Source organism: Pelobates fuscus, chromosome 8 (assembly GCF_036172605.1).
Source record: "Pelobates fuscus isolate aPelFus1 chromosome 8, aPelFus1.pri, whole genome shotgun sequence".
NCBI lineage: Eukaryota > Metazoa > Chordata > Amphibia > Anura > Pelobatidae > Pelobates > Pelobates fuscus.
The window spans coordinates 9,551,984-9,696,162 of record NC_086324.1 but is presented as its reverse complement, the minus strand read 5'-3'; positions in this window follow the sequence as shown (position 1 = coordinate 9,696,162).

Here is a 144,179-nt window from a genome sequence, read left to right as displayed (position 1 = left end):
TCTGCAGAGACTAATAACCCCCAGGAGGCGCATGGTATCACTGTCACATGACATCACTATTTCTGAATAATTGTGCTGTCAGCAAACTGTCAACACTGTTTGCCCAGGGGAACCAGACTGGAATGCGTGCAAAATATTAAATGCCATAATACATAAAAATATTTTTAAATGAATTATTGATATAAAAATTCTTATTGTGAGATCTCTTTCTGACCTTCCAAATTGTTTTGGACTTACGTTTATTTTATAGTTAAATTATAACGTTTATTTTATAGTTTTACATTTTATTTTTACGTTTATTTTATAGTTAAATGAATAAAACATTTTAACAAATATTATTAATACTAACCTTTGGGTTTTTCTGTGGATGACAGTTCATCAGATTGCTATACAAATATGTGGCCGAATGCATCGATAACAAAATATTGCAATTTTCTTTAACTAGACAATTCATTTTCAGGAGAGATGTCAAATAACCCTGGGGACAGCACAGAATAAACAATGATAATGTCCAGTGTTGACAGCAATAAAAATACACTTATCTTCTCAAATAGCCATTATTCTGCTTAAGATATATGTCAGAGTATCAAAAAACAGTATAGTGGTTCAGCATAGCAAATATTAACATGACCTAGAATGTATACTTCCAATCAATAGTCTGTAAGGTTCAAATGAATAAAGTGATAGTTTGGTAAGGTCCAGCCACTGGACATTGACTTTCCAATCAATCTTGAAGGAAAATTTGTGGTGAAAGGTTATTTTGTGTTGGTCCAAGTCAATTGCATGAAGCTGGCCAAACGTAATGCTATTCAACAATAAACAAGCATCGGAAAACGCATTCAGACATACACCAATGTGAAATATCTTGAACATTCTATAATGACCCTCTACGCTTGATTGGTAGTTCAGAAATGACAATGAACAGCCAAAATATCTGACTTGCCTTCTCTAAGGTAAGATTTTTTTTTAAAAAAAATTAAGATCTTTTGAACCCTCATTAATCTTTGAGACAAAACGACAATATTTCAATGTAGATGCTGAAAATTAGTTTTGTCCACAAATGATTTGATTCGTCCGAATCAAAAGCCTATTAATCAATACCCAAGCAAATCAATTTGCCAATTTAGTTCCTAGATTTAACTGATTAGTTCAGGTGTGAATAAAAAGGATTTATATTTGGACAAATTGATTTGTTTATGGATGACATCAATGCTTGCACATGTCTAGTATAAGTTTCTAAAAAAAAAAATCATACACTGGATCTTCTACTGAGCATAGGGGGCAATGAATGATCTCCTATTCCAACAATCCACGTGTGGAAGAAAGCGGGTTAATATTATTACACACCGGGGACTGTATGGATGTTGTTACCCCTATGTTAGCCTCTGTGAAATGAGTGACTCTTATTGCACGCTCTGCATTCTAGGGACTTTTCCTTGGTGTGCCAAGATGGAGGCCATCAGAGTGGCAGGACAGAATCCTGAATTTAGTACTGCACCACTGGAGGTATGACCAAAGTAGTATTATTCTATGTAGTTTGATGCTATATCCCATATAACATACTGGTGGTGTGGTTGTGTGAGATAATTTTTTTTCCATGGGTTTTCAGTCCTCAACTCACTACATAGTTACATAGTTACATAGCTGAAAAGAGACTTGTGTCCATCAAGTTCAGCCTTCCTCACATATGTTTTTTGCTGTTGATACAAAATAAGGCAAAAAAAAACCCAGTTTGAAGCACTTCCAATTTTGCAACAAGCTAGGAAAAAAATTCCTTCTTGACCCCAGAATGGCAGTCAGATTTATCCTTGGATCAAGCAGTTATTACCCTACATTGAAAGATTATATCCTTGAATATTCTGTTTTTGCAAGTATGCATCTAGTAGCTGTTTGAACATCTGTATGGACTCTGATAAAACCACTTCTTCAGGCAGAGAATTCCACATCCTGATTGTTCTTACAGTAAAAAAACTGTCTAAACGCATGACCTCGTGTCCTATGTAAAGTCCGGTTTGTGAATAGATTTCCACACATTGGTTGTATTGGCCCCGAATATATTTGTATATTGTTATCATATCCCCTCTCAGGCGACATTTTTCTAAACTAAATAGGTTTAAATTTGTTAACCTTTCTTCATAGCTGATATGTTCCATTCCTTTTATTAATTTTGTAGCCCGCCTCTGCACTTTTTCTAGTGCCATAATATCCTTCTTTAGAACAGGTGCCCAAAATTGCACAGCATATTCAATGTGTGGTCTTACCAGTGATTTATAAAGAGGCAAAATGATATTCTCGTCCCGAGAATAAATGCCCTTTTTCATGCATGACAATACCCTACTGGCCTTGGCCACTGCTGATTGACACTAAGTTGCTTATTAACTGCAGCACAAGCGTGGCACCCCAGATTCCCTAGAAACCCCCCCTAAGTCCTTCATTTCTTCTAAATGGTTTACAGTCTGCAGCAGACCTAGGTTTACTCATGAAATTTTAATTGTAATAAACTATAGAAATATATTTTATTCAAATAAACAAATATCTCATGGTGGTTAGCACAGCAATATTCCAGTGGAATAATTCATTTCAGCAAATTACATGATCACTTTATGTTAGTATAAATGTAATGTTGATTAGCAGCACCAGGCTAGGAGAAAACAATTATTGAAATAAATTACAATTTTCCTGTAAGCTTATTTTGATGAATAACTGTTATGGGTCACACTGAGCTGTAACATTTATATTTTATTGGTAGATTGTGCACAATGTCTCATTGGACATAACATCCATTCCAAAAGGTGAAAAAAAGCTTCAGAACAAAACAGCAATCACGATTTACTGAGTACCTTTAAATTGGGTAATGGTAACAACCCCTGGATGTTGGGCTTAGGTAACATCCACGGGACGTACCTTTATCCTTCTGAGGTAGATATAATGAGTACCTTTAAATCGGGAAATAGTAACAACCCCTGGATGTTGGGCTAAGGTAGCATCCCGAGGACGTACCTTCATCATTCCGAGGTAGATAAAATATGTACCAATAAATTTGGTAATAGTAACAACCCCTGGATGTTGGGCTAAGGTAACATCCACAGGACGTACCTTTATCCTTCTGAGGTAGATATAATGAGTACCTTTAAATCGGGAAATAGTAACAACCCCTGGATGTTGGGCTAAGGTAGCATCCCGAGGACGTACCTTCATCATTCCGAGGTAGATAAAATATGTACCAATAAATTTGGTAATAGTAACAACCCCTGGATGTTGGGCTAAGGTTACATCACCAGGATGTACCTTCATCCTTCCAAGGTAGATAAAATGAGTACTAATAAATTGGGTAATAGTAACAACCCCTGGATGTTGGGCTAAGATTATATCCCCAGGACGTACCTTCATCCTTCCGAGATAGATAAAATGAGTACCTCTAAATTGGATAATAGTAACAACCCCTGGATGTTGGGCTAAGATTATATCCCCAGGACGTACCTTCATCATTCCGAGGTAGATAAAATATGTACCAATAAATTGGGTAATAGTAACAACCCCTGGATGTTGGGCTAAGGTTACATCACCAGGATGTACATTCATCCTTCCAAGGTAGATAAAATGAGTTCCTTTAAATTGGGTAATAGTAACAACCCCTGCATGTTGGGCTAAGGTTACATCCCCAGGACGTACCTTCATCATTCCGAGGTAGATAAAATATGTACCAATAAATTGGGTAATAGTAACAACCCCTGGATGTTGGGCTAAGGTTACATCACCAGGATGTACATTCATCCTTCCAAGGTAGATAAAATGAGTTCCTTTAAATTGGGTAATAGTAACAACCCCTGCATGTTGGGCTAAGGTTACATCCCCAGGACGTACCTTCATCCTTCCAAGGTAGATAAAATGAGTACCAATACATTGGGTAATAGTAACAACCCCTGGATGTTGGGCAAAGGTAACATTCCCAGGATGTACTTGAAAACCAGACTAATCTGAATTTACCTTTCCTGGTTAAATACTTTGTAATTATTTGTTATTATTATTAAGTTCTGTTCACCAGAGCAACCGGTTAAGAATTAACCCACTCAACAACAACATGAATATTGGCAATGTATCGAAGTATAAATAGACCCAACATTAAAGTCTAGTTTAAACACAATAAAATGCTAGAAGAAAGTAACAAAATGAAGCTTCTAATATTGTCAATATTTTATATGCTCACACTTAGGGCTACATTAAAATTCAGATTTGCTAAATGATTGATAACGTTTACTAACCTTTGGGTGGTATTAAACGACAGTTACAACAGGGATCACAATCAAAGCATCGCTAATGTTTTTCTTTGACAGAATTTAAAAAGATCTTTGAGGTGTCAAAATTACAGTTTTTTTCAATTGTGTTGTTAAAGTGCACATTACTCGTGTTTTCATCCAACCAATAATGGTAAAAGTTATATTGACAGCATCAGAACAGCAGAATTGTCATCAAATCCAGATTATTAAGGGATCACCAGTCACCAGAAAGTGTTGACAAATATTGAATAGATGATTGTAATTTCTCTTATAACCTCTGCATACAATAATTCTATATTACGTGTAATCATTACATGTAATCATGACAGCTTCTTATTTCAAAGCCCATTTTACATGCATTGCAGAGTGATCATGTATAAACAAGCTCATTTCAAGCAAAATTGGCTCTAATAACTTGGAGAAGGTGAACACAGCTCTGTAAATGGGACACTTAAGATTATTGTAAATATAAAAATATATCAGATGCAAATCCTGCTTTAAACACCTTAATGCCTTTCTATATATTAACTTTAATGCATATTGGTTGCTCGTTTTATAAATGTATCATTTTTATCTTCTGCTTCATCACTTGGCAGCATTTAAAATACCAGTACTTTAAAAATATAATTTCCCTTACCTGAAAAAAAGGATAATTATAGTGCCCAGATCCAGGTAATGTGTTATAGCTCCATGTTCTAGAGCTCGATAGAAAGGGAAGACATATTTAATGCACAACATTAAAAAAAAAAGAGACTGAAGATAGGGAGTTAAATTGATATATTAGTAATATTCCGTTTAAGCGTTACAGAGCTACTTATTAACTTGATGTTAAGAATATACTCTAAAGTTACAACCAAATAATAATCTTAACAGTCCATAACAAGTGAAGAGCCTGAAATATGAGCCGGCTGGTTTATTAATAAAATACTCAATCCTTAAAGCATTCTCAAATTAAATGGTCTCTGCTTTTTTATTTTATGTTCATTATTATTATTTGGTTATAGATATAAAATACTATTTTAAGGATTAATGGAAATGTCAGGATCTAATAAGAACACCTTCTATATCAGTTGTGTACATTTCACTAAGTTGGCAACTGTTGGCAACAAAAGTGAGTACACCCCTAAGTTGAAATGCCCAAATTGCGCCCAAAGTGTCAATATTTTGTATGTCACCATTATTTTCCAGCACTGCCTTAACCCTCATGGGTATGGAGTGCACCAGAGCTTCACAGGTTGCCACTGGAGTCCTCTTCCACTCCTCCATGACAACATCACGGAGCTGGTGGATGTTATAGACCTTGCGCTCCCCCACCTTCCATTTGAGAATGTCCCACAGATGCTCAATAGGGTTTAGGTCTAGAGACATGCTTGGCCAGTTCATCACCTTTACCTTCAGCTTCTTTAGCAAAGCAGTGGCTGCCTTGGAGGTCGTTATCATGTACTGTCTTGCGGCCCGGTCTTCAAAGGGAGGGGATCATGACCTGCTTCAGTATGTCGCAGCACATATTGGCATTCATGGTTCCCTCAATGAACTGGAGCTCCCCAGTGCTGGCAGCACTCATGCCGGCCTAGACCATGACACTCCCACCCCCATGCTTGACTGTAGGCAAGACACACTTGTCTTTGTACTCCTCACCTGGCTGCCGCCACACACGCTTGATGCCATCTGAACCAAATAAGTTTATCTTGGTCTCAACAGACCACAAGCCATGGTTCCAGTAATCCATGTCCTTAGTCTGCTTGTCTTCAGCAAACTGTTTGCTGGCTTTCTTGTGCATCATCTTTAGAAGAGGCTTCCTTCTTTGACGACAGCCATGCAGACCAATTTAATGCAGTGTGCAGCGCATGAGCACTAACGGGCTGATCCCTCACCCCTTCAACCTCTGCAGCAATGCTGGCAGCACTCATACATCTATTTCCCAAAGACAACCTCTGGATATGACGCTGAACACGTGCACTCAACTTCTTTGGTCAACATGGCAAGGCCTGTTCTGAGTGGAACCTGTCCTGTGAAACCGCTGTATGGTCTTGCCCACCGTGCTGCAGCTCCGTTTCAGTGTCTTGGCAATCTTCTTATAGCCTGGGCCATCTTTATGTAGAGCAGTGGTAGTCAACCTTTTTCTAACTACCGCCCACTAATGCATCTTTTTGGTTGAAAAAAATTCCTTACCGCCCACCAGTTTTCGCGCAAGTGTGGAATATTTTTTTCGAAAGGAGGGTGTTTTAAAAAAATAATAAATGTACGTACATTTATCTTTTTATTTCCAATTAATGCATGTTTATAATGTTTTTAATTTTATAAAGTTTAATGAGAAAACAATAAAGTAAATTGAAATTACCTTTACTAGTGATTAATGAGATCCTTGAGGTTGATGCTGCAAGACTAAATATTTGATATCTGGTTTGATTTTCGTAAGGAACAAACGAAGGTCTCCTCTTTCGGTGATATCCAGACGACTTCTCTGTTTGCGCATAATATGATTTCTCATCTGTGCGTCAGCTCCCCTCTTCTCCCTCCTCAATTCCCCTCCCCACCTTTTTCCCCCCCTTTTTTTAACCTTCCTTATAGCAATGCCCAGTAGGAAGGCTGAGCTAGGTATCCCACTATAAAAGACTGGCACACATACATACATACATACATACATACAGACACACAAGACACACATACATACAGACAGACAGGCACACATACCGACACACACACACACACACACACACACACACGACACATACATACAGACAGGCACACATACATACAGACACACACACAAGACATACATACAAAGACACATACACACATACAGACAGACACAAGAAACATATACATACAAAGACAAGACACACATACATACACACATATATACAGACAGACCCACACACACGACACATACAAAGACACACATACATACAGACACATACAGACAGAAACACACAAGACGTACATACAAAGACACATACACACACAAGACATACATACAAAGACACACACACACAAGACATACATACAAAGACAAGACACACATATATACAGACACACACACACACACACAAGACACATACATAAGACACATATACAGACACACACAAGACATACATACAAAGACACATACACAAACAAACACACATTATATTTAAGTCACCCTCCTGTTTCCTACCTTTAAGGTACAGGAGGGTGACTTTCCCTGGGGTCTAGTGGTGGCTCAGGTGGATGGGAGTCAGAGTTACCACTCTGACTCCCTCCTGCTCCTTCCTCCCGCGCGGCTCTCAGTGTGCTGCGAGGAGTGACCGGGGAATCACTTCCTCTCAGCAGAGATGATGTCATCACAGGGGGCCGGGTCACGCTGTTAAAGCGCCCAGCACTGACCGCCCCCCTCACAATCCACATCCATTGAGTGGCCCTGACAGCATGGGCCACCCGATGGACCCCTCCATATGCAGCCCCGGCGGTTTGCCGCGTGGGCCGGGGCTGCAAGTGGTGATGGCGGTACCCAGTCGCAGGGATACCGCCGGCTTGCACCCGCCCGCCGGCTCACCCAATCTGTAAAAAAATTTGAAAATCCCTACCGCCCACCTGGAATCCTGAAACGCCCACTAGTGGGCGGTAGGGACCATGTTGACAACCCATGATGTAGAGCAACAATTCTTTTTTTTCAAATTCTCAGAGAGTTCTTTGCTATGAGGTGCCATGTTGAACTTCCAGTGACCAGTATGAGAGACTGTGAGAGTGATAACACCAAATTTAACACACCTGCTCTCCATTCAAACCTGAGACCTTGTAACACTAATAAGTCACATGACACCAGGGAGGGAAAATGGCTAATTGGGCCCAATTTGGACATTTTCACCTAGGGGTGTGCTCACTTTTGTTGCCAACATTTTGGACATTAATGGCTGTGTGTTGAGTTATTTTGAGGGGATACCACATTTACACTGTTATACAGGCTGTACACTTACTACTTTACATTGTAGCAGAGTGTAATTTCTTTCAGTGTTGTCACATGAAAAGATATAATAAAATATTTACAAAAATGTGAGTGGTGTACTCACTTTTGTGAGATACTGTATCTATATAGAAATGATTGATATGCTCACATAGTTACATAGTTACATAGTTAGATAGCTGAAAAGAGACTTGCGTCCATCAAGTTCAGCCTTCCTCACAATCACTAAGTGAGTATACTGGAAAATGAACTTAGATCATCAACACTATAATTCCAATGTATCACACAATTATATTAATCACAATACCTACTTATCAAATGAAATCACATTACTGTTAAGTGGGTGTATATTTGTGGCGTCTTTAACAACTTCAGAAACAGAGTTTGCTAAATCCCTTGTTATGATGACATTATTTTGGTCCATTGAAGATAATAGGTAAAATGTGTGCCTTATCAGCACTTCAAATGTGTTGTTGGAACATGTATAACTTATTGCTCATACATCAACAATACTGACACCTAAAAATGGCAAATGTTCTGCAAGTGAGAGATCTATTTAAACTCTTTTCATGACAGTCTTATCACATAATTAGATGTTCCTTTCCTGGGACTGATTCACTAGTTATTCTGTGGCTCTCCACAATGTAGCTAGAAAACCACCACCTCTCTGTATCTAACCAGAGATGTGTATATATTAGACTTGTGAATTAATTTTCTTCTGTATCACGATTCATCTGAATTGTGAGCGATCGGCAACTTGTCTGAAATTCTCGACTCTGAAACGGCAATGTGGGCAGATCATGGAACAAACTACATGAACAATGGACAAAACCATTTTGTTTCTTTATGATTTGGAGTTCCATCAGTTAAACAAAATGATGATTGGTGGGAAAAAATGGTGAAAGTAGGAGCATATTTGTTTATATATTAGATCTATGTGAGATCTAGGAACCGAATGGTACGAAAATGCATCTATCATTGCAAAGTATTTGCATAATATTTACATTTTGCAGTTCACTGATTGGTTACTTTTCACACCCTCTTGATTCGTCCAAATTGTTTTTCCAAAATCAATTGCAAAGACGAAAGGAGACACCACATCGAAGAATCCCAAGTCGCCCAAAAACAAAAAAATAAATATTTCAGATGAATTGGGACAAACTGGATGTTTTTGCCGTGCACCAGTCTAGTACACAGTTAAGAGCTTGGTATGCAAAACATGTACACAAATTCTAAAACATATATATATATATTAAAAACTATTCCCAATGCTATGCTGAAAAATACACGGCACAATAGCAAGCAGTTTATAAAGTATCAAAACTAAAACTATAAGAAAGAAAGGAAACTTCCATCTGATATTTATTAGATATAAACAACTACTTTTATGTCAGTTCAAAAGCGACCACTACTGCCAAAATATTTACTGGCAAGTAACGCCATGGCGTATATACATTGACGTGCATTTTATTAAGCAATGCCCAAGTCATTTACATTCTTAATAAAACATTTTGGCAGATAAACCGTCGTACAGCAGATCCACTCCACGTTATTTTTATTTTCTTGTCATTTCAGAAATCCTATTAAAAATGGATACAGGCAGCATCTAAGCTTGCTTTTTATTTGGCGAGAAGGAAACAGAAGGAAACAGACAGCAGGGTTTTCACGGCAGCGTGCCATCTACATAGCAGATTTTACAATGACACCTTCATTGTTTAACATGTCTTAAAAGGCAATTTGAAAGAAGGCTGAATAATCTCCTGGACATATTAAACATCTTACATTTCATGCTAACCTTGGAAAGTGATAATCCGGAGCTTGCCCTGCATGGTTTAGGAAGAGCCTTGTCTTAATTTGCTTATTTGCTGGAAGAATTAGACGTCTGCTCAGTGGGGAGTTTGTTGTGTTAGACTGTGTTGGATATTCAGAAGACTTAACTCAATGCTGGATACCTAATCATATCATTAAAGGGAATCTGTTGTCAAAATCTTTTCATAAGCGTGTTCATGTTTAAATATAGCCTTGAGTGATAAGAACAAACCAAGGAAAAGCATAAGGCTTTGAGATGAGCAATTTAAACAAATCAGTGTTCATGAATAATAAGGGAGGAATATAATTAATACCATCAGGGCAGAACCTTGGTTGTCAGGCGCCCTGTGTGATACTGGGGGCCACCCAAACATGATTATCATTTAATGTATATATATATATAACATCGCTTATGTCATTCTAATAGACACTAACATGTCTGCAAGTGCTTATATTTTCAGTAAATGAAAAATATTTGTGAAATGTCCTGTTAATATTAAAAGATAATAATTAATAACAGGTTTGGGAATCAGAAAGACACAAATACACTCCCCAACACACTCTGACAATTGCATATTGTAGACACACACAAACATTTTCAGACTCACTTAAACACTCGTAGAAACACTTACTTTTATTTCTGAATTGGTGAATATATTGACCTACCTGCCAAATTTACCTGCCTTATCAAGATATCTGCTGTTGACCAAGAACTGTTTTTATGACTATTTTATTGGTATTATTTGGCCACCTTTTGTAATGTGATACTAAGTATCAACACCACTGTATTGTTATTCAGCGCAATCTGTTTTTTTTCTCCAGTTTATTACATTCAGTCGTTCAATCACAGATACACACATGTACAAAACCTCAAGACACACATTTCAACACATGTACAAACATTGACAGTCATCCATACAAACACGCAGAAACACACGTAGACTCACATACAAACACTCACAGACATGAGTTCAAACACTGAGACATACGTACAAACATTCACACTCAGTTACAGATACTCTGACATACTAAGACACTTGTACAAACACACTTAAGTACACTTGTAAACTTAGACACACATTCAGAAGCACTAATAAACAATTAAATCACATCAAGTAATAACACAAAAAGTTTCTCCAAGTTGGTTTTAATTTTATATTAATATCTTTTTCATGTTATTTGTACAGCATCAAACTATAAATAACTATATATAAGTCTCATGTAGTCTACTAGGGAAGTGTTCTCTTAATGCAGTATTTTCATTTTATTAGACTTCACTGATATACTGCAACTTATTGCAGTAATTGCACATTGGATGGAAAGTTATGTTCCTGGAAATTGTTTGAATAAAACTAACCACAAACCAGTCTGAAAAACGAGGGATTGTAACTAAGGAAGGACATTTAACATTTATTATGCACCCGAGGAAGACCCCAACAGGTCAAAACAAGTTGTGATGCTGTTATTGCAAGGGTTGCTACGTTTAACACTTACATATTACATCTATCCTACGTGGTCTTTGGGAATCTCTTTCTCATACTGCTCAACCAGCGAATGTCTGAAGAGTTTGTTTCACATGTGTAAATGTTTAGAGCCGACTAAACCCTGCTGTGATACCTCAGTATGCCAGGCCCTGAATGTAGTCATGACAACTTCTGTAAATGTGAGATATCCTCCTAAGTTTTATCAGCACTGACTCATTTCTGTCCTGCCTTCACAATATGAGGCTCCCCAGAGTCAGGTCCTCTCTTCACATGGAGATTGCTGTTTGGCTCAGGAAAGTGTGAGCCCGAGGAGCCTAATGGACTCTCATATCCATGTGTTTAAAGGGCAGGATTCATTCACAATGTCGGTATGTGTTTCTGTCTCTGCTTGAGCATGTCTACATATTTGTACATAACTGTGTCTATATATGTATATGTCATTTGTTGCTCTGGGCTCAAGCCTGTCTCCCTTATATCACAAAGTGTGCAGTCTCTTCCAAAACAACATATGAGATTGGAGGTGGGTAAATATTGACATAAACAAAAATGGGAATATTTGATAATATCTTGTGTTATGTGTTAATGTCTGGTGTTAATGTCTGGTGATAATATCCATTCTGTTTGGCCTCTTGTTATCTTGTTACTTTACAATGCCCTGTCCCCATGATATGTTCCAACCTTACTAAATCCAGTTCCATGAGTGATATTGTACCCAATAAGAGATATATAGTTAAAAATGTTAAATGTAAAAAAAATGTGAAATAACACTTAAAAAATTAAAACTATAAACTGAATTAATCTAAATTTAGATATACCTGAACATCATTCTATATGGTAGTAATGCATTCTACAAATCAAATAGATGCTAGGGGTATTGTTTTTTTAAATAAATATGGCAGAGTTATGGAAAACTAACAGTTAACTCTGTCACATTAGTGCTGTCCTTAAAAACCCAGTTCTGACATCATAGATATTTAAGGTTAGTAGTTCCCTGCTACTCATGGTAATTATGCAGGACATTCATATTGACCATGGATGTGTACGGTTTGATACGTCCATTGATGCAGGAATGGCTGAGCGTGTGCGCACTGAGGATCTTATACAAATGGTTTCACATTATTTAAGTTAAAATTCAATGTCTGAGAAATAATCAATGCCAACCACAAACTACAAAGCAGCGTAGAACCTGATGGTAACACACAGATTAATATAATGTGAATCAGAATGTAGAATTTCCTCAGAGCTGGCTCTATAAATAAATATAGTATGAATAAACATTATGTCCCATAAATCTATACTATATTACAGTTTGCTCAATATTATATTTAATAAAAATGCATACACAATTAAAGGTTACGTTTGACTTTCTTAATCCATAATAAATCCCACTTAATGAGAAAAGGAAATATTAAATTGGTAAGAACACAAAAGGTCACTGGAGACATTTTAAAGGGTTTACTTCCCATTATCACATATTTAAAGAGAGACTGTCACTTCTCTGAGAGTGACAGTTGTTCATTCACTCACTTTGGTAAATGGTGTTGAAGTTTACACTTGCCTCTTAAGTACTTAAAGATATTTTTGATGTTTTCCAGTGACTTTTTTTTTTTGTTTATAACAAAACGAAAAAAAAAAAAGCACTCTCTATCTGGTGTTGTAGCTGCAGTTCACCAACAAGGAGATCCCCCACCCTTGTGAAAAACAGATCCTGGTCCACCTGTATCTCATGGTCGGGATTGTTCCACCTAAAGTTCTATAGACTAGAGCAGGTCATTGCTCTAGGTGATGTAAGTAGGTTTTATCCTTTTAACACTATTGTTACTCTACATACTATACCATTGGACTTTTAATCTTCTTCTCTTTATATATCGTGACCTTTACCTACTTGAGAATCAAGCAATGCTAATATGTACAAAGAGATCCTTAGACGGGGATTATTCTGTCCACGCCCATAAAATAGAGCTTATACGGCTCTATAAAGTGTGAGTGTTCTTTTGGCACTATTTTAATATTTGCACTATTGTGTTAATATACTGCACTATTATTGTACCCTTTCTTTTCAAGATATATATTTTTGGATACCGCCCTCTCCCTTAACGTGCGTAATTTGAGTTTTCAGCGCTGTTCACCTTATTTTTGTCTGTATCAATCTTTTTTTCTTTGTGCTTTCCAGTGTTTTGAAACTGTATAACGTGTTCCATGATGTTTTGGGAGTGCTCAGAAAAAATGCAAAAACCCATGGGCATTTACCCTCGAGGTACCAATCAAATATAGCATCAGGGGTTAATTTGCATTCACCCTGGCAAAAGATGCATATAAAAAAATAAAAAAACATTTTTTAGATTTTTTTTTTTTAAAGGAAATGCTAAGCATCAAAACCAGTATATGTTAATGTAGTGGTTTTGGTATTCTGTTGATAAGCTAGCGCTGGTACATTAAATGGGTTATATCACTGCACTATTAGTGAAAAAGGATATTATACTCTGCAGCTAAAAAATGCTGGATTTAACTGGCCCAGTTGGCAAGCCTGATGGAATCTGATTGATTTCAATACTGAATTGGTTCAGAACAGTCAAAGCTGTACCTATTGCAGCCCCTCTTTGAAGCATTCTCTATAAAAAGGCCATTGGAGTATGTCACATTTCAGGATACGTTATTGTTAGGAAGCCTATTGCTGGTGTTACATCTGTTTTCTTCCACAATCTGCTATAATTTATTTTTCTTTTTTTCTTTTTGTTGTCATATGTCAAAAATCTATTTTTAATATTTGTATGTTTTTGAGTGGCACATTCTAATTTTTAGATTACTGAGTAAAAATAACTTTACCAAAAAGGCATACGCATCAAGTCTTTGACAAGTTACCCAGTTAATTAGGTTGAAATGAAGACAATCTATACGAAAAACAGCTCACAAACCCAAAAAGAAACTTTTTCCCTTTGACTCTAATGACAGATTTTTCCTATGTCAAACTTACTCGTTCCTAATTTAATTTGTATAAATCCTCTAAGGCAGCATTTACTCGAAGACTATCCAACTGTTTTTGAAGGTATTGACTGGATCTGCCAACACATCTTAATTTGACAGTGATTTATGAATGTTAGTAGAAAATAATCACTTTCAGTGCGGCACATGTAATCTCCTTTTCTCAAGATGTACAAAATAAAAAGAAACAAAATGTACCTTCCTACAGATATTGTCATTACCGCACAGAAACATAACTCCCCACTGGGGCAAAATCAGTCCCTCTCCTGCATTCAGAAGGAATATATAAATAATACAATAATAATAATAATACAAAAAAATTATCCGATCCTCATTCTGCATTGTACAGGAGCACAGAGGGCTCACAAAGTACACTGTCTCTGAATAGCAATAGCGAGGGAGAGGGAAGAAGCACATGGAACTATTTCAAATATTTGAATTTATTAGATTTGTTCTAAATGACCATTCGTTCTGCCCCTTTTACCAAACCAGAAGTACCGTATTTCCTTTTCTGCCCACAAAATATTGTTGTACATGATGTCATAACATGTGTTTTTGGAATTGTTGTCTGGCTCTTAGATTTATACAGTACAACATAAACAATTAGACTGTAACTCCCAGAAACCCTTTTTGTGCCCATAAAATGCCACTTATTGGATAAAAGCAGCAGTGATTTCAAAAGCAAAGTTAGCTGAGTCACTTCCTAGTTTGATGACAATATTATAACCTTTCTGAATAGTTTTAATAATCTGACTGAAATAATTATGGTGCAAAGCTTGTGTCCCTGCAACCTTTCTTTTTACAAATTAATTTGTGTGGCGAAACCAGCTTCGCCACTGTGAACTGGAGAGGCCTGGCTGCTAGCCTCCTGCCCTGCGACTACGGCCCATGGACATATTGCTCTATAAACACTATATTTGGGCATGTAATAATTTATATTGCTGCTACTGGCCCTTTAAAATCAGCGATGGACATATTGGGACTTTTGGGACTAATGTCCCTTTAAGACTTTGTAACATATCACAGTAATACTGTCTTAAATATTATGTAGGTATTTATGTGTTCAGTTAAACTGGGGATATGTAGAAATGTGTGTTTTATGTGTTAAATGTATCAGTATGTAATTTTATGTCTTTTACTGTCTTTTTGCAACCATGTGGTTAATGGAGTCTGACTCTAGTCCTAGATAATTGGATTACTTCTCCAATTATCTCCAGGGCAGAAGGGAGGAAGCCGGGATGCATTGTGGGGGATGTTTTACTTCTGTTTGGGCCAGATTGTGCCATGCTGCAAGCCAAGGCCCAAAAGATACTTTTAGTAACTTTTAAACCCCTGGTCGGATCCATGCCATTTTTTAATATGTTGTTCCCCTGAATGGATTGATTGTGGATATGTATTTTTATGTGAATGTGATGTATGGTTTTAAAGTTATGAAAGTTGTGTAAAAGTATATTTTACACTGTATGCATAATGGGATTATGTGTCACACTAAGGGGAGAGGATGTGTGGGAGGTAACATCTATGTCATTGGTTCTTTTATGCCTCCCCCTGGGTGTGGCCTGTATGTGTGAGTTGGAAATAAAAGCCAGACTGGGTGTCCCAGTCTAGTGTTCCTGCTTAACCCTCAAAATGAAGTGTCGTCTCGTTCTTGGGGGGGATTGGATTGTAAGCTGACTGCCAAGAGTGTAAGCCGATTGTATGCTTTTCTTGTTCAGCTGTTCCAGTTCGGAGTGTTATTTCGTATCCAGCTCGTGAGTTCTGATGTTCTGCAGTAGCTGTGCCTGTCTATGGAAAAGGGGATTATCGCCTAAACGCATTTTTCCCCTTGTATGCTGAAACGGTCCGTTACAATTTGTTTCCAGAGATTAATACCTTTGTTCACTGAGCTGCCTCCCTTGACTGTCAATCAGCCAGCAGAAATACTGACTTCCTGGTTATCAATATCAGATTGGTGCAACTTTTGTCTCTGCTGTCAGAACACACAGCACATACAACAAACTAATCCTAAACACCTTGCACAGACTTCCTGTGGCTAGGTGAGTTTCATATACAATGTCAGACAATATAACTTTCTGATAAAGTAAAAAAAATATAGGCAGGTTCTGGTTTCTGACCTTTCTCCTTCTTAATTGCAGAGATCAGAGTTAAAACACAAACAGCAATCCACTGTGCTGTGAATTTCTGAGTAAAAAAACAACACACATAATTCAAAACTGAGTTGTGATACTGGGGTTAAAGTATCGCTCTCGTTGCAGTTTTAGCTCTGTATCACAACACAACTTTAAAAACTATATGTCGTTTTATTCAGAAATGCTTTAGACTTGAGAAAGGAAGGATCTCCCTAAAGCTTGCAGTTCCAAAATTCTTAGTCCCATCAAAAAGATACAAGATTCATATAGTGTAGTATGTCTATAACAGCAGAGGCAGAATATAAGAAAAAAATATATTGAACTCACACTTTTCTGGAGTTCAAGATCAGCTCCAGATCACAGCATATAGACGTACAATCCCCATCTGTGGATGTTAGGATGGTCCTGATTTCCTCTGGTATTGTATACCTGTGTCAATAATCCACATGGTGTATTCCAGATGATGCTCCAGTGACATATATATAGGATATAAAAGAACAGGAATAGTGTTTTTCAACACTTTGAAAAAGCCTTCTGAATAGGTGAAACGCGTTAGCGTGTTATTTACTTTTCTTTTTATTTGTTTAATAAAATTAATCTGCATTGTACCCCTGGACCTTCATTGGACATCTTTTATTGGAGAAGCTGTATCTCACATTCCCGGGTGGGGGTCAAACCACCTATGTTGTAAAGGACTGAGCAATCCCTATTTTCTCATCCATTGTGAGTATATTTCTCTCTTTATTTAATTGTTTTATTAATACAGAGAACACAATTCCCGTTCTTTTATATCCTATATATATATATATCACTGGAGCATCATCTGGAATACACCACGTGGATTATTGGCACAGGGATACGATACTAGAGGAAATCAGGACCATCCTAACATCCACAGACGGGGATTGTACCGCCCATACGCTGTGATCTGGAGCTGATCTTGAACTCCAGAAAAGTGTGAGTGCAATATATTTATTCCTTACATTCTGCCTCTGCTGTTATAGACCTACTACACTATATTAGTATTCCTGTCCCATTTTGTTTTCTCCCTTATTTTGACTCCATTGGACTTCACGCAAGGACTTTAATTGCTAAGTGCTACTTCCCTACATCCCCCGCTTTACTTGAATCAACGACCAGAAAGAAGAGACACTGGTTTGGGGAAAGTTTTAGCTGCTGTATACATAAGGAACAAGCGCCAGAAATCTCACTTGCTGCTATACCAATATCAAATGTTAAACAGATCAAAAATCTGAATAAGCTCTAAATGGCTTTGATATTAAATAACAAAAAGATGTGTAATAGTAGATACCTGACTTGAGGCATCTCTTTCTCCTTTCATTCTCCACCCATCTTATACATCAGTGTGATTTGTAAACATGTGTTATCTCCAAAACAAAACACCTTTAAATTAAAAGTCATTTTTGCTCATTGGACATAACATTTTGACTTCCACTACGATGTGTGGTCTTGTCTGGGATGCTTATTGGGCTAAGTGTCTTACCATTGATTTCTGCATCTGTTTTGAGAAGTGAATGTTGAGTTAAATTAGTTGAGGAGAATAGTTCTGAAAGAGGTCACACAAAAAAGGAACACAAGAATATTGAACAGTTAAGATTACAAATACTAAATGATTTTTTTTTATTCATCTCATTAAAAATACAGTCAACACTGTAACATTTTTCTGCAACAAAAAAACAATTCTTGGAAATAAATACATGTTTTGCTGTGTAACAGTTCTAGACCATAGGTTATTTTGGACGTATGACGTGAGTATTTACTTGTCTTGTGAAGTGCAGGAAATCGAATGGTGTCATTAAATCAGCAGGCTTCCCATGTAATCTAAACATGTCATTAAATCAGAAGATATGCTGTATAATAGACTTGCAGGGGACCTTTTGACCTCAGCGCTGTAAATATATGGCTTATTGGAAATGACATGACTGCAGAGATGTATATATTATGTATTATATATGAGAGCAATCTATTTCGTTATCTATCATGTCCCCTTGCATTTATGTATTAACTTTATTTGGTTCACAATAAATAAATAAAAATATATAAAATATAATGTTTGTTGTCCATTAAACAACATGTGAAACTGTCTCATTTCTCAAAATATTCAAAATAGATTCTATGCATACATTGTGCTATTTTACGTTATGGATGAACTACTTTTGTTACTTTACACATTCAGTGAGCACAGTAGGTTTATTGTAGAAGTTTCAAATATAACACCTGCATTGCTAATGGCTGAGCTCAACTCGCACAGTGTAGGGGGCCAGAATTCGCAAAGTAGAAACATGTTCACAAGAAACATAAGACAAAATACAACATTTACTTTATAGATTTACCAGTGATAAAATACTCATATTACAAATATATTTTCTCAATCAAACTTAACCAGACTTGAAGATTTGTTTCTAGCCGAACTGCACTATAGGTTATCGTTTGAATTTCGAAATCTGAACTAAAATGTACCTAAATCAGGGGCCAGCCAAACCGCACATTCAGTGCAAAATCGTGAGTCTAAATTCCAATGATGGCGCCAAAAAAATAAAAAAAATAATTGATGGGAAAAGAATCTGATTGATGTTTAGGGTACAGTTACTAACTGTTGATTTTATTCAAATATCAAGGTAAAAAATGAGGAGCAGTAAATAATGTCTATATATTATATATTTAAAGTACATACCAACGGAGTTGTGGTGGGGAAAAAAGTGTGGATGAAAACCCTTTCCAGCTGAAGTAAGTGGGTAGTTAACACATTGCTAAACACAAATACACACACCAGTCAAGCCAGAAGACTTGCTTTTCCCACAGAAATCTCCCTTTACAGTGCTCTCACTATTGCAAGGGTTTCTGGGTAGGCGTATGCAAATGAGCTCAACAAAGAACCACATTTACTTTTAATAAATATATAGAACATAAATATGTAAATATAAAACCATTTTACTGCTCTTTTGGTTTTTCCTTTTGTTGGTTGCTTGTATAGACTGTATTGCGGGCAATCTTTTCAATATTTCAGACTCTGTTTGAAATAGAGCGAGATAAGGGATACCTGGTAATTTCTAGACCATCCCTTCCCCTTTGCTATATTTCTGAAATGGTGAAAGAAAATATTTTTAAAACTGTGATAGCAAAAAATAAATAAATAACAAAAAAACATAATTACAGACAGTTTATGTAGCAAAATCCCAACCCTGTCTAATATATTGTGTTCATTCAGTGCTATTTCAATGTATGTCTTAATAGTGCTCTTTGTTATTTGTAGGTATTGTATTTTTTTTATTATTTCTTGGAATTGAATGTGATATCATCTGGATTACATTTCCTTTATAAATAGCTGTCATAGTCCCTAAATGATCTTCAAAATAATTAGCTGTCTCGTTTGACATAAAAATTATTGATTTACTGAGCGATTATGTTGCTGACACTAAAGTAATTGTCACTTCTTTTAACTGCAAAAGGAGGGGTGAGTGTGGGATTTGTTTGAATGTAACTTCCTATTTTATGAGCCATTCCATGGACAATCATTATTTTTTTTAAGTTTCTGTCATTTTTTTTTTATTTTTTTTTTATTTTTTTTATGTGTGCACCTGCTGTTGGCAGAGGCTAGCATTCACCAGTCAATTGTAACCCTTTCTGCATTTGAACAATGGCAAGGGTTAAAAGTGTTGTTTTTTTTCTTTATAATACATTAAGGTTTTTTTAACAAATGACTGTGCAGTAATCATTGTATCTATATTATAGCATTTCAAGTTTAGCTAGATTTTCTTCATTTTCTTTTAATGATTGTTTTACACATACATCTGAAATTGTTAACCTTTCTTGACACACACATCTCTGCTCACCTGTGACATCTGTAACTAAGTAATGCTCAATCCTACCTGACTGACATGACATATGTAACTTTTATTCTAAGAATTCACAACAACAAGTTAGGTAGCTCTTCAGGTCCAAGCGAGGTTGTCCGTAAAACCCCATTGAGGGAATTAAGGAAGAAAATTAATGATTATTACAAATGGTGACTCTTCTTAAAACAAACCAGAGTCTACCCATTATATTACTGACAGAGGGGGTGATGAGAAATATAGTTATTACTAAAAAGAAAACAAAATTGTTCACATTACTTATTATGCAACAAAGAAACAGAGTAAAATGTATTTAATAACGAATTAAGTCATTACTAAATATATTCTTGAGTAAATAATTATTTTTTATTAATGTTGAAAGCAACATCAATCATAAGTGTGTTTTTGAGATGCCCAGCCCTTGCACATAATGTTAACATCAACATGCACGAGATCTTGAGTTCCTGCATGGTAAGTGTTTGTCCTGACCAAATAAGACTTAAAGACGGTCATCGAGGGTAAACCAGGATATGCATTAAAATATGGCATTCACTTCAAAAATAAAGAAATGAACAGACTGCGCCAAATAGGAAATACTAGATAATCATACATAGATAAATATGTGCAATATTATATATAAAAATATATAGGTCAGTCTGTTATCCTCCTTGGTGTTCAAGTAGACAGAACTTTAGTGCAGGTGAGGAATTCTGTTGTTGGTGTCTCATATGAAATAAAACACAAAATAAACCACCAATAGTGTAATCCAGTAAATACTATGTCTTAGCTAAAAGATAAAATACATTCACAAAGTGAGAGCACTTAGATGGGGCTCTGAACGGTACAATCCCCACTCAAGGATAAATCGGGAGCTGTCTTCTTTTTCTGTTCAATGTAAACATAATATGAAAGGAATAAAAGGAGATATAGTGCACACTGTTTCAAACAATAGTACTTTAAAATATATATATAAAATCTACTCACAATTTAAAGAGCACCTTTTGCTAAATGGTATTATCCCCACCAATGATATATGTAGGTATATGTAGAGGTACCTTTAGATTAATAAAATAAAATGCAGGTTAAAAAATACATAAAAAATAAACATACAATTTTGAGGGTAAAAAGATTGTTTATTGTAATATACCACACAAAATAAAAACAGATGAAGTCCTATATAATCACAACGCGTTTCACCCATAGGCTTTTTCACGTCACTTGTTCTCAAGAATTTTCAATGTTCAGATTTAGTTTGTAAATTAGATTACATTGAGTACGACTTTCTACCTGTCTGGATGCTGCTGAAAATCAGAACCAAATGATTGAAATTAAAAGCTCAGATTCAACAGAATTGGCCAGTGTCTGCCTGCAAATTAAATTCACCCAAATTTAACAATTCATGTGTACTGAACTTGCAGGCAGATCATGGCAAGTTCTTGTATAATACATCTTCTCTTGCACAATGAGATAACTAACTCTTAGAGTTACCTCTATAAAAGTTTACATTATACATCAATAATTAACACACAAAAAGTTAGGTTATTAAATGCATTTTATATAGTTATTGTATAACATTACATATTAAAGGAACACTCTAAGTAACCACTATAGAGAGCATTAGTGATTATAGTGAAAGCCACATTCATTTAAACCAATTGTATTTAGTTTTTGTTTTATGTATTTTAACAGTTTGCCCACCGTTTGATTGTGCAGTCAGTAGGTAAATATTTTTATTATATTTTTTTTAAGGGTTGCCTGCAAAAGGCAGTTGAATGCATTTTGCAAATTTCACTTCTAGTGGTTTTATCCAGAATGACTCTGTTTGAAAGAATGTGTTTGATAAATATGCAAGTGCTATATTTTATTTAGGATTTTTCATGTGGGAATTCATGGTTTCATAGCAGACAATGAAGGTTTCTGAATGACATTTGATTACTCAGTTGAAATGACTACATTTTAGATTTACAATTACAATGATGTCTATAGCGACAGCATATGTCACAGCGCTTTGAAATAGATAAACCTACACACACATTTTGACATATGAGAACAGTAGGTGCAGAGGGACCTGCCCAATTTAGCTTGCGATCTAAAAGCTTTTCCATAGTAAATATGAGAATTGCACTTTTGGTTGAGATACTCAGTTACTTGAACCAAATGTTGCTGATTCCATCCAGATTTGATTCTTAATGGATAACCCTGCTTTAAGTGATCTGTATAAAGCCTGGAATAGTTGCATGAGACAGCATTGATTGTTAGGGTAATTACGCTACAGCAGAAGTGGAGGACACAGATCTAGTCTTTGTAACTGTGGCTCGCTAGTTACAATATCCACTGCTACTGTTGTCTGGATGGAACATATAGAAGAAGATGGATAATGGAGAGAAACCAGCAGTGGATTTGAGCAGTGCATGTGAGATGCAGACGTCTTATTTTTCCATTACTCAATTGGATTATGAACAATTTGGGGAAAGATATAGTTATGGCTTTTCTGAGCTGTGAAGGAGTTCTAGAATGTAGAGGTTCATTCACCAGAGCAGTTACATAGAAGCACAAAAACCCATTGTAATTAAATTATTTAAAATCCTAAAGAATATAGTTAGTGTTCTATGGTTGGTCTTTATATAAGTATAATGAGTATTAAAAACAAGGCTTAGAAAAAGGTTTTAGCAAAAAACACTTAGAATACAGAGCCACCTCCAGTTCTAACAAATGAATAAAGATATTAATTTGATCAAAATATCTCCCTTCTTGTCCTGTTTACTTTGCAATATCACAAGCTGCTAAAAGTAATCTGTACTCTATAAACTCTTTCCCGATCTGCTATCATTTGAATGTTTGACTATGTTAAGATATTATCGGATCATGCAAACCAGCATACTGCTCAAATCTCAGACTTCCCAGACTTCTGTGGGGGTGATGTAGGCAATGCTTGAACATCTATTCTCTTTGTGTCTTGTAAGCCCACGCACTACTTCAACAGGTAATTTCATATCAGAAACGTTAATAACCACGTTACTCTTTATCTTAATAAACCATAATGAATAAAGAAGGCAAAACATTAGTTTTTTTCAGATAATCTGTAGACATTAGAAAATCCCAAGGAACCATCAATCTTTGTTTTAATTGTAATTTATATGAAAAAAAAATGGAATTAGGCCTCCTTTACCAAGCAATGGTTTGTGCAAAGAATTTTCCACAAGCAAAGCAAATCTCTGCTTAAACAACAGTGAAATGGGCAATAAGTAAGCAATCCTGAATACACTATCTCCGCCTCACTCCATCCAACTGAGTTCTCATCGTTCAGCATGCACCTAGGGCACTAATATTAGACCTCACTTAATTTATTGTCTATTGATTGTCTAAACAAAGTATTATACCCATTCTGTAAATACATTCATAATGGTCAAAATATACTAAAGGGATAAAGACAATAATTTGTGAACCTACAGATTATAAAATAATAAGATTAATTGATGGATGAATGGATGAAGGGATCGGTGGACAAACAGACAGACGGGTAGATAGTTAGATAGAGAAATAGACAGAGTTTATATTGGTTTATAGACATGTAGATAGACATGCCAAATACTGCTTACTTGGTGATTGCAATATCAGGAGCATACTCACAACTTTTTTATTTTGTCAAAAGTTTTTATTTAGGGGCCACTGTAGTCACCAGAACAACATTAGCCAAATTAAGTGGTTTTGGTGTATAGATCATGCCCCTGCAGTCTCACTGCTCAATTCTCTGCCATTTATGAGTTCAATCCCTTTTGTGTCTGTCCATGCAGCTCTAGCCACACCTCCCCTGGCTGTTACTGACACAGCCTGCAGGAGATAAAACATACTAAATTAAACAGACTTTGCAATAAAGAAAGTGTAAACATTACATGACTCTTTACAGGAAGTGTTTAGGAAGTCTGTGCAAGTCACGTGCAGGGAGGTGTGACTAGGGCTGCATAAACAAAGTGTTTAAACTTCTAAATGCCTAAAAAGCAGACAATTGAGCAGGGAGACTGCCAGGCATGATCTAGACCAGGGATAGGCAACCTTCGGCACTCCAGATGTTGTGGACTACATCCCCCATAATGCTCTTACACCCATAATGCTGGCAAAGCATCATGGGTGGTGTGGTCCAAAACATCTGGAGTGCCGAAGGTTGCCTATGCCTGATCTAGACACAGAAACTGCTTAATTTGGCTAAAGTTGTTTTGTTGACTATAAGGGTCAAATGAGAAAAAATAAATCTATACAGATATGTTATTGGTGTTTTGCAATGTAAAAGTAAAACAAATTAATAGTTTAAGGAAACAAACTACTCACATCTAAAAAAAAAAGAAAACCAACACATTTTTCCTTTCTCGCTGACCAAAGCTTTGTCTGAAATTGCATTCCTTCCTATGTCAATCCATTTATAAATCAGTGATCCCGTGAATCCATCCAGATCTTGATAGCAGTGTTTTTAGACCTAGATCAATATCTTAAAGTGTATTGGGTATTGTTTATTTCACACTTTGACAGTTTCTATTGATTATTGAAACACTAAGAGTGTTAATGTGAAATGCTTGTTCTCTCATAGTTTGACGTGAACCTGACAGTTATTACTGGATACTATTTTAATAATCCTACCATGGTAAATACAGCCCGGTCTCCGGAAGCTGCCAATCCAGACATGCTACTAGATGCCTCTCCAACGTTCATTTCACCTGCTGAACTTAATGCGTTCTAACAGCAAAAGGTAACAGCATTGAGATGAAAATGGCTTTTAGCTGAAAAAGAGAAACTGAAAACATACGTTTACCAGTAAAGTGATGGAAAATTGAATCAATGAAAATTGCATAAATAAGTTCTAATAGCAGAAAAGCCAAAACCGACAATCCTGAGTGTATGTGTGCAGAGCAATGGGTGGCCCAGGAGTGGAGGGAGATCCACTTAGAACTGAGGATTCATGAAGAGCAGTAGAATCTTAGGTTTTGTGGCCCCATGCTGACAGAGTAACGAGGTCTGTACCTCAAAGGCTGAGATCTTCCCCCTCTGATACCGGTCCATGTTAAAGGGATTCTATGGGACCATGAAAACAAATACATTTTACTGTAGTGCCCCCCTCCCTCAACCCCCCCCCCCCCTACCACGGTGCTGAAGGGGTTAAAACTCCTTTAGTCACTTATCTGAATCCAGCATCAATGTCCCTCGGTGCTGGGTCAGGCTCCGCCTACGCTCCTCCCCTGACAACGTCTGCCGACGGGGGAGACCTAATGCGCATTCAGTTGTGAAATAATGGGGGGGATGGAGGGATCTAAAGCACCGACTTGCAACTGAAGCCTTTCCTGTCCTATTGTGTTTTACACCCCACCTCTTATAGAATGTAAGCTCCTCCTATTGTGTTTTACACAACACCTCTTATAGAATGTAAGCTCCTCCTATTGTGTTTTACACCCCACCTCTTATAGAATGTAAGCTCCTCCTATTGTGTTTTACACCCCACCTCCTATAGAATGTAAGCTCCTCCTATTGTGTTTTACACCCCACCTCCTATAGAATGTAAGCTCCTCCTATTGTGTTTTACACCCCACCTCCTATAGAATGTAAGATCCTCCTATTGTGTTTTACACCCCACCTCCTACAGAATGTAACCTCCTCCTATTGTGTTTTACACCCCACCTCCTATAGAATGTAAGCTCCTCCTATTGTGTTTTACACCCCGCCTCCTATAGAATGTGAGCTCCTCCTATTGTGTTTTACACCCCGCCTCCTATAGAATGTAAGATCCTCCTAATGTGTTTTACACCCCACCTCCTATTGAATGTAAGCTCCTCCTATTGTGTTTTACACCCCGCCTCCTATAGAATGTAAGCTCCTCCTATTGTGTTTTACACCCCGCCTCCTATAGAATGTAAGCTCCTCCTATTGTGTTTTACACCCCACCTCCTATAGAATGTGAGCTCCTCCTATTGTGTTTTACACCCCACCTCCTATAGAATGTGAGCTCCTCATATTGTGTTTTACACCCCACCTCCTACAGAATGTGAGCTCCTCCTATTGTGTTTTACACCCCACCTCCTACAGAATGTAAGCTCCTCCTATTGTGTTTTACACCCCACCGCATATAGAATGTAAGCTCCTCCTATTGTGTTTTACACCCCACCTCCTATAGAATGTGAGCTCCTCCTATTGTGTTTTACACCCCACCTCTTATAGAATGTGAGCTTGTTCCTATAGATTGTAAGCTCGTTTGAGCAGGGTCCTCTTCAACCTATCGTTCCTGTAAGTTTTCTTGTAATTATCCTATTTATAGTTAAATTCCCCCCCCGCTAATAATATTGTAAAGACCTACGGAATCTGTTGGCGCTATATAAATGGCATTAATAATAATAATAATAATAAAAATCCTTAAGAAAATGTGTTTTTCGAATTCTTTTTCATTCTGTTTAGCCAGTTGAAGTTTGCCAAAAGTGTCCAGCAAGGGTTTATGGTATATGTAGTTTATCTCTCCGCAGCAGTTTTACTCCTCACAATGAATGAGTTACATAGTTACATAGTTACATAGCTGAAAAGAGACGTGCGTCCATCAAGTTCAGCCTTCCTCACATATGCTTTTGCTGTTGATCCAAAAGAAGGCAAAAAACCCAGTCTGAAGCGCTTCCAATTTTGCAACAAACTAGGAAAAAATTCCTTCTTGACCCCAAAATAGCAGTCAGATGTCTCCTTGGATCAAGCAGCTATTAGCCCACTAATTAGAAATTGTATCCCTGTATGTTATGTTTTTGCAAGTATTTATCCAATTGCAATTTAAACATCTGTATAGACTCTGACAAAACCACCTCTTCCGGCAATGAATTCCATATCCTTATTGCTCTTACTGTAAAAAAAACTTTTATTTGCCTTAGATGAAATCTCCTTTCTTCAAGCCTAAATGTGTGACCTCGTGTCTTATGTATAGCCTTGTTTATGAATAGATTTCCAGATAATGGTTTGTACTGGCCCCGAATATATTTGTATAATGTTATCATATCCCCTTTAAGGTGCCGTTTTTCCAAACTGAAGAGATTTAAATTTTTTAACCTTTCTTCATAACTAAAATGCTCCATTCCTTTTATCAATTTTGTAGCTCGTCTCTGCACTTTTTCTAGTGCCATGATATCCTTCTTTAGAACAGGTGCCCAAAACTGCACAGCATATTCAAGGTGTGGTCTTACCAGCGATTTATAAAGAGGCAAAATTATATTTTCATCTCAAGAATTTATGCCCCTATTTATACAGAACAAAACCTTACTGGCCTTAGCAACGGCAGATTGACATTGCATATTGCTACCTAATTTGTTGTCTATAACAATTCCCAAATCCTTCTCGTGTGTGGTTATCCCTAGTTCACTACCATTTAGGGTGTAAATTGCTTGTGCATTCTTAACCCCAAAGTGCATAACTTTGCATTTTTCTACGTTAAATTTCATCTGCCATTTTAGTGCCCAGCAACCAATCTATCCAAATCCCTCTGCAGCAAGGCAATATCCTGCTCACATTTTATTACTTTACAAAGTTTTGTGTCATCTGCAAACACTGATACATGGCTTTCAATGCCCATTTCAAGATCATTTATAAATATGTTAAATAGAAGCGGTCCCAAAACAGAAACCTGAGGGACACCACTTACCACTTTTGTCCAGCTTGAAAATTTACCATTTATGGCAACTCGCTGTACTCTATCCTTAAGCCAATGTTCTACCCAAGAACAAGAATATTCATCTAGACCAATTTCTTTTAGTTTGAAGACTAACCTATTGTGAGGAACCGTATCAAATGCCTTGGCAAAATCCAAGTAGATCACATCCACTGCAACACCCTGATCTATATTTCTACTTACTTCTTCGTAGAATGCAATTAGGTTAGTTTGACATGACCTATGTTTCATAAAACCATGCTGATTATTGCTAATAACACAGTTCTGAATTCCTGAATATTATCCCTTAATAGCCGTTCAAATAATTTCCCAGTCACAGAAGTTAAGCTCACAGGTCTATAATTTCCAGGCAAGGATTTTGAACCCTTTTTAAATATAGGAACAACATCTGCCTTCCTCCAATCCTCCGGTACAATATCTGAAACAAAAGAATCTTGAAAAATTAAATACAGAGGATCACTTATTTCCCCACTTAGCTCCTTAAGTACTCGTGGGTAGATACCGTCAGGCCCCGGAGCTTTATTTACATTAATTTTCTTTAATAGCTGTAGCACCTTGTCTCGAGTTATCCAATCACAAGTTATCTGCAAGTTTGTTGCAGCAAGCATATGCATATCTCTTGCCATAGGATCCTCATTAATATATACTGGAACTACTCGATAAGCATAGTCCATACCAGAGCTGCTATCAGTTTATATGCAGGCTCCTACACTGTTTTGTAAGATGTAACAGCAATCTCCTGGACCTCCTACTGCGCATGCACTGGCGGGGCAGGGACGAGGAGCCCGAGATCTGTCCAAGTTGTGCACATAGAAACATAGAAACATAGAAACATAGAATGTGACGGCAGATAAGAACCATTCGGCCCATCTAGTCTGCCCAGTTTTCTAAATACTTTCATTAGTCCCTGGCCTTATCTTATAGTTAGGATAGCCTTATGCCTATCCCACGCATGCTTAAACTCCTTTACTGTGTTAACCTCTACCACTTCAGCTGGAAGGCTATTCCATGCATCCACTACCCTCTCAGTAAAGTAATACTTCCTGATATTATTTTTAAACCTTTGTCCCTCTAATTTAAGACTATGTCCTCTTGTTGTGGTAGTTTTCCTTCTTTTAAATATAGTCTCCTCCTTTACTGAGTTGATTACCTTTATGTATTTAAATGTTTCTATCATATCCCCCCTGTCTCGTCTTTCCTCCAAGCTATACATGTTAAGATCCTTTAACCTTTCCTGGTAAGTTTTATCCTGCAATCCATGAACCAGTTTAGTAGCCCTTCTTTGAACTCTCTCTAAGGTATCAATATCCTTCTGAAGATAGGGTCTCCAGTACTGTGTACAGTACTCCAAGTGAGGTCTCACCAGTGTTCTGTACAATGGCATGAGCACTTCCCTCTTTCTACTGCTAATACCTCTCCCTATACAACCAAGCATTCTGCTAGCATTTCCTGCTGCTCTATTACATTGTCTGTCTACCTTTAAGTCATCAGAAATAATCACCCCTAAATCCCTTTCCTCAGATGTTGAGGTTAGGACTCTATCAAATATTCTGTACTCTGCCCTTGGGTTTTTACGTCCAAGATGCATTATCTTGCACTTATCCACATTAAATGTCAGTTACCACGACTCTGATCATTTTTCTAGTTTACCTAAATCATTTGTAATTTGGCTTATCCCTCCTGGAACATCAACCCTGTTACATATCTTAGTATCATCCGCAAAACGACACACCTTACCATCAAGACCTTCTGCAATATCACTAATAAAAATATTAAAGAGAATGGGTCCAAGTACAGATCCCTGAGGTACCCCACTTGTGACAAGCCCAAGCTTCGAATATACTCCATTGACTACAACCCTCTATTGCCTGTCACTCAGCCACTGCCTTACCCATTCAACAATATTGGAATCCAAACTCAAAAATTGTAGTTTATTGATAAGCCTTCTATGTGCAACAGTGTTAAAAGCCTTACTGAAATCTAGGTAAGCAATGTCTACTGCACCACCCTGATCTATAATTTTTTTTACCCAATCAAAAAAATCAATAAGATTAGTTTGGCATGATCTCCCTGAAGTAAACCCATGTTGTCTCTGATCTTGAAATCCATGTGTTTTTAGATGTTCAACAATCCTATCCTTTAACATGGTTTCCATCACTTTCCCCACTACCGAAGTAAGGCTTACTGGCCTATAGTTGCCCGACTCCTCCCTATTACCTTTCTTGTGAATGGGCACAACATTCGCTAACTTCCAATCTTCTGGGACTACTCCTGTTATCAATGATTGGTTAAATAAATCTGTTAATGGTTTTGCTAGTACACCACTAAGCTCTTTTAATAGCTTTGGGTGTATTCCATCTGGTCCCATTGACTTATTTGTCTTTACTTTTGACAGTTGAAATAGAACCTCTTCCTTGGTCTGTGACACATGGTCTGTGTCCACTAAGCACACTTTGCGTGTGTTGCAAAGGAGCAAGTAAAAATCTTCCTTTAGAGTCAGAGAGCATAATCTCACAGCTGCAGCAATTTCCACAGGTCAGGACGGAAGACAAGTTTCAGGGTTCTCTGCAGTCTAGCCTATGTAATGACGCACAGCTTTTACAGCACTGAAAGCGGCCCTTTAAAAAGAAAACCATTGCACAAGAAGTTACACAGTTACATATATAATCACAAGGTTATATAGAATGAAATTAGTCCATCAAGTGGCATACTATGAAATTGTGCCCCAAAACAGCAACGTTTTTAGATACAAAATGATAAATTTATTTTTCTATTTTTATATTTCCTTTGAAAAATCTCTACAGAATCTGATAAAACAATAACATTGTGCTGTGCAGCCAAAGATAAAGTAGATGTTTCTCTTATTCAATATACATGTTTTTGGACGGGAATAATGAGCGGTATGTGCTGGGTTAACCTGCTTGCAGCTAATCTGCCTCCAGCGCTGACAACCTATCAATACTCTGACACTTAGCATATTAGGACCAATGATGGGTCAGGACTGCTGGTATAACAAGGGGTTTGCCGAAGGGTCTATGCACAATATAGTTATTCGAAATGGGCATATTCCAGTAGGCATCTTATATCAGCTTCTATTCTGGAAATAGACAGAGAAAATGCTCAGTCTGGGAGTTAGAGCTATTTAAAGGGGCACGCTAAGCAGGCATGCCCAGAATACCTCAACACTGTCCCAAAATAACTTGCCAAGCCATTTTTGACCAGATTGATACCTACCTGGGTCCCTGCTCAGTGAGCATGATGCAGCACATGGACAGTGTGTGTTAGCAGGCATAGAACTCATCGGGGCATTGCATAATCTCCTTTCTATATACAGAGGGTCGTTTGGAAGAATAAAGTCCAATGATGTTACCTTCCAATTACCATGTTGGCCCAAAAACATGTGCCTTTCAGCTATCGCCAAAACTATGCTTTCTAGAGGGCAAGGATCCCCAAATAAGACTAATCCATTCTCAGGTTCAGAGATTGGAAATATGGCAGTCGTCAAAATAAACAAAATTCTTAAATAGAAATATGTGATTGCTGAGAATTACAGATAAAGTGTAGAGATTAAAAATATTGCTCCTAATGTTTATTTTTTACCAAGATTGGATGTTTTCATACTCAGATGCTTTTCCTTGCATGTACAATTCATATTCATAGACACATAGGATAGATAGATAGATAGATAGATAGATAGATAGACACATAGGATAGATAGATAGATAGATAGATAGATAGATAGATAGATAGATAGATAGATAGATAGATAGATAAATAGATAGATAGATAGATAGACAGACAGACAGACAGACAGAAAGATAGATAGACAATAGACAGACAGACACAAATAAATATAAAGACAAATCCTTTTCCGAGTCTCTGTTCAGTGAATAAGCCCCACATCCACGAGTTCCAGCTCTGGCAGTATACAGAGAGAGCCCGTCTACATGGGTTTGCCCAGAGTATTTAAGGACAGTTGTTCTGGCTGATGTTACACAATCTACAGTTGATTTATCCGGGCGGAATAACACTACTTAGCTGATATGGACCTCCGTGTTTCCTCTAACAGAAAATAAAAGAAAACTGATCAGAAAATGTTGAAAGTAACCAAGCTGCACATTATAATGAGTCTTTATATCAAAGCGAACATATGGTACTTTGGGAACAAAAGCAGCTGTGTACATTACTTTCAGGCCCATTTATGAGAGGATTCATTTTACTGAATTTAAAGGCACAGGTTCCCAGGAATCACTGTGTATTCTGTATCGCTGTACAGCAATAGATCTCCAGCATGGCTCAATGAGCAGACATGGCTTAAAATATCAACTGCTAACTCACTGAGGCCTTTCACCCATTTACGCCAAAAATATTAACCTCTAGCAAAAAAAAGAGAAATAGATTCATTGTGCAGATTTAACAGCATTGTCTTAGTTAATAAAAAGATAAATATTTTCACCCAACAAATGAGATAGAACAATGCAACAATTCAAACTAAGGCAAAGATCCTGCAACTATTTTAAACCATCACTTTCAATAAATAAAAAATCCGATTTAATGCCGTGGATGTCACACACTAATGCACACTACATTGTCATTGTTACTGTTTGCATTTCTGTGTGCTAACAGGTTTTATTATTAGATATAAATACACATATCTTTAAACATATATTTTATCAGATTTTTGTATCCTTGACTATTAACCCCTTCAGAATAGAGGCAATTGTTCTGATAAAACCAAAACCTGGCATTTGAGCTAAATGTCTGTCCAACCATAATTTACCTCTTTCATATGAAGTGCAATACTTATTATATATCATTTTGTTCAGGAGAAACAGGGCTTTCATTTCACATCAAATTGATATATATATATATATATATATATATATATATATATATATATATATATATATATAAAACATAATTTAATATGAATAAAATCTAAAAAAAAGTGTGAGAATTGACAAATTGTGTTATTTTTTTTTTTTTTTTACATCCCAATCACATGGCCCGATAGGGCCGGATTGGCTGCAGGAGGAGTTAATGGGTTGTCAGGCAGCCCCCCCGATTGTCATCGCTGTGGGGTGGCGTAGGGCATATTATGCCATCCTGCGGCTTATAAGCCCATGTTTGTACACCCTGCGGCATGAAGGGGTTAAACACAATTATTTTTATCATATATATTTTTTTTAATTCTGTTATCCTTCATCCTTTTTCTATCCGCCCGGATACTGATTGGTCAGTAATCAATAGCTGACTTTAACGTATCAGGTGATAGGGAGCACTAACTATGATAATTCAGTGAAATAAGAAATATACCAAGTGGTTCTGCTCCTTCAAATATTCTGCCTATTATGTCTAGATTCAGTATAAATGCCCTCATACTGGACAAATCTAAGAACTCAGAATAATAGTGGTCCCGTTGTACAGCGCTATGGAATTTGCTGACGCTATATAAATAATAACATAATAATAATAATAATAATGTATTGGTTTGCTATTTGTTGTCAAAGTGGGAGAAAATCCCTCTACACACCCCTCGGCATTTATAGAGTTATTCGCTAAGTTGAGAATTCAAAGTGAATCTCAAAGATAAGGTCAAAATAGATGAATTAGAAAAAATATCCAAGTCAGCTATGCTTTCAGTCTGGTGACTCCGGTCTTAACCCATTAATGCCATCATTGTGTTCTATGCCATCCTACATTAAAGTCTGTAATACCTGTAGTGCTACTTAATGTGCAGGGGCCAATTTTAACGGCTTCAAACTTTTTGATGAGCTGCACTGGAAGTCATTTAAATGCCTATACAGATATCACAGTGTGAGCCCCGTAAAATCCCTACTCACACCACTAACCCCAAGTATCAGTGGATACCTGGGGCTCCTGTAAGTCAGCTGGGTCCATTTGTAGTGGAAGTCGGCGCTGCACAGAGCTCTTTAAATCCATTCATAAAAACACAGCTGAGTAATAATGCTCAGAGTTGTTTTTATGGGGTGCAGGCAGCTTTGGAGAGACCCTCCAGCTTATGTGACTGGTGCTGGGCTTTGCCACCTTCCCAGCACCAATATGTGTAAAATCGGCTGGGAACCAGGATCATTCAGAATTCAATGTAATTCTGAAAAGGGCTTGTTGATGGTGGTAATGTATCACCAACTACTGTGTTAAATACAGTAAAACCCATTTCTGATATTGGAATTGGTGGAAGTGGGTTACTGTTAGAGGTAAATGGGGAGAGAGAAAGTCTGATCTCATTGCCTATAATGGGATAATGTGAACAATTTAAAAACTGAACTATGTTTTAATCATTGGTTTAAAGATGCCAATAGAAAAAGAAACTCGGCCGTCGCTGTCTAACTAGACCGCAAGTCAATAGTGGCAGCTAGGGTAGAGGGCATGAAGAGAAAAAATTCAAATAGTAAAAGTATAGTAAGTGGTACAAGGGTATGTACAATACAGAGGAAGGAAGAGAAAGAAGGATAAATAGTTACAGAACCCTCACAAATAGTGAGGGATTAAACTAAAAATAGAGTGCTTGGGCAATTCTCGCCAACTGACGGCGAGAAGCCCACACAATTTCTTTGTTAGATCTAGTTGGTAGGTTCCTGTGTATCGACAGGAGTATAATCTGTTGCATGTCCCAGGTGGTTGAACAACGCTAATATTGTACACCGTACTTGTGTCAATGTATCAGGGTCTAGGATACAGTACAGTGTTAACGTCAGTAATTCAACTGAAGGGGATGCTGCTGCAGATTAGGTTTTGTGTATCAATAGTGGTATACACTGTAGCATATCCCCGGAGGTCAAATATAGATATTCACATACACTGTATTTGTATCAGAATGTGAGATACAATATACAATATAATGTCTTGTGATACAATTTGACTAGGGAGGGATATTGCTACAGAGAGAGTATAACTTATTCCTATCACAGCGGGTAAGCCTGTAGTCAAGGTTGTATGCGGTGGAGTGTGTGTCCAACAGAGCATACACGTACCTAAGTCCGTTTTAAGGAGTCATGAGTTAGTTTCGTCAATAGCAGAAATATCTACTTTAAATACCTATAGCAATGATACCGTAATGGCTAGTGACCTGGGTCGACAAGATCTCGAATATATAGGTAGAGATAGTAAGAAAAAGGTGCCTTCGAGGGTACCTGGTATAGTAAAAGGAGGATAAGAGAGTTAGACTGCTAGAGAGATAACAAACTGACCCCTTAGTTTACGGAGAGGTACTGGGCTACAGATTCACTTGCTGACACCTGTAGTATATCTTGGTCGATATGTGTCTCTGACTGTTCGTCCGCTGTCTCCCAATAGCGAGTAAGTAACAACGGTAAAGTTAAGTGTCGGGGGGGAGAGGAGGTGACGAGAGACACGGCAGGCAGGGTCTGAAGGATATGATGATAGGAACAAAAGAATCGTCGCGCCCCGACGCGCGTTTCGCCTTGCTTCAAAGGCTCATCGGGGGAAATGATTTCCCGTCATGCTGGGGTTTAAAAAGGGGCCGTCCCTGCATTTGATTGGTTTGCTGATTTGTGCAGGGAGTATGGTGGCCGAAATGGCTGAAAAAGGTTTAGGAGAAGCCTAAATCCTTGAATATATTGGACTGGCTGGACAGCCTAAGTCCAAGCATCAGTGGACTCGAGTTTATTGGTGTGTTAGCCAATGTGGGGGATATTCAAGTGACTAATCGTCATAGAGGTGACGGTAGTCTTAGTGGGTTACTATTGTCACGGTACTCCAATAAAGTGCATTGTACTTAAGGTTTTCAATTTGTCCGAATTGGTGTGTACGGATCACTAGCTAAAAGTAGCTTGTTGCAGGTAAATGGAGGTACATGCACAGTTGGATATTGTCCGGTGATATGGTACGGATGCCTAATATGCCGGTTGGATGGCATAAATTCTGGATGCGAGACCCGTAGAGTCAGGTGAGTCCCACTCAATCGGAGGGGCTCATGATGTCCTAGGGTAATCATATCCTTAGTGTAGGGATAGGGATATCTACATGGTGGGTGCAGTAGTATGGTGGAGGTGCCCGATTAATAGTGAGAGTTCTAGATATCGTTAAGGCAGTTTGGTAGTTAAGTTTTAGTGTCATAGACAGAATACACAATGTTACATACTGAAATGTAACAAGGAAGTGATCCATTATTGTCGGGTAACTAGGCAACCATACGGAATTCGAAAGGGACCTGTCTGGAGTATTAGGTGTCAAAATAAATATTAGTAGCTTGTTGCAGGTAAATGGAGATACATGCACAGTTGGAAATTGTCCGGTGATATGGTACGGACGCCTAATATGCCGGTTGGATGGCATAAATTATGGATGCGAGATCCGTAGAGTTAGATGAGTTCCACTCAATCGGAGGGGCTCGTGATGTCCTGGGATAAAACCTAATCTGCAGCAGCATCCCCTTCAGTTGAATTACTGACGTTAACACTGTACTGTATCCTAGACCCTGATACATTGACACAAGTACGGTGTACAATATTAGCGTTGTTCAACCACCTGGGACATGCGACAGATTATACTCCTGTCGATACACAGGAACCTACCAACTAGATCTAACAAAGAAATTGTGTGGGCTTCTCGCCGTCAGTTGGCGAGAATTGCCCAAGCACTCTATTTTTAGTTTAATCCCTCACTATTTGTGAGGGTTCTGTAACTATTTATCCTTCTTTCTCTTCCTTCCTCTGTATTGTACATACCCTTGTACCACTTACTATACTTTTACTATTTGAATTTTTTCTCTTCATGCCCTCTACCCTAGCTGCCACTATTGACTTGCGGTCTAGTTAGACAGCGACGGCCGAGTTTCTTTTTCTATTGGCATCTTTAAACCAATGATTAAAACATAGTTCAGTTTTTAAATTGTTCACATTATCCCATTATAGGCAATGAGATCAGACTTTCTCTCTCCCCATTTACCTCTAATTCTCTGTGGGTTACCCCCCGTTTTTCACTCTGCTCTCATATGATTAATCAACTTTGACCTTTTTGGCCATCTCCTATTAAAATTGGGTTACTGTTAGGGCTAGATTTAGGGGTCAGAGTAGGGTAGGGTTATACTTAGTTTTGGGGTAGGATTGGGGTAAGGTAAAGGTTAATACTGGGTGGGTTAATACTGTTTTAGGGTTAAAGGTAGTGTAGGGTTGAAGTTCAGAGTAAGATTAGGGTTGGCATACAGTGAGAGTTAGTGTAAGCATTGGGTAAGAGGAATGGTTGTTATCACATTAGTGTGGGGGTTGGTATAGGGTTAGCGTTAACTATCACAAATTAATATAGATCCTAAACACATTAGGAATTTAATGATCAGGAATAATATGTGAATCTATTTTGAGTTATTTTTAATTAATTGCACTACATGTGTAAAAATTATTATAAGCATAATAAGCATAATAAAAAGTTAAAAAAGCCCTTTCTGTCCTTTAAAATCGATGTATAATATTTATGGGGCCACTTGAAGAGAAATCCTTAAATCATGGTGCATCACACCAATGTCTGAAATTCAAGGTCTTGCTTTGGTTCAGAACATGGACCATTGGCTCCGTCCTTAAAAGGGTATATTTGAAATTTGCTTTTACGGTAATTCACTTTGATTCCTCACTTCAGTAAATAACCCCTTTGGTATTAAATAGTGAATGCCACATTGCCAATATCAGCAGTTTACATTTGACATTAAAAAGAAGACTTGACATCTGGCCCTATCCCATAAACCTGTGCATTTCATCATGTGCAGGGAGTTCTGCCCAATGCCTTCCCTATTACATAGGGAGCATTGCATTGGCTGGGAGATCGCCATCAGTTACTTGTTTCACAAAATATGTCTGGTAAAGCCACCCTACTATCAAATCACGGCGTGTCTTGGAGCTTTCTGGGTAAATAATGACATCACTGGAAAAACTATGACCAGCAATGCATTTAGCAAACACTTCCAGATATGTGAAAACATTGTATTTGTGGACACACGACAGTGTCAAACAGAAAGATTGGCTTTCTATATATTTAGCAATGACATGAATTCCTCTGGTAAAAGCATGTCATGATTTAAAAAGACAAAATCAAAGCTTGCTTGCACATTGCATGGTGCAGTTGGATAGACATGCTGTGTCCTGGCTCCGGGGTAAACGATCCTTGCTGGAAGATATTGATAAGATTAATTGCATCTGTATAAATGAACATCTTGACAGTATGAGCAATGAATGCTGTTTTAAGTCAGAACTCATATGGGTATCACAGCTGACCTGCCTTTATCAGCACGAATGCTTTAATACGGACGGACTCTCTCCTACTGGCAGATTCGCTGTCTTCCGTTTACCCCGTCTGCTGTAGTCCTCGCTATACCTTAGGAATTAGAAACAGCTGTGCCTATCTAATGCGGTGTTTACAGTTATTTAAGTGGAACTGTCATTAAAACACATAACATTAATCAAGATCGATGACAGTTTGGAACTATTTCAATGTTTTCATGTTTTTTTCTAATTTTATTGATTCTTATAGTTGTTATTATTAGTATTCACATCTCATTTTTCATGCATTAAATTGCATGCATGTATTCATTGGGGATGTATCTATTAAACAGTAATTTCTAATTTATTCTTTTCTAATTGGGGCAGTGGAATGTTTCTTTTAAAGCATTAACATGGCATTGGTGTAGACAGTGCATCTCGGCAGAAGACAAGCTGGACAAGTAGCTGATTACGTTCTACATGTAAGTTGTTCGTTGGTGTCCCACAAAACTCGGACCAATTCCCAAACCTACTCTGGGCTTGTTCCTTCAGTTATGAATATCAAGATGCATACTTCTTGTATCCTAACTTGTTGAACAAGCACACAAACAAAGAAAAACAAAAAAAAAGTATTGCAACTATGAAAGAGTGTAAAAAATGTATCCAGTTTGTGAATAGCTGGAATTATATTTCTTAAATTGCAAATTCTGATAGACATTGAAGGCACTGATTGTGACTCGTTTTAGTTTCCTCACATTTAGTAAAACCTTTAACCCCTTAAGGACCAAACTTCTGGAATAAAAGGGAATCATGACGTGTCACACACGTCATGTGTCCTTAAGGGGTTAAACAAATATTTAAATACAATTAAAAATGGTTTTGGCTCAGACTTGCCCCATTCATGTGGCTCTTGTACTCAATTTGTTTTCAGCAATATTGACTCAGTCTGGGACAGACAGATTGCCCTGGGTGAGTTCTATTTTATTAGTTAGTGCAATATTTCTCATGTTTCCTTCTATGCGTTACAACAATGTTAGATCCTCGGCTTCGGAAATGAGTTGAGCTGATAGAACCATCAGAGTCCCTGTAAATGTTTGTTATTACACCTAGAGTATGAAGTAGCTATTGTACCTCAACTGTGTATAGATTCTGCCTTATGTCAGCACTGTGGACAGATTTATTATTTATATGTATTATTAATATTATTATTATTATTAATCACTTAGCTCTTATCATGTAGGGCAGCAATGGCTGGCCAGCCCAGATTTTATGAAGTATGTTTCACATGATGCTGGCCCTTCATGCGGACAAGGCACCATGGAACACATTTCACAAGCATGCTGTGCCAGGATTCGCCCCACATACAGGAGATGATCATTGTGATTGGTGAGTAGGCTTTATTTACAATTTACTGCATGAAGGCATGCGTTCCTGTGTTGTGCAAACTTCAACCTTTCAGCAAGCAATAGTTGTGGTTTTCAATAATGGAGAAGATAAATTAATAGCCTGGTGCACATGAAAAATATTTGTTTAGTGATTCCATTGTATAGCGATTTGGAGTTTGGTCATCGCCGATAGTACTAAATTTGGGCAAAATGCGATTTATTTAAATTCAAATGCACAAGTCTAGAAATTAGAGAAAATTGCAATAAGCATGAAGTTACAAAAACTAGTTATCTTTCATTTATTGCTTAATCCTTCCACTACCAGGTTATTTCTAAAAAAAATAAGGAAACAGAAATATAGTTACATAGTTATATAGTTAAATAGCTGAAAAGAGATTTGCATCCATCAAGTTCAGCCTTCCGCACATTTGTTTTTTTGCTGTTGATCCAAAAGAAAGCAAAAAATATCAGTTTGAAGCACTTCCAATTTTGCAACAAACTAGGGAAAAAAATTCTTCTTGACCCCAGAATGGCAGTCAGATTTATCCTTGGATCAAGCAGGTATTACCCTACATTGAAAAATTATATCCTTGAACATCTGTATGGATAAAAAAAACTTCTTCAGGCAGAGAATTCCACATCCTTATTGTTCTTACAGTAAAAAAAAAAAAAAAACTTTTCTTTGCCTTAGACGAAATCTTCTTTCTTCCAGTCTAAACGCATGACCTCGTGTCCCATGTAAAGTCCGGTTTGTGAATAGATTTCCGCACAATAGTTTGTATTAGCCCTGAATATATTTGTATAATTTTATCATATCCCCTCTCAGGCGACGTTTTTCTAAACTAAATAGGTTTTAATTTGTTAACCTTTCTTCACAGCTGATATGTTCCATTACTTTTATTAATTTGTAGCCCGCCTCTGCACTTTTTCTAGCGCCCTAATAGAAAAAGTCCTCCATAATATTTATATAGGTATAAATAATGAGAGATTAAATGGCTTTCTTCATCATGCAATCCTTCCAATTTTTCTTTACAAACAAAATTAGTTTAGAAGTGCTGATATCAGCTATTTAACATAATATATGTGCTGGTATTTCTTGGAGAGCAGATTTCCAAAATATCTATTCTTTAGTCATTTTAATTACTTTCACGCAACAGTATTTGTGAAGAACTCTGAAATGTAGCAAATTAAAATCCAAACGGTAAGATGGGAGGAGGAGAGACACGTTTTAAAGAGTGAGAATTCAAAGTGAATTGAAAGTCAAAATTTAAATTGAAGGCTAAAATAGCTGACTTGGAAAAATTCTCCAAACCAGCTAAGCATCTGATTTGTCTATTTTGGCCCAATATTTGAATTTCACTTTTGATTAACTTTTAATAAATGACAATTTTAACTTTAGTGAACAAAACTGACAGTTGCAAGCAAAACCAAACATGAAACTTATATATAGGGAATTGGAAGATTAAATTGAAGAAATGGCTATGAATTGTTTATAAAAGTTTCTGTCTGGAAGCTCTCTGTGAACTAAAACTCCCACTATTCCTTGCCTACATATGGATATACATAAGAGGTTAAAAATAATGGGAGTTTAAATGAAAGCACAGCTGAGGAGTTACAGATTGGCGGCGCGTGATGTGAATATTAAAGTGATGGTACTTTTATGAAAAGGAATAAAAAGAATATTTAATAAGGCAAAAACAATCTTCCTGTAGATAAGTGGAAAATACATCATTTAGCACGCTTACAAATGTTCAAAGTACTGTAAATCCCCAGAAAAAAATAAGCTTTTTTTTCTGCAGAATACATTCTTACAAAATGTAGACTTTTAGTTGTCGAAGACCGAAGCTCAATTAATTTATAAATTGTGTTTTTTGTTCTTCCAAATACCTGGATTATGCAAATACATAAATAATCTTTAAATAAGCCATGCTTTGCCAGTTCTATTAGAAAGAGTGTTAGCTTAGATTGGGACTTATTCAAAAACTAGAAATTGTGGAGGATTGACAAGGAAATTAATGTTTTTGCCAGAATAGTAAAATACACTCCAACTCAGTTGTTTTGCAATTTAGTTATTTTGGCTTCAAATGTACATTTCCGCCGTATTTTTTCTACAATTTCTATTTACATGAATAAAGTTCAATAAATCGATGCAGGTCAGATCACAGTGCAATGTAAAAACCACTATTCATTTCTAAATAACCTACCTTGGAAAACAAATGCAGGGATTTAGTTATACCATAAGGCCATACCACGTGAAGCCCACCACTTTGACAAAGTGCACCGTCAAACTGAATTTCCATATTTGTTTCCTAAGATCATTTTCAGTAACCTTGTAAGAGTTAAAACTGTATTTTGTACGTGTTCCTAATGGGTTTATTATTATACAGAACTTCTAAAAAAAAATCATACAGAGCACAAAAATGTGCCTGACAGTAAAAGTGAAATTAAAATGATGACTGTCCAAGAGTGGACATGCCGGATGGATACATGTCTATAACTATGGGCACATTTCGCATCTAGGTCAACACTTTTTCAACAGCTTCTACAAGATTGTTCACTCAAGTCCAAACTGTAGTAAATTAAAATCTAAATTGAAAAATGGAGTCTGAAAGATTGCACTAGCCATAACCTGGAGATTCCATTTGTGTTCAGTCATGTAATTGAGATTTCAGTTGAATACAATACGAACTTTAGTAAATAACTCCCAAACAATCATTACTGGAGTTAATTTGGCAACATGATGTCTTATACCACTCCACTAACAAGACAATGACATGAAAACATGAGTTTATAGAAAGTTAGAAAGGGAACAGAGTAGATCTGTGTAAGGCGAGTAATTTTGGTTCAACTAAATCATAAGAAAGAATATTTGGGCACACTTCTGCTCTATCCTAAATGGCCAGGACTGGATTAAGAGCCAATTACGCCTGGTGCTGACAATTATGATGGGCCTAATTACAGAATCTTATCGACAGAAAGCACTAAAACAGTCATACCTCCCAAGCGTCATGTATCTGGTGGAGATGGTGCTGAAGGGAAATTCACAGGATATAGCTATCAGAAAACACATACCCTTTGCTAATTTCTCGTTTTTATCTTTCAAGTGAATCCCCCTAACAGCAGTGTCCGGTGAAGCAGGATTTCAGTGGGCGAGGTAAAAGGGTGGGCCACTGATGCAAATCATATAACCAGAACCGCCCAAAGGGGCGAAGATGCCCAAAAAGAGGATATGTCTGCACAAAGAATTAGAAAGTCAGCCTGGCGAGACTTCACATCAGGCTGCCGGCCAGTCAAGCAGGATGACCAATAAAGGGTGTACTGTGCTGACAGCACTCTGAGCTTGGCATAAATGCGTCTAGTGATGCGCTAGCTCTACTATTTCTAAGCACTTGCTGGTCCACTCCTCTCCTTACCTTCTTACTAGGTGGCATAAGCCACAATGTAAGCGAGACTGAGCAGTAAAAACGTTTGCAAAGTGTGCAAAGTCAGCTTTACCTTAACTAATTTCATTGTCAGCCAGTCCACACCAGTTTTGTTCCCCTACATCCCTCTTAAGTTTCCATTCTTAAGCAAAAGCATATGAAGAGTAGTAAAAGAAAAAAATGATTTAAACATTGGGCCTATCAGCCCTATGTTAATCTGGTCCTGCAAATGGCAGACTTTATTGCCCAAGCATCTATACGTTTATGGTGTGTTGCCAGCAAAGTGTTTGCAAAGAGTTTGAATGAATTATTTACCCTGCATTGCCTACTGAACTGTGTTGATTAAATTGACAACAAATGTATAGTTTACTTACCTGAAGTTCACATTTGCTTTTTCAAGATGGAAGCCAAGAATGGATGGGACAGTTCTGAGTACATCCACACCAACCCTAAATGATGTGAACGAAATATCACAATGCCAAAGTATGTGCTAGTGGTTTTATTCCTTAAATAGTAAATTGTGGACAAGTAAAATGCAGACTAGGCTAAGATAGTCCAAACAGACAATCCCTACATTTCATTATTTTTGTACCACTCAGGTAGTTTGGCCGGAATTGTGTAATTTGTTTATTAATTCACCATGAATTACTGCTTAGTAGTGATGTCCCGAACTGCTCGCCGGCGAACGCGGCGGGCGAACATATGCGATGGTTGGTCCGCCCCCTATTCATCATCATTGAGTAAACTTTGACCCTGTACCTCACAGTCAGCAGACACATTCAAGCCAATCAGCAGCAGACCCTCCCTCCCAGACCCTCCCACCTCCATGACGAATAGGGGGCGGACCGACCATCGCATATGTTCGCCCGCCGTATTCGCCACGAACAAGCTATGTTCGCCAGCGAACGGTTCCCGGCGAACAGTTCAGGACATCACTACTGCTTAGTGATTAACCCACTACGCGGTGGCACCATAATAAGTGACGACCAATGGGAAAAAAATTTAAATCATGTTTGCTCTGCTAATATGAGTAAAACATAAATAAATAGGAAATATATATTTTATCATTGTTCTAGGACTTTGGTTCTCAAAAGCTACATTTGACTCACGTTAATGTTAACGTGGCAGATGAACTTAGAATCTCTGAGTCAATTTAATCTATTTCAGAATAATAATAGCCATTCTAATTCTAATAATAATTTTAGTGCCAGTCCGAGGTGAGAAAGAGCACATTGTACACTGAGATGATTGCTTGCTGTAAACAAACAGGTTCTTGAAATGGTCGGCTGCAGAAAGAAACAAAGAAAGCAAGAATTGTAGTCTAAAGCAAATGTAATAAAGGTGCTTGGGACTTAGAATTGATGTCCCATCTGGAGCCCACATTACACTGCTTGAAATGTACTACATTGGGAACAGGAGAAATAGCAATGCAATGCTGTGTGAATGTATTAAACAGTGGATAAACCTGCATCAACAGAAAATACAGGCGGAAATACATTCTCTTATTGAACAGACAAAGCAAGCCACTCACAGGGTTATTTTTTAATTCAAAGCAAATTCAAGGTTAATTTAAAATGTTAGCTTAAAAAACTGATTTGGAAAAAACAGTCATGTTTTCAGGTCAATTGGTTTTGGTTTAAAATGTAAAAATTATTTTTAAATTCCCTTTACATCAGAAGGGACATTCTCTACTAGAAGAGAAATAAAAGGTGTTCTTTTAGGGGTGCCAGTAGACCTGGGCATATATTTACATGTATTAATGGATTTGGTATGAAAAGCGCTGTGGTATGTAGTATGCATGTAGATTGCACTGAACGTGATTGTTAGCCCTCCCGTTGATGGGAGGAAATGGTTTAAAAGAGCAGTTTATTCAAAGTCGATTTCAAAATTTGGGAAACTGTTTGGAAAAATAGCGGAACTGGAAAAATTATACTTCGACCTTAAAATTTTAATTCCCTTTGAATTCCACTTTAGCAGATAATCTTTTCACTCTTGTCTGAAAAAAACTGCACTTGTCAATATCTCCTACAAGGAAAGCCTAAGATTCTCCCGTGCCTTACATTCTGCCACTTTTTTGATATAAAATAAATAATGGACATTATGTCAGCAGGCTCATTCCACATTTTAGGCTTTAGCTGATTATGCACTTTTTTATATATAATTTGCATTAAAAACAAACAAAAAAAACACTAATATTGTTTTTTTCACTAAAGTGATAATTCAAAGTGAATTTTAAATTTAAGACTAAAATAGCCCAACTGAAAAATTATCTGACTTAAGATTGAAATTCACTTAGTTAATAACCATGTAAATATGATAGACACGATTCCACTTCACATTCGTGTTAAGCAGGTGGATATCTCATTTTTTTCCAAGCTGACATTGTATGTTTTCTTATTTTATTTTTCCATAACAGTTTAAACACAATCATGAATTACTTGCATATATCATGAGGTGAGAGCGAAACTGAAAACCATATTTACAAAAAAACTCCAGGAGGTTCTGGAGACTTACGTCACATAATGACTTCTGGAGTCTACACAAAGCACTTCCTATTACCTACCACGAATGCCTTTTACTGATCTCTTGAACTCTTTATTCCGATATCTTAGAAATGAGTACTGGACATTAGTATTATAACTCCGGGTAAAGGAAAATATCTGTATAAATCATTTATCTTTATTAAATGACTCCACAGGAATCTAATTAAACATTTAACCCAGTCATGTGTTAAATGTTTAATTCAATTAAAAGTTAGGAAGAAATATATTCATTCATAAAAATAACTAATATTGGAGTAACGTAACACTGCAATCAGGGGGAGTTACAAGCTCACAGCTATGGGATGGTGATGATAAAATAAGGAAATATATTTTTTACTTATTTGTACATATTTAGTAGTCTAAAAAGAAATCTGCAATAATTGGTTTGAGACTCCCTTAATTTGATATGCTATTATGTATTTAAAAGGTTCAGGATAATTTGGCACAATAATACGGGAGCTGCTTAAATGCTAATCCTAACCTTTAAACCTTAAAAGACATGTGAAATGTGTTTTATTCCGAAATGGAATTCGTCTGAAATTCAGCAATTTAGAAGCGTTCCAAACTGAGAAAAACTAAAGAATTGAATTAATTTGTTTCAGATCGATTCGTTTTGCTACAGCTTGTAGATAGGGTTATCTTTATCATTGATACAATGAGATGATAAGGTAGATAACGAGTTAACATAGCTAATATTAATTAGTAATTTAACTATTTGCAAATTGCAGAAAGGAGTACATTACAAGTATTTAATAATTGCATTATTATTATTATTACTATTGGTTTCATTACCTAATATATGTTACCACTATTGTGTAAGTTGTGTATTATCCAATTTCGGGATTTGTAACCTTGTGACTGCTACATTTTGGATATATTCTCCATAGGGAATAAAGAGTGCCCGAATTTCGGTAATTAACACATTTCTTTCCAAATTTCTTTAATCAAATCAAAAATGTAAAATAAATGAGTCATAAAATAACATGGCACATTTTGTTTGTCATTAACATATCCATGTTTTAATCTCAATCCCAACCTTAAACAATCCCAACCTTAAACAATAAAACATTTCTTCTTCTCAGCCACCATCTAAGATGGATTTTATTAACAATTAATCTACAATTATTCTTGACTTTGATAAAATAGGGATGCACAACATTTGTGGCAGGGCAGGAATGGGGGATTGGGACATTAAATGAATAGAATTATTGTGTTTCCTTAAAAAAAACAAAAAACAACAACGTTATTCTGATTTACAGAGTCTTAATGTGTTTGCTACTTTCAGGAGTTTAAAGATCTCTGACCTTTGCTATCACATGTGACAGGCTGGCTTGCAAGTGGAACTGAACTCAGCTGTGAATCTATTTGCCGAAATAAATAGCAGATGTAAAATCAACAAAACAAAGTGTTCAACCCCTGTACAAATTACACTAGTTTGTGAATCAAAGTAGGTATCTTTCATTTGTATTTCTCCTGTAATTTGTTTACTAGTAATATTAAAAAGCTAAAATATTAAAGGAAAACTATAGTGATAGTGCCCTCTGGCCCCTCTGGCCCCCATTTTAAGCAAATTGAATGCGATGAGGAAAATGTGGAAGCTTTATGGGTAAATATCTGCTTGGGGGAAAAGAAGGGAAACCAACTATTGGTTGGGATATGTTATAAACCACCTAATGTTAATATTGACGAGGAACAACAGCTGTTTGAGCAAATTGAGAAAGCTGCAAATCTTGGTAACACTTTAATTATTGGAGATTTTAATTACCCAGACATAAATTGGGACATAGGGACTAGTAGCTCAGCAAAGGGAATTAGGTTTTTAAACTTGTTAAATGACAACTTCATGTCACAACTTGTACAAGCACCAACTAGAATGGACGCTTGTCTGGACCTGGTTTTAACAAACAACGTTGATCTTTTGACCAACATTCAAGTAGGTGAGCACTTGGGAAATAGTGATCACAATATAGTGTCCTTTGAAATAAACTCAAAAAAACAAAAGCACATGGGGTATACTAAAACATATAATTTTAAAAAGGCCAATTTCAATAAGATAAGGGAAGCTTTACAATATATTGACTGGCATAAACTCTTTAGTGAAAAGAACATTGAGGATAAATGGATCATCTTCCAACAAATATTAGAAAGGTACATTTCTCAGTATGTACCATTGGGAAATAAGTATAAAAGAAACAAATTAAAACCAATGTGGCTTAGTAGAGAAGTAAAACAAGAGATTAAAAATAAGAAAAGGGCATTTAAAGCATTTAAATCAGACAAATCAGATGCATCTTATAAAAGATATAAGAAAGCAAATAATGCGTGCAAAAAGGCAATTAAACTTGCTAAACTTCAAAATGAAAAAATGATAGCTAAAGAGAGCAAAACCAACCCCAAAGCATTTTTTAAGTACATAAATTCCAAAAAACCCAAAAATGAAAGTATAGGTACACTTAAAACTGAAACGGGGGTGTTAGTTAATGAAGACCAAGAAAAGGCAGGAATTCTAAATAACTATTTCTCCTCCGTATATATTAAAGAAGAACCCATGGCAATAGATGTGCAAATGATTGCTACTAAAAACTTGCAGAATAATTGTAATTGGTTAACTCAAGACAATGTGCTGCAGCAACTAAAGAAAGTTAATATAAACAAAGCTCCAGGGCCTGACGGTATCCATCCACGTGTACTTAAGGAACTAAGTGTAGAAATAAGTGAACCTCTGTTTTTAATCTTTCAAGATTCTTTTCTTTCAGGAAGTGTTCCGGAGGATTGGAGGAAGGCAGATGTGGTTCCTATATTCAAAAAGGGTTCAAAATCCTTGCCTGGAAATTATAGACCTGTGAGCTTAACTTCTGTGGCTGGTAAAATATTCGAAAGGTTATTAAGGGATAATATTCAAGAATTCCTTGAGAAGAATATGGTTATCAGCAAAAATCAGCACGGTTTTATGAAGCACAGGTCATGTCAAACTAACTTGATTGCGTTCTACGAAGAAGTAAGTAGAAGTATAGATCAGGGTGTTGCAGTGGATGTGATATATTTGGATTTTGCCAAGGCATTTGATACAGTTCCACACAAAAGATTAGTTTTCAAACTCAAGGAAATCGGTCTCGATGAAAATGCTTGTTCTTGGGTAGAACATTGGCTTAAAAACAGAATACAAAGAGTTGTCGTTAATGGTAAATTTTCAAGCTGGACAGAGGTGGCAAGTGGTGTCCCTCAGGGGTCTGTTCTGGGACCCCTTCTATTTAACATGTTTATAAATGATCTTGAAGACAGCATTGAAAGTCATGTTTCAGTGTTTGCAGATGACACAAAACTTTGTAAAATAATACAATGTGAGCAAGATATTACTTTGCTGCAGAAGGATTTAGATAGACTGGAGGACTGGGCACTCAAATGGCAGATGAAATTTAATGTTGAAAAATGCAAAGTTATGCACTTCGGCGTAAAGAATACACAAGCAACGTATACCCTTAATGGAAGCGAATTAGGGATAACAACACACGAAAAGGACTTGGGAATTGTTATAGACAACAAACTATGCAACAATGTGCAATGTCAATCAGCAGTGGCCAAGGCCAGTAAGGTATTGTCATGCATGAAAAAGGGCATTCATTCTCGGGACGAGAATATCATTTTGCCTCTCTATAAATCACTGGTAAGACCACATATTGAATATGCTGTGCAATTTTGGGCACCTGTTCTAAAGAAGGATATCATGGCACTAGAAAAAGTGCAGAGGCGGGCTACAAAATTAATAAAAGGAATGGAACATATCAGCTATGAAGAAAGGTTAACAAATTTAAACCTATTTAGTTTAGAAAAACGTCGCCTGAGAGGGGATATGATAACATTATACAAATATATTCGGGGCCAATACAAACCATTGTGTGGAAATCTATTCACAAACCGGACTTTACATAGGACACGAGGCCATGCGTTTAGACTGGAAGAAAGAAGATTTTGTCTAAGGCAAAGGAAAGGTTTTTTTACTGTAAGAACAATCAGGATGTGGAATTCTCTGCCTGAAGAAGTGGTTTTATCAGAGTCCATACAGATGTTCAAACAGCTACTAGATGCATACTTGCAAAGACAGAATATTCAAGGATATAATCTTTCAATGTAGGGTAATAACTGCTTGATTCAAGGATAAATCTGACTGCCATTCTGGGGTCAAGGAGGAATTTTTTGTCCTAGCTTGTTGCAAAATTGTGCTTCAAACTGGGTTTTTTTTTTTTTTTTTTTTTTTTCCTTTTGGATCAACAGCAAAAAACAGGTGTGAGGAAGGCTGAACTTGATGGACGCAAGTCTCTTTTCAGCTATCTAACTATGTAACTATGTAATATGTCCATTGCAGCCCCTCGAGTTTCAAATAAAGGGTTAAAAAAAACGTTTTTTCACTGGCCCGATTCTAGCACCAATGTCCCTTGGCACTGGGTCATGCTCCACCTCCTCCGACGTGAGCCCATGGTGGGGTTCTAAAGCACATGCTTGGTGAGCTCCGCGCAAGCATTAGGCCTTCCCCAAAAGAAAATCATTTCCTCAATTCTTATTTATTTATTTAATATTTATTTATTATTGCCATTAATATAGCGCCAACAGATTCCGTAGCACTTTACAATATTATTAGAGGTGGGATTTAACTATAAATAGAACAATTACAAGAAAACCTACAGAAACGAAGGTTTGAAGAGGGCCCTGCTCAAACAAGCTTACAGTCTATAGGAGGTGGGGTATAAAACACATTAGGACAGGAAATAGCAATCAAGTAAAGCAGAGCTGGAGGAGAGAGCAGAGTGCTGCCCTTTAGGAGAGAGCAAGAGACAGGTATGTGAGGTGGAGGTTAGTCTGGGAGGCAATAGGTTTCCTAAAGAAATAGGTTTTAAGGCACTTCTTAAATGATTGAAGACTAGGGGAGAGTCTGATGGAGGTAGGCAGGCTATTCCATAGGAAGGAAGCCGCCCGCGAGAAGTCCTACAAGTGCGAGTTGTCCGTACGGGTGCGAGCAACGGACAAAAGAAGGTCACGGGCAGAGCGGAGAGACCGAGAAGGGACATACCTATGGATCTGTGAGGAGATATAAGAGGGGCTAAGATTATTCAGTGCTTTATAGGGATGGGTTAGCACTTTGAATTGACTCCTATAGTATACAGGAAGCCAATGTAAGGACTGACAGAGGGGTGAGGTGTGAGAGGACCGACTAGAGAGGAAAATCAGTCTGGCTGATTTCCTATTCAATTTCCAATTCCAATATGCAAAGAGTGAGGATGTCCAGCATCATATCACAGAGTCAGGCTTGTTTCACAGAGTTTCTTTAAAACTCCAAGAAACGCCTTGGAGTGGCTGGTAAACAGCAATATTAATATTAATATAATAATACAGTGGCTTGCAAACAGCCACTAGAAGCAGTTTTAACTCCCTAGTGTAAACATTGCAGTTTTGAAAATCTACAATTTGTTACATGGCAGGGTTAAGAGAACTGGGTCACTGCTTCTAGATCACTTCAATGAGATGAAGTGGTCTGGGTGCCTATAGTGTCTATCTTGGTATATCTCAAAATTCTAATTAGTTCACACAATTCTAAGCTAGCTGTCTATACTGATGTGTATTAATGTCTCTTGATTTATCCTCTGAATATTGTGATAGTGGTAAAGAAATCATTTTATCTTTTCTGAAGATTGTGGTACCGGTAAATAAATTATTTTATCCTCCACATATCTAGAATGTTACATCATTTAAACAGCTCATTATTTGGATCATATTTCACCACATGTCCTTTTTTAGATTATAAATATTATCTGCATTGTTCAAAACGAGTTTAGGTTTCATTTTCTTTAGGAAAAAACAAACTTAATTTACACTTGTTCAGCTCAAAATATATATTTGTGAAAACACGGTACATTTGTTGAGGTGACTGTGTCATATAAGCACATTATGATGATTAAAATTAGCTAATGAAAGTCACTGTTAAAACATCTAATCGTGTTTCTTTCGCTATCACAAGAAACTATGTTGCATATTTATGAAGTTGCAAATGTGCAGAGAAGTAATGGTCATCGGAAAACTGGCAAGGCCATATCTCCATATCTCTCTCACAGGATGTAAAGCAGAATAAGAAACTATTTTTAACAAGTACTTACAGAAAACACAAAAACGGGTAAATGTTGGTGAAGAATTAGTTTTCCAATCTTGGATATTTTTGCTGAAGTTTTGTCACTTTCTTAAACTCTCTGCGATGTATCATTCAGTGATTAAAACTGTTAGTAGGAAAATAAATACATATTAAAAAGTCAACATGCATGCTGAACTAATTATCAGCAAGTGAATTCTTAAATACTGCCACGACATTAAAACCACTGACAGGTGAAGTGAATAGCATTGACAATGTCGTTACAATGGCACCTGTCAAGACGTGGAATATATTAGACAGCAAGTGAATTTCATGTGTTGGAATCAGGAAAAATGGGCAAGTGAAAAGATCTCAGTGACTTTGACAAAGGCCAAACAGTGATGGCTTGACAACTATCAGAGCGTATCCAAAACGGCAAATTTCATTGTGTGTTACTGATATGCAGTGGTCATTACCGACCAGAATTGGTGAAAGGAAGGACAACCGGTGACCGGGCATAAGGGTCATAGGCTTTCGAGCCTCATTAATTCATGTAGGTAGCAAAGACCATGCTGCACATGATAGAAAGGTGTCAGAACACACAGTGTATCACAGTTAGCTGCGTATGGGACTGCATAGCCTCATACTGGTCAGAGTGATCGTGATAAACCCCTTCAACCACCGATAGTAACTTGGGAATGAGCTTCAGAACTGGACCATGGAGCAATAGAAGAAAGTTGCCTGGTTTGATGAATAACATTTTCTTTTAGGTCAGGTGGATGGACAAGTGTGTGCATAGTTTACCTGAGCAAGAGATGGCAGCAGGATGCACTATGGGAAGAAGACAAGCCAATTGGATGCAGTGTTATGCTCTAGGGTGGCAATGTTCTGCTGGTAAAGCCTTGGTTCTGGCATTCATGTGGATGAAACTTTGACATGTACCAACTACCTAGAGATTGTTGCAGATCATGTACATCTATGCGTGGCAATGGTGTTCCCTGATGCCAGTGGCCTCTTTCAGCAGGATAATGCACCATGCCACACTGCAAAAATTGTTCGGGAATGGTTTGAGGAACATGGCAGAGAGTTCAAGAAGTTATCTTGGCCTCCAAACTTCCCAGATCTCAATCCGACATCTGTGGGATGTGCTGGAACAACAAATCTGATCCATGGAGGTAAACCTCACAACTTGCAGCACTTAAAGGATCTGCTGCTAATGTCTTGATGCCAGATACCACAGGACATGTCTTATAGAGTCCATGAATCAATGCATCAGAACTGTTTTGCCAGCACGAGGGGGACCTACACGATAGTAGGCAGGTGGTCCTAATATTGTGGCTTGTCAGTGTATTTCCCTGTTGCAGGTGCAAATATTAGCACTCATCTAAAATAAACCAATATAAGATGAGAGATGGCAGGAGTTGTGTTAATATGACACTCAAAACATCATTACAACCTATGCTATTTGCATGTCATGGTTCTGATCAGGTCAGAAAAGAGACTTATACCGGGGCTGACTTTATGTTCTTCATTGGAATTATTTGACATGCTTTTGACTTGAAATGATAAGTGAAGTAAGACTTAAAGGGAAATGGAAATGATACAGCCAAAGCAGAACCTATAAGCGGGATTGCAGGTAAGTGTAATGGAAGATAACAGAAATAGTGCCCCAGGCGATTATAGACAGAAGGTAGATGGAGAACCTATAAATGGAATTATAGGTTAGAAGAAAGAAGGAGAACATATAAGTGGAATTATAAATGAGAAAGGGAAACAATACACAATATGTGGGAAGAAAGTGTTAGCAACCAGTGCTATAAACCACCTGAGTGGGAACCCCTTATACCACTCTAAATAACAAAATATAAATACATACAATTGGTGGAACACTTTGGGCGGATCTATAGGAGAAATATATCACATAGGGTAATATTGTAAAGGCAAGTAAAATAATTAAGAATCAAGAGTAAATACTCACAAACATGGAGCCAAATAAAATCATAAGGCTCTCATGAATAGCGCAGGAGGACTCTTTTAGGACGCCCTCAATCCTGCTTCCTGATGTATTTGATGCAGGTGATAGATGAAAAAAAAGACGTCTTTATGAAAGGATAATTCTTTATTGTAAAAACATGCACCTATATATAAGTGCTGATGCTGGTTAAAAATAGTATATCTGGGATATCTCTATATGGGTACTGTCTGGAATCAGGTCAGACCCAATCATAAAAGTCCCAAAAAAAAAAAAAAAAACAGATTTAAAGTCCAATGTGTCTTGTAAAAAGTCCAAATGGTACCTTTGGTAGCTTCTGTACCAATGCCGATACGCGTTTCGCCCCTATGGGGGCTTCCTCAGTCGGTGTAATGTTCTAATGGGTCCTCTTCTCTTTATACATCTTCTTACTGGCGTTTATTCCCGGGTTTTTTTCCTCGTTGCTTCCGGGTTCCGGCGTTATGCGCACGTGGAACGCAACGTGCGTTCCAACCTGTACGTCGTGCGCTCCACTTCCGGGTCGCATAGAGTGACGTCATTAATTGTTGCGACCCTTGCGTCCCTGGAACGCACGACGTATCGAATGTGCGTTCCAGTACATCCTATATACTTAGATGATATACAAAATTATTACAGTATTTAGTTTAAAACGGGAAATAGCAGCAATGGCAATCGAATACATATTACAGTATTAAGTTTCAAACGGGAAATAGCAGCAATGGCATACACTCCTACAACTGTACCATGTAGCACCAAATTTCATAGCTGTCAATGGTGTACACTTCCATAACTAGCTGTTCCTGATTGTAACTACATCTATATTAAAAAACCATATTAGGTTAATATTAATAAAATATACCTAAATAATTGATTTACAAAATTACATATGATACCAATATATCAACATATGATTAAATTTCGTAGTCATCTTATGTAAAAACAAAATTACATATGATACCAATATATCAACATATGATTAAATTTCGTAGTCATCTGCCAATATATCAACATATGATGGAGGGAACAACTACTGACCTACAAACCAAAGAAAAATGATGAAAAAACATTACAGAATGCTCGGTTTATATGCAATTTCAATGGCAACAGCAAAAGAGTTAATAGAACCATTAGAAAGTATTGGCACGTCTTACAAGACGACCCAATACTTAAGAAAGTGCTACCTACAAAACCTCAGATTATTTATAGGGGGGCCACAAATTTAAAGAGAACCATAGTCCATAGTAGTAAGGAACCCCATGCACCAAAGCACTTTTTGAATCAAACAAAAGGTTTCTTCGGATGTGGGTCCTGCCTACCTTGCAGAACCACGAAGAGCGTAAAAAGGCATATAACAGAGGTTAAAGAATCCACGAATACCATCTTTTTCATTAAGGATCAATTGACTTGTTATTCAAAAGGGGTTATATATCTCTTGAAGTGCCCATGCAATTTGGTATACATAGGAAGGACTATTAGATGCGTTAATGTGAGGGTCTCAGAACACATTAGGAATATTAAAAAGGGATTAGAAACTCACAGCGTCTCTAATCACTTCAAGATACACCACAACCAAAACCCAGAAAACCTCTTTTTTTGTCCCCTTAAATTAGTGAAAAAAGATTGGAGAGGTGGGGACTATATTAACAAACTAGGGAAGGAGGAAATGAAGTTTATTTTTAATTTTAACACTTTAACACCACATGGTCTTAATTCGGATTTCGAATTGTGTCACTTTTTTTAAAACAGCACATATTTTAGATCTATATTTTATTTATATTTTTACATAAGATGACTACGAAATTTAATCATATGTTGATATATTGGTATCATATGTAATTTTGTAAATCAATTATTTAGGTATATTTTATTAATATTAACCTAATATGGTTTTTTAATATAGATGTAGTTACAATCAGGAACAGCTAGTTATGGAAGTGTACACCATTGACAGCTATGAAATTTGGTGCTACATGGTACAGTTGTAGGAGTGTATGCCATTGCTGCTATTTCCCGTTTGAAACTTAATACTGTAATATGTATTCGATTGCCATTGCTGCTATTTCCCGTTTTAAACTAAATACTGTAATAATTTTGTATATCATCTAAGTATATAGGATGTACTGGAACGCACATTCGATACGTCGTGCGTTCCAGGGACGCAAGGGTCGCAACAATTAATGACGTCACTCTATGCGACCCGGAAGTGGAGCGCACGACGTACAGGTTGGAACGCACGTTGCGTTCCACGTGCGCATAACGCCGGAACCCGGAAGCAACGAGGAAAAAAACCCGGGAATAAACGCCAGTAAGAAGATGTATAAAGAGAAGAGGACCCATTAGAACATTACACCGACTGAGGAAGCCCCCATAGGGGCGAAACGCGTATCGGCATTGGTACAGAAGCTACCAAAGGTACCATTTGGACTTTTTACAAGACACATTGGACTTTAAATCTGTTTTTTTTTTTTTTTTGGGGACTTTTATGATTGGGTCTGACCTGATTCCAGACAGTACCCATATAGAGATATCCCAGATATACTATTTTTTTTTTTTTTTTTAATTCTTTATTTTTGTAGTGCAACAAAAATTATAACAGTAGGCGTGCGGTGCCCCAATAGCATTCCTCACGCTGAATATCGACATTTTAACAGTGGGGTTATTCATATATCTGTGCACATTTGTCATTTATATCAAGATTGTCCACGTTTAAGCTCTACGCTGAGTATACATGTAACATGTGGTCCTGGTTTAGCTGCGCAGGTCCAACGAGACCTTAGCGGTGCAATGCGTTATATGCTTTTATAGTGCATTCAGTCTAGTCACTGGCTTATCTGGTTATCATGCTCTATTTTTGACAAGTATGAGAATGACAAGTATATTTCAGGTTCACAGGTGATTACAGTGTCATGGCTAGTTAAGAAATGCACATTTTTTTATGGTTTAATTAAACAGGCTGAAACATAGGACCGGAGAAAAAAATGGAAGTACTTGCCTATAATAAACAAGCTCGATCATTTGTGTAAGGTACTGACATTGACTAGGAATAAGCTCTTACGTTTCTTGTATAGGCTAATCTATGGGTCCAAGCACTGGATCCAAAAAGTAAAATTAAATAACACATTGCTAGCAATAAAACATTGAGATGAACATATAGGTAAACTAGTAACCTGGCTCCTTATGAAGCTGTGAATATTCATACAAAGGTAGTTAACTGTAGGTAGGGTTAATTCTGCTTTGTGACCACTGGGTACTGGTCGCACCGTAAAGACTCTTAGGGAACAGTTAGTTTAAGTTCTCTGCCAGAGAACTGGTGTACATTACGTGCTGTCCGTTTATCCTACACCTCTTATGGGCCATCGGAGCTTGGCAGGCTGTATGGTCAGTAAGGGTAGGGCCCCTCCAGGGGAAACTCCGGGCGCTTCATTGTCGTGTCTATCTGCTGAGCCATGCCGCTGGGGCAGGGTCGCCTCCATTGCGTTGGGCATGTGAGGGGATTCTGGCTTCTTTGGTTCCCTCTGTGCTGTTGCTTTACGTGGGCGAGGTGAGTGTAGGGCTCTCTGCCACCATTTTCCCCTTTTGTGTTCTGGCGGTGCTGCACTCTGTTGTCGAGGGGCGCGGTTGCTCGCTGTGAGTAGTGACCCCTGTTGCTGCTTGTTCTTTAGGGGGGTGCGATGTGGGGGGAATCTCGGGGTGAGCCCCTGTTGGGACTTTGGGCGATTCAGCCGTGGCCGAGAGTGGAAGTGCTGGGGCCTGCATCGGATCCCCCCCCTCCGTCTTCCCGCTTTCTTTGTCCCTTTCCGTGTCCGAGTCGGCATTGTGGGTTTCGATGTGGAGAGACTTGGAGCTGCTGCTGATGGGACCCCTTGCAGGGCACCCCTGCGGTTGTCTATTTTGGCCCAGAAGGCCGCCAAAAGTCTGTCTATTCTCTCCGATAGAGGGAGCAGGACAGGCCCAGGTGCCTGAGCCCACATGGCTTCCGCCATCTTGGGTGTCGACAGCCCGGGGGTGTCGGTGCACATGGGTTTATACATCAGCATTGGACTACCTGCTTCTGTTGCCGGGATGACCCCCACCGGCAAGGGGGGGGGAGGAGAGGGAGTTCCTGGCGAGTCTCTGGTGCAGCGGGTTCCAGTAGGCAGGGGGATCGTCCGTCTCACCCACGCCGCTCGGATAGGCCGCATGCAGGCCTCGGTTCTACCCTCTGGATGCAGTCGCCAGCGTTGTTCAGGATAACTATTTAGCTGTTTCGCCACTGTACATCTCTGTTGCTGGGGCTGGGAAGCTGGCTGCATGTATGTATTTGCAATAATTTTTGTCATTTTAAAGGTTTTAAGCCAGGAGCTCATCTGCTGTGCGACCGTTCTGCTCGGCTGTCAGGCTCCGCCCCCAGATATACTATTTTTAACCAGCATCAGCACTTATATATAGGTGCATGTTTTTACAATAAAGAATTATCCTTTCATAAAGACGTCTTTTTTTTCATCTATCACCTGCATCAAATACATCAGGAAGCAGGATTGAGGGCGTCCTAAAAGAGTCCTCCTGCGCTATTCATGAGAGCCTTATGATTTTATTTGGCTCCATGTTTGTGAGTATTTACTCTTGATTCTTAATTATTTTACTTGCCTTTACAATATTACCCTATGTGATATATTTCTCCTATAGATCCGCCCAAAGTGTTCCACCAATTGTATGTATTTATAAGTGGAATTATAGGTTTAGAAGGAAGAGGGAGAACCTATAAGTGGAATTATAGGTTTGGAAAAAAGAAGAAACAATACCTATAAGCAGAATTATAGGCAGTATAAGGAAAGAACAGAAATAAGGAGTTAGACAATATGCCCCAAGAGAGATAATGAGTTAGGTAATATGCCCTAAGCAGATTATCAGGTCTCAGGAGAACCTATAAGATAAACTATAGGTGAGGAAAATAAGGAGAACCTATAAACTGACTTATAGGTAAAAGAAAAGGACAGAAATAAAACTTAAGCAATATGCCCCAAGCAAGTTATCAGGTAACAGGTAAATCAAGAGAGGGAAAACCTATCAGAGAAATTATAGGTTACTGGCAAACATAATTTAATAAAGACAGAAATAAACAACATATGAAGGTTTGACGAATTCAGGTAGTTAGACTTTTAGTTGATCAGTCTTTTTTGGTTGGAGGCTCTAATGCAATAATCAGATAGTTGCAGTAGGGTTAATCAGGATAGAATGCAAATAATAATAAGGAAAATATTGTATTATTCAGGTTGCTTGTGTTGAATCCGGTAGTTGTAAGGTAGGTTTGCAAGTAGAAAGGTAATAGAGTCCAGTATGAAATAAAGCAGGATGCTATTGATGGCGAGGTTTAGTTACCAAGCTTCTTGGGAAAGAGAAGACTGGAAACAATGCAAGTTGTTTGGATAATTCATGGTTCAAAGGTATTCAAAGTTGAACAGGTTTTCTCAGTATGAGCCAAGATCAGAAGTTATATCAGGTTCAGAACAAGAACTTCCATCATTGTGAAGGCAACTTGTGCAGCATGGTGTAGCCCCTTATAACAGATTTTGAAAGATCGTGCTATGCAGGTGAGAGAAACCTTTGATAGACATGCAGGCAGACAGCTTATCTCCTGAGCCACCTTTCCTGCTGTCTATCTGGATTTACAGACAGCTATACTTATCTTTTCCCGATCAGACTAAATAGCCACCTCTAATGCAACATGCGTTCCACATTGCGATCACGTGACGCGGAAGTGTTGTTTAGCTGCGCGTCACGTGATCATTTTAAAATAGTTAGTCTTTTAAACTTTCGTTTTTGTGTTTAAATGAATGTACCTATATTATATGTTTTATATGTACAATAATTTATGTTTTATTCAGCTATTTGATTTGTATCTTTATATTATGCGACTGATGACGTCATTTTGGCAGGATTTTCAAAATTCCAAACATTACTGTATCTTATATAAACCATTGTATGTCAGGTGTGTCCCTCTTTTTTACTATTATCTACTTGAAGAAGCCCTTGCGGCGAAACACGTTTAGATATTAATTTTATTACTTTACAATAAAGAAAATACTTTGGCATAAAACATTTTATAGCCATTTTGATTTCTTTTTCACCTGACTATACATATACTATCTACCTGACGAGAAGCCTAAAGAATCCTTAGGTGGGGATGATACCACCCAAGCGCCTACATTGAGCAGTACAAGCCTGCTCTATATACTGTGAGTAGTATATTTATTCTCTTTTTATACCTTTTAATTACTATACAGAGAGCACTATATACTTTATTTTTCCTCCCTGGGTCGAATAATACCAACTTGGACGTTGAATCTGAGCCAGATACTCGCCAATCAATATTACTCCGCATATCCTTGAGTGGGGATTATTCCACTTCACGTGCGTTATATCAGAGCTAGGTTCTAGCTCTGAAAAGTGTGAGTAAGACTACTTTTATTTTATTTACCATTTAATTCATCTATATACTGTGCCATTGGAGTTCCTCTTGTTTTTTTCTACACATATTACTTCACTGGATTTCAAGGACACCTTTGTGAAGACATACCCCATTTACGCCTCGGGATCCCTGTTCTTATACATGGCATCTACCATTATGTACTTATGATAAGTGTTTTGGACTATTGCCAATTATCCATGTATATTTCATTTAATATTTAATATTAAATTGTATTATTTTATATTATTTGTTATATACACTCTTATATGTTTTACTGTATATTTTAGGCGCAACCTTTTTTTTGTTCTATTTTGCATCATTTGATAGACTAGTGGCTAGGGAGGCCACTAGTGGTGAAAAACTGGTATATATGGAAATAAAACAGAAGAAAATAAACAATATATTGGTTGTAGTGTTAGAATCCTGACATGCATAGGTTATAGTGCAATAAGGTCCCTGTACATTTACCCATGCCCTCAGATTCTTATAACCACAATGGCACACCTAAAATCCCACCCTTCGGTGGCAAATGGTCCTACTAGAAGACTATACTTTCTCATATGCCTTCAGAATATTAAAATTGTGAGAAGGCGCTATGCAGGAAAAAGTTTTCTCAGACAGGGTTCCTCACATTAGTGCCTTTCCCAAACTTGTGAATGGAGATTCAGCACCCCTATGTCAATGATGTTCAACTGCCGTCAGCTTAGGCATCAGTTCCTCTTTGATGATTGACATAGTTCATAAACTTTCATATTCCATAAGATAATTTGTACATGGAGCTTGCTTGACTCCAAGTTATAACATGACTGCGCATTTGATGAAGCGGCTAAAATGTGTTATTAACCCTGGAATTTTTTTTCTTTATAATTGCTAAAAGACAAAATTAGCGTGTGTAGGTGGATGCATGTTGGTGTTAAATAAACGCCTTAGACAACGCCCTTAGACAATGGGTTACACAGCAACATGATCGAAACCTATGATTAAAAATGTCAGAAATGTGATTAACTGCGTGAAACATTTCATAGACTATTGATTAGTAGAGTATATAAGGTGACAGGTGACAGGCTCGCTTTAAATGATGGATAATTCTTATGAAGAATGATACATCCGCAAGAAAAAATCTTAATTATTTCATTGAATATATTATTATAGTGGCCGTTTTAGCAGTCATGTCCAACAAACCATAATAGTTAGAACTTTAGAAACTTCCAAATTGTGTATCTGTTTATCCATATATTAATTAACGAGATAAATACAATTTCTGACTAATCTATTCTTCCTGAAGGCACAATGGATATTTTGCATAAATTTGGAAATATAAAAATACGTTATTTTCTTTGCACATTGGAATGGAATGACCTTGTCAAGTTATCATTGGATTTTAAAAAAAAATCCCGTACGTAACTGTTTCTGTGGGATTAAAAGGTGTTAATTTTAATTTGTGGGTCTTTACATGGATAAAGCACACATACATCCACGGGTTAAGTAAAGCTTTGAATTTGAATAAACAGAATTATTTGAAACTAATTTTGGAACAAAAATATTAAGATGACCAAGCTTGTTTAAATTCAGCAATTAAAACACATTCATTTTGTGCCAAATAAATTTCTCTTTCTACAATATACACTGTGATCAGTCACAGCATTACAGCCACCTGCCTTCATCTTGTGCTGCAAAAACAACATCAAATGTCAAGGCATGGACTCCACAAAACATTTGAGTGTGTCCTGTGGTTTCTGGCACCAAGACATTAGCAGTAGATCATTTAATCCCTCAAGTTGTGAGTTTGGGGCCTCCATGCATTGGATTTATAGTTCCAGCATATCGGATTGAGATCTCTGAGGAGTTTGGAGGGCTTTATTAAACCCTGATCTCTTTGTCATGTTCCTCAAATCATTCATGAATAATGTTTGCTCTGCGAGTTCCGTATCCTTCTGAAAGAGACCCCTGGCATAAGGGGACACCATTGCTGCCATGAAGGGGTGTATGTGGTCTGCAACACTCTCTAGGTACATTCCATGTGTCAAAGTAACATCAGCATTAATTCCAGGACCCAGGTTTTCCCAGACGAACATTGCCCAGAGCCTATCACTGACTCCGCTGGCCTGCTTTCTTGCCACATTGCATCCTGTTGCCATCTCTTCCCCAGGTAAACAATGCACACACCTGGCTATACACCTGATCAAAATAAAAACATGATTCATCAGACCAGACAACCTTCTTCCATTGCTCCATGGTCCAGTTCTGATGCTCATGTCCCAAGGTGATTTTGGTGGTGGACTGGATTCATCATGGGTTTTCTGACCAGTCTGCAGCTACTCAGCCTCATATGCAGTAAACCGCAATGCACTGTGTGTTCTGAAACCTTTTAATCATGGCCAGCATTAAGTTTTCACCAATGTGAGCTACAGTAGTTCTTCTGTGTGGTCGGATAAAACGGGATAGCCTTCGCACCTCACATGATTCAATGAGCCTTGGGCCCCTATTGTAGATACAAATATCCATTTTGCTATCTATCCTAGCTGTTCATATAAGGGTTAATTTGAACCAAGAATAAATTTGGCATTTTATCTCCTATTCTCGGAAATAGGATTTATATAAAATTCTAGTTACGGGAAAAGTACTGATTTCGAAATAACTTGTTAATTGTCCAATATATCGGTATTTGTAAATATCTGGTTTTAATCAAATGTGTAATGCGTAATGTGTAATAACTAGAAACAGCTGTTTATAACTTGTGAAAAACAAATTACGTAATTAATGCTCATGACCCCCACCAACATGAAAATGGGGTATAAATGCTACTGACGTATAATTAAAATTTTAATTGGTTATTGAACAAGTCTCTGCTATTCATTTCCAATTTCCAGAGCTCTGAATGAGTTGGCAAATATCCATCATCCACAAAGGGTCCGGGCTGATTTAATCCCCAACACCTATGATCCTGATGTCAGTTCACCAGTTGTCCTTCCTTGCACCACTTATGGCAGGTACTAGTCATTGCATATGGGGAACACCCCACAAGACTTATTGTTTTGGCGATTATCTGCTCAGTTGGTATCCATCACTATTTGAAGAATGTTGCTTATTACAAGACTTGCGTTTACCTAAAACTAAGATACAGATTAATTTTGTTTCAATATGCGCATCCCACTTGAGCTAGGTTTTGGGCCCATACGTGCATCCCACTTGAGTTAGATTTATAGCTCAAGGATATGTCAGTGGTCACTTGGCCTTCTTTTTTCTACCATTTGGTTTTACGGTTTTACACTATTTTATATTGGGGTAATCAGGTGATTGCTTACATTTTTGAACTCAGAGCAAAAATGTACCTGTATCACTAACCAACTGAAACACGTGATTGTCAAGCATGTTTGTTTCGATTGGTAAATCTGATTTCCACCCATGATGCCAAAAAATGATGGTTGATGAAAAAATATGGTTGTGTACTAGCAGATCATTATTAACAAATAAAGTAAAAAGTGAGCAAAAGAAGGGAAACAGGAAGAAGGAAAAGCAGTAAAAATATATTTATATATTAATATCTATAAAGTATATTTTTTGCTGCACACAGATTGGTCCATTTCCACACCCTTTCTTGTTCTCCTAATTAATTTCTGAACTTAAATCTCAATTAGGAAATTCTTATGAGCTGAATCCACCTGGTAGTTTCCTAAAAATATAAATATATTTTAACATGACTGTTACGGACCGTTTCAGCATATGAGGGGTTAAAATCCGTTTAGGCGATAATCCCCTTTTCTCAGAAAGGCACAGCTACTGCAGAACATCAAAACTCACGAATTGGATAGAGGTGAATGCATCAAACTCCCGAACTGCATACCAGGGAATAAGATAGCACTCCAAGCTGGAACCTCACAAATAGCTGCTAGCAGATGAATAGGAAAAGCAGACATCAGCTTACACTCCTTAGCAATCAATCTCCAACAGCATACAGTGAATCCCCCCAAGAACGAGACAAGGCTCCGTGTTGAGGGTCAAGCAGTGGTCTGAGGTGCTGGGGCACCCAGCCTGGTTTTTATTACATGAGTACACATACAGGCCACACCCAGGGGGAGGCATAAAATAACCAATCACATACATGGTTCAGCCCACACATCCCCTCCCCTCAGATAACATTAAACCCAATTATCCGGTACACCTTTTCAGCCAAGTTCTGGATGTACCCCAAAAACAGGGGGTACACCTTTAAATCGCTGGATAGCCCTTATTCAGGGGGACAACATATTCAAAATTCAAGTCATTCGGATGAACGGTTCGGGAGATATGGGGTTCCAAAGATTTGACCGACCGCATGGGTAAAGTATCCGAAAACAGTTCCATGCATTTTGGCCCTGCGGTCGGTCACAAACAAGGGAATGAAAACAGACGAATTGCCTGTGTTATAGAGCCTGGAGAGGGTTTGAATGAATTCCCTTGTTTGTGGGGTTCTTTCTACCGAACGGCGGGTCATTCGGTAGTTTCTATACGAATTTCTGGAAGTATGGAGGTCTCAGCGGTGTTTGCCTAGTCAAGTGTCCGATTTTAGTTCCAGACACTCGACGGCAAAACACCGCTGTTCGGTAGTTTAAGATGGCCGCCGCCACGTGTTCGTTTCCCGAATGGCGGCCACCCAGAGGACAAAGAATACATTACACTGATTGCCAATTACCCGTTTGCAACATTGTTGCAAACGGTAATTGGAGGCACACTTATTCCTGGGTGGTCTGGTTGTTCGGTAGTTTCACTCAATATACTGAATGGAGTGATTCTACCGAACAATCAGATGAATGCTGCATACATATAACCCAGGTTAACTGAACACATAAATGCATACATGATATTAAAGGACTAAAGGCAGGATTACTGTAATATGCTCTACAGTCTTAAAGGTACAGTATCCCACAAGTCCCAATAGGTCCACGGATGGCCCTTAAAGGCCCAGTAGCAGTAATATAAACTATTACATGCCCAAATATAGTTTTTACAGTGCAATATGTCCAGGGGCCATAGTCGCAGGGCAGGAGGCTAGCAACCAGGCTTCTCCAGTTCTCAGTTGCGAGGTTGGTTTCGTCACAATGACTTTATATATGGTATGTTAAAGGGGCAGATGTTTTTGTTAAGTGTAAAGATCCTATTCAGTTGTAGAAGAAAAAAAATAATAAAAATTAACCATATTAATGGGGCTGATGTTCTTGTTATGTGTAAAGATCCTGGCACAGAGAATGTAAATTTTTCTGTACGAATCAAATAATATGTAACAGCTCGTATCACTGGTTTTCTTCCACAGTAAACACTGACAATGTCCAAAATGTGTTTGTAGATCACATGTCAAATAGTAGGCAGCCACTAGAGGGCTCTTTACGTGCTCATCATTAAATCAGGATACATTGTACACAGACACACAGTATCTGACAGTGTTTTGTTCCCTGTTGTTTTCATTGCATTTCAAATAACAGCACAGATTGTTTTCTCTTATCCCTAAGCATTGTTTACATTTACCTTTTCATTTGCTCTCCATTTACCATTTCGGTGTAGGTTTATAGCAAAAGCTTTCAAGAGCACTTAGATCTCCTCTTCAAATAATATGTCTCTGGAGGGACAGAACTCCTGACTGTGTCGGTTGTAGGAATCTTCCAGCCATCCAGTTGATAATATAGGGCACGTCCTTTGTTAAATTCACATGTAAGCGTTGTACGCCTTCCTCAAAGCTGTTTTTCTCCTGTTGTTAACTCACTAGTTACCTTTAACTTGAGTTATCCAGTTCTAGAGGAAAAATGGACCTTTGCATTATAACAGAAGGTGAATATAAATAATTTATTTGAAAGTGTCCACAAAAAACATTGACACGGTTATTCACTCATTCAGTGAGAATTCAAAGTTAATTTTACGTTTCAGACGTAAAAAGTGGCTGAATTTAAAGCATAGCTGATTTAGAGACTTTTTCTCTTAAATTTGAAATTTGCTTCAAATTCACCTTAAATTCTTACTTTAGTGAACAGCTCTGCTAATTGGTCACATTGGACTGCAACATAACAAGAATTTTCCCCATTTTGGTATTTTGGCTGATATTTTATGATTTCCTTGCAAATTCACAGCAATTCACTTTTTACAGGGTTATTCCCTAAAGTGTCAGGAATTCAAACTGATATTCAAATTTAAAGGAACACTATAGTCCCCTAAATTACTTTAGCTAAATAAAGCAGTTTTAGTGTATAGATCATTCCCCTGCAATTTCACTGCTCAATTCACTGCCATTTAGGAGTTAAATCACTTTGTTTCTGTTTATGCAGCCCTAGCCACACCTCCCCTGGCTATGATTGACAGAGCCTGCATGAAAAAAAAAACTGGTTTCACTTTCAAACAGATGTAATTTACCTTAAATAATTGTATCTCAATCTCTAAATTGAACTTTAATCACATACAGGAGGCTCTTGCAGGGTCTAGCAAGCTATTAACATAGCAGGGGATAAGAAAATCTTAATTAAACAGAACTTGCAATAAAAGCCTAAATAGGGCTCTCTTTACAGGAAGTGTTTATGGAAGGCTGTGCAAGTCACATGCAGGGAGGTGTGACTAGGGTTCATAAACAAAGGGATTTAACTCCTAAATGGCAGAGGATTGAGCAGTGAGGCTGCAGTGGCATGTTCTATACACCAAAACTGCTTCATTAAGCTAAAGCTGTTCAGGTGACTATAGTGTCCCTTTAAGGTCAAAATAGCCAGACTATAAATATTATTCAAGTGGGCTCAGCTCACAGTTTGGCTACCTTGGCATTACTTTTAAATTCACTTTAAATTCACTTTGTTGTCTCCGATGACACACATGCCTCCTCCAAAATGGGCAATCCAGTGTCCCTTTACACTGACAGATTCACATACACTCACAGCTTCACACACACACACACATACATACACACTCACAGATACGGATTCACACAGACTCAAAGATTCACACACAGAGTCACAGATACAGATTCACACACACTCTCACACACACTCATACATTCACACACAGATTAACACACTCTCACAGATTAACAAACACAGATTGCTTGTCTCTAATGCTGACAGAGAGCCCAATCAGATCGGAGCCCCATGGCAGCTCCCTGCCTTTGGTCCCCCTCGCTACGGTCCTACAGTCACTGAACTGTAACAGATTTATTTATCAGTAGTGATGTCCCGAACAGTTCGCCGGGAACTGTTCGCCGGCGAACATAGCTTGTTCGTGGTGAACGCGGCGGGTGAACATATGCAATGGTCGGTCCGCCCCCTATTCGTCATCATTGAGTAAACTTTGACCCTGTACCTCACAGTCAGCAGACACATTCCAGCCAATCAGCAGCAGACCCTCCCTCCCAGACCCTCCCACCTCCATGACGAATAGGGGGCGGACCGACCATCGCATATGTTCAGCCGCCGCGTTCGCCACGAACAAGCTATGTTTGCCAGCGAACGGTTCCCGGCGAACTGTTCGGGACATCACTATTTATCAGTAATCATGCCTTGTGTTAGGATAAAAGCCTGTTTCTTAACCATACCTCAACTGCAATCAACCATTGGCATCTGGTCCATAATCATTGCTTTGAGTTAGCATGATTGTTTTGAGTTTGAAATAAACCGGATTCTCTGCATTTTAGGCTTTTTTCATTGTCCTCTCCTTACACTTATTTTTTAATAACTCTGTGGAGAAAGATGTCACCTAGGAGTCTGCTTGTCTGTTGCGGTATGTTCAGTTCTAGAATACTTTGAGTCTAATAACTGCATCCAGCTCTCATCTGGGATTGCGGTAAAACCTCCTGAAATTGGTTTCTCTCGGGTGAGTCTACAGATAAATTAACTGATTTTTTTTCCTTTCTTAGCTCCCAAGCCATCTAATCTAGTTAAATGAAATTCTACATATTTATCAAGAAATCCAATGAGTTTGTCAAGTGCCCTGTTGATTAGAAAGCACTCCATCACTTCATTTACCCAGCACCTCCATTTGTGTGATGTATTTTTATTTAGTGTAAAATGTACATCTTATCACTTCCAGTATTGTGTCTTTTAAATGCAAAGATATTCTGTCTTAGCAGCACACACATGCTCTCATCACACTAAAGATGAAATGGGTGTATGTGCAATGAGCATCAAGCAGCACTGTAACAATACCTCCTCCAGACAGCAGCTTCCATATCGGAGAAACTTGAAATCGTAATAACCCCAATATTCACGTTATAAAAGCAGACCCATTTAAATAGAATTATGGGAAGAACACGCCACTTAAAAATACACTGTAATCCTGGAAATGTAGATAATCGATGAATTGTATAAACCAGGATCAATGGGTATAGTGACATGTCGCATGATGTGCTTACATTAACTCTTATAATGTGTATATATATATATATATATATATATATATATATATATATATATATATATATATCGTGTGTAATCAAGACATTTTAATTTATGTGGCTTCCAAAATCAAACTGGGCATTAGTAAATCTGCAGTAGCCCCTTAGTGTATGTGGTTTAGTGAATAACAGTGAGTCACAGCCAATTGCACAAAACTGCAACTTTAAAGGGACACTCCACTGCCCAAATACAAATTAAATAAAAATCACTGTTTATTATATATACCGCAGAATGAAAACATGCATGCATTGCATTACACATTTGTTCTTTTCGTTTGTAAATCCTCCTCTTCTAACCCCGCCCAGACTTTATGTGACTGTCCAATCACAGACTTCCCAATGCAGGCAGGTGTTCTTTGCAATTGCTGCCTCTCGAGTTTAGTTCCACTAAGCTAAACATTCAGGAAGTAACCGGACCTGATGTCTGATTGACAGCCAGGGGTGTAACCAGGTTAATTTATAAAAGTGAAAATGTCTTCACACATCATGCACTCCAGAAGGCTAAAATGATTTAGTGGTCTGGAGTGACCATTTAATTACATTTCCAAATTATCTAATTATAGATTGCAACAGATCGCAACCCTTACTGCACTGCTGTGTGTTTGTTTGAAATTATAGATTGGTGCTGACTTCCAATGAAATTTTGGTGTCGAGAACGAGATCTCCCTAAGACTGTACACCTTTTAAGCCATGACCTGAAAGCTTGCCTTTGTTATCTGCTAAACTTGAAGATTTGGTTTTGTTTAAAATGAAATTTGGAAAACCAGGGAACACCTGATTGGATGAATTTCCCTATTCCAACTAGATTTACCTGAATTCTGAAAAAACTGAAAAGCACAATATGTGGGCCATTTCTGTCGATTATGTATCCGGATTATGTATCCGGACTCGATAGCTGGGGCGGAGCCTGACCTCCGAGCTGTGCAGATGTGGGCAGCACGAGTTCTCGTCTGGAGGGCATATTTTGGGGTACAAGCTGCAGCTACATAGCCACAGGAATCACCAGAGTGCACCACCCACGTCGGGGGTGCTCTACTGAATCGAGTGACACCTCTCTGGAACCAGTCAGAGCCAGGAGACCGGAACGCCATGTGCGGCCTACTTGCGTTGGAGCTGGGGAGAGGCAGTCGCTCTCCCTAACACCAGACTTACCAAGCAACTCTGCTGGTCTCCTACCCCCCCCACCTGTCTGGACTGGTGGGGGTTATCCCGGTCCCCATGGGGTGGATGGACTAACACTCTCCCTGCTGATTCAACATACTGCTCACAGCAGACACCTAACGGAGCCCAGACCACACAAGATGGTGGAGGCCCTTACACAAGCACCACACTGCCTCAGCTGGTCACGGGGGCCAGCCCAAAGCACCACTGAATCAAGGCTAGATGCGCTATTCCAGGCCTTTTGGGACAAGCTGCTGGCACGTTACGCTGACATCCAGTCCAAACAGAGGACGGAGGGAAGCTCACAGACAGAGACAGGAGGGACACCTCTGGGCAACGCACAAACCCAAAATCCTAACCCCACCAACGACCGCCTGCCTAGGCTGAAAGCCGCAAAAGGATGACCTTGAGACACCGACCACACAGGGGGAGGGTCACATGCCGCTGGCGGCCGATGCCATCTGAATCCTCCAACTGCCCCTTGGGGGGCCAGGATTTGGCCGGGAAAAGGTACAGAGTCCGTGGACAGAGGGTGTCGGCTTCCACAAAGGCCTGGGGCTGGAGAAATGTCTCTCTTACTTGTCTCCCACCAGCTGATCCCAGGACCTCACACGCATGCTCGCCAGCCTTGCCAACTCACACGGCGGAGCGGCCAAAAATGGCATGGAACTCACTGACATCTGGAGGCTTCTCTGTGGCATCAGATGAACAGACTACTTTGTAATTTTCTTGTCACTGGAGGGTTTTCTGTTCTCCTTTCTGAGCTTTTCAGGAATGTTGCATACCCAGTGGCCATTAAGCTATGTTGCCATTACTTTTAATTTAGCATGTTTCCTCTTATTTGTAATATCTCACTTTAGCCTACCTGACTTAACATATAGCCTGAATCCCGACACAACTCAGGGAAGTTGCTACACTAATATCTGCCGCAAGGCTGTACATCCCACTGACACGCATAACACTACTACTACTAAGTAGATAGCTAGGTCTACCTCCTGTCTATGTGTCTATATACTCCTGACCAGATTACAACGTTATGCTATACAAGTGCGCTAGTAGGCTAAGCAACTACCCACATCCCTAAATTCCCAACTTACTTAAGCCGGTTACTTAAACTTGACAAATCGTAGTACCCAGTATGTCCAGTCAGTTAAATGCCTCAATACTCTGACATAGCTCTACCTAACAGCTGGATGTGTGTGATTCAACCTGTGTATGTTACTAACATAAAAATGGGCTTAGATATCGAATGCCTTCAACTGTACGAATGTTCCTCTCTTGTCTTACCAATGTTGTTGGGGCATAGTAAGATTGTTTGTTCATCATATGCACACATAAAATGAATATTGACACAAAAAAAGGTCTTGATAGCCACGTTTTATTCTTTTATTTTATAACTTCCCAACGATATTGTGGTCAGTTTTCGTACAGAACCACATTTTTGAAACAAATTCTTATTTTTCAAACATTTTCAGAATCAGCTTGAAAGAACCAAAAATGATGGCCGTGCACAGTGCTATTGCTATGATCTGCCAGGTAGCCTCTCTCACACCAATGGTCAGCTAGGAATTTTGAGAAGATGCATTGTCATCTCAATGCTGGGTGACTTGATATACTCATGCGCTGATCCCTTTATCTGAAGCTCTCTCCATCCAGAGGTCCACACTGCCACCAATCTCTCCTTGGTCAGAAATAGGTACCAGATACAATTCTTATCTTCTATACTTTGTAAGATCATAAGATACGTCAATTGCTGTACACCAGTCCATTAACATTTAACAGCTTAGTCAATAAATCATTTTCTTAACAAATTTCCATTTTTGTTAAGGCAAGTTTGGTGCATTAAAATCATCCCAAAATCTATCTCATTATTAAAAACACTAATTTATTTCTGCAGTGTTAATTATTTTCTTTTTGTGACTATGTATTCTGTTACCAGTCAGTAGAAAGACCATAGTAATAACAGCATCCTATGTACATGCACATTATTGTCTATCTGCCGTCACTGACCTTCGGAAAAGTCTCTGAATGCTACACCTTTAATGATTTATAATTAAACCACAGAATGTTTTCTTTTTCAGTGTTGAGGAAAGTTTTCTAGCAATATTGAACTAAAGTATTGTTATATATGAAAGGTCAGGATGTCTAGAAAAGGGCATTAACTGCCAGGAAAATTCTGTGTGATGAGAGATTTATTTAACCCTTTCCTTTTGTTCAATTCAGACATTGCATGTGTAATAGAACCCACTGGAAAATGTCATCTAAGATATCACGTGATCAGCATGGCCTGATGGCATGGCACTCGAATTATGCTTTATACACAATGAGAGCGTCTTTAAATAGACAGCTTCAATTATCATAGACTCCTGGAGCTTAATGAAGGATAGACACGTAGACTTAAATAAAACAGCATAGACAGAATGTGTGCATTCAATGTAGAGTGCCCCTAATGGTCATAAATGGTACAACAGCTAAAAAAATATAATACTTAAATACTGACCTTAAAACATCCCAACTATTTACCTATCTGTCCGTCCCTCCATCTGTCCATCTATCTACCTATCTGTCCGTCCCTCCATCTGTCAATCTATCTATCTATCTATCTTTCCGTTCCTCCATCTGTCTATCTAATTGTCTATCATCTATCTTTTCTTCTTCCTCATTTTGATGTATTTTAACCTTGAGAAGTTATTGAAGCCTTTTAAGTTCTCTATGCTGCTTTGTTCTTTCTGTATATAGCTCATGGATGAAATACTTACTCTACTCTATGGGATCTAGCAGCACACGGTTCCAATCACTGGCATGGGGTCTTGTGATATTGGTAAGACCCTCTGTTTTTTAAACTTCAAACAAGTAAAAGTAGAATTCTATCTTAAGCCACAAACCCATGGCATTTACAATTGAAACAACAGGGCTTCAAATGAGGCTGTGGCCACAATATATTTGCCTTTTTTCCCAAAACAGAATAGCAATTGGTGAAAATTACAACTTTGCTGTGTGAATATTTGCAATAACAATGTATAAAATATCATTGGGCATGGTAAATGCATGGGTACATAATTAACATGAAATGATCAAATAAATGCTTATGAAATGCCAAACTCTCAATGCCAGCCATGCCTCGCATTAGCAAGCAGTAAGCATTGTGAATGATGTGTGCATGCTGTGGATGACATTTGGCATTTGACCTTTACACCTATTAAATCTATTTCCAGGGAACATCTAAGAGGAGGACGTTTTGATTTTCAGATAACTATACATTTTAATATTTGCATTTTCTAGAGATTTCACTATCAAAATGTAAACTTAAAATGTATCTTGATCTGAAGATTGCTTTGCCATCCATATGTTAATTAGTGCATGTAAAAGAGAACTATTTTTTCTTATATTGGTCTGACCACTACCTATTACTACTAGGAGATGTAGGTGCCAGTGAGCAGTAAGAACATGTCTATGTGCGAGTAAGCGTTTGCCTTATAGGAATAATATGAGAAGTCCCTTCCCACTGGATGTAACATATGTAAACTAGCTGATTTGAGTGAAGGAGCTTGTGAAGCAGTAGGCACTGGTGCTTTAACTGGTCCCTACCTTAAGAAGTAATGCCTAGTGTCAATGACAATGTTCTATCCCCCCCCCCCCCAGAAAACAGTATTCCTTCCGTGAATGACTCAACTTTGTCCAGCATTCGTTTGAGAAAGTGAACATGGTGAGTATTGTGGGCTTATAAATTAGTGGAGGTAAATACAAAAATATGTATAGAACCTTTAAGAAATAAAAAGACAGTCTGAAAGACTATTCCCCTAGATTTACCTCCTGTTAAGTTTCTATAGATAAAATTGGAGATATACAGAATACAAAAAGGAAATCAGTGCTAATTAACAGACAATATGTAAATGGGGAGCAACCCAAATGAAGGAGACCCCTCAAATATTTCAATAAATAAATGAGACAATACAAAGAGAAGGGGTAGGGCTGTGCCAACAGAAAAAAAAAAAGTAACGTAAAGTAATCCAAAAGAGTCTCACTAGAGCAACAATGCTTGATGGAGTATAGATGAGTAGACGTTTCAGTAGGGGTGGGTACATCCTAATATCTCAGGGTATTCGTATATATGGAAGACAAAGAGACAGGGGCAGCCAGTAGTGCAATACATCTAAAATCCAAAGAGTAAAATAATAATAGGAGGTAGAGAACTCACATTTAAAAGAGCTATGGCCAGCTCTGATGTGAAGGGCGTACAGAGGTATAATCCCTGCTTATGGGATATGTGAAGAGAGTGTGTCTGTCAACAACATCTGGTTATCCAAGGCTCCAAAAGGGAATAAAAAGAGGTGACAATAGTGCTCTCAATTGGATAAGAGTAAGTAAAAGTAAATAAAATAATACTCACAGACATAGAGCAGAAACACTGCTCTATTAATAAGACGTTGGTGGTATGATCCCCACCTGGGATTTCTTTAAGTGCAGGAACAACAGTAAAAAGCCAGGAAAGTAAAAATAGTAAAAGTGCATTAAAATACAATAAAAAGAGAATTGGCACTGTAGAGTAACCAAAAAACCTTTAATTGATCTAAAATACACAATATAAAATAACAATTATGTGTTTCACCAATGTAGGCTTTCTCATGTCATGAGACATTAGGATGCACCCACTCCTACTGAAAATGGGAGATATGTCTGACCCGCAATGTTGGTTCTCCACCCTGCCTTTGTGTCTCATGAATGAAATCGATATCAGCCTTAGACCTATGGAGGTCTCTCAAAATTATGTTGCTTATTTCAGGAGACTTTAATCCCTCATCATTAATAGAGAGTAACCTAATAATAGGTCTTTGCCCACAACCCCTTACTGCCATACTGACAGTCCTGACCCTTGCCAACTCTCATATAGATAGGCCGCTTGTAACTATATACAAATGCGACATAAACCAAAAATAATACAATTTTGGAGATGGTACAATACTTGTTTGAATTGGCAATAGCCGGTAAATATAAAATAAGTATCTATCAGGAGATAACCAATGGCTGATCGGGCGAAAGGGCTAACTGGAAATGCATACATCACACTTTCGATTGCATCATGAAGAATTGACTTGATGTGTCAAAGTAATGAGTAAATGAAATTCAATAATAGTATCCTGAGCATAGATATACACATTCAATGTCCTAGCGTATTTAACATAGAATATAGTTTTACGGCACGGCTGAACTGAGAAAATACTGTTGAAATAAAATAAGATTAATCTACATGGGCATAAAGTAATGCAATTATCTGTGTGGGCTGTGGGACATTAGAAGAAGGCAAACAAAAGAGGGTCAAACGTGGCTTGCAGCTACTTTAAAAGGAACCAAACCATAGTGTAAGTAAAGGATATGGGTGGGCCCCAGAGTCTCTGCTCAAGTCGTTTGTGACTGTGCATTGGTCCCAGATTCTTTGTTGGCAGATGCCATTGGGTGCTTTTTGTTCAGGGATTTTTGCCATTGGGTGTGCTGTGATAGTGCTAGAAACTCTGATTGATATAGCCTAGTCCAGCGTCTTCTGTTGCATTGAGATGCTTTTAAAATAATAGAACTTCTTCCGAAGAGGTAATGATGTGTTGTTTGTCTTGATAATTGACAGATAACGCAAAGGGATAATTCTAACTAAACTTGAGGTTGCGCTCGTTAAGTGGCTTCATGACTGATTTGAGAGCTCTGTGAGCCTGCAAAGTAGCTTGAGATTGGTCTTGAAAAATGAGAAATTTTCAGCCATGGAATGATATGTTAGGCGACAAATGTTGTCTTAAGCAAGGCTTTGACTTTGGTCTCATGGCTCTATGAGCGTGGTCAAATTTAATCTTGGTGTCTGGTGGACGGTTCATTATTTCGTTGAAGAAAGTCTTCAGTGTCCCTTTTACATCTTCCAGCTCTCCATTAGGTGCCTCAGTGATCCCCCTGATCAGCAGATTATTTATTTTCTCCCTAATGTTGACATCATCCAGTTTTCTGTAGTATATTGTCTCATATTGCTTTTGGATGGTATTATGTAGTACAATGTAATGTGTGGAAATAACTTTCCTCTCCTTCTCCAGGACCTGTATTCTCTGTCCCAATTGCTGCATTTCTGCATGTATGATGTGCAGCTTCGTCAGCCTGCAAGGGAAGTTATTTATTTATAAAATATTTTACCAGGAAAGATACATTGAGATTTCTCTCGTTTTCAAGTATGTCCTGGGTCCACAAATCATTGCATTGTTACAGTTAGTGCACAATAAAATACAAAAACAATATTAATATACAATATATACAAAATTTAACAAAGAACAGGTAGGAAATATATAATCAACCATGCCAGGTGCATTCGGTTTTGAGGTATGTAGAGAGGGATCTCTTAAAGGACTTAGAGAAGGTTTGAGGTATGTAGAGAGGGATCTCTTAAAGGACTTAGGGAAGGTCGTTTCACAATTGCACTTTCCCTCCCCTTGTCCCATAATTACTTACCTGTCTTGAAGCGTGTGCACACTTCCTTTCAGTCCCGCCGGAAACCGGAACCTGAAATTGAAGTTCCATTACCGCGGTGCGCGCTGAACACTGGCCCACGCTTCAAGACAGGTAAGTAATTATGGGACAAGGGGAGGGAAAGTGCACTAGGGGACACTATGGGAGGGGGGGAACACTATGGGAGGGGGTGGAGAATACTATGGGAGGGGGGAGAATACTATGGAAAGGGGGGGAACTCTATGGGATGAGGGGGGGAACACTATGGGAGGGGGTGGAGAATACTATGGGAGGGGGGAGAATACTATGGGAGGGGGTGGAGAATACTATGGGAGGAGGTGGAGAATACTATGGGAGGGGGTGGAGAATACTATGTGGGGTGGAGAATACTATGGGAGGGGGGATAATACTATGGAAGGGGGGACACTATGGGATGAGGGGGGAACACTATGGGAGGGGGTGGAGAATACTATGGGGGGGAGAATAATATGGGAGGGGGGAATACTATGGGAGGGGGTGGAGAATACTGTGGGAGGAGGTGTAGAATACTATGGGAGGGGGTGGAGAATACTATGTGGGGGTGGAGAATACTATGGGAGGGGGGATAATACTATGGAAGGGGGGGACACTATGGGATGAGGGGGGAACACTATGGGAGGGGGTGGAGAATACTATGGGAGGGGGGGAGAATACTATGGGAGGGGGGGAATACTATGGGAGGGGGGGAGAATACTATGGGAGGGGGTGGAGAATACTATGGGAGGGGTGGAGAATACTATGGGAGGGGTGGAGAATACTATGGGAGGGGGTGGAGAATACTATGGGGGGGAGAATACTATAAGAGGGGGGGGAGAATACTATGGAAAGGGGGGGAACACTATGGGATGAGGGGGGGAACACTATGGGATGAGGGGGGGAACACTATGGGAGGGGGTGTAGAATACTATTGAAAGGGGTGGGGGGGTACACTATGGGATGAGGGGGGGAATACTATGGGAGAGGGGGAAATTTCCTGGAATTTCCTTCTTAAAATGAGGTGCGTGTTATAAATACGGTTTCTATTTGTAGGGAGAGAGGGTATGTCTTCTACAGGGTTAAGAGATTGGAAGGGTGTGCTGATCAGTGTTTGCACCTGTCATTTCAGGAGATTGAAAGTTGTTTGGGAGACTATCTATAAATTAGGAATTAAGCATTGGGTGGGTGGGAACTGAGTCTTCCAGAAGGCTACCTGTTTCAAATGGCCATGGAACAGCGGATGGAGCTCTGAGTTCTATGCTGGACTGGGTATGTTTAAAAATCAGACTGTGGGAGAGAGATGTATATTAGGGTCAGATGGGCGGTTGCATAGATGGACATTTGATTTAAGGTCATTTAAGGAAAAACAAAAGCTAAGATTGAGAATTACAGAGATAAGACAGAGGTATTTAAGTAGGGAAATAAAACCATTAAACAAGGAACAAGAAAGATATATGGGCCTGAGCTGGTTAAACTAACTTTTAACATGATGGACAAAGACAAAGGTGATAAAATACTTTGCATGATTAGCACAGGCTATAGTTACAAAGACATGAAAATGTATACAATGAAAATAATAAAACAAAATAATAGTCACTAAATATAAAAACATACACATACAACAAAATTAACAGGGTATGTAGAAATATAATGAAATGTCAGTCTTCCAAAAGGCTACCTGTTTCGAATGGCCATGGAACAGCTGTTGGAGCTCTGAGTTCTATGCTGGACTGGGTATGTTTAAAAATCAGACTGTTTCAAATTGCCATGGAACAGCTGATGGAGCTCTGATTTCTATGCTGGACTGGGTATGTTGGAGAAATATGGTGTACAGGTCCGGGTCTTCAGTCAATACATCCAATATCGGCGGGCTTTCCTATATTTGCACGCCAGGTGCCATCTTGGGCCCATCATCCCTGGTCGCTTCTTTAAAAAAAAGTCGGAGTGAGGCTTATACCAATGCCGCCAGGATTGCCGGTGTGCATAGTGGTTTTTGGTGGCCATGCCGTAATTAAATGTTCAGGATTCGGTTTTTAGGACCACTTTGTTACAGTGCTCGCATGTTACAGTGCACGCATGAATCTGGCGTGCTGGTCTAGCCACGCCCCCCACTTCTGTCCTTTTAAAAAGAAAATTAAGTATCGAAAAAGAAAATATTGTAGATATGTATTATTTTTTTTTTACATTCTTTATTTATTGAGTTTTTCAAGTCAGGGTAGGAGACAGAAAAAATAAAGAGGTGGGGGAGGGGGGTTTATCAAGTATCAAGTTACAATGTGTGACATATGCAATGACAGAGCGTCAGACCTGGTAGTAGGTCGGAGTTAAGATCGGTGTTTTACTCGTCACCTATGCGCCATCACCTTTCAGTGCGTCCGCCTGGGCGGTTCTCATTCGGAGGCTTGGGGTGTGGCTCATGTGTGCTTTATGCAATATAGGTGAGTCTGTGGTGTTCAGGGGGTTGTGGTTGTATGGTGTCGCTTTTTGGGAGGTTATTACCTTGCTTAGAGGGAGGGGGTGAGAGCCCCGTGGGTGGTAGGTTTTCGGATTCTCGACCTAGCGGGTTGTCAGAGCTCTGGCGATGTTCAGTCATGGCTTGTCAAGGACAAGGGGGAAGGGGGGGGAGTGTCAGGGTCGGAGGTTCAAACAGTGGCGTAGGGGTATGGGTAGCTGGTATGTGTACCAGGGGTCTCTTGGAAGGATAGGTGTGGGGGGTCAAGCTTGTCCCCGTGCGGTGTAGGATGCCCAGGGGTACCATTGGAGGGCACATTTGTCCGAGAGCTCCTGCAGGGACGTGGTCAACATTTCCATATTATGGATTTCCTCTACCTTGTCCACCCACTGTTTGTAGGTGCGTACTGTCTGGCATTTCCAGTTCAGTGGGATGAGGCTTTTTGCGGCGGAGAGCAGGTGTATCGTGAGGGATTTTTTGTATTGTTGTGTAGGTGTGGATGTGTGGTGAAGGAGCATTGGCAGTGGTTGCAGTGGGAGGTCTGAGTCCGTGATTTCCTTGATCTTAGCGTGTATCAAGCGCCAGTATGGAACTATGCGGGGGCATGACCACCAGATGTGGAGGTTGGTGCCCAGGGCAGAGTTACATCTCCAGCATTCTCCAGAGGCTGTGTCGTGCATGTGTCTTAGTGCATCTGGGGACCTATACCATTGTGTGAGTAGTTTATAGCTCATCTCTTGGTATTTGGAGCTGATGGAGCATTTGTGAGATTTTGTCCCACTCCTGGATAGTCAAGTGTGTACCCGTCTCTTTTCTGTGAACCCTAGTGAGCTTTCAGTGCCCAGTGACTGTAGGCTTGTGTAGAGGTAGGATACCGCGTGTTCTAAGTGTTTTCTGTCTGTGCATAGTCGTTCGAAGTCAGTCAGTTGTCTGTGAATGGGATCTTTACCTTGAAGGTTCTTGTAGTAAGTTTTCACCAGGTGGTAGTGGAACATGTCGAGTGGGGTCGGTCGCTGAGTCGTTACGACCTAGGGTAGCGGTTTGAGGGCTCTGTCAACAGTCCATTGGTGTAAGTAGATCCAGTCTGTCTGTCCGAAAGGCCGCGGGGGGAGGCCCCCGCAAGGTTTGGGTTATATGTGATCGGGATGAGCGGGTTAGGTGATGTGGTGAGTCGGTGTGTAAAGCGCAGTTTGCACCAGATCCCAAGGGTGGCGTCGATGAGTGGGTTTTGGGTTCGGAGCTCCGAGTAGGTGAGCGAGCCAAGCCAAAGTCTGGCTGGGACTTCCCCATGTGTCTGCTGGACCTCCATGGACACCCATCTTTTGGTACTTGGGCGCGCGTGCCAGTCCACTACCCTCTGCAGGTGTGTGGCCTTGAGGAGGTTAGGGATTGAGATTAGGGGTTGTTCTAGGAAGAACAGCATATCGTCCGCGTAAGCTGCAAGTTTGTGTACCTCCGTGTCCAGCATCACCCCCGTGATGCCCCCGTCCCATCTGATCGCCCCTAGAAATGGTTCCAGGGAGAGGAGGGGGGACAGAGGACAGCCTTGGCGCGTACCGTTGCTGATGGGAAAAGGTTGTGTAAGGGTTCATTTGATGTGGATCCGCGCTGTTGGATTCGTATATAATGCCAACACCCAGGTGCATAGCCGAATTTGAAGTGGCGGAGAGTAGATGTGAGATACGTCCAGTCTACCCGATCGAACGCCTTTTCGAATCGAGTTCAGTCCTGTCAGGAGCTTGGGCAGTAGGGTGTCGCTGAAAGCGCGAAGGTATGAGAGAGGCAGCCCGTCCGGGCCGAGTGCCCTGTGGGGTTTCATGCTTTTCAGGGCTCCCTTGAGTTCTTCGAGGGTTAGGGGTTGCTCCATGTCCTCCGATTGTTCCTGGGAGAGCGTTTTGGTTATGTGTTGGGATAGGTAGTCTGTGAACTTCTGTTGATGTGTCTGTAGGGCTGTCCCGTGAGTGGTCTGTGTCTGGTTGTATATGTCTTTGTAGTAAGCCTGAAAAGCTTCAAGTATACCTTCTGGGTGTCTAGTGCTACGGTGGTCCCGTGTGTTTATTTTATGGATACGTTGTGCCCTCCTCTTTGTCTGGAGCATCTTTGCTAGGAGTCGACCGCTTTTGTTGGCGTGTTCATAGAAGTACCTGGCCGATTTTGCCATTGTATGCAACAGCCCCTGAGAGAGATGGTCTCTAAGTTCTCTCCGGGCTTCGGTCAGTTGAAGGTAGGTGTTATCATCTAGTGTTTGTTTATGTGTGGCTTCCAAGGCGGATACCTTGGATGTGAGGTCGGTGATGCGCCTGTGTCTGTCTTTTTTGTGCTGTGTGCAGATGGCGATGTAGTGGCCCCTCATGACACATTTATGTGATTCCCAGATCGTCAAGGGGGGTGTGTCTGGATTGTCGTTAGTGTCGAAATATTGTGTGATCGTCTGAAGCGCGGATGCGCGGGAGACCGGGTTGTTCAGCAGGGTTACTTAAGCTTTCACTGTCTGTCTCTGGGTTTATAGAGGGGTGAGCTTGTGCGTACTTTAACCGGGGCATGGTCGGAGTGGGTCGTGAGTCCAATTTGTGCATCGTGGAGTAGGGAAAGGTATTCATGGGGCATAAATATGTAATCAATGCGGCTATAGTGGTGGTGGACATGGGAGAAGTGTGTATAGTCCCTGTCATCTGGGTGTGCGGTTCTCCAGCAGTCTACAAGACCCAATCCGTTCAGTGCCCTGGGGGCGGATCGTAAGCAGTGTGGCGGTAGTGTACTAGTTCCGCGGGACGTATCCAGGAGTGGGTCTAGTGGCATATTCAAGTCCCCAGCTACTATCAGGATGCCCTTTCTAAATTTGTTAAGCTTGGTTAAGGTGCGAGAGAGAAAGGTATGTTGACCACGGTTGGGGCAGTATATGCAGGCAAATGTGTATGTGTGATCAGCTATCGTGCCCTTGACAAAAAGGTATCTCCCTCCGGGGTCTGTTTGGGTCGCGGTGTGGCTGAAGGGTACGGTGTACGCGAAGAGTATCGCTACACCTGCTCTCTTGGAGTCTGTGTGATTGGCGTAGTAAGCCAAATTGAAGCGTTTGTTTTCTAGTTTAGGTGTCTTCGGGCCCCGAAAGTGCGTCTCCTGCAGGAACGCTATGATATGTTTTATTATGTTGTAACCAGAAAAGTGATTTAATTAGTTGTTTTTTTACTTTAAAATCTTTTTCACATTTTGAATTATTCATTTCACACATGACTCGACCTTCTTTTTTTAGCACAATGACATTTTAAACTGTGGATTTTTTATATTTATGAGACATGAATATGCTGACTTTTACTAATGTTCTTTTGTTAATCTTCAATTATGCTTACCTATTCCTACCATCTGGTGAAACTAGAAAATAATTAGGTAGATGTCCTAACATAACCCTATACAATTCTTCGAGTTTCTGTATTTAACATGCGATACCTCAACTAAGTTTAATTTTCTGCGAGAATTACGAGAATTACTCTGAAATCATTCGCTAAGCTGCTGTTTTGGTGACTCGAGAAACAACTTGAAATATTTAGCCAGAAGAAGTTGACCGATATAAAAAGGGTTGACAGAACAACAACAGGACATAACCGGAAGATAAATGAAGAAAATGCTTACATTATATTGAGCAGTTGACTACACTATAGAATGGGAATTGTCACTATACTGGACTCGTAATATTATGATTACTTATCTCTATATCTAACAAGTATATATGTGTTAGGAGTAATATAAGATTAAATGAAGACATCCACACCTTTTTATTCTGCATCTGGGCCCCTCCATCTTAGCTCCCTGTCAGTCATTGTTATAAGCTCCGCCCTTTACACCTGGCAGTCAGTATAGAGAGCCAACTCCATCTTAGCTCCCTGTCAGTCATTGGTATAAGCTCCGCCCTTTACAGCTGGCAGTCAGTATAGAGAGAGCCGCCTCCATCTTAGCTCCCTGTCAATCATTGTTATAAGCTCCGCCCTTTACACCTGGCAGTCAGTATAGAGAGAGCCACCTCCATCTTAGCTCCCTGTCTATCATTGTTATAAGCTCCGCCCTTTACACCTGGCAGTCAGTATAGAGAGAGCCACCTCCATCTTAGCTCCCTGTCAATCATTGTTATAAGCTCTGCCCTTTAGACCTGGCAGTCAGTATAGAGAGAGCCACCTTCATCTTATCTCCCTGTCAATCATTGTTATAAGCTCCGCCCTTTACACCTGGCAGTCAGTATAGAGAGAGCCACCTTCATCTTAGCTCCCTGTCAAACATTGTTATAAGCTCTGCCCTTTACACCTGGCAGTCAGTATAGAGAGAGACACCTCCATCTTAGCTCCCTGTCAGTCATTGCTATAAGCTCCACCCTTTACACCTGGCAGTCAGTATACAGAGAGTCACCTCCATCTTAGCTCCCTGTCAATCATTGTTATAAGCTCCACCCTTTACACCTGTCAGTCAGCATAGAGAGAGCCACCTCCATCTTAGCTCCCTGTCAATCATTGTTATAAGCGCCGCCCTTTACACCTGTCAGTCAGCATAGAGAGCCACCTCCATCTTTGCTCCCTGTCAGTCATTGTTATAAGCTCCGCTCTTTATACCTGGCAGACAGTATACAGAGAGCCACCTCCATCTTAGCTCCTTGTCAATCATTGTTATAAGCTCCGCCCTTTACACCTGTCAGTCAGCATAGAGAGAGCCACCTCCATCTTAGCTCCCTGCCAATCATTGTTATAAGCTCCGCCCTTTACACCGGGCAGTCAGTATAGAGAGAGCCACCTCCATCTTAGCTCCCTGCCAATCATTGTTATAAGCTCCGCCCTTTACACCTAGCTGTCAGCATAGAGAGAGCAGACAAAGAGGAGGAGACATGATAAAATGTTTCTAAGTATCCTCCTTAATTGCAATGTGTGCACAGACTGTGCCAGGACTGAAATGGATTGTGATGCAATTTGATAAATCTTTAATTAAAAAAATAAAGAAAACAGCATCTCATGAAAAAGGACTATCACACGTTAAAGGTGATTTTCTATTGTTTATTCAGTGGTGTGCTTTTCAGAGATTTGACAAGTCCTCTTTAAAAGGCTCGAGGAAGACAATCCCCGAACACTCAAAATAAAGAAAAAAAGCTAAAGAAAAACAAGTTACCTGCACTATCTCCTTAATCCCTATGTATTTTTAAAAAAATGGAGTTTTTTTAGTTACCTCCAATGGCCATGAGAGGATGAGCCCACCTGCCTCTGGCAAAAATCTCTAATGAGACAGAAAGGGGTATTTTTGTATATACACCCATATATAAGCCGCCCATCCCATGTGTGCCCATGTGTCTCAGTAGAGATTTTTGCCAGAGGCTCAAGGAAGCAAGGTGAATGGTTAGAGTTAGGACCCACCTAGGGGGGTCTGCCTTGACGTTGGCAGGTGGGCTCATCCTCTCATGGACATTGGAGTAACTAAAAAAACCTTCATTTGTTTAAAAATACATAGGGATTAAAGGACCACTCTAGGCACCCAGACCACTTCAGCTTAATGAAGTGGTCTGGGTGCCTGGTCCCTCTAGGATTAACCTTTTTTTTTTATAAACATAGCAGTTTCAGAGAAGCCTATAAACAATTAAACGATCAAACCACCTATACCAAACTTTTTACTAACCCTACGACAGATATTAAAAAGAAACTTAAAGCATATTTAGAAAAAGGACTTGATATAGGAATATTAGATGATAAAGAATTTCAATATATTAATATCACCCACCCAAAAATTCCGGTGATTTACTTCCTCCCGAAAATTCACAAAAATCTGACAAAACCGCCAGGACGACCGATCGTCTCCGGTATAACCTCTGCTCTTTCAAATGTATCCAAATATATAGACATTCTACTCCAGCCTTATGTCACCAAAACGAAATCCTACCTCAAAGATACTATAGACCTTTTAAAAAAACTAGAAAAGATCACTTGGCAAGAAAATTATCTGCTTATTACCTGTGATGTGCAATCCTTATATACCATCATCCAACATGACAAAGGATGTGAAGCAGTAAGAAAGATTTTAGAAAACGATGAATCCATGATGCAAGACCAAATTAATTTTTTAATTGAAGGCATTAAATTAATTTTAAACATCAATTATTTTTGGTTTAAAGATTCCTATTATCTGCAAAATAGAGGGACAGCTATGGGCACCAGATTCGCGCCCAGCTATGCCAATTTATACATGGCAGAATGGGAAGAAAGATACATCTGGAGTAATCATAGCTGGGAAGCGAATCTGGTGTCCTATTCAAGATACATTGATGATCTTATTTTCATTTGGAGAGGCTCTATTGCAGATGCACAAAATGTTATTACGTTTTTAAATTCTAATCAAGAAGGTATTATTTTAACTTCAGAAATTAGCAATAGTGAAATCACATACTTGGATCTTAATATTTATATTAGAAATAATACTATTAACACTAAAACCCATTTTAAAAAATGTACATGTTAATAATTATATAAACACGAAAAGTTGTCATAATAAAGTCTGGCTAGACAGTATTCCTAAAAGTCAGATTATCAGACTAAGAAGAAATTGTTCTGATAATATGGTGTTTGTCGAACAAGCAAATAAAATTAAAGATAGCTTAGTCAGTAAAGGATATAACGAGAAATTAATAGAATCCACCATACAACAGACACTTACAGCCAGCCAAAAAGATTTTATACACAAAGTAAAACAGCAACAAAATAAAGACTTAACACTTCCTATAGTATTGGATTACAAGATAAAAACAGACATATAAAAAAAATCGTAAATAAGCACTGGCATCTTCTAAAAGAGGACCCCATTTTAAAAGACATTATCCCAGAGAAACCAAAAATTATATTTAGGGGTGCACCAAATTTGAAAATGCACCTCACAAAAAATTACACCAAAGATACAACACATAATTCCAACAAAGATAATTTTCTATCCATTAATAAAGGTTTTTATAAATGCAATAGCTGCATAGCTTGCAAAAAAACTAATCCTACCGATAAAAGAAGAACCTCATTTAAATCAAATAACACAGGCAAAATATACACGATCAAAGAGATTATTACTTGCGAAAGCAAAAATGTCATCTATTTGCTGGAATGCCCATGTGGTCTTCAGTATATTGGGCGCACAATAAGACCACTAAAGACACGAATAGCTGAACACTGCAGAAATATAGAAAACAATTATATTAATCATTCTGTATCATCCCATTTCTGCAAACATAATAATGATCCCAAACACCTTACTTTTACAGGTATAGCCACAGTAAAGAATCACTGGAGAGGTGGAGATTTTATCAAGAAAATAGGACAAAAAGAAATGGAGTGGGTTTTTAATATGGACACTCTACATCCGAATGGGCTAAATATTGAATTTGATCTTTTTAACTTTTTATAAATATTTTTTATCCCATGTTTAGTGTTCCATTATTTTCAATTATTTACTATATCCTTTTCAGTTTTATTTTATTAAATTTTTTTTATTTAAAATATTATTGTCCTCTTATTGATCATACTCTCTATCCTCACACACATATATTGGGTTATATGTTTTTTATACCTATGTTACCCTTTTTTATGTATATTTGTCTCCACAGTATCATATTTTAAGTACTCATGTCAGATATTTGCTGTATTTCTTTGCCAGCTTTTACATCTTTTTAATATTGTATGCAACAGTACCTTTTACACTACTGTTATTTTATTTCTCTTGTATCCTTTGCCCTGTACCATATGTATTATTGGACATTTTATGTTCTAATCATTACTACCATTTTTAGTTTTGGGTACACTTATATGTAGATTCAATACTTAGCACTCATCCTTACTTTTCGGTTATTTAACTTTATATTTTGTATTTCCTATTACTATAGCGTTGCCATTTGTGTTCCACACATGGAACGCATGGCCATCTATGTCCCCACTGCACCATGTCGTTTTCGGTGCGATATACTAGATTCTTTTCCCTAAGCACACAGATAGTAGATACTTAGTGGTTTCTTTTTTATCTTGTTTAACCATTAGCCATCATTCAGAGTTTAATATCTAACACTGTGTGTCTGTTTGTGGTAGTTAATTCGTTATACCTCTCTGTTTAGTGAATAATTCTCTGGGAAATGTGTTTTTCTTACTCTGTTTTGTGAGTAGGGAGCTACTGATCTGACACTCTCAGCCTATCAGTAGCCCCCCCCCACCAAGGCTTTCTATCTGAAGCCTCAGACAAAGAAGGTAAGCCAGCACCTGGGACCTCTTCATACCAAAATTGCAACATTATAATTAAGTTGTTATGGTGCCCGGAGGGTCCCTTTAAAAGTTCTGCACATAAATTGCCAGGGCAGAGTGTCATTTCCCTGCATTAGAAATCAGTGATTTCCTTTTTGCTCACAGAATAAAATGTATTTTCATTGTTTATAGCAGTGCGGCTGCCAGTCTATTCTCAACAATTATTTGAATCGAGTTTCCCTTTTATATTAATATCCTTCCTCTATTGTTTCATCAATATCTAGCACAGATTGGAACAGTCACCTGCAACATCTAGCGTTCGGCCAATGCAGTTATGACGAAGATAAAAGCATCCAACAAGCTTTCTGAATATCTCACGAACATCTACATTTATTTGGATTGTGATTCACTGCTGTTTAAATGAAAACATTAAAATAAAAATTTAAAAGGTTGCAACAGCTGTCTATTCTGGCTGCAGGGAAATTTCCTTACAACCAGATATGAGCATCACACCAACCCAAAGGTCATCTAGCTTAACTACAAATGTTTCCCAAACTACACATTGTCTCTAATTATTATCAAATGCACCCAGGAACTGTGATGTGCTACATTTTATAACATTGGCAGAATTCCAAAAATTATACAGCCAGCGGTTCAAATGCTGAACTTTGAAAAATGTTTATTTTTTTCCCCATTACGGATTAATCTTTAACAGTAAAGAAAGAGCCCTTGGAGAGGATATTACCAATGTAAAAATAGTATATATTAAACTAAGAGTTATAAAATGTAATTAAATGATATTGTATTTTCAAATGTTTTCTCTTCTATAATTCCTTTTGTAAACTAAATGGAGAAGGTATGGTAAGGCTGATTTATGATTACAATTTCATGTGAAAGTTGTGTTTTCCTTCGCCTATGAAAAATATATAGGATTTAAGGAATTAGACTTTCACACAGCAGAAAAAACTGTTCTTCAATTTTCTTGTGCTAGTGGGTGTGACATGGTGATGAAGTAAAACACTACTCCATGGGTAGCATTTCACACTGGGGACCAATTGCAGCTGAGATCCGTCTGTCGTATGACATATTTGTCAATATATGGCATATAAATAAAAAAGGTACAATAAAAATGTCTTCTGTTACAATGTTTCAAGTGTCCTTTTGTGCCACCAGTGTTAGTGGAGGTAGCAGGAACCTGCTGGGTGGAAACCTGAGCCTATCAACTCACACTGTGAGCATCATTTCACACTCAACACTCATCTTCTATGTACTTACCCAAACCCCTATCTTTTATCCTTTCACCTATTTTTTCAATGTATTCCCCCAGTCCTTCTCCTAACATTTACTAAACCTCCTAGTATATATTATTATCATGTATATAGCGGCAGCATGTCCCACAATGCTTTACAATCATAGAAGGGAATATTTTGGGGTGAAGAAGGTCCAGCTCAATGAGCTTACAATTTGTGAGGTTTTTAGGTAGGCAGGTATATATTGTTAGGACTTTTGCACATGGACACTTACTGTTAAGGGAGTCTTGCCAGGATTTGAACCTTGATTTTGTGGTTCTAAGACAGTGATATAATCGCTTTATGGAAAGGCAGATTGGCTTTCTTTCAACCATCAAGACCTAGATTTTGGTGAAGAAGAAAATGCACTATTATAAGAGATAAGAAACAGTTATACTGTTTTAAGCACTTACTAAAACAACTTAATCTGGATACAGCGAGGACCTTGCGGTAACTTGCACTGACATCTAACCCCAGACACACATCAATAATGGCTGATGTTCTCCATGATTCCAAATGCTTCCTTTTTAAACATTGTAAAACATTGGTCAAATACTTAATTGCAGTTTATATTTTCTAGGGGTTATATTTGAGTTTCTTTTTTATTTTCATTACATTGTTTAAAACAAGCTCAATTTTTTTTTCCCTTTAAAAGTAAAATATCTGCCGTGTTGTAGGAATGAGATTGTCTCGTTCACGTTGGTTATTTCGTTATTTTGTTTATTCGAGTAAACATTTCCACGAGTGAATTTCTTTCCCACCCAAAGCAAACTATTTAATAACATGCAGTCAAAAGCGCTTAAACTATTCACTCTACTACACTTACATTTCATTAATGTATTCATAGATTTTCTTGTGTGTTTTTGCCTCCAGCATCTTTACTTATTCCAGAGAGTTTGGCATTCACTAAACCAGCAAGTGTTTATTACATTTCTTATTGCTAAAAATAATAAGTTTTGGAAAAAAAAGCTCTTCGGACTCAAAGTCATGTCGTTGATGTGGAATCTATATCTAGTGTAGGTTCTGTAACGACAGCAATGTTTCGGTGGAATGTCTGGTGCGAAGTTGGATATAACACATGCAGAATTACACAGAACGAGGAAAAGAGAGTTGCTCATCGTCAGTAAAGGTTATGTTTGTTTTTGTATAAACACACTGACAAATACAGTAACAGTTAATGAAAAGTAAAAAAGCAAAAATATTATTGATGTTCTATCCCAAATTCCTCAGAGGAACATATAGATAATTGGAGGTTGTTAGTATCACTTCAATGCCCATTAAAGTGTGAGCTCACCTGCCAAGTCAAAACCTCTTAGGTGATTTCTACAGCAATAATTCACCTTACTGCTTTCTGCTAAAAGGTAAAATCTATGGTGAGACAGAGAGGGGTATTTTACTAAACATCCTACACACTTATTAACCCTTAATAGGGGAGACATGGGGTGGGTGGCAGTACTGTAACATGGCTGTGTAGTACAGAAGCAAATACAAACATACAGAATGATCCACTGCACTAAAATTCCCATTACGTTTGGGAGACAGCAATGGCTACAGTATTCTTGCCGCCCAAGAGTAGTGGGAGTTTGAGTGCATTGGTTCATTTAGTGAGTTAATTAGATGTGTTTGCTCACTGGAGTTATAGTTGTACACTTTTATAGAATGACCTACCGTACGTGAAATAATTTGGTGAAATAAAAAAAATGTGAACATGTCAAATAATTGAGTTCGGAAAAGTTAAACAACAGACGATTTTATGAATTGTGTTTCACACCTCGGAGTGCCGCCCTTGTAACTGAACGATTCACCCCTCAATATTAAGATAACCTGATGTATTCATTTTATCAGTATGGGTAACATTATTTTATTTTAACAAAAGCGGCATTTATGTCTAAATCGTATAAATCCCCTGGCCTTACAGGTTCTTCATGCAATTAATGCGGTTAATGGTTTTATTTTCTATCTTTTATCCTTTGTACTATTTCCTCCTTCTGGGCTGATGTTTTGCATGGAACACAGATTAATAGATATGTTTTGAGTACAAAGTGTCTTGCAGCTTCATCTTGGCATTTCTTTATTTTCGCCAGACAAAATGCCATTGCGGGAAAGTGTCCCCACTGTGCATATTACCTTACCTAACAAGCTTGTGAATTGGAGCTTCGCTCAGGAGCCAAGGGTTACTGATAAAGTTATCGCTTTCCTGCTAAAGTTTGCTGCCTAATAAGAAACATGATATCAAACTGATGTTTGGTATTACTTCCAGCATAAGATCTGTAGACTTTCCTCTCGCACTTAATAGATTCAAAGTCACTGTGAAGCTGCGTGTTCTTTGCACGGGTGTTTTTGTAATTGGAACATTAGCAGATAACATAACCAGAACGCAAAGTGGAAGAGACAAAATGCAATTTAGCCGAGTAATCAATTTACCGGTGCGCAGATGAGTTTTGGTCTATGAAGGAGCATTTCCAAAATTAATAAAAAATTTTTTAAAAAAAGGTGTTATTGTGTAAAGAGCAGTTTTAATTCATATGGTTGTAATTTAATTACAGTGATTAATTGTCAGAAATGAAGGCATTTAGTATCTCAGGAATGTAATACCAAACTATCGTGGCTCTAATGCTAATATTAATTCAGAGTGTGTACACAGTTTATCCGATTGTAGTTTTGTTTTGCAGCTTTTTTGTCGTACAGTGAGAGGATTCGCTAGTACGATCCACCAGCAAGGTTTATATCTTAGAAAAGCCTATGACTAAATGCTACAGACATTTTTCTAAAGATCGCAGCAAAACATTTTTTTTTTTAAGATTTTGCTAAAGAATTTTTGGGTCGGGTCCTGGTACAGTATTGTTCACGTATTTGTGGAGAATCCTGGCATTTGCTAGTGTGGCTCCCATTTAGTTCTGTCTTCTAAACCCATTGAATATATTTATAAAACAGTAATCCAGGAAATTAATTTAATGGGATACGCTAAACACCAGAACCACTACAGCTTAACGTAGTGGTTCTGGTGCAAAAAGCATGGCCTTGCAGTCTGACAAAGAGGAGGGATGGTTTGTATTAATTCTGAATTGTAAAGTCCCTGAGGAAGACCCTAACACGGACATAATGCACTATTTGCACTACAATTTTATTTTCTCTCTTGAGTACATGATCTTCAGCCAACATATGGTGACATGAAAATATCAAGAGGACTAAACCCTTTGAGGGCAATTACATACAAGACATTCTTACGTCATTGAAATTGTGAGTGGCCATTGTACTATTTGTACTATTATCCACACAGTTATACGCTATGTTGTTTTGCTTTCTGTTGTTTAGCAGATATTCCCCTATTTTGCATACATATATTTTGGAAGACAAGAGGAAGTCTTTGGGGTATCTTTGAAGCTTTTCCTGGTACAGTTATGTTATTTCTGTTATTATTTGATTTGCCCTAAATCCAATTTGGTTTGTGAACACAAAAATCTATTTTTGGCAAAGACAATGGGAAACACAGTTTTTTTTTGTTTTTTTTTTAAATAAAGGATTTACATTTGTCCATAAGGACCCTTCTAGCGGCTGTTAGTCAGACAGTCACTAAAGGCACCTCTTGTTGCAGACCCCAAATCTTTGTAGGACTGACGTTTGGCATCTTCATGCTGTACATGCCAGCTACTACAGCTCTACGAGGAGATGGTGATTGGTGTGACTAGGTGATTGCCACACACGTGCAATAAGCTCCCCACGTTTCCCTATTGGTAGTAACAATCAGTAACGATGAGCCAGGGTAGGGTGATAGCCACGGGGAAACTGGCAAGCTGTGAGAGCCCAGAATGTAAACAGGTAGCAGATCACACAGATTATTTTCTTTGCCTAACATCTAAATTTAAACAAATAAATCAATTTATGTAAAATTCCATTCAAAAGTTTAAACGCATGCAAAAGGAAATCAGACACAAGTTACTGTGTAGAAATAAACTAACAAAACAGGATAATTTTCTTTCTCATTATAATTCCATTATTTCTATGGACATTCATTGAAGTCCCCCTTATCATTCAATAGGTGTAAGTCACATGGATGGTATCTGGCCCAGGATCTTGAAATAAACTGTCTGTGTCTGTCAGCCAATCGTTCCTTTGTAAAGCAAAAGAAAATCTGCAAGTATACTTACAGGTTGTTTAATTGTGCTTTACTTGTACTCGTATTTATAATTTTCATTGATGCATATATGTACAAATCCTGCTCAATGACACCCCGTCTGTTACTGTGTACTGGATTCAAATATGTGAATTGGGGATTTTAAACCAGACCCCATTGTATTGCATTAGATATACTCATTCGGAGCAAATCTTCAGATTTCTACTGGAGTTATCTGGAGTAGATACCTGACTTTAAATTCAATAGAAACCAAGTGACTGGCACGTCTAGAGCTCTGAACTGTGTATTCACTTTAGGAAATAATCCTAAACTTGTAAACTTGATTAAATAACCCAACTTCTCAATACTGCTGTTGCTTATTCGTCAGCAGATGTTGGGGTTGAAAGGTTGATGTTGTCATTTGGATTCACTTTGGAGGTAGACGCAGGCAAGTTACCCATAATGACGATTAAAGCTAGACTGCGTCGCTCCCTTTATTACCTGTGTTTGTATTCAGGCACTTTTTAATCATGTGTATATAATATTTGGAACCAGCTAAACGGCATGTAGCATATGCAATAATCCGTGCAATTAGCACGCTAGAAATAGGTCTGCAAGTATGTAACTTTCTAATATCAGCTAATTATCGGCAGGATTATTTAAAAACTCACTTTGAGCTAAAGCTAATTAAAGTAGCAGATGATTTCTGGGTATTAAGAGCCGCAGTCGCCTTATTTCTGTCCTGAATGAATCTCTTAATTTCTTTCTGGTTTACATCATCACGTTTACAATTAAGCTGCTCATTTTAACCCATGTTTAGCAAATGGCAAAAAATAAATAAAAAATGAAATCATGAACACAGTAGTAATGAAGTAAGAAAATAAAGAGGAGTTTTTTTGATTGCATTTGTATTTTTAATGTATAATTTTATTGACCAAGCTTGGAGCATGGAGTTAAACTGGAAAGAAAGGGTTACATCTATTTAACGACAAAGCACACAGTAATACACTCTATAAACAAGGCAGGTAATTATGCATTGATTCTGGAAATTAAGGACCTGTTTCTGCTGATCCCAGAAAATGTACCGTCTTATGGTAAAAGCTGAATACATTGTGTGAACTGATTAAACACAGTAAAAGGACCCCGCTGGGTATCTTGTTAACGAGGACAGGTGTACATTTCTACATTTCTTGTAAAATAATCTTTTAATTTGTGCTAGTTCCATGAGTGAAGTGTGGATTATTCACTAAACTGTTCATTGTAGTGAATTAAAATCCAAATTGCAAAATGTAGACTTAACGGCTTGAGCTGGTCATGGCATGGTCTGAACTCTACGCATTGTTTAGTAAACAAACCTCATGCAAATACTGTGCAGAATCTAGAACTTTGTCAGTCCCCAGAAATGTCACAAATTGCTACATATTGTATCTGTCTCCCTCAATTCTATTTCTACCTGTCTCCCTACCATTTCTACCTGTCTCTCCTCATTTGTTACCTGTCTCTCTTCCATCTCTTCATATGTCTCCACCATTTCTGCCTGTTTCTTCCTCCATGTCTTCCCACCTCTTCTCCATTTCTAAATGTGTCTTCCTCTATTTCTGCCTATCTCTTCTTCTATTTCTTCCTGTCTCTCCTCCATTTCTACCTGTCTCTCCTCCATTTCTACCTGTCTCTCCTCCATTTCTGCCTGTCTCTCTTCCATCTCTTCATGTGTCTCCACCATTTCTACCTGTCTCTCCTCCATTTCTACCTGTCTCTCCTCCATTTCTACCTGTCTCTCCACCATTTCTGCCTGTCTCTTGCTGCATTCCGTTTTGTCTCTTCTTGCATTGATACATGTGTTTTCCTTCATGCCTAGCTGTTTCCTTCCCCATTTGTACTTGTATCAGCTTCCATTTCTACTTCTCTTTCACTTGATATCTACGCTTTGCTCCGTTCCTTCATGTCTTTTATCTACGAAGCTGTGTATTCTGCCATTCCCTCCATGTCTGAAGAGATAAACAGATAAATCTGTGTATGTTTGTTATATGCTACTTGCCATATTGCTGGATTTCAGGATGGCACTGCCGTTACGGGTGGAATGAGAACGCTGTCCTCATGGAAAGGTTTCCAACCCATTTGCGATGCTCGATGGTGGATGACAGGTTATAGGCCAAGCTATGAAGTGTTGTTCACTTTCGATGAGTGCCTCTCACATATTTTATATGCCAGCAGCCAAATATTCCTGTGAAATGAATTGTGTCTGTAACAATTGCTATGTTTTAATTATTTGTCATTCTATTTCAAGGACAGAGCATTATGCTCATTCTTTCAATCTCAAAGTGTTAGAATGAGAGTTTTAACCAGGAAATGTACATTCAGATTACTCTGGTTTCCAAGTATGTCCCGGGGATGTTACGATTACCCAATTTAATGGTGCTCATTTTATCTACCTGGGAAGGAAGGTGCTGTTCGCCAATACAATGGTTTCCTTTCTTACCTGGTCCGACTGGCCACTTGATCTTCTGTGAAGCAAGGTTTACTACACAATCTGGCTATTGTTAATCTTGCTGCTCATGAATTAGCTAAAACTAATCAGCCTGGAACTCTAGAGCTGGCTAATGACTTCCCTGTGGGGTTGCTATAGGAGGAGTTACACGTCTAGCAGCCAAGGGGTTAACATAATATGTGCAGCATTTCACAGTAAAATGCAGAATCCAGGCACCATCACCACTTCAAATTACCGGAGTAACACTTTAATGACAAATTTACTAATGCATTGTAAAACCACAAAAACACTATTCTATCCAACCTGATTTTTAGCTTTATATATATATATATATATATATATATATATATATATATATATATATACACAAGAGGGAATTAATTTAATCTCTTGATTCCCAACAACATTGACATACAGACATTTCTATACAGGGAATGTGGAAGGTGTTCCTTCCTAATGATCAAGAACAAACACGTTCTTAGAAAAATAATGTTGTATCTCTGAAGTATGAGGAGACTGGGGAGATTCTTTGCGTGATTGGAATCATTTTCTGCCTTTAATGTCTCTCTCTAATCTAAGGGAGGCCATTGAGCTGCCGTACTAGCGTTTGGGTAGTTCTAGTTTAACCTGTTGGTTTTCACTGTCCATGTGTCTGCAGATGGATTAACTCCCCAAAATCACTCATTATAATTGGAGTGTCAAGTCACACCCTCTCACTCTCCTTTCTGTCTTGTTTATAAGCAATAACTTTACAAATTACTGTACTGAACAGTAGACTATCGGGGGTTATTCACTAAACAATCTAGTAATAATAACGCCCAACTTTTAAACTTCAACAAAACTTAGATTGGAAGTAAAACCCCATTGCACTAAGGTGGATTTTTTCTCGTTTGTTGTTTTTTTTATTTAGCAACTTTGTGGTTTTGTTCAAATTGTTGCGTAAGGTTTTTAAGTCACCACAACTTAGACATATTAAAGGACCACTATAGTGCCAGTAAAACATACTCGTGCCCCCACCCTCAGGGTCCCCCTCCCGCCAGGCTGGATGGAGAGGGAGGGGTTAAACTTTCCTCTTTCTCCACCGCCGGGCGGGGGGTTCTTCTCCTCCTCAGCTGAATGCGCACAAGCCGAGCGCGCATTCAGCCAGTCTCATAGGAAAGCATTTACAATGCTTTCCTATGGATGCTGGCGTCTTCTCACTGTGATTTTCACAGTGAGAAGCACGCAAGCGCCTCTAGCGGCTGTCAATGAGACAGCCACTAGAGGCTGGAATAACCCATTTATAAACATAGCAGTTTCTCGGAAACTGCTATGTTTATAGAATAAAGGGTTAATCCTAGCTGGACCTGGCACTCAGACCACTTCATTATGCTGAAGTGGTCTGGGTGTCTATAGTGGTCCTTTAATACATAATACATAATTATCTGATTTGTTGTGCCAAAAAGAATTCACTGAAGTTTTACGGTTCAGCCCAAGGATATCACTTCCATTCTCTAACTTTGACTAAATCCCCTTTCAAACAAGGACAACGTATTTAGTACATTGTTAATCTTATAGGATATTATTATCAAGAATTTATGCATACCAATAAATTTGCATGCAGTAATTAATCAGTATCTCAAGGTTGTTGTCTGGGGTAATCCAAAATTCAGGTCATAGGCTTGATTTTTAAATCCTTCCAAAACAAAAAACAAAAACAAACATTTATTTTGACCAGATATCACTTAACCTCTTGAGTGCTGGACTAGTGAACAAATAAGCTGTATTAAAAGCATTTCATTAATAAAATAAATAATTACACTAATGATCAGCATAATGTTCATTTTATAGAAGAAAATTCTAAATTCTGTCTCTGATTTATTAATTATTTTTTGTTTTTTTATTCTAATCTCTTATTTTATGTTAATGTTGAGTACATTTAATGTCTGTTTTTAGTTGATTTCTCTTACCAGTGTCAGATGGTGTCTCAATCACCATTTGAACGTTGAGTGATCGAACCTTTTATTTTAGTGTTGTCAGATGAGTTTATATTAGAGACCCATAAATTGCATTCACTCTGTCACCCAGAGTGATGGCAGTGGAGTTGTTTTTAAAATGTATGTTTTAAAATATGGATGTGCCAAAGAACAAAATATAAGGATACGCACAACACCTTTTTATTGAACACGTGAACATGTCTATAGAACAAATGGGGATCGGATCGAGAATAAACAGCTCCAATAAGAAAATAGAAAAAACATTTTTTATGGGTCTTGTTATATTCCAAATTACATAATTTTCCTGGCTCATCTCAAACAAGAATTGATTTACTTTTTTTTAATGTATTCAATTTTTATTGAAAGTTTTCAGTTTATAATTCAACAGAAAATAAAACTTTCAAAATATTACAAATACAGATACCGATAGCATGCCCCGCACAGATTACAAAGTCTTCACAAGATGTAACAGGGAAAGGAATATAATTATTTTGCTGCAGCAGAGCAAAGTATCACAGACAAGGGAATGTGATCAAATATTAAATGCTAAAATAAAAAAAAAAGGCTTTTCGTTAGAGAAATATATTAAACCAAAATTAGAAATATAATTACGGATTATGTTTGAGACACATCATTTTTCAAACTATTTTTTTCCTTTCTCGTGTATATATTTGCAATCTTGTTTGTTTAATAAATAGAATACAAAACAAAAATGTTCCAAATAAAGCTCCGCTCATGTTCCAGCAATAGTATTACCCTACAGAGAAAGACATTCCTCCGTCCGGACTCTTTTCTGTCCATCGTCATCTCTGTAGAAAGACTGTACATGATCACTGTTTCTTCTCCATCTTCCTGACTATGGTCTTGATTTAATATTTTTTTTTTTTAATTCTTTATTTATTCCAGTACAAGACATCACAAGCAGTTCACATACCGTATCTATTAGTTTGAACAAACAGGCAAGTACATTGTGGAAATAACACATTACTTTAGCAGGATGAGGGAACAGCCTATTTAATCCAAATCCCATGCCTATAGACTGCTAAGTGCCAGTATGTGTCCGATCCCTAGAGTATACGCAGCTCTATAGAAGCTCGGATATCCCGCCTGGGTTTTAATAATATATAAAACAGTAAACAGATAACAAATGACCAATGAGGACCGCGCTAAAGGCACAAAGAAAATAATAGGGATGATACAGCTATGCATAGCTTAAAAGCAAAACAGTTCCCCATGAACCTATCGCGCTCCCTTGTGAGTTCCATCATGCGCGGTCGGGCCCAAAAGTAAAAATTTTAAGAATTGGAAAAGAAAGATAGAATAGAGGAAGTGCCCCGAAGATCCGAGGACTTGGAAAAAGTGGAAGAAAGGGATGGGATAGGGGGGGGGGGTTGGTCCGAGGAATATTGCCCAAGAAGAGGGCGACTCGAATATTGTACTATACTGACCTCTCCCTCGCTAAAGTCCATATCGATTCTCCCCATGGCCTTTTGAGTTAACATAATGCACCGCCTTTCGGAGATGACCCCCGATGTGCGTGCGGGAGAGCTGACTCCCCCTCCCTATCTCAGACGTTCGCAGTGCTATTTGTCCAAGGGCCCCAGATACTATCAAATTTCTTCAGTGTCCCCCTGACCTGTGCCGTCAGCTTATCCATCAGGAAAGTATCTTTAATTTTTTGTTTTACCATCACTATAGTAGGCGTCTCCCTCTGCAACCACACCTGCGCCAGAGCTCTCCTAGCTGCCAGGTTTATTTTTTGGACGAGGGTTTGTTCTGCTTTTGTCCATCCATCCAGGGACCTAGACAACAGATACACCCATGGATCCAAATTGACCTCTCTGTCAAAGCAGCAATCCGTTTCCAATAGGTTTGTGCTTCCGGACAGTCCCACCACATATGTATATATGTGCCCTTGAGGCCACATCCTCTCCAGCACAGGTCCGTCGGATTAACACCCATTCGGCACAGTTTCACTGGGGTGGTGTACCACCTGAACAACGTCTTATAGGATTGTTCCTGCAAGGATACGCACACCGAAGATTTTGCAGTGGCCTCCCAAATATCTTGCCATTCTACACCCTCCAAAACCTCATTGAGGTCTGCTTCCCACTGATCCGCATATGTGAGATCTCCCCATTCCGACGTGTGCGTGCTCAGATGGGAATACAAACAGGAAATGAGGCCGCCTGGGAATTGTCTCTTTTTACACATCTTTTAGAAAAACGTCAATTGTGTCAGCGCGGCCGCCTTGATCTGGGGACCTCTGGCAAAATCCCTAAGCTGAAGATACCGGAAATAATCAAAGGGGCGCAGTGGAGCTCTGCTTTGTAGTGCATCGAACGTGACGAAGGAGCCGTTGTCGAACATCTCACACAGTCTTTGCATCCCCGTGCCCTCTATACCTTTGAAGTCCCGGGGGTGCATGCCCGGCGCAAATGCCTTGTTTCGCAAGAATGGGGTCATGGGCGACAGAGCTGAAGTCAGGCCGTACTTAAAGGCGGCTGCGTCCCAAATCTTAAGGGAGTTGTGTATTGCTGGGCATATCAACTGATCAACAGGTCTCTGTTCTTTAGAGGTCCACAGAAGGAACTGGGGCATATCCGGGCCCATCATGGAGGATTCCAGATCCACCCATCTCCTCTTATCTGGGGGTGAGTGCCATAATGCAATTTGGGCCAACTGGGCCGCTGCGTAATAATAATAAAGGTTTGGAAGGCCCAGGCCTCCCCTGTCCCTAGCTCTATAGAGGATGTTTCGAGAGATCCTATGCCTTCTATTCTGCCAAATAAACTTACCTATCGCCTGTTGAAGCGGACCCAAATTAGACTTAGTCACTCGTATCGGAAGGGCCTGGAATAAGAAGAGTATCCTTGGCAGCACATTCATTTTTACTGTATGTATGCGTCCGATCCACGAAATCGGCTTGTCAATCCAGTTCTCCATATCGTTTATCAACTGTCTAATCAGCGGGGTGTAATTTTGCTGATATAGTCGTGAGGGGTCTGCTGTCAACCGAACGCCCAAGTATTTGATCTGGTCTCTCTCCACTCGGATGTGATAAGTCCTTCCTATATACGACGCCTCGACTTCGTTCATACTAATGGGGATCGCGCTTGATTTGCATAAATTGACTTTATAGCCGGCCACCTCGCCGTATTCTGCCAGAATCCCGGTCAGAGCTGCCATTGAAGCCCTCGGATCTGTGAGCGTCAGCAATACATCGTCCGCAAATCCCGAGACAACGTATTGCGTGTCCCCTACGGTAACACCTTTGATATCTGGGGCGTCCCGTATAGCTTGCATGAGGGGTTCGAGCGAGAGGACAAACAGCAGCGGCGAGAGGGGGCATCCTTGTCTCGTGCCGTTGCTCAAATGAAACGGTGTAATTCTCGCTCCTGAGATCTGAATCTGTGCCCTAACGTTGGAGTACATAGCCTGAACAGTCGTTATGAACCTGGCCGGCATGCCGAAGTGTTGTAAAACTTCGAATAGATAAGGCCATTTGACCCTGTCGAATGCCTTTTCGGCATCGAGTGACAGCATCAATGTCGGGGTGCCCTTCGTAGCCTGTCTCCCCATAAGGTCTATATTGCGTCTCGTGTTCTCGAACAGTTGTCTGCCCGGTACAAAGCCCACCTGATCCGGGTGTATCAGGCCTGCAAGGATCGGGTTCAACCTGCCTGCGAGAATTTTAGCCAAAATTTTGGAGTCGTGATTAATTAGCGAGATGGGGCGAAAGTTCTCCGGGGCCGAGTCGTCTTTACCCGGCTTAGGCAATAGAACGATATTCGCTAAAGACATCTCCCTATCAGGCGTCTCTCCATCCATCAAATCGTTGAACCAGGGTTCCATGTGGGGTAGGAGTTCCTCTCGGAAGGTTTTATAATAGCTTCCGTCGAAACCATCGGGACCCGGCGCCTTGTTACTTTTCAAGGCGGAAATCGCCACATCTATTTCGTCAACTGAAATGGGGTGTCCCAGGGCCGCCGAGGCAGCCACATCTAACTTGGGGAGATGCGACCGGGAGAGGAACGCCCGTACAGCATCTAACTCCTGTCCTATGTCTACGATACTACCTGTAGTGTGGTTGTAATGCTTAGTGTAGTAATCCGTAAATACCTTAGCTATCTCTGTGGGGTTCGTCTGGTATGCTCCCGCTGCATCCTTAATCCTCGTGATATGTGTGCCCCTTTGTCGCGGCCGAAGGGATCGTGCCAACAATGTGTCCATCTTGTTCGCTTTCTCGTAGTAGGCTCGCTTGGACCATATGATAGCTCTCGCGGTATCATCCAGAAGTGTTTCCCTAATTGAATGCCGTGTGTTTTGCACCGCCATTAAGTTCGTGGGTGAAGGGTCCGACTTATGCCGTTGTTCCGCCGTTCTTAAAGCTCCCAATAATGACGTTAATAGTTGAGACTTGCGTCGCTTCTTCCGTGTTGCTTCTCTAATCAGGACCCCCCTAATAACCGTCTTATGAGCCACCCATACCGTGGCTTTCGAGATCCCTGTCTCCGCTTCCCTGATAAAGTAGTCCTTAAGTTCCTTCCTAATGATATCAACGATTTCTGGGTCTTGAAGTAAGGACCTATTAAGCTTCCAGGACCAAGGGGACGCGACGCTCAACTTGTCCAAGGTAAGGGTGACATCTGCGTGATCTGACCAGGCTATGGATCCCACCCCAGAGTCCGAAACCTTGGGAATAGCCAGCGAGTTGACCAGAAAAAAGTCTATTCTTGAATATGTATCGTGTGGCGACGAATAAAACGTATAGTCTATAATATCAGGATGCTGAGCCCTCCATATGTCTATCAGACCTGTTTGTTGCATGAATGCGTGCAGTAATTTGTCTTGCCCCCCCTCCTATGTGACCGCGGGATTCCCCTACATGGCCCCCTATCTATCGCCGGGGACGGAGCAGCATTAAAATCCCCTCCTACAACAACTATGCCGTGTGGCAGCCTGTGTACTATGTGCGTCAACTCCTTCCAGAATGCACTGGACGGATCGTTAGGAGCGTATATGTTGAGGAAATGTATAGCCTGAGAATGCAAAGATCCCGACAGTAACACGTAGCGCCCTCCCGGGTCAGCACTAACCGCGCTGACCCTGAACGGGCATCTATGATGCACAAGGATGGCAACACCATTCCTCTTATTGAGGGCTCTAGCCTCATATGTGGTTCTGTATAAGTGGTCTTTAAGGGCGAACTTCGTCGATTTCGACAAGTGTGTCTCCTGTAAAAAGGCAATATCGGGGTTCATACGTTTTAATTCCCGAAACATGAGCCGTCTTTTTTTAGGGGCGTTTAGGCCTTTAACATTAAGGGATAATAGTTTCACAGGCATGAGTTAACCAGTAGGATAGTTCTGTATTTAAGCTTTCTGTTACCCCTGGTCGTAATCGGGCCTTCCTGAGCGTCCTCCGACTCCCCCCCCAGAGGAGAAAGATAAGGAAAAGGGACAAACGGGAGTAAGGGCAGAAAAAGAGTAAAGGATAGGAAAAGAAAGATACCAAACAGTATGTACATGTATCGCCTGGTCTTACCCATCGCCGGGCGTAGTTGGGGTAGATGTCCCGACATCCCCGGAACGACAAGAGATCCCTGGGGCGTTGGGGACATGGACCAGCCAATAAAGGCACTACTAGAGTGCCAATGGGATCAACGTAAGAGAAAAAACACATTATAGTCTGTGCCCCTGCACTTAGTACATAGGGCAGCGATGGAAGGTCTATCAAGGTACATATCCACATAACTGAAAGCAGATTGTCAAATACAATTCACAATATATCTATAACTTATTTTTTTTTTTTTTATTGTTTTCTTGTTGTATTTTTTTTTTTTTGTTACCATTTTTTTTTTGTTTGAAAATTTTTTTTGTAATTAATTAAGTAAGTAAGGGGAATCCACATACACCATGGTTAAGTTAGGAACATGGAAAAATAAGCCGGTCTTCAATACACGTTTAGTACTTAACAAGCAAACACGTTAGGAGAGCTTAACTACCCAATGACGCGGGGCTTCACGGCTACCGGCGTAGGGGCTTCCCCAGGGACTATCTTCTAGCAGTGAGCCGTGCACTTGAAAGCCTTGGGGTAAGAGGGATCAGGAATACATTATACCAACTATAGAAGGGGTCCTCAGTACAGGCGGGCTACTCCGGTCCCCTCCCCCCGCCCTCGGGCGGATGCAAGAAAGGGCTCCAGATATCGGCCCCGATATACCCGCCCCCCTCCTTCCCCGATCTTGGATCCGATTACAAAAGATTCTGCCAGGTGGCCCCCCCACCCTCCCCAGCTTCCACATAGGGCCAAGCCGAGCTGACTGAGCGAGCTCAGGCGGCCCACCCCAACATAGGCCGCAACCCTCCCTCACACACTCTCCTCGAATCCGGCTGTCGCCTATGCGATCCCAGTTGAAGCGCTAACTCTGCACCAACATAAACACAGTACAATGCATACAGATAAAAAAAAAAAAATAAGACCGGGTAACCGCCGCCCCCACCCCCCCTTTCAATCGTGGGTACCGAAAGAGGCCAACAACAAATATAACATTTCAACAGGGGCAGTCAATGCCGCAATACGCGGGAGTTCCGTGACCCGCTCCGTGCCGGCCACTAGGCGAAGAATTGGCCCGATCCCCCCTCCCTCCGACAACACCGCCACCCATAAAAATAAAACATCAGTGCATACAGTAAATAGCGAAACCAGCACAGTGGAACATCCCTAGCCCACCCAAAGAGGGGAGAAGACCCCCCCATACCCGCTATGACTTGGGATCAGCCCGCGCAGCACTTGCGGCTGCTCCCAATCCCAGCACCCCAAGAGGGCTCACCGGAGTGGACCAGGCCCCAAAACCAGCCATCCCACACGCAACCTACATACCCTCCCCGAGCGTTACAGCCGACTCGATCCCCCTCCTGCCGACCTCCTGTGGATCTGGACCGACCGACAACCGTGGGCCTCACTCACCCACCTCAAACCACTCACGAGGGAGAGGACAGAGCGCCTCTTCAGCCGGGGGGAACTCCGCCATCGTGACCGTGTCCTGAATGCCGAGGCCCCTCAGGAACTCCGCCGGGTCTCCATCAGCGTTCAGGATTTTAGTGCAACCATCCTTGAACGCCAGCAACCGGAATGGGAAGCCCCAAGCGTATTTGACTCCATGCTGCTGCAGAAGCCCCGTCACCGGGCGCCAAAGCCTTCGTTTTTGGAGGGTAGCAGGAGTCAGATCTTGGAATAAGGTAAGGTCTGCGCCTCCATATCGGATAGGGCCTTCCCTGCCTCGTTTCATGAGGGCTTCCTTCGTCCTGTAAAACAGGAATTTGATAATAACATCCCTCGGGCGGGTATCAGTCGCCCGTTTCGCCCTGAGGGCCCTGTGCACTCTCTCCATGTGCCATTGGTGCTCAGGCACATCGGGCAGCAAAGGTTTGAGGATCTTGGCCACCACCTCCATCAGCGGGCCCTCACCCTCTTGTTCAGGTAGGCCCCGAAGCCTGATATTGTTTCTCCGGGATCTGTTCCCCATGTCATCCAGGGCAGATTCCACCGCAGTTAATCTGGTAGAGAGCCGGTTAAACTGGGCTACGGCAGCGTTGTGGGCCACCGCCGTGGACTCCGCCCGCCGCTCAAGCCCTGCCGTCCGCACACCCAAGGCCTGTATCTCTGCCTTTACTTCGTGTGTGTTCCTGGTGATTTCGGCCGCCAGATAACTGCGGACCTCAGCCAACTTAGCCAGGATCTGATACCTCCGAGGCCGCCACCGCGCCTGGGCTGGGAGGTGAGCGTGGCGCCAGCGGGCTCTCCTGTCCGCCATCTTGGGTGCTTGATCGCATGGCGCGGGAGGCTGTGAACATATCAGGTACCGTTGCTCCCTGTTCCGTCGGCTTTTTAGACGGTTTCTTCGGGGCCCGCTTGTCCATGTCGACTCCCCGGCCCGTTACCTCAGTCAGATAAGTGTTTTTTTCCGCTTTTGTTTGCTATTGGCCTCGTGGTCCTAGCGGAGCTTCACTTGGACACGTCCATCTCGCTCCGGCAGCAGACCACGCCCCCCTTAATATTTTTTTTTACTATGCTTTTCAAAGTATTTCATAATTTTTGATAAACTTTTCAAATGATTTATCTTCAAAGATTTCCTTGGACTTCAATGGTGACTGCAGATAAATCATTGGAAAATCTTTACCAAAAATATTAAAGTGACACCTGTGTTCGTCAAGTTTCATTGTTGGATTTTGGCAATCAGGGAACAGGCTGGAAGGAATGGGGTCACTGCAGGGATATTTTGAATGTGATGTCTAGAACATATGCAAATTGTGACTACGTATTGTGGATATTTTACCTTTAGGACTCAACATCCCCCAAAAATTCTACCTGATTCCTTATAAAAAAAACTTTGAGGGGGTTAGTTGACCGTTTCTGTGCGTAAAATCATTAATCCTACTTTTATCTGCTAGCTTGCATTCCATGATTCCAATAAATGTTACACTATTTTTTATTCTATAAATGTTTTGATAATAAAGACAATACTCTAAAGAATGCAAAATATTGTTTTTGTCACTCGTAATCATAGTGTAACTTGACTGCTGACTGACCTATGGTTGACATCGGCTATCATTCAACCATTTCTGTACCAAGCACGTTTTGTCTTTATATATTCACTTAACATTTGTTTAAAACAAGGGATGCATAGCCAGCACATATACATGTAATAAAAAGTAATTTAGTGGACTAATTTTTCACACAAACATAAAAAAAGTTATTTATGTAAATTTACCAAAGTCTCCTTTTTTATTATTTATATGTCCATGCTTTAGAGAAATATAAAGGAAAAGGAAAAAAAAACTCTAGACTTTATGCATTGTCTCTGATATTGGAATACTAGTGTAAAAACAAAATTAAAAATGTTGTCTCTCATATCCTCCCATTAACTTGTGTCCTCTGTACTGAGCATTTCGCCCACATGCACCTCCTTTTATCATTTGGAGCTACTATATCAATCCCTGCTGTATTGTAACGAGGACATCCTGGGCATTGAGTGATATGTCATGTGATAGGCTGGGATGCTGGAACCTTCCTTTTCCATTTCATCATAAATGGAAAGAAATTGGAAGACAGCTTTTCACCTCAGTTCCCAGGAGGGTATAATAGGTGTGAAAAAAACAGAAAAATGGTCATAGAAAGTGTATGTTTGTGTAATGATTATATAAAAAGAATGTGTTAAGGATCCTGCAGGCATTTCTAGCAGAAAAAGCTTACTGAAAATGGCAACAGAATGTAAAATGGATGCATTCTGCATTTGTACATAATGCCACATTTGAGAAATACATTTAAATCATGTACTTTTAAAATGAAGCTTTTTCATCAATATCTTGAATTCTAAGGTAATGCTAACAGTGGAAGTGGAGAGTCCAATTCACTCTTTCCCCTCCCGGAATGTGGGAATAGTATAACCAATTGGAACTTCCTTTACTGTTTGGAAGTACGGTGCAGCTTACATTTCCAGAACACTTGCAGCCATCAAATGAGTGACCAGTGGCTCCTGGAAGAACAATTAATTTATTCACAGGCTGGAAATCATTCCTGGTTTATGAAGGTATGTGCAGCTTTATGGACTACATTTAGTTTTTCAAATTAAATGAAAGTAAAAATAGGCATACATGATTATGGTAGTGAAAGGGTTTAGTTAGATAACAGGATAACAAAATTAAGAGGACAAAAACTGAATTCATATAACCTGTACTTGCACATGAAAGCTTGAAATGTGACACTTGAGAATAAAATGGAAAATACTGTAAATACATAGGTGATTTTTTTTTAAACCTTTAAACCACCTTTAAAGTCCTTGACAGTAATGTCAGGTCAACTATGAGAGAAACTTGACTCTAGGTGGTGTGAAACAACCAGTCCAATTAGGAGGAATATTAGATAATAAAGTGGTTTATACAACAAGACTATTTTGGTTGGAAATATTGCTGATATTACTGAAATACTTCCTGCAATAGATCATTTTAATTGAACCATTAATTGAATTCGTATGATATACGGATGATCTGCTCATGTTCAGAGTACAGTAAAACCAATTAACTTTATAATGGATCTATATATGTATAACTGCAAAAGCACTTGCCATAATTTCTGTTATTTATGTACATTAAATCATCTATTGGAAAAAGTGTTTAGGAACAAATGCAGAGGGGAGCAAACAGTGCACACAGCAAATTCAAGACTATACATATTAAATAATGAGTTCAAATAATCTTATTATAAAAAAAATATGTTGCTTTGGAAGGTTGTATGCATTTCAACTGGTCAGATGATGCCTGTTTTTGACAATTGTTTACAAATATACCATGACGTGTATAACGAGAAAAATAAATTAAATTCATCTAAATGAAAAATACATATGGATTCATTCACTAAACTGAGAATTGTTTGGAATTTAAACATTTTATTAAAAAGATTCACATACGTTACCCACTTTACTATTTTGACCGAAAATGTTTTAATTCCCTGGTGAATTGCTTAACATTTTTTGCAATTGCCAGCTAAGGGAAAGTTCCTGACAATAATTAGTGTATAATGAAGGTATAGTTACAGCCCAAAAACACACTTGTCTACAGTCCCTAATTTGCCAGGACATTCCCTAATTCGCTGTAACAGTCCCGCATTTTGAGATAATGTTTTAGCAAAAATCTGTCCCAGGGACTTGTTCTACATTTTGAAATATTTTGGCAGGAAGGTACTGGGCACTAGGACTATGCACAAAGCGCTTTACCGATGCTCCATGTATGGTCTGCATGAAGGGGAAGGCTGTCAGTTAGCCTTCCAACCATCTTTGAAAGATTGGCCTGCCCATTTAAAAAGCAGGAATGTCACATTACTGGATTACAAATAGTATTGAATGTTAAAAATAATTCCATATCGTATATCATTTTGTATCACTAATACTTAATATCAGTGATTTGAAGGTGACAGTTTTATGTTGGGAAATGTATTTTGGAAAAAATCATTCTTTCCTTCGTGTGTCCTTCTTTCCCGCTGACATTCCAATCTAGTAATAATAGAACTAACCACTATACTCAATTTTGCTTTTACTAGACCTTGTTAATGTCAGTTTCCAACAGGTCTTGTTTTAATTTAAGGATTTTCTTAATTCATATTCATATTTAAATTGTAAATATACATATTTAAATATTTAATTAAATCTATACATTGCTTGTATAAGGATTTAGACCCTGTGATGTAAATACCTATACAGGCCCAGGAAAGAATTGAATGTCGATGGTATATTTTTGGGATTACACAAGCCCTATCACTCCACACTGTGTTGATAGACCATTGGTCAGGCCATGGACCTGAAGGAAAGATGGCTTCCAGATAACATTTTACAACTCTACAGATTAGGAATAGGATACAAAAAAATCCACAAGCATTGCAGATTCCCCATGTTATAATCAATATTCATGATTCTTGTGCTTGGACCTCTCACAGGAAATGCTATTTTCACAGCAAGGCTCTGCTTTCCGGGTCACATGCAGTATGATTGCTACACTGTGTCAGCTGCTTACCTACGGTCTCGGGCAATGAGCACAGTTGTCAATGGTAGGTCTGGGTTCACAGAAGTGTGTCACACAGTGCATCAGCAAAATGGATGCCACTTGTTTGCACTTTAACGCCAGCATCAACTCGATGCGGATGAAATACAAGCACACTTGGATAGCCATGTCTGCTTCACCACTAGACAATACACACAAACAAAATCCCAAATCAATCAGTTCAGAATTTGATAATTTGATGTTTGTTGCAATTTTATATCTAAGACAATAAAACATACAGTGTGCATGTGCCAACATTAAAATTTCTTCAGGCAACCGTGTATTTTCTTATCGTAACTTAGCACCCTTATCCTATTTACAAAATCACATCGTATTTACACAAACAAATACACAGAAAAGACTCAAATAGAATTACGATGCCGGTTTCTCAGACATACTGTATCAGGTATAAAAACAAGTTTTCACTCTAGAACCAAACCTGAGTATACCTGGAGATATCAGCAAACAGTCTGTAAGTTCCCACCTACACATTCCAATATTTCCCTGTCAAAATGTAGCAGAGCGTACATGAACAAGAAAGATACGTTGTGCGCATATCTCCTAATGGCTGCTAATGATGCTTTAGAGATGCTTTTATTTTCTGCTTCAATTGTAATTTGTTGTTTTAAGAGTCTTATATTAAAAATTTAAAAAATATATAGTTAAATAGTACACATAATAATAAGACAAACATTTTTAGCAGGTGTTATGGTTGTGTGTTTTATATTTTTTTTATGATTTATCTAAACATACAGAAACAAAAAAAAAATCATTTAGCTGCCTAAAAAGCACAACACATAGTTTTCTGATGAAAACCACAGACTATAATTCCAGTTAAAAAGTATATTTTTTCCACACATTGTGAACAGAGTCCTGCTAAAAAAATATAAAATGAAATTTGGTAAAAAATGTCCCCCAATATCTGTAAAATATTAAGTAACAATAACAATCTAAGTAGCCATAGACAAAAGTTTATCAGCTAAAATAACACTAGCCATTTGGCAGACGAGAGGAAGCACAATAACAACTATTAACTTACTTGCCCTAGTCTGAAAGTCATTAGTTTGTGTTAAATTGCAATGCCACAAGCAACCACTGGTGGGGTCTCAGATTTAAATTTATTCAATCATTTTAACTGTTCAGAATTGTTTGTATAAGCAAAAACCCACCACACATATCGTTAATTTATTGCATATGTCTGTTGTATGTGTTACAGTGTCTATAAATGTACTGTATATGTTTCTTTTTACTTGCCTGTTTTAATGCACTCTTCGGGCAAACTGAATATGAGAAAATTCTCAATGTATCCTTCTTGGTAATATATTTTTTAAATAAATAAATAAATATAACATTTTGTTCATATTTTAACATTTTTTATTTTTAAGTTCAGTAAAGAAAGTAAAGTAAAATACAAGCCTGTTCTCTGAATTAAAATATCAGTTCTTCTTGTGTGTTTTCATACCAAGCCTTTTAGCAAAGGGCAAAGTCAGTGCTATGTAGGCTGTTTAAAAATACGAAAGCAGTTTGAACAATCTGAATAAAATGTGTTGTAATGCATCACATTATGCTGCTGAACCTTTGAGTCAACTGTGGGTTCATTCTTCCATGGCTTAAGGTTTGTACACCAACAACTGCAAGCTCTGGACAAATAGTCAAACTGCAAGCTCTGGACAAATAGTCACACGACAGGTCAAACTACACTCTCCAGCCTAATAAACTCTAACAATAAAATTAAGCAACTTGTAATTTCTCTATAATAAGCTGATAGAGATTGCACAGTGGTATATTATAATGCTTTATAGATCACAACAGCACCTTTTGATACTTTGAAGAGCACAACATAAGTTTCTTAAGCTCTACAAACCACATATGTACTTTCTAAAGATGTACAACGCACTGTAGTTACATTACAATCTCTATGAAACATAGCAACTGCTTCTTACGATTCATAAACCCCACCGGTACCTTCCAATGATCAACAGAACAAATTAGAACCTATCAGGGCAGCATCCAAAGCAGAAAATTTTCATACCATATAATGCACAAACAGAACTTTCTTGTATTTAATGCATACAACTAGAAACTATGGACCACAGCTACAACCTCTCAAAGGATATGCTAAATTAAAAAAGGACAATAGCGTAATCTCCTGCATATAGACTAAAATACAATTTGTGCACGCTAGTATAGCAGAATCTTGATCTCATCTGACCTCTCATCACTCATGCTTTATAGACTTGTACCATTCCAGACTTGTATAGGGTGCAGCAGCACATTACAATGCTTAATAGAACATACAAGAAACGTTGCATGCACAACAGACCTTAGTGACTTCAAAATGAGAAGAGTGAATGATCAGCACCATCATGAGATAACTCTACAGTTCAGCACCCCAATGAGATGGTTCCACAGACCAGTACCACCATGAGAAGGCTCTACAGACCAGTTCCATCATGAGATAACTCTACAGTTCAGCACCCGAATGAGATGGCTCTACGGACCAGTACACCTATGAGATGGTTCTATAGACCAGTAAGACCATCAGATGGTTTTAAAGACCAGTACTGAAATTACATTGTTCTACAGACAAGCGCCACAATAAGAAGGATCTACACCTGTATCAGTATGAGATGATTCTACAGGCCAGCATAACCATGAGAAAAATCTACAGACTAGTACTACCATGCATGGCTCTACAAACCGATACTGCAATGAGAGGGTTCTACAGACCAACATCCCAATGAGATGGTTCTAGATCAATATGACTGTGAGATGGCTCTACAGACCAGCACCACCATGAGATGACTCTACAGACCAGAACCACCATGAGTCAGCTATACAGAACAGCACCACTATCAGATGGCTCTACAGACCAGTACTGCAATGAGATAGTTTACCAGACAATTACCACCATGAGATGAAGCTTCAGGCCATCACCATCATGAGATGGCTCTATACACCATCACCACCAACAGATTCATCTACAGACCACAGGAGAACATTCTTATCCTATAAAATAGTCTTTAAAAACTCTATAAACAACAGAGGCAGCTACCCATGCTAGACAGATGTCATAACATTTTCTATACTCTCTAGACCATGACAGCATCTTTGCATGCAACATTTGCATTAGGTCATGCCCTGCAGACCATAGTAGAACAAATTTCATGGACCATAATTGTATCATGCTCTATAGACTCCCTCATCACTGTCTCATTGTCTACTGACCTCAACAGTATCATCTTATGCTCTACAGAGCTTTGCACTATGCTTGCAGTGTCTATATCAGCTGCTTCACTTATTCACTTATGGCAGAACTGCCACATGGGAGGTTTTTTTCCCCACACTTGATTAACTAACAAAAAGATAGCTATTAGTTTTTTTTTATTATTATTATTTTAACAACATTTCCCATGTTCCTATTATAGCCCTGGTATGGCATGTATATTAGATTAACTTTTGCACTGCTACAGACAACAGCACATTTACATGAAGGAATCTCAGAGGGTGCATGCTCTCGTATGCCATTTCTGCGTAGTAGCCCAAGCACGCATGAATGAGCCTAGACATGGTGGAAGACATTACCCACAATACAGAACTGCAGCATAGGTAAGTTATTATTTTTTATTTAACTTATGTCCACTGGTTTATTCACCCCAACAAACGCTGCAATAGTGTTTACTGTTGTTGGGAGACTTCCATACAGGTAATCTTTCCACTATAATATAGATCAAAGCAGGACATTTTCAAGGTTAGTTGTTCATAGCAACATCTTCACATTTACAAACACCCTGGAGGGGTCTAGATTCAGTACAAAATAAAAATACTGCACAGTGTTATAGATTCACCGATAATTTGCCAGTCAAAGTCTTTCATTAGTTCTTATTTAACTAGAGTAAGAAAGGTTCAGTCCTGTACAAGGGCAAACTAAACAAAGTCTCATTGGTTTGTTCTGAAAGTCACACAATAATGTTCTGAAACGTATTTCCAAGGTGAGAATTTCTAAAAATGTACATCCCAAGCAGACAATTCATATATACTTAAAAATGAAAACCACAAGCAAGCTCTTGAAAGATGTAGATTGAATAAACTCTAAAACGAAAAACAAATTTATATTTTCACAATTTAGTAGATGTACTCCCAATGAAAACATGTATGCAATTAATTTAGCAGTTTTTTTCCATTAGGGATATATCTAAAACAGCTTGCAAAATCTGCAGATCTCTTATCTGCAGCCTCTGTGAGCTCTCCCATTCTAACTCCGCCCACCATTTCTGTAGCTGTCCAATCACAGACTTCCCAATGTAGCTCAATGAGAAGTCTTTGCAAGGCAGGTGCCCTGGGCAATTGGCTGCCTCTTGAGTTTATCTCCACTGAACTAAACCAGGAAGTAACAGGATAAGTTGTCTGATTGACAGCCAGGGGGGAGGGGATAACCAGGTTAATTTATAAAAGTGTCAATTTCTATTGAAATCCGCCTTTTTGTAAAAAGGAAAAAAAAGGACACACTCTTCACACATAAAGCATTTCAGCAAACTAAACTGCTTTGGATGTTTGGAGTGTCCCTCTATATAAACAGACAAGCAAAGGCAGCTATTTTTCTCCTTAATAAGTATGACCAGCATGTGTACGTCTCCATGTTTCTTACATGTTAGCTGTAATTAGATTGCCTAGACATGTGGAAAAAAGGTGTTGCTCTTGGCAGGTGGGTCATGAAGACTCAAGGCATCACTCAGCACTTACCATGTACAGAGCTATTTTACAAGCAAAATGTTTCCATAGACAAGAGAGTAACCCAGTGTGATAATCATAATATATTCTACTATGTATTCTAATGAAATGAACAAAATGAAGACTAGTGAATACATTTAGTGGCGTCTGGATGTATACACCTCATGTTTATGTTTGGATTAATGCAAGAGATGTTTACAAAAAGCATTGAGACACTCTGGACACACCTAGGAACATTTATGAAATCTTACGCACATTGTTTTCTGTTGGCGGCCTTGACTTGATTTTATTTATTAACGCTAATGCACTTGGTTATCTTAGATCTACCCTTTTTAATATCATTCTCCACCCAAACCCCCTCCTTGCTTTAAAAAAATACATATATATAAAAAATATTATATATATATATATATATATATATATATATATATATATATATATATTACAGTACACTGATGGGAGCATTCAGTTCACAGATCAAGTTTGAAAAAGTAGCAAGTAAAGGTAAAAACAGAAGGTGCTGTAACAACTCTATATCTATATAAAATAATGTATTTTTCTCTATTGATCATTTCTCATTGAACTTTGAATAAAATCAACATTTAGTGACCGTCCCCTAGCCATGAATCATCTCTGGGTCTTTTTTGGAGCCATGAGTGGAATGCAGAATCCCAAACTAAAATTAACATGTTCAAAACTGTGTGTTTTGGTTGGTTTGTGATTCAGATACATTTCGGCTTGGAGTTCGGGTGTCACGATTCGGGGAACCCAACACGCTAACACACACACAGACACTCACAGAAAGTGTGCATTACCGGTCCTTAGAGTGGCCGGGCTAAGCACACACAGAATAGTCAGGAGACAAGCCGAGTAAGGGGAACCAGAAAACAGAATAACGAGAAACAAGCCGAGGTCAAAGGGTAGGAGAAAGTCACAAAGTCAGTATAACAAGCCAGAGAGTACGTAACCAGAAAACACACGTTCAGAATCAATACCATAAAGCAAAGACCACAACAGGGCAGGGAGGAACAGGAAAGGTAAGTATTAAAACCATCAGGTTAATTCTGATTGGATAATTTCCAATCAGAATTAACAATCACACGTGGGAGATATCTAAACCTCCCACTGTGATTGAGGCACTGTGCCTTTAATGCCGGGTCAGGTGACTGACCCCGGCGTGACATATCTTGGACAGTCTTCCAGCGTGCAGCGTCATGCATGCTGCCGCTGGGGGGCGTGGAGGAAGACGCGGGCGGCATCCGAGGCTGGAGGGATGCCGCTCGCCGAACCCACGTGGAGAAGGGGACCGCGGACGGCTGGAGGGTGAGTGCCGCGATCGGACTGCAGCCTCCCCTTGCAGCCGCCCGCGGGATCCTGACATTACCCCCCCCTCGAAGACTGCCCAGAGGGCGGGAAGCAGAAGGCTTCAAAGGAAACCGGGCATGAAAGGAGCGGACCAAAGAGGGAGCGTGCAGATCAGAGCACGAAACCCAAGATCGCTCCTCAGGGCCGTACCCCTTCCAATCCACCAGATATTGCAGCCGACCCCTAGAAACACGAGAGTCAAGAAGGGCAGCCACTTCGTACACATCACTGGGGACAGCGCGAGGGGAAACAGGCCGCCCGAGGGGACGAGAGAACCGGTTGCAAAGCAAGGGCTTCAAAAGCGAAACGTGAAACGTGTTCGGAATGCGCATGGAAGAGGTCAAGTCCAGGGAGTAGGAAACGGGGTTAACCCTACGTAACACCTTGTAGGGACCAAGGAACCTGGGAGCGAACTTCATCGAGGGAACCTTGAGGCGGAGGTTCCTAGAGGACAACCATACCCTATCACCCGGAACATAGGAAGGGGCCGCACCCCTATGGCGATCAGCAAACTTCTTCTGAACAGCCGCTGAACGGGACAGCGCAACATGGACCTGATCCCACATCTTCCGCAAAGAGGTGAGGTGCTGGTCCAAAGCGGGCATTCCCTTGTCGGAGAACGCACCGGGAAGGACGGAAGGCCGAAACCCATAAGCAACCTCAAAAGGACTTAAGCCAGTAGACGAATGTGAGACCGTATTCCTGGCAAATTCAGCCCACGGAAGGAGGCGAGACCAGTCATCCTGGTGCGCATTAGTGAAGCAGCGCAAATACAATTCCACAGACTGATTAGCACGTTCGGCTGCACCATTAGATTGCGGGTGATAGGAGGAAGTAAACGACAAGGAGACCCCCATCTCAGCACAAAAACCCCTCCAAAACCGAGAGACGAATTGAGGACCCCTGTCAGATACAATATCCTCAGGTACCCCATGCAAGCGGAACACTTCCTTGGCAAACACCTGAGCAAGCTGAATCGCAGAAGGCAGTTTCTTAAGCGGAATAAAGTGCGCCATTTTAGAGAACCTATCCGTCACAGTTAATATCACTGTCTGACCATCGGAAGGAGGAAGGTCTACAATAAAATCCATGGATAAGTGGGTCCATGGTTTCTTGGGTATCGATAGAGGCATCAGGAGACCCTGGGGTCTCACATTAGCGGACTTACACTGCGTACAGACCCGACAAGCCTGCACAAAATCCACCACGTCTCGCTTGAGTGAAGGCCACCAGAACTGTTGAAGGAGGCCCTTATAAGTCTTGGTAACCCCTGGATGACCAGCAGTTTTGGCGGTGTGAAATAAAGTTAATAACTTCTTTCTGTCATTCACTTTAACGTATAGTCTGCCAACAGGCGTCTCAGGGGGTGCTTGAGTTTGGTATGTCTTAATATTATCAAGAACAAGAGACGAAACAACCAAACGGGTAGCAGCTATTATCTGAGACGCAGGTACAATAGGTTCAGGGGTCGGGTTAACAGATTCTAGAGGTTCATACTGTCGAGAGATAGCGTCAGCTTTGGCATTACGGCAACCAGGTCTATAGGTAATCACGTATTGGAAGCGTGAAAGAAATAGAGACCATCTAGCCTGCCGGGCGGACAACCTTCTAGCATCAGCTATGTAGGAGAGGTTCTTATGATCTGTTATAACCATAACTTTGTGTCTAGAACCCTCTAATAAGTACCTCCATTCCTTAAAAGCTAACACAATAGCTAATAGTTCCCTGTTCCCAACATCGTAATTCTTTTCCGGATCAGATAACCTTTTAGAAAAGTAGCAACAGGGATGGAGGGGTTCGTCATACGATGACCTCTGTGACAGTACTGCTCCCACGCCTGATTCAGAAGCGTCCACTTCCATAACAAAGGGAAGAGAAGGATCAGGGTGGCGTAGTACTGGAGCAGAGGCAAATGCCTTCTTGAGAGTGTCGAAGGCCTTAAGGGCTTCAGGAGTCCAAACCCTAGGGTGTAGACCTTTCTTAGTCAGCTTCGTTATAGGGGAGATAAGTGGTGAAAAGTTTCTTATAAATTTCCTGTAATAGTTGGCAAATCCTATAAAACGCTGGATAGCCTTAAGACCTTGGGGAAGCGGCCAGGATAGTATGGCTTCTAATTTAGCAGGATCCATACTGAAACCCTGTTCGGAAATTATATATCCTAGAAATTGCACCGAGGTCTGATCGAACAAACATTTTTCTAATTTACAATAAAGTCCGTTCTGTAATAACCTTTTAAGCACCATCCTAACATGATTATGATGTGTCTGCAAATCAGGGGAATATACAAGGATGTCGTCAAGGTACACCACGGCACAGACATGTAATAGATCCCTGAGGACATAGTTTATGAGGTCCTGAAACACAGCGGGAGCATTACACAGTCCAAAAGGCATGACTAGATACTCGTAATGTCCGCTACGTGTATTGAATGCTGTTTTCCACTCATCATTCTCCTTTATACGAACAAGGTTATAAGCCCCCCTGAGGTCTAATTTAGTGAAGTATTTAGAACCTTTGACCCGGTCAAACAACTCCGTGATGAGGGGAATAGGGTAGGCGTTTTTAATCGTTATATTGTTCAGGCCTCTGTAGTCTATACAAGGCCGTAGGTCACCCTCCTTTTTGGCAACGAAAAAGAAACCAGCCCCAGCAGGAGAGGAGGACCTTCTGATAAAACCTTTACTTAAGGCTTCCTGTATGTACTCCTCCATTACCTGGTTCTCTTTTTCAGAAAGAGGGTAAACCTTACCCCTAGGCGGCATAGTACCAGGTAAGAGGTTTATGGCACAATCATATTCACGGTGCGGGGGTAGTTTATCTGCCTCCCTTTTTTCAAACACCTTAGCTAGGTCTGCATACACAGGAGGAACATAAACAGAAAGTGGTTTGGCTGTGGGTACATTAAGCAAGCCAACAGGACAAACACGAGTCATACATTCCCTTTGACAAGATTTCCCCCAGGAGAGAATCTCCAAACAACCCCAATCAATCATCGGATTGTGTTTAACCAACCAGGGGAAGCCCAAAACGACAGAGGCTGTAGGGGAGTTGATTATTTGAAAGGACAATCTTTCCTTGTGCAAGACATAACCAGTTCTTTGGTCTCATGGGTCACCAGAGGTTTCTCCAGTGGTCTACCGTCTATGGCCTCCACAGCCAAGGGAGTGACCTTTTGGATCAGAGTCAAAGATGCGGTTTTAGCAAAACTCTCATCCATAAGATTGTCAGCAGCCCCTGAATCTATCAAGGCTTTGGTAATCACGGTAGTATTACCAAAAAAAAGGGTAACCGTAATAAACGGTCTAGTAATGGGGACGTGAGGGGTAAACGACATAACACCCGAGGCCGACCCCTCTATAGGCCTTGGGTGCTGCAGTTTTCCCCGCAATTCAGGGCAGGTTCTTAGAAGATGTCCCCTTTTCCCACAGTAAAGGCATAACCCTTCCCTTCTTCGGTATGATTTTTCTACCTCAGTTAACCCAGTAACACCCAATTGCAAGGTTTCAGGGGGAGGTTGGCTAGAAGGGGGTAATGCCAGTAACGCAGTACTGGGTAAAGCAGGTAACATCTGTGTATACATACGCCTCTGACTACGTCTCTCTCTAATACGATTATCAATACGGATTATATAATCTATAAGATCATCCAGAAGGACAGGCAATTCCCTGGACGCTATTTCGTCCAGGATGTAAGTGTCAGGGTACCTGTGGTCTCTACCTCCGAAAGAGGTAGAGACTTAGCTGTTCCTCCATCCAGACGGTCTGATGGCTCCCTTCCCCGCGGTCTATCCGGTCATGCTAGGCCGGCCGCGAGGGAGTGACTGCCTTTTACAGCATCTAGGCAGGAAGTAGTCATCAGGACACTCCCCCGGAACAACCTGTCAGTCAATGGCTGCAGGACCAATCAGGACGCCTTGGGGGCGTGGTTACTGCTCTGAACAGGGTATTTAACAGAGCTTCTTTCATTAGCTCATTGCCCTGTCGTGGTTCTAGCTTGTTCTAGTCACTCAGTGCTTGTGTATTCTATTATCCCTTTTGGTTTTGACCCGGCTTGTTTACCTTACTCTGCTTATCTCTGTTACCCTTGATTCGGCTTGTCTCTCGCTTACCTGTCTTCTGTTACCCTCGACCTCGGCTTGTCTTTGACCATTCTATACTGTATTACTTACGTTAGTCCGGCCATTCTAAGGTCCGGTATACGTATCTGGCTACTGTTTGTACTCTGCGTGTTGGATCTCTGTCCCGATCCTGACATTACGACAGGGCCAATGGATCCTGCAAGTACAAACGGTCAGCTGGCTGCTCCTGATCCTAGGTTTGAAGCCATGGATCACAGAATGGATCAGATGGCGCTTGCGCTACAGGCTCTATTAGCTTGTGCCAATAACCCACCAGAGGAGATACGTAATACCCCTGTTTCTCCTGTCGGTTCAGGTCTAGAGGTAGCCACAGTGGGTGCTTCTTCTCACATTACCCCCCCAGTACGCTATGGTGGGGCTCCTGAGAAGTGTCGTGGTTTTTTAAACCAAATTAGTATCCACTTTGAATTGCAACCTCGCTCTTATCCTACAGATAGGGCAAAAGTAGGATTTATTATCACCCTACTCATTGAGAAAGCTCTGAGATGGGCCAACCCACTATGGGAGAACGATAATCCATTAGTTTATAACTATAACGCATTTGTAGCTGCTTTTCGAAGAACATTTGACCCTCCAGGTAGAAAGGTTAATGCAGCCAGATTACTGTTGCGCCTGAGACAGGAGAACCAAACACTGGTGGATTATGCACTAGAGTTCAGGTCTCTGGCGGCAGAAATCAAGTGGAATGAGCAGGCGTATATGGATGTATTTTTGAATGGCCTATCTGATGTAATCCTTGATGAGGTTGCTACCAGAGAACTCCCTGAGAATTTAGAGGATTTAATTTCGTTCATCTCTCGTATAGATGAACGTCTAAGAGAGAGACAGAACACTCGAGAGGGGAACCAGAGACCTTCTTTTAGGTTAGCTCCCGCTGTTCCAAGTCCTGACTCCACGATATCTTTGCTTACTGAACCTATGCAGATAGGGTATACCCGCCTCTCTGAGGAGGAAAGACAGCACAGGAGAAGAGAGGGTTTGTGTATGTATTGTGGAGCCAAGGGTCATTTACTCTCAAACTGTTCTAACCGCCCGGGAAACGCTCGCACCTAAGTCTCTCTAGAGGACAGGCCTTGGGTGTTTCTATTTTGTCCTCTACTCCTGATTATAAAGATCACAGGCTTCTGCTACCAGTTTCCTTAACTTGGGGGAAGGAAGTAGTAAGGGCTATGGCATTGATAGATTCCGGTGCTGCTGAGAATTTTATCGACCAAGCCTTTGCTAGTAAGAACAATTTCCCATCCCAGCTAAGGGAGACACCTTTGGCCGTTGAGGCCATAGATGGTAGACCACTACTAGACCCTGTTATCTTCGTGAGACCATACCCATTAATTTAAAAGTGGGTATCCTACACGTGGAGAATTTATCTCTTATGCTCATTTCGTCTCCTTCCGTTCCCATAGTTCTGGGGTACCCATGGTTGAAAAAACATAACCCTATTATCGATTGGGAGTTAGGAGAGATACTCTCGTGGGGCCAGGGCTGCCAGGATCGGTGTTTGTGCAAGGTTTCTCCATTAGCTAATATTAACATACCGGAGAATCCTACTCAGTCCACAGAAAGACAAATACCAGACCTTTACCTAGACTTAAGGGCAGTGTTTGACAAGAAGAATGCCGATTCTTTGCCTCCACACAGGTCATTTGACTGTAAGATTAAGCTTCTACCCGGCACTATGCCTCCGAGGGGCCATGTATATCCTTTGTCTGTTCAGGAAAACTCGGTTCTAGAGGAGTATATTCGGGAGAATTTAGAAAAGGGATTCATCAGGAGGTCTTCTTCTCCGGCCGGGGCTGGGTTCTTTTTCATTAAGAAGAAGGATGGCACGCTGAGACCTTGTATCGATTACCGAGGCTTGAATAAAATAACTGTCAGAAATGCCTATCCTATCCCACTGATTACCGAGTTATTTGATCGTCTTAAGGGCTCCAAAATCTTCACCAAGTTAGATCTCAGAGGGGCTTACAATTTGGTGAGAATCCAGCAAGGTCACGAGTGGATGACGGCATTCAATACCCGGTATGGCCATTACGAATACACTGTTATGCCATTTGGACTATGCAATGCTCCTGCAGTATTTCAAGATTTGATTAATGAGGTACTTAGGGAGTTTCAGCATGATTGTGTTATTGTTTACCTGGACGACATACTAATACACTCTAAGGAGATTGAGACTCACCATAGACAGGTCAGAAAGGTATTACACAAGCTGCTGCAACATGGTCTATATTGCAAATTGGAGAAGTGCAGTTTTGATCAGTCTCAGGTAGACTTTCTTGGATACGTGATTTCTGGGGAGGGTTTTAAAATGGATCCTGTAAAACTTCAATCTATTTTAGACTGGCCCTTGCCCAAAGGACTCAAGGCTATCCAAAGGTTTATTGGTTTTTCCAACTACTATAGGCGCTTCATTAAAGGATACTCCTCTATCATTGCGCCTATTACCAATATGACCAAACAAGGGGCTGATACTAAGTTCTGGTCTAAGGAAGCTCTGGGTGCTTTCAAGACTCTCAAGGAACTTTTTGCCTCGGCTCCCATTCTAGTCCATCCTGATACGACTCTGCCTTTCTTGCTCGAGGTCGATGCCTCTGAGACAGCAGTTGGGGCTGTTCTGTCTCAAAGGTTAGGGGTGGATAAACCGTTACACCCTTGTGGTTTCTTCTCTAAGAAATTTTCTGGGTCTGAGAGCAGATATGACATCGGGGAAAGGGAACTGTTAGCAGTCATTAAAGCCTTAAAGGAGTGGAGACATTTGTTGGAGGGGACCCTACACCCTATTACGATTTTGACGGACCACAAAAACTTGTCCTATATTGGGGAGGCTAAGCGCTTATCCTCTAGACAAGCTCGTTGGTCCTTATTCCTGACTCACTTCAATTATGTACTGACTTACAGACCTGGTTCTAAAAACTCTAAAGCCGATGCATTATCTCGCCAATATGAACCTTCTACTGTACCTGAACCAGTTCTTTCTTCTATAGTTCCGAAATGCAATATCATTGCTAATACGAATCTCAGGATTCATTCTCCATTACTGGCCGAGATCATTAAGTTGCAACATCTAGCACCTAAACAGACTCCTGCGGGCCGTCATTTCGTTCCTCCTGCTCTTCAACTGGAACTTTTACAGTGTTTACATAATAGCAAGATGGCGGGACATCCTGGTATTCGCAAAACTTACGCGTTGATCTCTAAGGACTTCTGGTGGCCTGCTTTACGGAGGGACATTGAGGAGTTCATCGCTGCATGTGAAGTTTGTACTAAAACCAAACAACCCCATACGCTTCCATGTGGATTCCTGCAACCCTTGGAGGTTCCAGAAAAACCATGGTCCTGTTTGGCCATGGACTTTATTGTCGATCTACCTATCTCTAAAAGACAGACTGTTATCCTCACCGTGGTTGACAGGTTTACTAAGATGGCACACTTCATTCCCCTGCCTAAACTCCCGTCTTCTCCCGAATTGGCAGAGATATTCGCTAAGGAGATTTTTCGCCTACATGGGATACCCTCTCAAATTGTATCGGACAGAGGCTCCCAATTTGTTTCCCGCTTTTGGAGGTCCTTCTGCTCTCAACTTGGTATTAAATTAAACTTTTCTTCTGCCTATCATCCTCAGTCTAACGGAGCTGCTGAACGTACCAACCAGAAAATTGAACAATATTTACGATGCTTTGTTTCTGAACACCAGGATGATTGGGTCGGTTTGATTCCTTGGGCGGAGTTTGCACACAACAATCTCGTTTGCGATTCTACTCATTCAAGCCCCTTCTTCATGAATTATGGTTTTCATCCGTCTATTCTTCCTTCGGATTCCCCTTCCCAGGGGGTGCCGTCGGTTGATGTTCATGTTGCCAATTTGAGGAAGTTGTGGGATCAAACTCGACAAATCCTTGTGCACAACTCTATGTTGGTCAAGAAACACGCTGATAAACGTAGAGGGGCGGCTCCGGTCTTTGTTCCAGGTGATAGGGTATGGCTGAGCACGAGGAACATCCGTTTAAAAGTGCCCTCCATGAAGTTCGCTCCTCGTTATATTGGACCCTACAGGGTGCTGACCCGTATCAATCCAGTTGCGTATCGTTTAGCTCTTCCTAATACCTTACGCATCCCGAACTCGTTTCACGTTTCATTGCTGAAACCACTCATATGTAACAGATTTTCCTCCACAATAGCCCCTCCTCGCCCCGTTCAGGTGGAGGGTCAGGAGGAGTATGAGGTTAACTCTATTATTGATTCTCGAATCTCCCGGGGGAGAGTACAATATCTGGTTGATTGGAAGGGATATGGTCCTGAGGAGAGGAGTTGGGTACCTCAGGAGGATGTTCATGCTCCCCGTCTCCGCAGGGCGTATCACTCTCGCTTCCCATCTCGTCCCGGTTCATTCCGCCCGGTGGGCGTATCTGAGAGGGGGGGTACTGTCAGGGTACCTGTGGTCTCTACCTCCGAAAGAGGTAGAGACTTAGCTGTTCCTCCATCCAGACGGTCTGATGGCTCCCTTCCCCGCGGTCTATCCGGTCATGCTAGGCCGGCCGCGAGGGAGTGACTGCCTTTTACAGCATCTAGGCAGGAAGTAGTCATCAGGACACTCCCCCGGAACAACCTGTCAGTCAATGGCTGCAGGACCAATCAGGACGCCTTGGGGGCGTGGTTACTGCTCTGAACAGGGTATTTAACAGAGCTTCTTTCATTAGCGCATTGCCCTGTCGTGGTTCTAGCTTGTTCTAGTCACTCAGTGCTTGTGTATTCTATTATCCCTTTTGGTTTTGACCCGGCTTGTTTACCTTACTCTGCTTATCTCTGTTACCCTTGATTCGGCTTGTCTCTCGCTTACCTGTCTTCTGTTACCCTCGACCTCGGCTTGTCTTTGACCATTCTATACTGTACTACTTACGTTAGTCCGGCCATTCTAAGGTCCGGTATACGTATCTGGCTACTGTTTGTACTCTGCGTGTTGGATCCCTGTCCCGATCCTGACAGTAAGCAGCCAAACCCTCCTGAAAGGCTGTAACGAGGGCATCATTATTCCAAACCACCTCAGCTGCTAGAGTGCGGAATTCGATAGTGTAATCCGCTACAGATCTGTTAACCTGTCGGACCCTAAGCAGAGCTTTGCCAGCAGAAACAACCCTACCGGGTTGATCAAATGTGCGTTTGAATGCGGTCAAAAAGTCTGCAAAGGACATTGGGGAAGCATTCTCCCACATGGGATTAGCCCATGCTAAAGCTCTCCCTGACAAGTGGTTTATCAAAAAGGCAATTTTAGTTCTGTCAGTGGGATAGGAACGTGGATTCATTACCAAATGGATGTCAATTTGATTGAGGAAACCACGACACAAAGCTGGGTCACCACTATAGCGCTGTGGCGGTGTCATATGGACTACATGAGCAGGAACGGGTACTGGAGTGGCAATGGGTTCGGGCACAGCAGCAGCCACCTCCTGGACGGCAGGCTGCAAGTGTGCAGTACGAGCCAGTATGGTCTGTAAGGCTTGAGCAAACCGATCCATACGGTGGTCCAAGCCATCCATTCTAGCCTCCTGATTAACTAAAAGCTGGGGTATGTCAGCAGGTTCCATTATGGCCCTGTTGTAATGTCACGATTCGGGGAACCCAACACGCTAACACACACACAGACACTCACAGAAAGTGTGCATTACCGGTCCTTAGAGTGGCCGGGCTAAGCACACACAGAATAGTCAGGAGACAAGCCGAGTAAGGGGAACCAGAAAACAGAATAACGAGAAACAAGCCGAGGTCAAAGGGTAGGAGAAAGTCACAAAGTCAGTATAACAAGCCAGAGAGTACGTAACCAGAAAACACACGTTCAGAATCAATACCATAAAGCAAAGACCACAACAGGGCAGGGAGGAACAGGAAAGGTAAGTATTAAAACCATCAGGTTAATTCTGATTGGATAATTTCCAATCAGAATTAACAATCACACGTGGGAGATATCTAAACCTCCCACTGTGATTGAGGCACTGTGCCTTTAATGCCGGGTCAGGTGACTGACCCCGGCGTGACATATCTTGGACAGTCTTCCAGCGTGCAGCGTCATGCATGCTGCCGCTGGGGGGCGTGGAGGAAGACGCGGGCGGCATCCGAGGCTGGAGGGATGCCGCTCGCCGAACCCACGTGGAGAAGGGGACCGCGGACGGCTGGAGGGTGAGTGCCGCGATCGGACTGCAGCCTCCCCTTGCAGCCGCCCGCGGGATCCTGACATTGGGAATTCGGACGATTAGCCGATCAGCCCAAATTGGGATGAATTTTAGTTTAGACCAATCAAAATCTCCAAGTCTAGTACTTATAGAATAATTGCGATTTATTTTGTCTCATGGGATTCTTTAAGACTTATCATGATATAATGTATATGTCTTCTTTAGGGTTTGTATATTACAAAAGACCGTGGCTGCCATCTTTTCATCCCTAGCAGTGTCTGATGAGGTCACTAACAATGAAGATGACTTTGGTTTTAAAATGTCAGTTTTATATGGCTCAGTTAATATGTTGATACATGATTACTTAATAACATGAATACCAAAGGAAGTATAGGTGATACAATATATCAGCCATTTTGAACTTGAAGTTAATTTACATGTAAGTATTCTTCATTGACTTGTAGAGCTTTATGGCAAGCACCTATAGGGCAAATGTAAAAATATGAGAAGTCAATAACAGTTGAATTTTCAGTAGAATTTGGGGAAACCACATACAACATTGTGTTGATCTATAAACCTGATTTTCAACAGGGGTTGAATAATGTTGATTATAACTGTATATGCTGATGTCTCTAAAATATCTACTAGCGTGAGATTATTGAGCTGTCATTTTTGGGTACCTATATGCTATCTATAATCTCTTTCTTTCCCCTTTGCCTGTTTTGTCTAAAATGCAAGGATTTTGCAGCAATAAAATGTGTTGCAGAGAAGTTTCCTGTTATCACCATATATTTCTGAACCTCTGTTGGAGTTATTTTGTTTATAAACTATTTCTAGTGTATTTTTGTTTCATGAAAGCATTGTGTTATGATGCAAAATCCAGCAATTTTTTTTAACAATATATTTGACAGGTTCTCTGACAATTTTATTATATGTATTATATGTTTTTGTTACATGCACTCTGTTGTTGCAAAAATGGAATTTGTTTATCCCTTCATTTTGCTTACACTATGCAATGTATCACAATACACAAGACTGATCTTTTATGCTATTTCATTTGTTAGCTAATCTTCCCATCTCACATTTTAATGTTGTGAAGTTAAAGCATTCTGTAGGGAAGGGGTTAATTACTCTAATACAGTCACACATTCGGCTTCATGTAGATTTGTGCATTAAGTGAGATTAATTATGCTTGTTAATTACCTGCAGACTCAGTAAGGAACAATCAGGTACAGGATCCAAAATGATATCCGCCTCCATATGTGCAGCACAGTGGGAGGGGGGTCGAATGCCAGAACTGGACTCTCCCCATCTGTAATTATTCTGTTAAGAAAGGAATTGACAGAACTTGAATTGACATTTAGCAACAGTTGAAGAGATTTCATATTTACTGAAAAAGAGTATTATTTAGCAATGACTAGCTAACTAAAAATGGGATTTTTAATTCTTGTAGCAATCATGCGTTGAAGCAAATTATCCTTTTTATTACTTTATTTCTCACCTTAGTGTTCCAATATATTTCTTTACACATTTATAGCCATGATAAACTAAGCATATTAGCACAGACCTGATTTGGAACAGTAATAATTAATAATTAGTGATGTCCCGAACGGTTCACTGGCGAATAGTTCCTGGCGAACATAGCATGTTCACATTCGCCACAGATGGAGAACATATGCGATTTTTTTGGTCCGCCCCCTATTCGTCATCATTGAGTAAACTTTGACCCTGTACCTCACAGTCAGCAGACAAATTCCAGCCAATCAGAAGCAGACCCTCCCTCCCAGACCCTCCCACCTCCTAAACAGCATACAATTTAGATTAATTCTGAAGCTGCATTCATTTTTTTTTGTGCTTGTCTTCATTATACATTATCCTCCATAGCCAGTAACCTTTGTTTATTATAGATTATCCCCCATAGCCAGTAACCTGTGTTTATTTTACAGTATCCCCCCATAGCCAGTAACCTGTGTTTATTATACATTATCCCCCCATAGCCAGTAACCTGTGTTTATTATACATTATCCCCCCGTAGCCAATAACCTGTGTTTATTATACATTATCTTCCCATACCCAGTTACCTGTGTTTATTATACATTATCCTCCCCATAGCCAGTAACCTGTGTTTATTATACATTATCCTCCCATAGAAAGTAACCTGTGTTTATTATACATTATCCCCCACATAGCCAGTAACCTGTGTTTATTATACATTATCCCCCCACAACCAGTAACCTGTGTTTATTATACATTATCCCCCTACAACCAGTAACCTGTGTTTATTTTACAGTATCCCCCCATAGCCAGTAACCTGTGTTTATTATACATTATCACCCATAGCCAGTAACCTGTGTTTATTATACATTATCCCCCGTAGCCAATAACCTGTGTTTATTATACATTATCTTCCCATACCCAGTAACCTGTGTTTATTATACATTGTCCTCCCCATAGCCAGTAACCTGTGTTTATTATACATTATCCTCCCATAGACAGTAACCTGTGTTTATTATACATTATCCCCCCATAGCCAGTAACCTGTGCTTATTATACATTATCTCCCCCATAGCCAGTAACCTGTGTTTATTATACATTATCCCCCCATAGCCAGTAACCTGTGCTTATTATACATTATCTCCCCCATAGCCAGTAACCTGTGTTTATTATACATTATCCTCCCACAACCAGTAACCTGTGTTTATTATACAATATCCCCCATAGCCAGTAACCTGTGTTTATTATACATTATCCCTCCCATAGCCAGTAACCTGTGTTTATTATACATTATCCTACCATAGCCAGTAACCTGTGTTTATTATTCATTATCCTCCCATAGCCAGTAACCTGTGTTTATTATACATTATCCCTCCATAGCCAGTCACCTGTGTTTATTATACATTATCTCCCCCATAGCCAGTAACCTGTGTTTATTATACATTATCCTCCCATAGCCAGTAACCTGTGTTTATTATACATTATACTCCCATAGCCAGTAACCTGTGTTTATTATACATTATCCCCCTACAACCAGTAACCTGTGTTTATTATACATTATCCCCCATAGCCAGTAACCTGTGTTTTATTATACATTATCCCTCCCATAGCCAGTAACCTGTGTTTATTATATATATCCCCCCATAGCCAGTAACCTGTGTTTATTATACATTATCCCCCACATAGTCAGTAATCTGTGTTTATTATACATTATCCCCCCACAACCAGTAACCTGTGTTTATTATACATTATCCCCCTACAACCAGTAACCTGTGTTTATTATACATTATCCCCCATAGCCAGTAACCTGTGTTTATTATACATTATCCCTCCCATAGCCAGTAACCTGTGTTTATTATACATTATCCCCCCATAGCCAGTAACCTGTGTTTATTATACATTATCCTCCCATAGCCAGTAACCTGTGTTTATTATACATTATCCCCCATAGCCTGTAACCAGTGTTTATTATACATTATTCTCCCATAGCCAGTAACCTGTGTTTATTATACATTATCCCTCCCATAGCCAGTAACCTGTGTTTATTATACATTATCCCCCCATAGCCAGTAACCTGTGTTTATTATACATTATCCTCCCATAGCCAGTAACCTGTGTTTATTATACATTATCCCCCATAGCCAGTAACCAGTGTTTATTATACATTATTCTACCATAGCCAGTAACCTGCGTTTATTATACATTATCCCCCCCATAGCCAGTAACCTGTGCTTATTATACATTATCCTCCCATGGCCAGTAACCTGTGTTTATTATACATTATCCCCCTACAACCAGTAACCTGTGTTTATTTTACAGTATCCTCCCATAGCCAGTAACCTGTGTTTATTATACATTATCCCTCCATAGCCAGTCACCTGTGTTTATTATACATTATCTCCCCCATAGCCAGTAACCTGTGTTTATTATACATTATCCTCCCATAGCCAGTAACCTGTGTTTATTATACATTATACTCCCATAGCCAGTAACCTGTGTTTATTATACATTATCCCCCTACAACCAGTAACCTGTGTTTATTATACATTATCCCCCATAGCCAGTAACCTGTGTTTATTATACATTATCCCTCCCATAGCCAGTAACCTGTGTTTATTATACATTATCCCCCCATAGCCAGTAACCTGTGTTTATTATACATTATCCCCCACATAGTCAGTAACCTGTGTTTATTATACATTATCCCCCACAACCAGTAACCTGTGTTTATTATACATTATCCCCCTACAACCAGTAACCTGTGTTTATTATACATTATCCCCCATAGCCAGTAACCTGTGTTTATTATACATTATCCCTCCCATAGCCAGTAACCTGTGTTTATTATACATTATCCCCCCATAGCCAGTAACCTGTGTTTATTATACATTATCCTCCCATAGCCAGTAACCTGTGTTTATTATACATTATCCCCCATAGCCAGTAACCAGTGTTTATTATACATTATTCTCCCATAGCCAGTAACCTGTGCTTATTATACATTATCCTCCCATGGCCAGTAACCTGTGTTTATTATACATTATCCCCCTACAACCAGTAACCTGTGTTTATTTTACAGTATCCCCCCATAGCCAGTAACCTGTGTTTATTATACATTATCCCCCCATAGCCAGTAACCTGTGTTTATTATACATTATCCCCCCGTAGCCAATAACCTGTGTTTATTATACATTATCTTCCCATACCCAGTAACCTGTGTTTATTATACATTATCCTCCCCATAGCCAGTAACCTGTGTTTATTATACATTATCCTCCCATAGACAGTAGCCTGTGTTTATTATTCAGTATCCCCCCACAACCAGTAACCTGTGTTTATTATACATTATACCCCCACAACCAGTAACAATGTGTTTATTATACACTATTCCCCCATAGCCAGTAACCTTTGTTTATTATACATTATCCTCCCATAGCCAGTAACCTGTGTTTATTATGCATTATCCCCCTATAGCCAGTAACCTGTGCTTATTATACATTATCTCCCCCATAGCCAGTAACCTGTGTTTATTATACATTATCCCCCCACAACCAGTAACCTGTGTTTATTATACAATATCCCCCATAGCCAGTAACCTGTGTTTATTATACATTATCCCTCCCATAGCCAGTAACCTGTGTTTATTATACATTATCCCACCATAGCCAGTAACCTGTGTTTATTATTCATTATCCTCCCATAGCCAGTAACCTGTGTTTATTATACATTATCCCTCCATAGCCAGTCACCTGTGTTTATTATACATTATCCCCCCATAGCCAGTAACCTGTGCTTATTATACATTATCCTCCCATGGCCAGTAACCTGTGTTTATTATACATTATCCCTCCCATAGCCATAACCTATGGGACCTATTATACATTATCCCCCCCATAGCCAGTATCCCCCATAGTCATTTATCGTTGGACCTAGGCAGCATGATGTCTTTTGCCGGCCCAGAGAGTGAGTGAGTGAGTGAATAATATAATATATATGTTCAGAAACATATTAGTAATATATGTAAATCGGGTTCACACAAAGAGGGTGAAAAGGTATTAAAGAAAAACACACTTATTGCATCAAATTTACAAAGCCAAACTTTTAAAAGCTTTCCTCATTTCTTTCTCGGGATGAGGAATATATCGGTTGTAGACTGAGGATTTCCATCTGCCCAATATTTTAATAATATGCACTGGAGTGTCAGTGTTGAAGGAGACCGAAGCTGCCCCTATTCTAAATGAAAGACCCGAGACATGGATACAACCCAATCTTAGGAGTAGTGTTCTGATGTAGAAGATGAATTTAGCCGTAGTCAGAGGGATTCAGTAAGAGTAGTGGTGAAATGTGTGTGGCATGACTGAGTGTGGGTAAGTAAGAGTCACGTATTTTAACTGGGCACTAGTTCTAGGTGGGATAAAGTGGTATAGCGGATGGATGAGTAGTTTGGTTCGTTTTAGAGGTTTGTAGAGAAAGTATATAGTGATCATGATTTTTAGCGATATCCAATATTTTTAAGGTGGTTTCAAACAAACATAAAATGCTATATAAAATTTGTGGGAATATCGAATAGTCGTGTACAGTAAATCAGAGAGGGCTCAGAATATCGAACCATCGATCGGTAACCTGGATGAAGTAGGGGGTCTATCTGTTTTATTAAATACGTGGTAATATGCTTTTAATGGGATATGACGTTAGGAAAGGTGTGTGATTGGGATAAGTGGTTGTGGCTGTATTTACCTTATCCTGGGACTGACCTGGCTCCTAAGCTTGAGCCGCGTGTGGCTGGATCACTTCTGCCTCCACACGAGCCGCATGCAGCTTGATCTCCTCTTCTGACTTAGCCGCGTGCACTGACCGCAGTGATCGGTCACGTGGCCCGCCTGGCACTAGGAGCATGGCTCGAGTCACAAGCTCGCTCTTAAAGGGGCAGTGGGAGCCAAAAGTTGATTCAGGCTCCCATTGGCCCACATCATTCCAGCCCGCCCACACACAAACCTTTTTGGGGGCACAATAGCTTGCATTTAAAAAAACAACAACTTTTTTGACTGTAATATAATAGCAGTCAGTTTCCTTCACACGTGTGCATTTCAGGGCCTGCCAGGGCACAGGGTTACACCAGTGCAACTCATATCTGGTGTAACAGTAGTGTACATTAAAAAAAAAAAAAAACTAGAAATTTGACTGTGAAATAATAGCAGTCAGTTTCCTTCACACGTGTGCGTTTCAGGGCCTGCCTGGGCACAGTGTCACACCAGTGCAACTCATATCTGGTTTAACAGTAGTGTACATTTAAAAAAAAAAAATACAGGGGGCTTGTTGTCACCTTTTGGGGACCCTTAGTGTTGTACGTGGATGGGTGGAGGAAGAGACCTTCAATGACATCAGTGAGGACAAGGAACGGGACATGGCTAGCTTGGTATCCAACCTTGTGCAAATGGGTAGTTTGCGGTTGTGCAAATGGACTGTTTGCGGTTGTTTGCGGTGCGTTAAATGGGGAGTTTGGTCTGTCACTGTGAAGCGGGCGTAACCCTTACACTACCTAATCGATACAACATCCTACCTGATGTTTTAAAGCACGTTATTCCAAACAATTTAGGAATGTTAGGTGATTTATGCCCTTTATGGATTAAAACCAGACTCTGCATCAACTATGTAATTTTCCATGGGAGTTTTGCCATGGATCCCCCTCTGGCATGCCACAGTCCAGGTGTTAATCCCCTTGAAACAACTTTTCCATCACTATTGTGGCAGAAAGAGTCCCTGTGGGTTTTAAAATCTGCCTGCCTATTGACGTCTATGGCGGTTTGCCGGGTTCGCCCGTTCGCGAACATTTGCGGAAGTTTGCGTTCGCCATTCGCGAACGGAAAATTTTATGTTCGCGACATCACTATTAATAATGCTTGAAATCTCTTGTGGAAATGGGAGATCTGTTGATATAATAATATATTATAATAGCACATTCAAAACTGTGCAAAAATAAAAAAAATATGAAAAGAACTACATATTTAAGGATCACTATAGGGTCAGGAACACAAACATGTATTCCTGACCCTATAGTGTTAACCCCCCTGGGCACCTCATGCCTCCATGAATGTAGCAAAATCTTACTGTGTTCAAGCCAGAAGCTGTAACTCTGCATGCTGTTAGACTCAGAAAAACAAGCAGTCTGCTGCCATCACCAGAAGTGGTAGCCTGATCCAATAACAGTGCTTCTCCATAGGATTGTCTGAGACTGACAGGGAGGCAGATCAGGGGCAGAGTCAGCATGATTCAAATACAGTCCTGGCCAATCAGCATCTCCTCATAGAAATGAATTGACACTGAATGTTTGGATGCATTTTAGGCAGCCATGACCCAGGAAGGATCTCTACCAGCCATCTGAGGAGTGGCCAGTGAAGTTATCACTAGGCTGTAATGTAAACACTGCATTTTCTCTGAAAAGACAGTGTTTACAGCAAAAAGCCTAAAGGTAATGATTCTACTCACCAGACCAAATTCAATAAGCGGTAGTTGTTCTGGTGACTATAGTGTCACTTTAAAGATCATAATGGTAATTCAATTTCTCAGTAAATGTCAGTTGCAAGCAGACAACTCCCTTCCCAGGAAGATAATCCACCAATCAGGATACTTTCACTCCACGAAGTCTTTTCTTATCCCACAAATCCTCTCCAGCATGAGTTTATGTGATGCATAATATACCCTATTTATTCATATTCATCATGTAGGGTAAATGGAATTGCTCTGTAAACTGATAGCTGCCGTACTGTGGATGCTATCACTTTATATAGAAGCCAGTTCAAAGTTTTCTAAAACAAGCTGTGTGCAACATTTGGAGGAGAAACTCCAAGGCACTCTGCATGCACAGCAGTGGCGTACATACCACTAGGGGGCCCGGCCGCCCCTGCGACCCAGTATGTACGCTCTGGGCCAGCCTCTTCTCCTGGGGGGCCCAGGAGCCGGCCACCTCCGGGCCCCCCGAGGCTGGCCCTGCTTACACCCACGCCCGGATGGTGCGCGAGGGAGCACTCTCCCCTGAGTGCTTCCTCTTCAGCTCCCTCGCGCACCGCACTGATACCGGAGCCGGAAGATGACGTCATCTTCCGGCGCCGGTATCAGTACGCGGCGCGCGAGGGAGCTGAAGAGGAAGCACTCAGGAGAGAGTGCTCCCTCGCGCGCCCGCAGGACCAGCCAGCCCGCCGGGTGACCGGCCCCCCCAGGAGCCCAGCAGCACCACTGGACCCCAGGGAATCCCCTCAGCACTCCAAAAGGTAAGGAGGCTGGGGGGATTAAATAAAAAAAAAAAACATGTGTAAGTGTAAGTGTGTGTGAGTGTTAGTGTGTGAGTGTGTGTTAGTGTTAGTGTGTGTGAGTGTTAGTGTGTGTGTGAGTGAGTGAGTGTGTGAGTGAGTGTGTGTGTGTGTTAGTGTGTGTGTGAGCGTTAGTGTGTGTGTGTGTGTTAGTGTGAGTGTTTGTGTTAGAGTGTGTGCTAGTGAGTGTCAGTGAGTGTGTTACTGTGTGTGTCTGTTACTGAGTGTGTTTGTGTGTGTGTGTGTTAGTGAGTCTGTTTGATGTCTGTTAGTGAGTGTGTGTTTGTCAGTGAGAGTGTATGTTTTGTAAGTGAGTGTGTATGTATGTCTGCCGCTGAGTGTGTCTTTGTCAGTAAATGTGTGTGTCTGTTAGCTAGTGTGTATGCATTTGTTCGTGAGAGTGTGTGTGTGTCTTCAGCACTTACCTTTCTCCAGCGCCGGACTCCCATGGCGCTGGGGATCCCTCCGCCTCTCAGCTCCGAATGCGCATGCACAGCAAGAGCCGCGCACGCATTCAAACCGCCCATAGGAAAGCATTACTCAATGCTTTCCTATGGACGTTCAGTGTCTTAAAATGGCGGAAGCGCCTCTAGCGGCTGTCAGTGAGACAGCCACTAGAGGCTGGATTAACCCTCAGTGAAACATAACAGTTTCTCTGAAACTGCTATGCTTTCCGCTGCAGGGTTAAAACTAGAGGGACCTGACACCCAGACCACTTCATTGAGCTGATGTGATCTGGGTGTCTGTAGTGGTCCTTTAAGTGTGTGTGCATCTGCATGCAGTGGCGTACATACCGCGGTCGCAACCCCTGCACAGCTTTGATTGACACATGTGGGGGGCTGTCTTACCACTGTTTGAGCTGACACTGGGTGCAAAGTAATTTTTGCACCATACAACTTTCAATGATTCATCCCATTAAATGTTGCAACGTATCATTTTAAACACGGCTCGATTTTAAACAGTGTATCTATATATTGTTCAATTACAAGTTTGCATATTATATACAATACAGTGAATTCAATACTATTGCATAAACACCTGCCCAAAGACACATATGGTTTTTTTATTTTTATTTTTCTCATTTTACGAATGCACGATCCAGCTGGGATATTTTTACATTAAAATATTAGCAATATTTATTTAAATTTGTCGAGTGAATTCAGCTATGCCTTCAGAGACAGACACAATCATCCAGCTGAATCTCACTAGCTGAATTGCTTGCATTATAAGAAAGAGCAATTTAATAAAAAAAAACAGACAAAATCAAATGTGTCCAAGCTAAAAATGTCTGGATTCTATGGAGAGTTGGCTTGTGCTAAAGGGCTATTTTCACGTTTGTTAGCAGAAAACAGTAGCAGACTGGGATTTTTGTAGCATTGGGAAGACCAGAGTACGCGGCATTCTGTACAGAGCAATCAACCACAAAGTCACTCAAGGTCAGATCTTATAGAGTTTATAGATATTGTGGATGACATTGGTCACAGTATTAATACCACACAGCACTGTATAACTTTACAACATAACTAAGCAGGAGAAATGATCATCAGTCACAATGTCTTTGAATAATGCAACAGTATTTTAATCCTATGTGCCAAACAGGTTTTATTGTGAATGATACATTTTTCACCCATATTTAATGCATTTCTCGTTACATGTAAAACAAAACAGCACAATTAAAAAGGAGGAAAGAGAAAACAGACACCACGGAAGGAAAATATGAGATTGCATTGACTTGTCTGGGGATCCGAAATGGTTCCCATGGCTAAAATTTTGTTAGGAATTAAGATTTTTCTTTTAGTTAACAAAATATTAATTATTTAAAAAAATAGGATAGATATAACAGTGTTAATATCTGGTAAGAGATTTCATTCCCCTCGTGTGGATCATCTCTCTCATGTCTTTTTATATTTTCTACACAGAATTACATAAACAAACAAAAGATAATTGTATGGGATTATGTCGTATTGCTGCAAGTAACAAAGTATCAAGACACCCAGCCCAGGACATTATACTAGTATGGACCAGTCTTCATGTAACCAATCTAAAAGGTGAAAGAAGAGGGAAAGGTGAAACCACAGCATGGAGCCCACCTATTTGGTGGCCTTTGATATATACAGCCCATCTCACGCTACTGGTGCTAAACTCCTGACACGTAACAATCCGAGTTTTTCATTGTTATATATGTTTTTGCATCAAGTGGTATGATGTTTGATGGATACCATGAAAAATTCATTGGAAGTATATTAAAAAATTCTCCAACTGTCGGATATCTCAGATACCCGTGTAAATTAAGTTTTAGACTCCTGATTGCGTATGGTATCCTAAATTATATTCTTCATTGGGAACAATATTAAACAAGCACACTGTCTAAATACTTGAACAGAACTCAGGACATTTTTATGTCCCAATTGAAAAAAAACAGAACAAAGCCTGATTTATAGCATAAGGATGTTTGCATTTAAACTTATTTACCACTAGACAGTAATCATCAGGCTGGTGTCTGAGAAGGGCGCCTAACCTGGCACTACAAATGTGACATATCCATTGTGCCAGGAAGGAGATGAGCAATGGGCATGGACACCTCCATAATGGCTGACCCCATTAGACCTCTTTTCCAGTGGTCACGTCTAGCACAAGTTGAGCATTCTGCAAATGGATTGTTAACATACCAAACATAGCGGCAACTTTCATGATATTAGACCTGGGCAAACTGTCACACACTTCTAAAAATAAAAAAATGCAGTATACTCTTATGTGTTTTTTTAAGGTTAATGTGCAGGTTTTGTGACTGAGATATAAATCTTGCCCTGACCACCATAACTAACACTCAAATGATAACGCAACGGATCCAGGATACATCCAGGCCGCTACACCATGGATACGAGATTGCATTTAGTCATTTCTCGTCTGAACAAAAATAAAGGGAAGGAAACTATGGCAGGAAACTAGAGAGAAACCTGAAACTCCTGGAGGGAAACAGCGAGTGCAAAGTATGTTACTGACTGCCACCAGCGCGGAGTGTCAGTATACTGGATTCAGCTTGCATTGTTAGCAGTAATTTATATCACTTCTTCTGCATCTATTTTGACGCTTTCCATTATACGAAATCTCCTGCATTCTTACAGTAAGCGCCTATCTGCCAGCAAAGTGTTACTTTATCATTGTCCGGGCCTTCAGTGTAACGGCACAAACTGCTATTCTCCTTGGATTTTAAGGTTCACAGTCTAGCTGCTTATCTGTCATCTAACACAAGCCGCGTTTGGCAGCAGGGAATCTTTCACAGGATCTTTCTTGTGAGCATTCTTGTCTCAGGAATTCTGCAGACAATAACAATTTGCTGCCGTGGTTAAAGGTGGGACTGACAAAGGAACTAATACAGTAACTGGGTAAAGGAACTCACTGACCTTGAATTGCTGAAGCTCCGCCAAGCCAAGGAACTGTCAATATTTTCCAGAGCCATAAAATATGTAAAAACGCCAGTTTTGAAAGGCTCTCCAAGATATGGAGAAGTTATAATAACCACTTATCCATCTGTTTTCCAGATAATTCAGCTGTATCTGTGTAATTTGCTTTGAGTTTCATGTTACATCTGCTTCATTATGGTATATTCACTTCAACAGAGATCGGCATATCTTACAGACATAATTATAATTCAACGAAATAGCTCTTAGCTGATAATATAAAACATACTTTTGCCATAAGATAGAAGGTTTAATAAACAGTGTAATAAAATGGAAACATCCATCTCGTATTCCAAACCTCACTTATGATCATCATGGTTTATCAATGCATTATTTCACTAAACTTAGCTTAAAGACAATTTAATATCATTACACATAGGAAAAGATTGGATGACTAGCTTTACAGAGTGGCTTAAAAATAAAATGGAAACTTTATAATTCTCTTTCTTGGTCTTTAACCCCTTAACATGTCATGATTCCATTTTATTCAAGAAGTTTGGTCCTTAAGGGGTTAAAGAAAATCATTTTAAATTGAACTAAACATGAAATAATGAATAACGGACTAGAAATTGCAAAAGAAGAACTATTGACTATATAACTCAATTATATTTTCTGCGCAGGTATTTTGGGCCAACGTTCATTTATTTTATTATTTTATTTAGCAGTCTATTCTTCTATAGCACTATAATACAGAGCACTTTACAATTTATGGACAAAAAAACATTGGTAATTATACAAACAGGGAATAAATATTTAAACACATCGAAATAAATGGAGAATAGAACCCTGCATGTGAGCTTACAATCTAGAGGGGGATTGGACATTGAGACATAAGCTTGTGAGGAGAAACACAATTGTAAAGTAACAGAATTATATCCACTAGTGTGTTAGCATATGAGCTAATAATCAGTATATCGAACACAGTGAGTTTGATGAAGATGGAATCTAGAAGCTTTGCTTTACAGTCATATGCATTGAATTTGGGGGAAAAAAGGAAACAATGAGTATACAGTAAGTAAAATATAGAATACTGACAAATAGATTGTTAAGATGCAAAAAGTCAGAAGGCACCCTGGGTCAAGTGGACATGCAGAGAAGCGAAGGTGGTGTTAAAGGGAAGAATGTTTATTGTAAAAGAGAATTGAGCATTTAAAATATCCAGCATTGTTTATATTTTAGCTGATTACCCTTGTTTCCTGACACAGCTCAATTAAAGGAACACTCCACTGTCCTAATACAAAAATAAGTTAATTAATTCATGATTATGCCTGTTTAGTAGATATATACCCAATGAAAACAAGTATACATTTCAGTATGCATCTTTTTGTATTTGGGTATATCTAAAAAAAAACGCTTGCAAAAGCTTCATATTTCTGACCTGAAGCCTTTGCAAACCCTCCCCTTCTAACTCAGGCTAGACTTTCTGTGGCTGTCCAATCACAGACTTCCCAATGCAGCTCAATGAGAAGTCTTTACAAGGCAGGTGCTCTGGGCAATTTCTGCCTCTGAGTGTAGTTCCACCGAGCTAACCAAACCAGGAAGTAACATGTGCAGTTGTCTGATTGACAGCCAGGGGGGTGTAATACTGTTTATTTAGAAATGTGGCAATTTATATTGAAATCTGCACTTTGTAAAATAAAAAAAAAGAGGACACACTCTTCACACTTAAAGCCATAAAGCACTTCAGCAAGCCAGAGGTCTGGAGTGTCCCTTTAAAATAAATTAAAGCAACATTGACTGCAATACAGGAACTGAGTCCATGTTCAGACATTCTAATGGTGAAACAATTGGCAACGTGTCCCTCTTGCCACCCAAGCACTTTAATATCCATCTTTTCTTTAGTAATATACTTCTTTCGTCTATGCATTTTCTTGTATTTTATCCCATCCATGCTATATAAATATACAGACTTTACCAAAAATCACCATCCAATGAAATCACTAAATCAATCAATGTAAATTCTATTTATTTACTCCGGTTCCGGAAGATTGTACATTTCTAGAATAACGCATTATGTGTTTCCACCTGAAATCCATCCTGCCCCAGTAACAATGATCTTTACAAAGAATAAAAACAAACATCTAACGCTTCGAGAACCCAGTGACCTTCAGTTTTATTTCAGATAAAGCTTAGCAGAGTATATGTGTAATACAATATGTAATCATCCAGATATATTAAATTAATCTGTGTATATACAATAATTCTGCTGACATTTATCCTCCTGGCTTCTGTTGCATGACAAACCATATGGGGTAGAGAAAAGCAGTCAAAAAGCTGGCAGCTCTGAGCAAATGTGGACATTGCAATCACTTAGACGATCACTGACCACAGTTACACAGATTGTGCTATCCTGAAATAACCTCTGAGTCAGACTATAAGTCTCATCATGCACACACAGGCTTCTGCTTTTTGCAGTGACTATGAAGAGAATATATGTCTCTATATCTGAAAATAAATATTATAAAGTACATATATATATATATATTACGGGCTATATCCTGTAAAACGAAATCCCTAGAAGTCCAAGGTAAATATACACAGGAAGTACGGCAGTAAAACAACTAAAGAGATGTCATTGCTTGTCCAGTAACCACTGAAAAGAGACAATTGACATTATTGTTTGGAGTGGCTTACACCAGTCTAAGCTATATGTTTTCAGAGTAATTGGAAGGATTTAGGCAGATTTATTTTTCATGAAATTGACCTTTTAACCTGCATGGTATCTTCTGTTCAGAAGGAGACGTTGTATAGATTTTTTTAAAGCAAAAATGGCCACATTTCAAATGCTGATAAAGTATAAAGATACCAAATACTTATTTTACAAGTGGAACAATGATTCTGATAATTTATAGATATGTTTTTTTTTATCTGTTGTGAAGCAATAGTTTCAGTCATCCTATGGAACAGTATCCGGAGCGCCCTGTCATTAAATATTAGAATATTGAATATGAGGTTTCTTTAATCAGATTTTACGGTCAGTGAATCAAAGAAGATGCTTAAAAAAAACGAAAGCACAATATGAGGGTAATCCAGGAAGAATGCAAAAAAACACACCCTGAAAAAATAAAATAAACAGACCAATGACAATGCAGCCATGTTATATAGTAAAACAGATAACGCAGTGTCAATAATGACAATATTATATAATTATAATAATATAATAATAATGCAAAGAAGCTATATCATATTAAAGGGTAAACTGAATCAAACTAACTTTGTAATATCTTTGTATCTGTTATACCGAGAGATTACCTTAGGTAGCAGCCGATTAACACAAACGAAGATTTGAACGAGTTTTGAAGACTCAACAAAAATCTAGTTAGTGCATCCAAAACCATTTATGTTACCTCTATAAACTTCTCACAACTCTAAATAGACCATGTCATACCTACACACCTACTACCACCTAGAACATTTTAACTACTTTGAATGTCACAGGACAGCACATTTAACCTACACATGCTCCAGGGCCCTAAATAGAGCCATATCCAACCCACACATATGTCAAAGCAAGAAATCAAACCTTGCTATTCGTATCGCAGGGTAACAAATGGAGCTTTGACAATCCTACACATATTACAAGGCAAGAAATCGAACCCTGAAATTCCTACTATTTCCTAGTACAACAAATAGAACAATGGCATTCCTGGACACGTCACAATGCAATAAACGCACCATGTTATCACAACAATTTATATGAGTGGAGAACGTTAGTGAGTCCACATGTAGATTCCTTCCGTGCCTGAGTGTCTAATGCTAGCCATGGTTACATGCTGGTTAAATAAGCAATGCATTATGTAAGCGGTTCACATTCAAACTATCTCATGATAGATACATCGTTACAGTATATACTAATCTAGGTTTAAATAAGACTTTATTCCATTGAGTTAAACCTTTATCACATGTTTTTATGTTGCTGATCCAAAAGAAGGCAAAAAACAAACAAAAACAAACAACAAATGAAAGCAATTTACAATAATCCACAAAAAGGCAAACAACTCCTTTTTGACTGCATAAAGGCAATGAGATTAATATTTGGATGAAAAAACTGTCCACATGAATATTATTTATATTCTTGATTATTCTGTTTTCCCCAAATAACCATCCAGGCCTTTTTAAAACATATATACAGAACATGATAAGACAACCTGTTTGAGTAGTGAATTTTACACATTACTACTCTCACTGTAAAGAACGCTTTCCATTGCTGAGAAAAAAAACTGTATTTCTTCACGTATCCAATCGGTGGCCACTTATTGTTAATTTCTGCTAAAGAACAGGCTAGCACCTAACAGTTTGTACTGATCCTTTATATATTTGTGTATTTGTTTTCCATTCTCCTTATTAATTTGGTAGCCTACCTCTATACTTTTTCTATTTCTTCAATATCCTCCTTTAAAACTGGTGCTAAAAATTGCATTGCACATTCAACGTGTGGTCTTACTATTGATGTACAAAAGAGGGAAATTGAAATTTGGACCAGTAAATCAATACCTATTTTTAGATATAACAGCACCTTATTAGCCTTTGCAATGGGAGATTGGCATTGCACACTGTTGCCTAGTTTTTAGGTATAATTGTTCCCAAGTCCTTTTCATTAAATGTTATTCCCATTTAACACGTTTATGCAGCCCTAGCCACACCTCTCCTGGCAGTGACTAACACAGCCGATATGTAAACAAAATGGTTTCATTTTTAATCTGATGTTAACTTACTTTAAACATTTTTATATCTTGCTCTGTAAATTTAACTTTACTGACGTCCAGGCGTTCCATGCAAAGTCATAATTTTGGTATCCTTATTCTGAAAAGCATGACTTGCTATTTATCAATATTGAATGTCATCTGCCACGTGCCTGCCCGGTTTCCCAATTCTTGAAAATAACTGTGAAGACAAGTTATATCATGTTCAGACTGTATAATGTTATCTAGTTTGGTGTAATTTGCAAACATTAACACATGACTTTCAATGCCCACTTCAAGATTTGTATGAACAAATTAAAGAGAAATGAATACTAATGATATTGGTGTTCAAAATTGATTCCTTAATATTATCCAATAAATGTTTTTGTTTAGGTTTTTCATGTTCTATCCCCCAAAGTATTCTTGTCACTGTTTTTGGCACCAGATCTTTTTCCTACTCAGTGCCATCTTTAGTAGCCCAGTGGTGAAGTGATGTCAATGTCTTTTTCTGCTCTCTCCTCTAATTTCAGGCCACTCCCAAAGGACTAGGGAGTATTGCAAGAGTGGAGAAGAGAGACACAATAGGCAGGTGAGTATTCTAGGACAATGGGATTTCACAAAGGAAGTGGAGCTTGCCTGAAGTTTCACCCTTTGTCAAGTTTTATCAAGTGGAGGAAAATGCATAAAATAAAGCAGTCCCTACTTTCCATTATGTATTTGAGGAGAAAAGGATCAAAAAAGAATAAATTAAGAATGGTTCGGAATTGAGGAACAGATGGAAGAAAGGTAAGTTTGTGGTGATTGAGCCATTTTAATAGCACTGAACAAGTACCCAACCTCAACTGTTACACTCACAGGTCTGTACTGTCCAACTTGAGCTTTTGAAGCATTTTTTAAATATATGTGCCACTTCTGCTTTCCTCCAGTCGTCTGGTCGGATTCCTCTATAAAGAGAGAGATATTACTCTCACTAATATTACATATATTGGGCCTTCCTGTAGCACCTCAAGTTATATTAATGGAAAATTTGGCATTTAATCTATTTTCTTTGGGATCATCAAAATCACTCTGTTTTGTCTCCTTTCTGTCACTTTCTGTCACTTTGCGCATGAATGGAACGGGAAATAGTTTTTAGCGCAGGTTCTATACAGTTCATGCACGATGTACTATTGCCATGCAAGCCCATATGACTGCTGATTTTTTTTTATTCATTCCAAAGATATATAAAACATAGAAGGAACATAGAAAACAAAGAAAGAATTAACCATATGCTCTTAGTATATTTCTCGATTACATAATAGCGTTTCAGTGGACTAAATCTTAGTAAATACCAACAAAAATAGACCTATTGATGATTCTGTGATGGATGTAGGGTGATATACATCTATTTTCCTCCAGATCATTAGTCTCTGTGGATCAGTAATATATTAATTAAATAGCATCTGTCCTAGAACAGGTCCCTCGTGTATAGTGTCTCTTGAAATTGACTCAATCTTCTGAGTTCTTTATATATGCAATACAGCAATTTGTTCTGTATCCATTCATCCACCTTACTATCCAATATGAAATGCTGCAAATTGCTAATCAATCTTCTTTGTGACAGTTATCATCGTCACATTGCAGGAAGGTGGGAGAAGATCCCAAGCATTTACATGTTATCAGGAATGGTATGACTACACGGCAATCGTTTAGATTTATACTTTGCTATATCCATATTTCTTGGAAACGTATAGATCGTAATATATTAGGTTGTACAATTTTCTACTTATTCAAGTACATGTTTTGCGTTACACCCAGTTTAACAAAGTCTCGAATGGCAATAAACATATATACTCTGAATTTATTTACCTTTGGCAATCACGGGCTGTGTCTACTGAGAACAAGCTATATCTAGAGAGTATTTCCTTGTAGTTAAGCCCCCCATCTTACAAATTATGTCCATGGACAATCATTATATAAAGGGATTGGTCATTACAGAGTACATGAAATTCGGAGATTGCCACGACAGAGCTGGAGATTTGGAGATTAATATGTGAAAACGTATATCCACCAACACACATTCCATTACATAACAAATATATCAACATATTAGAACAAGATGAAGGCTACAGATTTTGTCATAGTTTATATAATCCAATAAAACTAACTAAGAAAACCAGCTACCTGCTACATGCCTGCCAGGGGGATATACAAATGTTTAGAAATAAATTAAACAGAACCTTAATCCTTAAATTTCACATGGTCCTTTGGTCACATGGTCTTCATATGGTACTACAGCGATGAAGTTATGATGATCAGTGGCGTACATACCAGGGTCGCAGGGGTCGTGGCTGCGACCG